At 40.6% G+C, this 144,179-nt stretch overlaps 1 protein-coding gene across 2 annotated transcripts; it reads right to left on the reverse strand.

The window, feature by feature from the left end:
- Positions 1–47,986: 47,986 nt before the first annotated feature.
- Positions 47,987–114,752, reverse strand: TMEM170B (transmembrane protein 170B). Of its 2 annotated transcripts, none has more exons than XM_036888668.2 (3): positions 114,120–114,495; positions 98,255–98,425; positions 47,987–48,321 (listed from the first exon to the last, which is right to left on the reverse strand). In XM_036888668.2, exons 1-3 carry the CDS (start codon positions 114,436–114,438, stop codon positions 48,005–48,007), a joined length of 807 nt encoding a protein of 268 aa, XP_036744563.2. In that variant the 5' UTR covers positions 114,439–114,495; the 3' UTR covers positions 47,987–48,004. The 2 variants fall into 2 exon arrangements, with proteins under 2 accessions (XP_036744563.2, XP_036744564.1); XM_036888669.2 differs by lacking the exon at positions 47,987–48,321 and adding an exon at positions 80,095–88,673 and having other exon boundaries at positions 114,120–114,752.
- Positions 114,753–144,179: the final 29,427 nt, after the last annotated feature.

Below are 144,179 nucleotides of genomic sequence, written 5' to 3' on the forward strand. Positions count from 1 at the left end.
TCCAGTTCATTGAAGAATGTTGCTGGTAGTTTCATAGGGATTGCATCAAATCTGTATATTGCTTTGGGCAGGATGGCCATTTTGATGATATTAATTCTTCCTAGCCACGAGCATGGGATGAGTTTCCATCTGTTAGTGTCCCCTTTAATTTATCTTAAGAGTGCTTGTAGTTTTCAGAGTATAAGTCTTTCACTTCCTTGGTTAGGTTTATTCCTAGGTATTTTATTTTTTTTGATGCAATTGTGAATGGAGTTGTTTTCCTGATTTCTCTTTCTGTTGGTTCATTGTTAGTATATAGGAAAGCTACAGATTTCTGTGTGTTGATTTTGTATCCTGCAACTTTGCTGTATTCCAATATCAGTTCTAGTAGTTTTGGGGTGGAGTCTTTAGGGTTTTTTATGTACAGTATCATGTCATCTGCAAATAGTGACAGTTTAACTTCTTCTTTACCAATCTGGATTCCTTGTATTTCTTTGTTTGGTCTGATTGCCATGGCTAGGACCTCCAGTACTATGTTAAATAATAGTGGAGAGAGTGGGCATCCCTGTCTAGTTCCCGATCTCAGAGGAAATGCTTTCAGCTTCTCGCTGTTCAATATAATGTTGGCTGTGGGTTTATCATAGATGGCCTTTATTATGTTGAGGTACTTGCCCTCTATTCCCATTTTGCTGAGAGTTTTTATCATGAATGGATGTTGAACTTTGTCAAATGCTTTTTCAGCATCTATGGAGATGATCATGTGGTTTTTGTCTTTCTTTTTGTTGATGTGGTGGATGATGTTGATGGACTTTCGAATGTTGTAACATCCTTGCATCCCTGGGATGAACCCCACTTGGTCATGGTATATGATCCTTTTGATGTATTTTTGAATTCGGTTTGCTAATATTTTGTTGAGTATTTTTGCATCTACGTTCATCAGGGATATTGGTCTGTAGTTTTCTTTTTTGGTGGGGTCTTTGCCTGGTTTTGGTATTACGGTGATGTTAGCTTCATAGAATGAGTTTGGGAGTATCCCCTCCTCCTCTATTTTTTGGAAAACTCTAAGGAGAATGGGTATTATGTCTTCCCTGTATGTCTGATAAAATTCCGAGGTAAATCCATCTGGCCCGGGGGTTTTGTTCTTTGGTAGTTTTTTGATTACCGCTTCAATTTCGTTGCTGGTAATTGGTCTGTTTAGATTTTCTGTTTCTTTCTGGGTCAGTCTCGGAAGGTTGTATTTTTCTAGGAGGTTGTCCATTTCTCCTAGGTTTCCCAGCTTGTTAGCATATAGGTTTTCATAGTATTCTCTAATAATTTTTTGTATTTCCGGGGGGTCCGTCGTGATTTTTCCTTTCTCATTTCTGATACTGTTGATTTGTGTTGACTCTCTTTTCCTCTTAATAAGTCTGGCTAGAGGCTTATCTATTTTGTTTATTTTCTCGAAGAACCAGCTCTTGGTTTCATTGATTTTTGCTATTGTTTTATTCTTCTCAATTTTATTTATTTCTTCTCTGATCTTTATTATGTCCCTCCTTCTGCTGACCTTAGGCCTCATTTGTTCTTCTTTTTCCAATTTCGATAGTTGTGACATTAGACCGTTCATTTGGGATTGCTCTTCCTTTTTTAAATATGCTTGGATTGCTATATACTTTCCTCTTAAGACTGCTTTTGCTGTGTCCCACCGAAGTTGGGGCTTAGTGTTGTTGTTGTCATTTGTTTCCATATACTGCTGGATCTCCATTTTGATCTGGTCATTGATCCATTGATTATTTAGGAGCGTGTTGTTAAGCCTCCATGTGTTTGTGAGTCTCTTTGCTTTCTTTGTACAGTTTATTTCTAGTTTTATGCCTTTGTGGTCTGAAAAGTTGGTTGGTAGGATTTCAATCTTTTGGAATTTTCTGAGGCTCTTTTTGTGGCCTAGTATGTGGTCTATTCTGGAGAATGTTCCATGTGCACTTGAGAAGAATGTATATCCTGTTGCTTTTGGATGTAGAGTTCTATAGATGTCTATTAGGTCCATCTGCTCTACTGTGTTGTTCAGTGCTTCTGTGTCCTTACTTATTTTCTGCCCAGTGGATCTATCCTTTGGGGTGAGTGGTGTGTTGAAGTCTCGTAGAATGAATGCATTGCAGTCTATAACCCTCTTTAGTTCTGTTAGTATTTGTTTCACATATGCTGGTGCTCCTGTGTTGGGTGCATATATATTTATAATGGTTATATCCTCTTGTTTGTCCTTAAACTTTTTATTTCGAAATAATTATATTCACAGGAAGTTACAAAGATAATACAAAGAGGACCCATGTACTCTGTGCCCAATTTCCTCAGTGGTTGCATTTTACATATTCGTAGCACAGTATCAAAAACAGAAAATTGACATTAGTGCACTGTGTGTATATAGCTGTGTCATTTTATCACACGTGTAGGTTGGCATTAGCACCACTACAACAATCAAGTTACAGAACTATTCCATCACCACAGAGATCTCCCTCACGCTACCCCTTTATCACCACACCTGCCTCTCTCCTCTGACTGACCTGCCGTCTCTAACCCCTGCAACCTCTAATCTAATTCATATGAATTCATTTTGGGTATTTCCAGTTTCTGACTATTACAAACAAAACTGCAATAAACAATTGTTACAGGTGTTAATGTGGACATAAGTCTTTATTTCTCTGAAAAACCCAGGAGTACAATTGCTGGATCATATAGCACGTGTATGTTTAGTTTTATAAGTAGCCATCAAACAATTTTCCAGAGAGCCTGCACCATTTTACATTCCCTCCAGCAACTTTCTCTGCATTTTCACCAGCTTTTGGTATCATTGCTATTTTGTATTTCAGCTGATCTAATGGGTATGTAGTGATATCTCATTTTGGTCTTTGTATCCACTTAATGGCTACTGGTGTTGACATGTTTATGGTGTTTATTGCTATTCATATTTCTTCTTTGGTGCCATATCTCCTCATATCTTTCAGCCATTTTCTAACTGTATCATTGTTGTTGTTTTTAAAGTTGCACTTTGAGCATTCTTTATATATTCTAGGTGTGAATCCCTTGCCAGATATGTGACGTGCAGACATTTTCTCCCAGTCTGTGGTTTGTCATTTCATCCTCTTAACAGAGCTTTCTGTAGAGCAAAAGTTTCTATTTTTAGTGAAATTCAATTTATCAGTTTTTTCTTTTCTGGATCGTGTTTTTGGTGTCATGTCTAAGAGTTCTTCACCAAGCCTGAGGTATTGAAGATATACTCTTATGTTATCTTCTAAAGATTTTATAATTTTATGCCTTATCTTTAAAGTTGTTATCCATTTTAACTTAATTGTTATATGAAGTGTCAAGTGTATGTCAAATTCAGTTCATCCTTTGGCCTGTGGATATTCAATTGCTCTAATACCATTTGTTAAGAAAACAAAACAACACACAAACAACCCTATTCTCTCTCCATTTAATTGTTTTGGCAGCTTTGCCAAATGACAGTTGGTGTGCTTGTGTGGAGATATTTCTGGGTTCTCTAATCTGTTGCACCGATCTATCTATCTATCTATCTATCTATCTATCTATCTATCTATCTATCATCTATCTATCTACCTGCCTGTTCTTCCAGTAATATGACTGTTCTTGATCACTGTGACTATATAATGACTCATAGAATTAGGTAGAATGTTCCTCCCACCTTATTCTTTCTTTTGAAAATTGTTTTAGCTATTCCAGTTCCTTTACTTTTCCATAAATATTTTAGAATAACATTGCCTATATTTACTGAAAATCTTGCTAGGATTTTGATAAGAATTGTATTTAATCTTTTTATCTATTTGAGGAGAATTGACATCATTATTATTTTGAATTTTCCAACTCATGAATGGAATCTTTCCACTTATTTAGAATTTTGTTGTCTTTTGACACTGTCTAGTACTTTTCAGCACATAAATCCTGTACATGTTTTGTTAGACTGACACCTAAGTATTTCATTCTTTTACTGGTTATAAATAGTATTGTATTATTATTTCAGTTTCCCCATATTACTTCCTGGTATATATAAATAAAGTGAATGTTTGTATGCTAATCTTATATCCATACTAAAATCACTTAATAATTGTCAGACTTATTTTGTAGATTTCTTGAGATTTCTGGGTGGAAATCCTGTGATCTGCATATAGGGATAGTTTATTTCTTCTTTCTTAAACTACATGCCTTTTAGCTCCTTTTCTTCCTAATTGACTAGCGAGAATGTCCAGTTCTCTGTTGAAGAGCAATTGTGAGAGTGGATATCTTTGCCTTGTTCTCAACCTTAGGGAGAAAGCATCTAGTTTTTCACCATTAAGCCTGATGTGAATTGTAGGTCTTTTATGAATATTCTTTACTAGTTTGAGGAAATTCCCCTCTATTTCTATTTTGCCTGTAGTTTTACCCATGAATGGGTTGTTGGAACTTAGTGAAGTGCTTTTCCTACATTTATTGATATAATCATGTGATTTTTCTCCTTTAACCTGTTAATACTGTGGATTACATTGGCTTCTAGAAAACACCCCAGCTGGCCATCGTGTATAATTATCTTTGATTTCATTTATTGTTGTTGTTATGTAAAAATAATTTTTATTCATGTATATTGTCCCAGAATGACCTTTTAAAACAGAAATATGACTGTCTAATTCCTCTGCTTACATCCTTCAGTTGCTTTCAGTCACCTGTTGGGAAAAGATCAAAGCCTTGCTCTGGTCCAGGGCATGGCACAGTCCGGCCCCTGCCTCCCTGGCCATCTCATCTTGTGTTGTTCTCTCCTTATTACCTGTGCCTCAGGCTCCCTCTGGGTCTTCACGCTGCTGTCTCTGTTTCTATCACTCCCCTCACCTTTTACACAATTAACTCTTACATACCCTTTGGATCTTGTCTTGGGAATACCCTCTCTGACACCCAATCTGGGCCCAGGCACTTTTTTTTGTAATCAATTTCCTGTATAAGCACACAGCTTATAGTTACATGATTATACGTGTCCATATACAATGTCTTCCTCTCCCACTAGATGTCAAGTTTCACATGGACAGAGACCATAGCCATCTTAGTTGCCATAGGCACTCCACCACCTGGTTAACAGAAGGTATCTAAAACGTGTTGAATGAATGCATCAAAGAAAGTCTAAGAGGAGGGGTAAACAAAGGTACACTGCAAGGAAGAATAAGTGGGTTCAGGGTGGTTGCCTATTTGGGAATATACAGAGTCAGGGGACTCAGAGCTCAAGGGCAGGGCTTGGATTTCCAGATGGAAGAAGGAAGGATAGGTTGGTAGACAAAAAGGAGCCATTGGCTTCTGGACAGAGAAGGCCCCTGAACTTGTTGTTATCAATTGTTATAAGCTTACGTATGCCATAATATTTCATCTCTTTTCTCCCATGTTTATTTCTCTAAGTTGATCTTTAAGTAATAAACAGATATCTCTCATTTATTTGTGTGGGTATCTAAATTAATTTGATCTTTAGGATCAGCTTCCAGAGACAAAAAAGGCAATTAACAAAACACCTGGGTGCTCTCAGACATTAAAATCAAAATCTATACTCCAAAACTTTGCTGATAACTTTGAAAAGCCAAACTGAAGAACTTTGTTAAATCTCTTGTGCTGTTTCTCTGGGCTTTATTTGATTCTGATGGACTCTTTTCTTCATCCTCTGTGATGCAGGGTTTCCCTGACGTTGCTTCATCTCATTTTATTCCATCTGTTCTGTCTTTCCCACTTACTCACAGGTCTGCCCCAGCATTCTGGCCCTGGCCTTTGCCTCTCCTTCCTTTTCTCCTCCCCACTGAGCATTGCTCCATCCAGCATCTCTGTGGGATGACTCCCTCCCTGGATGCTCTCAAGGATAATGACCTTCAGGACCCCTGGCTGGGGGGTCATGTTACGTTGCTGCTTCTCAGACTGCAGGATCCCTTAAGTCCTTTTACTCAGAAACTTACCATAGTCAGCTCAACTGCAATATAGGATTGGATAAAAAATTCCCTGGGCTATGTAGCATGTGGATGGTATGATTTTATTGCTATTAATTCTCCATAAACTCTTTGTCTTCTTGAAGGAATGGAGATGAATCCCAAACACAATGAGTACAATTCAGCTCCTCCTCTGGAAATGAACTATTTTCTTCTCTCCCAAAATTGAGTGTCCTAAGAAAATGATCCACATTTCTATAAGGAAATAAAACTTAGTTCAAGCCCAGAAGCATTAAATCATATAATTATCATTAAGAAAATATTGATTACACATATAATACAACCATCTTTCCACAGTTACTCAATACTCCACTGATTTAAGGGAATGTGCAGGATGTAATAACTACTCTTGAACTCGTGGAACATTTCTCATTACCTCCTTGTTGCAAGATTAGCTAAAATAGGTTGTGTGTGTGCATGTGTATGACTCAGAAACTTTTTTAAAGGTTCTAAATGTTCTTTGTTGCTCTTTTAAATTTTATTTTTGTTTTCCTTTCTAGAAACTGTACATGTTCTCTGTGCACATGTCAGCAACTCTAAAATTTACATTTTTAACCCTGACTTCTATCCAGAACTCTACGCCCAGAGTTTTATCTGCTTGGCAGACATTCCCACTTGAAAATTAATTGTGAATTCCTTGAAAGCAGGGACACTATCAGGTTTAATTTTTTATCTTCTATGCCTAGGACAGTGTCTAGCAGACAGTATACACTTAATCAAATATTAAAGAAATTAATGTACATTATGCAAGATTATGAGATTATGGAATTGTGTCTGTGGAAAGCACTTAATAATTAAGTATATTGGTTATCATCAAGTATATGGGTAACTATTAATAAAAAAAATAACAAGAATAACAACCACCACTGTGTTGTACTTGAAGATATGTCGAGGTTGAAGTTATACACTAATAGTTTTAACTTATCTCCATCTTCTTCAATATGGCTGCACCCTTGACCCCTACTCCTACAAATTAGTAAAACTAGTCCAGTCAGTGTCTCTGGAATAAATTGTCTTTGTTTCTTTGCTTCTGTAATCACCTTCTTGCAAAAATTAGATCCCTATTTACTCTTATTTACGTTTTCTTCATGATCCACCTCAACTCCCACCTCCTATATAAAGTGTTCTCTCAGCCTTCAAGCCAACACATCTTTCTTTGTCCTCTGGATTCGTACAACTCCTGGTCAACTACCTAGTGGGGAATCAAGATATAGTTGTACATATAAACTCCAACTTTGTCACATTCTGTGGAAACTTTCTCAGCTACTTAACCTTCCTGAACCTTGCTTGCCTGATCTATAGAGAAGATATACGATTTCTACCTCTCAAGATTCTTTTAAGGATTAAATGAAACAATGTTTACAAAGTGCTAAGACAATATGCTTTAAATATTCAATTAAGGATAGCTATACTGTTATTACATGACATATAATATCTGCCTTCTCTTTTTGTTGTGGGTTTTAATGTGTTGTGTATATCATAACTGTCTAGACTGGAGGCATTTTGTTGTAATTCTTAAATCACCAAGAGTTGTGCCTTACTAAAGGCTTGCTGATTTATCTCATTGTGATTGCATTGTTGTTATCATTATTATTTTACCTCAGGCATGCATGACTTTAAAGCTTGCAAATCTCTTTCATGTACATTATCTCATTTTATCTTCATAAGCATCTAGTGAAATAGGCCAGGCAAATATTATTGGAACCTATAATTTATTCAATAAAAATAGACGTAGAGGACTTCCACTTTCATCCAAATTGAATTATTTAGTACTAAACTTGTTTTCTACTGTAAACAAATATAAACAAGACAAAAATGTATGAAACAACTATTTGCAGTTACTTGAAAACAGGCAGTGCAAAACTGTAATCCTTGAGAAACAAAAGCAGGTAGCATGAGCATTACAACCTTCCTAGCTTTCTTCTCAGAGGCAGTTTCTAGATGTTGGCACAGCATAAGGGGATCAAGGAGTACGTGGCAGTCTCACTGAACTGAGAATATAAACATCAGAATTCAGGGAGGCTAAGTTGGTTAGATTATATGGGACAGAGCACTGGAGAAGAGAGAGTACACAGAGAAAATGCTTCAGAAATCTGAGTAGGATTACGCTTGAATTTTTTGCTGAATGTTAAATAATGTATATGTAGAGTGAATTTCTACATAACCAGACATAGAACACCTACAATAGATAATAAGATAAACAATCCCTAGAGCTCATCCTAGCTATAGTAAAGTTTGCATTTCAACCAGCTAACATAAAGAACACAGTGAGCAGCAGGCATTAGTACAAGTCTCAGAAGACTTGCACCTTAGGGGTCAGGCTAAATTAAGCCTAAAGTAAAGGTTACTCTTGTCTTCCTTAAATTAACTTTAGAACAGTCTATCAAGGACCAAACTGATCTACAAATAGTTTATAAACTTGTCAAACAAAATTCGATCTGATTAAAGAAAGGAAAAGAAGTTCTAGCCATTCATCAACATAATAATCACATCCTCCATCATCCCATCAATGATCACAGACATACGAAAAACACAGGAAAATGTGGCAGATAATCAAAAGGAAAATTGAAACAGACACAGAAATGACTGAGAAAATTATCAGAACAAAGTAATACAGCTATTATACATATGTGCAAGAATTTAAAGAAAAACATGAACATAATGAGGACAGAAATATAAAATATAAAAAAGAACTAAATGGGACTTCTGGAGGTGAACACTTTAATATCTAAATTTTTTAATTCACTTTATGGGGTTAACAGCAAATTAAATAATGTAGAAGTAAAGGTCAGTGACCCTAAAGACATAGTTACAAAAATTTTCCAAACTAAAGCATGGAAAGAAAAGATTGAAGAAATAAATGAATGTGCCTTTGTAGCTTGTGGGATAATGTTAAGCAATCTACCATATGTGTGATACAAGTCCAAGAAAATAAAAAGGGAAAGTGGAAATAATATTTAAAATTATGATGGATAAAAATTTCTAAATTTGATGGAAACCATGAACTCCCAGATTAAAGAAGCTCAGCAAACCCCAGGCAGGATAAACACAGAGGAAATCATACCAAGGTATATCATAATCAAATTGCTCAAAAACAGTGAGAAAAAGAAACTTTAAAAGCAGCCAGAGGGGAAAATATGACACATTATATCCAGAAAACAAAAGAATTACCACTATCTCTTGTCAGAAGAAACATGAACCAACAGACATTGAAAGAAAATCTTTAAGGTACTGAAATAAAGAGAAAACTATCAACATAGAATTTTATATCCAGAAGAAGTATCTTTCAAACATGAAGGTAAAATTAAATTTTTATCAGTGAAACAAAAGCTGAGATAATGTCTCACCTGCAAATTTGCACTATAAGAAATGTTTTTTAAAAAGTTCTTTGTTCAGAAGCAAAATACTAACAGATAAAAACTCAGTTCTATGTAAGGATATTAAGAATGTCACAAAGGGTAAATACGTAAGTAAATGTGGGTTAAAGTTTGTGTATTTACAAGTGAGTGACACTGTTATTTGAACATAGACTGTGATGACTTTACTATGCATATTGTAAATTATAAAGAAAATCCCCAAGATAAAAGCAAAGAGATATAACTGCTAAGCCTATAGAGAAAAGCTTCTGGAAAGAAACATAGGACATTGGAGTCAGCAAAAGCTTCTCAGACAAAACACAAAAAGCACTAAGTGTAAAATAATAAAATTAATAGGGAGAACTTCATCAAAATTTTAAAGTTCAACTATTTGTAAAATACCTCAAGTTAAATAAAATGTTTATATTCTATATATCAGACAAAAGACTTGTCTTGAGTATATAAAGAACTCTTACAGCTAAATGATAAAAAAAAATTTTAATGGCCAAAATATATGAACAGATGATTTAAAAAGAAAAATAGCACATGAAGAGGCATCATTAGTCATTGGGAATATTAAAATTAAAATTCCAATGCACTTCACAAACCATGTCACATGACCTGGAATGGCTTAAACAAACTATTGGCAATAACCAGTGTTAGCCAGGATATAAAAGAATAAGAGTGTGGATATAATGTAGTACAGTTTAGGAAAGTTTGGTTGCTTTTATATTTAAATATACTCTTACCAAAAGACCCAGCTATTCCTCTTCCAGGTTTTGCCCAAGAGAAATGCCAACAAAAACTGTTATATGAAACTCATATTATAAGGGACAAACACCAAATGCCCATGAATACATGAGTGGATAACAGAGGGGTATTTGTATAATGAAATATTACACAACAATAAAAAAGAAAGAGAAAAGGGAAGAACTATTAATTCACACACAATGTGAATGAATTTCAAAAACATGCTGAGTGAAATAAGCCAGATACAAAAGAATACCTATTATATGATTCTGTTTATATAAAGTCCTAAAATAGACTAAACTAATCTAGAATGATAGAAAGCAGATCCACTGTTGCCTGGGGCTGGGGAGGGGGAAGGATTGACTACATAGGGGAGATAGCAAAATTTGGGGGTTTGATGGAAAAGTCATATATCTTGATTATGATGGAAGCATACATTTATCAAAATTTATTAACTGTACTCTTAAAATGGGTGCATTTTAATTCCATATAAATTATACCTCAATAACACTGATTTAAAAGGAAGGAAGGAAAGGATGGAGGGAGGGAGGGAGCTCAGAAGGTTTACTCAATTTGCTGAAGACCAGAGCCCAAACACAGGTCCTCTGATTCCCAATACACTGCCTTTCCCACCAAACCACATGGCCTCTGGATTACCATGGAGGGAAATTCAATCACTACACTCTGTTGGGAAAAAGCAATCACATCCTTCCAGAAACTGCCACTGGTCATCTGTTTCTAATCAAATTTCCAAAATGTTAATTCAGTCTGCATTCTGATCTCTCTTTAGGGCACACACATAAAAACCTGGTGAATGACCCCAGGCTGGAATAGAACTGGGGGCCATCCCTGGGGGTGATTTGTGACTGCTCAGAACATCTGCTCCACACTCTCCTGCCTGCCAGAACTGGGGCGAGGACTCTGCTACCTTAATTCTTGGTCCAGGGCTTTTAACTGCTGTCCTAGAAGCATTATCTACTATGAGTTGGTGGTATTCAGTCATATACTCAATTTATAAGGATGCATGTTTTAGAGATATTGGATTGAAAGTAACATCTAATTCATCCCACAGCCTCAAGGTAGTAAGACTCTCTGCTGCTTTATCCTTCTTTCATTAACATATATATTTACCAGATTAGCAAATTCTAAGAGCTTGGGTAGTCCATTCAGGGCACTTCACAGTCGCCTGACTGTGCATTTCACAGGGAGCAAGGGAAGCTGAAAATAGAGAAGGAAAGAAAGTGAGTATAGGGCACTGGCAAGGACATGTGCACAGGGATGAGACAGCTTAGGATCTGAGCGCCAGGGGAGACACCCAGGCATTTAAGGGAGGGAACCCAAAATCAGAGGAAGAAAAAGCACCTAAAGCACACCATTGCTGATTCTAATATTCCCCCCAGAACTTGGGGTAGTGTGGTTCAGTGGCAAGTACATGACTTTCAGAGCCAGGCAGATCTTGGTTTGGGTGTTGTTTCATTTCTGGGTGACTCAGGTGACTTAACCACTCTCAACTTGCAATGAAAATAATAAAGTCTCCCTCTAGGTATTGTTAAAAGAATTATAGGGTCATCACACATAAGATGATCTATAAAATTTTTTGTTTGTCCCTCCCTTCCTTCTTTTTCTCCATCCTCTCTTCCTACCTCCCATGACATATAAAATGGTAAAAATAAAAGAAGCCCTAAATTCCTTTATTTGAACACCCTCCTCATACAGGTAACAGGACCAGGGAACTTACCTGTGGTCCCACCACTGGCCATCAGCAATGCTGAGATCTCCTGACTAGGGTGATCTCCCCACCATACCTTGGGGGCACAACTAGCTGGGGAATCAGTAACTCTAAATCCCAATTCCCAAGACATATATGTGCATGCACTTAAAGGTCCGAATCCAAGGGAACATCAAAAGGACAACTCTCTTATCTCACTTTTTCCACTCAAGAACACCAGAGTAAAATGTCTCCTGCTTTGAAAGTTCCATGATGACCAGTTTATAAAACTCTGGTAGACTTTTATCACCCAAGACATATTTGATGTCTCCCTACAAGTACCTCTGAGTAAATTCTACTTTCTGGAAAGAGGTAGTACCAGGCGCTCCCAAGACGGAGCCCCCAAACTCTTCAAGGCCTATAGCTGTTCAGAGGTGAAGCTATCATTTGGGGTTGCCTGCACCTAGACCTCAGTCATACTTTAAGAGAACTCCCCTTTTTCATGAGTCTTAGGGGAAAGCGATACTTTGCCAGCCGCTGTGGAAGGAGAAGGGGACAAGATGATTCCTGTCCCCACCGCTACAGCTAGAACTGGGTCATGTGATATTCGCTCTGCTAATGACATGTTCCCATCACACCATGATCCTTAGTGAGTTATGCTAAGATTAGAATTCAAAGCAGCATCAGGGGAAGCAATGCAGCATGCATGGCAGAAGTGTCTAGAACTGTGTTTCTCAATCTTTTTTTCATTATCACTCTCCTCAGGAGAATTTTTAGGAATATTTTTCCTAAGTTGTCCAGAGTAGGATTTATGTATTTTGCCCCCCTCAGGGGTGGTAACACAGCCCCAGCTTAGAATGCACAGCCTAGAAGATGTGGTGGCCAAGAAGGGCATCCTGAACAAATGAATTAGTAATTAGTAATGGCAGTGTATCTTATTCCCCAGCGTCTCTTGTCCCTTACTTACCCTTTTTCATGGCCTGGATCTTCATCCATCTGTGAGTTACCTGGCTCTTTTCCAACAAGGCCTTCTCTTGGTTTAGATTTGTCTGGAAGCAGACTCTGAGACAAGGATTCAAATGCAAGGAGTTTATTTGGGAGGCAATCCCAGTAAACACCAGCAGGAGAGCGGGGAAGTGGAACAGAGAGGAGAAGGGAGCCAAGCAACAGGGTGTATCACCAAGCCAGTTACCACCCTGTGCAAGCGGAGTCCAAGCCCACAGGGGTGCGTGGGGTAAGGAAGTGAGACACACATCAGAACCACTCCACCCCGGGGACAAGGCGGCTGCAGAGTCTGTACACCAGTTCCCAGCAGTCATTGGTGGAGTGTTGCTTCCAAGGATGCTATGTCCTTGGCCTTCTAGTCGGCTGTGCGTGAGCAGAGCAGCCCTGCAGGACAGAGAACGTCTTTGGGCAGCAATGCAAATGCTGGCAGCTAGAAGTCTGGTATGTGTGCACAGAAGAGAAAGGGGTGAAGGGATGTGGTCACGATGCTGACACGGAAAAACAGGAGAAGCACAAGTCATGGACTCTGACCAGGGACTTCGGGGACAGTGCCAAAAGGACAGGACTGAGGTCGCTGGAAAGCAAAGGCTAAGTCTGATCTGAGGTTACTGAATTACATTAGCAGCTGAACTCATATCTGCATAATGTTTCTTTTGTATGTGTAAGGACACTGAGCAGAAGAGAACTCGAATGGGGATGGATGAGGGGATTTAGGGACATCCAGTTTTCCCAGCCTTCAACCCCCTCTGAGCACCCCCTGGCCTCTCTTAGTGTCGGCTTCTTCCTTGCCTGCTGAGGCTCTTCGTGTCCGGCCTGAGACCACTGCCACCTCCTCGCAGAGGCCATAAGTTACTTTGGAAGAGGGAACAGATTCTCTCCATGTTCTATCCCCCCCCACTAGCACCCATGTGCACTGATCCTTGATATCCCCAGACCTGTAACTAAAGTCAGAGCCTAGCATCTCCAAGGGGAAGAGGGAGTTTTTATAAAGTAAATACAGTAGAAGATTCATCCACCAAAAGGTTGACAGGGTTTTACTCAATTAAACTGGCAAAGATTTGGAAACATGCGAGAAAAGAAAACCTGAGTCTACCGACCACAGAGGAACAAACATCTTTTTGGTTAGGAATGCTCACCAGCACGTCTAGTGATGTTAGCTTGAGCAGCTGAGAGTGGTTCTCATAGTTCACTGGCTCCGGAAGACAGGGGCTCAGCTGGGAGTGCAGTCTAGGGAAAGTTGAGATGCCGGAAATAGTGAGGTTCAATAGGAGAAAAGAATCCAAAGATGTCAAGACATAGGAATGTGGCTGTAGATTTAGTGCTATAGATGATCTCATCCTCCAGGCCTGAGATATTCTGGTGAGGGAAATGCCAGCATCTTTGAAAAGCAACATAGCAGCTATTGTCAGGGAGCTGGAGATACTAATGGAAGGCGCTGCCATTGAAAGAGGCTCCTTGATACCATGAACATCGGCAAGTCCCGAGGCGGCAAAAGGCAGGTAGTCACACTGGACAGTCAGTTTGCACATGGGTATGGCTACCTTCAGAAACATCAGGGCTCATCAAGATAGACTGACCAGCTGGGAGCTTAGGGTGTGCTAGATTTATCAGGGAGTTTCTGGACCAGCTTGAAGTATTTAACTAAAAAATTCCAGGTCTGGTGAATCAAGTTTGCCACCGTATCAGGAAGTTGGGGCCATTTAAATCCCAGTCACTTCACAGATCCCAGGAGGGAAAGAAAAGGCTTAAAGGAATCACTTTCTACCACTAATGCAAGTATATCCTGTGACTTTCTCCTAGCCTTCCCCAAATGGACTCCTATCCATTTACATGGGACACCATACTAGGAGAGAAAACATCAAAACTTTTTGGAAATATCTGGACTCTTGCTTTGAGCTAATAATGCTATAAGAGCTGTAGTGGACCTAGGAGAGATCAGGTCGTTGATAGAACTGACTTTTTTTTTGGTGGAGGGGAATATAATAAACACTGAGAAACGTGCAAAAAAACATAGTGAGTTTTTACTCATGCAACTGCATCTATTCTTGCCTTCCATTGCTGGATTCCTTCCCCCACCTGCACCTCAGTGTCTCAAATTCTCCATTCTCCTCCCATCCCAGGGCTTTTGAACTTGCTATCCCCTGGTCCAAACATTCTATTCACCTCTCCCCTAATTTGCCTAATTAACTCCTCCTCACCCTTCAATCTCAGCTCCAGGCTGGGCCATTCCCTTGGGGAAACTTGCTGGCTTCCATCTCCCCTGGAATCTAGGAATCTAGGTCAACTTTGGTGGTTCCTTTCCTTCAAAGCCCTTTCCTCAGTTTGTTGCACAGTCACATGGGTGAGTCAATTAGTATCTGGTTCTTCTTCCTCTAGCCGGTAAGCAAGCATCTCAGGGCTGGAACCACACGGCCTTCATCATCACTGTGTCTGTCTCCTAAGCCCAATGCCTGGCATGGTGGACACTCAATAAGTATTTGTCGAATGAATGTACATGCCTTGTGATTTTTGAAAAGTCTTAGAAGAATTAAAATTTGGCAGAAATCAGCCAATGTTTCTAGGATATTTAGTAGGGCAGCACTTTCTTCTGGTAACTGTGACAGAGGCAGTGAAAATCATCCACCTCACCACCCACATCTGAAGATATAAGTGTATCCTCCAAAACAGGGCCTGGGTTGATAAGGTTGCATTATGATACTCTCTTCCCAAACAGAACAACATTGTAACCAGACCACAGAAACTAGCTTGGGAGCTGAAAAAAAATAAGATTGTGCTGTAAGTGACAAAAAGGGAAAATGGAACCACCAGTATCCCACAGCCCTTTGTGTCAGCATCCTGGGTACTCACGGCCGAGAATGGCTGATGGGTTTGTGGGCTGAGAGACTGCATTTTAATCGGTCTGCAAAACTCTAATAAAACTTTTTTTCAAGCCTTTCATTTCACCATACTTCCCTTTTAACAAACTTCCAGGAAATAACTCACCCTGAACTGCAGCAGTGCACTGCCAAAAGCTACCAAATAAGAAAGGCACATGTTTCCTGAATTTGGGTGAATGAACCAGCAACACTCACTTAAAAGGCTTTTTTACTAGCAGAGAGGACGCAAAGTTTTGCCTTCACGTTTTCTAATGAAACCATTTGGTGCCACCTGCTGGCAAAATTCATACTGAAACTAAGCATTCACAATGTATAAATGTCTCTCAAACAAGGGATGAAAAACCGATACAAATAATTTGGTAAACTTCTAAGAGTACAGACAATATAAGTTCCTTATTTTCTTCTTTAAAAAGCTCCCAGCTGAGATACTCCGTGACTCATGCAATTTGCTTTCCTACACGGATCTTTCTTAAGTTGAAAATTTTCTTTAAAGTAATATATTTTATGCATAGTTCATTTTTGAGCTAAAAGAAGGAAAAGTGAGACAAGGTGAAGGAATTGCCTAGAAATCCTTCATACCCCTTCTATCTATAATAAACTAGGATTTTAAAAAGTTTCAAGAATGTTTCTAATGCTAATGTTTGGCCCAAGCAAACTAATCTGGCTGGTTAGCTTTTACTTTGAGAATAGTTTCACGTTCACATCCTTGGGCAAAACAAAAATAGACCCACTGAGTCCCTCTGATGTTTTATGAACTGGAATTGTACTTCTTAGCCTACCATTCATTCATGAGCATGAGAAAAACAAGAGGAATGATACTTAATGTCTTGACAAGCTCATGCCAGGATACCCATTTTAACTAGCTGACATAATTAACACAAGTTATGTTTCAGAGAAATCCACCCACTTATATGTCATCTGTGTTTTAAAAATCGCCGCATGCACAAGCCGTGTGGGTGAACAGCAAGGAGAAAAAATAATTTTCCTGGAAATGTGTACATTGGTTAGCGAAGACCAGCCCTGCCTGCCTCGTACTCCTGAGGAACGGTTACAGTAAAGACATTGCTAGGTGCACTCCTCCCATTTTTGCTGACTGTAGGAAATTTGGTCCTAAGTATCAGCCAGTACAGAAACACATCTACACACTTAGCGAAGTGGTAGCCTTTTACGCACCGGCTGGATCATCGCCAGCATTTAAATCTCTACTTCAGAGGGAAGAGCCCCCGGAAACAGCTCAGCAGAAGCCTAAAGGCTCTGAATGATCTCTTAGTTCAAGTCCCTCCCTTTACAAGAAAATAAAGAGGCTCCATGAGTGTAGGTGATTTTTCCATGGGGCCTTATCGAGTTAGAGCAGAGGGAGAGAGAGATGCGAGGTCTCCTGACCTCACACTTTCTGTTTCTCCCTCCTCATCACGGTTGCTCTGACCAATGTCCTCCTGTCGGGTGATGTCAAATAAAAGGGATGGGAGAGGCTGTAAAGCTCCCCAGTGGTGCATATGCCATGCACCACTGAGACTGAATGTGTCCCTCCTTTAGAGAAATAAATGAAGCCCTTAATGTAAAATAAAGAGGGAAGGAAGAAAACTGTAACTCAGGTAAGCCGAAGGGGTGCAGCAAAGCAAATACTGATGCCATATTGTCAAGATTTCTGTGCCCAGGTACATTGCACACCTGATCTTCAAGTCTCATAAACGCTCTTCAGTATCACGTGATTTTGCAAGTGAGTAGACTGATGCTCAGATGGGTTAATCAGCCACCATCGTGATTCTAAAGGGCAGAACCCGCACTGGACTAGGACCTCCGGACTCCAAACCTCACCATCTGTTCCCTTTGCCATGCTGCCTTCTCTTAACCCCTGTATTTGTTCCTATTCTTCTATGAGACTCGAAAGGAAAAGGGGCAGAGGCAGTGGAAGCCCACCGAAGTATTTCTGCTGCAGGAACCTAAGCAAGTGCTCTTTCTAATAAGCCAAACTAATACAAAGAGCTACCCTAGGCAGTGTAACCTCGGTCACTGTTGAGCTCTGCATTTGCCTTTAAAATGAGAATTATTGACTCAGGGTGAAGGCTTTAGTTCAAGCATGAGTCATGCAGCCTAGCAGACTTGGTTTGTTTTTAGCCAAGTGTGGGGTGTGTGTGTTTACCAGCAAAGCATGGCACAGAGGATGTAGACACACACACACACACACACACACACGTGTCTGCTGATTACAGCTGCCCAGGCATCTCTCGTCTGACAGAACAGGGTCTGTTTCTGCCCCCTATACATCTTTAAGGAATGCAATCTTTGCAGAGATGGTGGGCAGGAAATGACCTTGAGGAAAGTCATTTGATGTCATTCCTTGACCGTTCCGCTGTCAGCTCCCAAAACTGTCTGGAATGAGGTAGCGAGTGTCTCCTTCAGCTGCACAAATAGAGGTCACCAAAGGATTCCAGGAAATAAAAAAGCTAGTAATCACACTAATTCAGATTTGCACCAAATATGGCAGCACCAGCCGGAGGCTGCTTGGTCGTGTGATTCAATCTCAAGCTCAAACTCTACAGCTGCCTTTTCCAGAGGCAGGATGTTGAACAGTGTCTTTAACATCTGTTGTCCCGTCTGCTTGGCAGGCCTCAGAGCATGATACAAGTGGTCAGCCCCTGATAAATGCTGCTTCTCATTCTTCGTCCCTCCAGCCCCCATGATGTGGTTAGAAGTCACTGGTGCCACCTGAACGGAGAACTGTAGCCCATACAAAGGGCCTAGCAGCCCAGCTTCCCTGTCATGAAGGTCACACTAGTGCTAAAATGATGCAAATAAGCAAGCGTGACGTTTAATATAAAACTGCTTATATCAGATTTTCGAAGGGGCACACTGCCCCCAGCCATTTAAGAATTGCTATTGTAAGTTCTCCCCCACAGCTCCCTGAAGCTCCCCCTTCTCCTTGGTGACTGTCACCACTTCAGTTTAAAGCCTCACGGCTGCTCAAACTCTGCAACACCTTCTCCCTGCCGTCTAGCTCCAGTCCGTCCATGCTCCCCACTGCTGCCAGCATGAGCTCTCTGATATGCCAGTGTAAGGCACCGGGCATTAGTGGTTGTCTCCTGGCATCATTCCCCCTACTCCTGTCCAACAGAGCTTGGATTTCACCCAGGTGTCCAGAGCTCTGCCTTGGCCCTGTGCTGTGAGGAAAGCTGTCCCTACCCCACCTCCTCAGGTGGGTCTGACTGGCCCAGAGGCAGCCCATATGCCTTACCCATAACTGGTGTAGTATTGGTCCACATCTCAGTCTGGGCAATGACATGCGAGGGAAGGGGTTTGGCTCTTTATTGGAATTTTCTTCATCCCTCTTATCTGTAAGTCATGAAATGTGCAGAACTCTGTCACAATACTATCACATAGCCCTCTCCCTCGATATGTTTTGGTCCCCACTGAGACTGTAAGCTCATGGAATAGACCATCTCTTTTGCTACTTTTCATCCCATTCCTAATATAATACCTGGCATATAGTAGGTCCTTAAATAACATTTGTGAATGAATGAATGAATAATTTATAAGCCATTCAAGGTGGTGAATTTTGTAGGTGCTTCCTAATAAAACGAGATACAAAGATCCTACTTCACAAGACTCATTTGGCAATTGTTTTGGCTACAAACTCTCATTTGTTGTAGCTGTCTTTTCCAGAGCACATCAGGCCAGACCTCAATCCTTGTTCCTAATTAGGATAGTTTCTAAGTGATACATGCAAGGAGACTTCTCTACAGGATGTTATGATCACAACTCAAGGAGTCAGGACACCAATGACAGACCTTCAACACCTGTCTTCTCAACAGCAACAATACCATGTGCCGGCCTGAGTCATCAGAATCAACAAGACAGGTGGTCCCGAGGGAGCCTGGCTACCGGGTGAAGTGAATATAAGGGAGATCTGCTCCCCTATGTACCAAAAACATTACATTATAAATCCCAACTGTCGCTGTGAAGTCCAGAGGACAAATTAGCAGCCTTGTATACAGATGGTTGTAGATTCATTTGCAATTAAGAGCAGTAATTTAGCTTCTGTTCCTGTAATTACGCCTTCTCCTGTGTGGACAGACAGATCCCTCATTGTGTCTGGAACAATCACAGCATTCCAAACACAAACCAAGACAAAGCAGCTTACCCAGGGGCCGGCTCTTTCAGCAAACTATCGTTCAACAGCTCCAGGCTGTAGTCAACCCGAGGGCCCGGTTTCCTGCCATTGTTAGCACGTTTGGCCTGGAATTCCATCCAAATGGATTTGACCCCTTTACTAAACAGCAGTGCATATTTCCCTGATTAGTATATTCCTGTGTTTAGATGGGAAGTGACAAGACTGGGGGAGGAGAAGGAGAAAGAGAAGGAAAATAACAAGGAAAAAACCCACTTCATTCTATTCATGCTAGAATGATAACAACCCAGAATTCTGGCTTCATCCACAAGCATAATAAAAATGCTCTATACATAAATACACACTCATCTATCAAAAATCCTGTGTCATACGCATGCAACAAAATGACTGGCATGGAAATGAGCAAGCACACCTGGCTTCACTAGTAAACAGTTAATGCTGTGGGGGCTCTGTTTATTCTAAATAGGAGGATGCAGACAATTGCAAACTATCATCTTTTATGATTGTCCTTATCTGCATAAATTATGTTCCATGAAGACATTATTTCTTCTCACAGTGACACTGAATAGGGGCCTTTTGGTACTAGGCAAGTGGGGTGGTTCCAGATGAGCAAGACTATATGGTCTTCTCCACACAATACCTTCTAACACCAAACCTTACTTTTTGATACTTCTTTCCTCTAAAGCTACCACTTCTACCCATTTTATATTGCTTTATATCAAACTGACTATATACTTTATCTCAAGCTGAAACTACCTTATATAAATCAATTCACCACATGTTCTGTAGCAAATATTTATGACCTCATGTATGTTTCGGTCTATTTGTAAATGACCCAAAGAGAGAAAAAATAATTCACCATTTAAAAAGCTAGGAAGTTATAAAAATTCATGTGCATGAGAAGACATCATTGAGGAAGTGAAAAAGCAACCCACAGAATAGGGAAAAATTTTGCAAATCATATATCTGATAAGGGTTATGTGTCTAGAATATATGGGGAACTGCTACAACTCAAGACAAATAACCCAAGTAAAAGTGGGCAAGAATCTGAATAGATTTGATATACCATTCAATGGGGAAAAATAAACAGCTTTCAACAAATAGTGCTGGAACAACTGAATATTAACCTGCTAACAAAATTAATCATACTCTTTATCTTACACCATAGACAACAAAGTAAATCACAGATTAAAGAAAAACTAAAATTTCTAATAAAGCCTGTAAAAGAAAACCCAGGGTAACACCTTTGTAATCTTGGGGTGAAGAAAGATTTCTCAGAAAAGGTACATGAAAAAAACTAGTATATTAGACTTCATCAAAATTCAAAACTTTGCCCTTCAAAACGTAGAAAGAAGAAAATTAATAAGCAAGAAACAGACCAGGAGAAAATATTTGTAATACATAGATCTGATAATAGACTTTATCTAGAATATATAAACAGCTCCTACAAATCAATAATAAAAAGTAAAATCACCCAGTTAAAAGATAGAGAGAAGACTTGAACAGATGGTCAAAAAGGAAGATATATGAATGGCCAAGGATCAAATAAAATGTGTTCAACATCAGTCATTTGGAGATGCAAGGCAAACCACTATGATATACCACTCTACACACCTGCAAAAATACGAACAATGAGAAAATACTGACAACAGTTGTTTGTAAATATATGGAGCAATCAGAACTCCCATGAATTGCTGCTGAGAGTGTAAAATGATACGGCAACTTTGGCAAACAATATGTTAACTTCTTTTAAAAAATAAATACTTACCAACCTTATGACTCAGTAATTCTGTTCTTAGGAATGGAAACCAAGAGAATGAAAACATATTCTACAGAAAGGCTTGCACAAGAATGTTGAGTAGTCTTAATTATAAATTTTTAAAAATTAGACAAATTCAAATGTCTGTCAACAGGAGGATGAGTGAGAAATATGTATTACACAATGAATATTATTTATCAACAAAAGGAACAAACTACTGATACAAAAAACACATGGATGAATATCACAAATATTTTGCTATCACTGTATAAATCCAATTACATGAAGTTCTAGAATAAGCAGAATAAATCTGTGGTTAAAAACATCAGAAAACTTATTTGGGTAAAGCAGGGATGATTGGCAGAGAAGGGGAATAAGTGAGAAGATCTTTTTGGGATACGGGAATATTTATGTCTATATACAGGGATGTAGACACATGGTATAGATATTTGTCAAAACTCATCATATTGACAATTTAATATTTATGCATTTTATTTCTGTGCACAAATTTTACCTGAAATCAAAATTGCAAACAAATAAAAAGTAACAGTGAAAAAAAAAAGATAAACAAATGGCCAAGAAGCACATAAAAGCCACATGGCTAGCCATCAGAGAATGTAAATCAAAACCACAGTGAGAAACCACAATGCATCCACTAGGGTGGCTATAATAATAATAATAATAAAAAGAGACAGATAATAATAAGTGTTGGATAACAACTAGCATGTGGATAACTTGAAACCCCTACAACTGCCAAGGGGAAGTCATATGATGCCAGTACCTTGGAAAACAGTCTGGCAGTTCTTTGAATGGTTACACATAGAGTTACCATATGATTCAGCAATTCCACTCCTAAGTATAGACCAGACGGAAATGAAAACATTCGTTCACACAAAACCTTGTACACAAATGCATATGTAACAGCATTGCTCATAATTGCCAAAAAGTGGAAACAACCCAGTGCCCAACAACTGATGAATGGACAAATAAAATGTGATGTGGCCATACCACAGGATATATATTATTCAGCAGTAAAAAGGAATGAAGTACATGGAAGAATGTTGAAAACATTATACTAAGTGAAAAGAACTCAGTTGCAAAGACCATGTATTTTAATGATTTCATTTTACGAAATGTCCAGAGTTGTCAAATGATAGAGACAGAAAGTAGACTGGTGGTTGCCAAGGGTTGAGGGGGCAAAGTATCAGAATACAGTTTCTCCAAAGAAAATGCAGAAATTGACAAGTAGGAGTATTTGGGGCTGCCAGCTGAGGGTTGTGGAGCCTTTTTTTGGATTATGAAAATGTTCTAATATTGATTGTGGTGATGAATGCACAACTCTGTAATGTATTAAAGGCCATGATCAGTAGTATGCTTTAAATGAGTGAATTGTGAGGTATGTGAATTATATCTTAACGAAACTTAAAAATAAGGAACTGAGGTTAATTAAATACTCATAACTTGCTAGAAGATTTCATTGAAAGAGCACGGGACTTAAACCCAGCACCTGTGCAGCCTTGTCCTGATGTGGACCCTAATCTAAATGTCCAAGTAACCAGGTCAAGTCCCTTTAGTCTCCGACCTCTGTGTCCTCACCTGAAAAGGAAGAGGGTGGACAGATGCTCTCCAAGGACCTTCCCACCCCTAATTCTTTCAAAAAACAGTCCCCTTCCAAACAATTGTACTGATAAGTGGTCTGACTGTTCTTTGAACTCTCTGTAGTTAATCATATTCTTTTCCTTGGTTTTTAAAATTCCACCACGGACTCCACTGCATAGTTAAAAATAATGAGTTAATTGTGTTTTATTTCAATGAAAACAAATTATTTCAAGTTAGTGCAATTTGTTTACATGCTGACGACAGCTTTTTCTGTGTCCTGGGTTGCAGGGCAGACGAATGAAATCCGCTCACTTAAAACCAGGTTCTGGGGGCTCAGCAGAGGGTCTGGAAGCCCTTGTGACTCGCTCTAAGTGGGTCCCACTGGTCCTTCAGGTCCCTACCGTGTGATTTCCAGCTTGTCGGGTCACCAGTCCAGCACCACACGGATCTGCGGATTAATCCTGGCTTGTGGGTGAACCATATCATAGCCTAACATTTTTTTGGACATGAGTTTTATTGTTATAACTGTAATTTTATTTTTTTTTTACTTAATGATGGTGTGCACAGGGTGCTCTCTCAGCCAAGCTCCACTTAATCACTTCCTGATCGACACAGTGTAATTAATTCAGCCAAGCCAGGCCCCAGAGAGAGGGGAACAGGGCCCCTTGTCTCCCAAGCTCTCCCACCTTTGGGTGACACAGCTTCATCGATGGAGAGGCTGTTTGGGTTTCCTCTTCCCCATGCTCAGGGGGGAGCTAGGGCCTCTGCTGGGTGTTCCCACTCATTCCGCCCAGAGGTGAGGCCTCTGTCCCTCCATGCACCCTCTCCCTAAGCTTTAGAGCAGATCGCCATCAACCCTCTGGAGACCTCCCCTAAGTCCTCTTCTTATACTTGCCTTTTTACCCCTTCCTTCTCATCTCACTAAATACTCTTCACAGTAGCTTTCTTTCTTCACAGATTTTTGGAGTAATAAAACTGTTCATGATCCACGTAAGTAAATTTCATACTCCACATACAATTAGCACCCTCAGAAAAATGAGATGATTGCAAATTACTCAATTCAATTTGGCCGTGGGCAACTTTTGGAGCTTTGTCGGTTTGCTCTGATTTGGTAGATCACAGCAGCCTTCAAGAACATTGGAGGGAGCAATAATTAGCTTTCCTCTGCAACCTTGTTAATGAGTCATAATGACAACAAGTCTCAGCTCATATTATCATACACTCATAGATACTGATTTGATAAACATTCATTAACAAAGCAGGCTCAGAAGAGTTCATCAACTGGTTGTCTAAACTTGTTCAAGTTCCAGCTCTCTGTGCCTTTGGATACACCAAACATGTCCGGTAAAAGGTTTGCTTACAGAAGGCACAGCAATGTTCCTGGGCAAGATTCAAAACTTTATAATTGACTTTATCTCAGCCCTTAAACCAATGACTGAACATAGCAAGGGCTCAAACTAAAAAATCCCCAAGGGGAAGGAGTCCATGGCTGAGTGGATTCTTAGGTCCTGTTCATTTACAAAAAAGCAGCCCTTCTGACTCTAATCTACACATTCTGAAACCCTTTAATTCTACCAATGAGAACTAATTAATAAGGCACTTGTTTCTTCAATAAAACCCATTGCTAATACCTAATATGAGAATTACAAAGCAATGGTAGTTGAACAAGGGAGGTCTTGCAAAAGACATGCCTGGCCTCCCTGATGCAACCCTGTCTGGCCAACTCCTAATGAGGCTTTCTTGATCAGCACCTGGGATTGACCCAAGCTAAAATAACACACACAGAGAATCACACTATTTATATCTAAATATTTATAAGTAACTTACAGGAATCATAACAAGCCTGTAAGTAACATTTTACAAGTTGAACCTCTTTGAAAAATGATGCTTTGCATCATTTTTCAAAGAATTTTGCCCCATCCCCATACTTATCTTTTAAATGATTTTTTTTTAATCTGGTTTTCTTAAAGTTAGGCTTACACATGACAAAATGCTGATAGTCCTGCCAAGGCTTGCTATGGGCAGTTGAAGAGTCTTCTGAATAAGTAACGAGGATGGAGGGTGGCTGGCCTGCTCCCTGAGGACGGTACTGCTAAGCAATGTGGGAAACAGAGGGACTGTGACTCCCAGCCTGGACTCCCCACATTACTAAGGGCCCTGATCTCTCCCCAAAAGGGTTTTGCTAAATGAATTTTTTTCCATATCACTACAGTTATGCACTGAAAAGCCTGAAGGTTTCCAGCTTTTGTGGTTCAAGGACCACTTTGAGAATGCAGTACAAAATCTCTTCAATAAAAATGCATTCATGCACATGCAATTAACTTTAATGCCATTTCAGAAAGTTTATAGACACCACCACCAACCTTAAGTCTCCTGGGAATCCACTGAGGTGGTCAATATACTGTTTCTAATATTGTGACATCAGGAAACCAGTTACCTCTCTGAGCCACTGAGTTTCATCTTACGTAAAATCTGCCACCACAGTATTCCGTACGGCTCCATTCTGCTCAATCCCAATACTGAGAAGGAAGCGAAATATCAATTACAGAAGCACATTGGAAAATGTGGGTTACTGTGTGAATGCACGTGCTTCTATTAATGAAATTTCAACCTGCAATCAACACAGGCTTCTATCCTCTCCGCCTTTCCCTGGATACACAGGATGTCACCTGGCACCAAATCGGCTCACACTCTTCTGTGTTTCATCATAACCAGACAAGTGACACCTTCCCAGGACTGCCCTTTGCAATAATGGGAAAGAAGTAAACCTTATTGCAGAATTAGATCTTAAAACTTTGCCCTTTGCTTTTAAACTCTTAATTTTCCTTCTCCACCCACCCTCATCCAGAGCAGTCATAGAGCCTCAAGACCCTGAATTACTGAATTAATTCACACTGAAGCCATAGTGAAACTCAGTGCACTGTTTATCCTGACCAGTATTTACCATTTGGAAAGCATGCTGCACTGTTAGGGCTACAGTCGATGCTAAAGAATGAATCTCTAATAATGGCAGTGCAATACCTATTGCAACAGTCTGGGGAAGCTAGATTTTCAGGAAGTTCCTCAGAGCATTCATGTAGGCTATCATATATTCCCCAGAAGCTGGAAGACTAAGTTTGCTACTTGCCTGAAACTTTTCGGGGGATGAGAGGATCCTCCCCTATCCAGGCAGGAGTAAGGGACGGTGAAGAGTTCTTCCCCTCTTTAGATAAAGAGCACAGCTTTTCCATAAAGAGAAGGGGAGAACTGGGTCTGCTTCCATACCTGTAGTGTCAGACTCCGAGTTGGATGGCATTGTTGACCCAAAGGCTTCCATTTCCATTAGTCTTAGGGCAGGCAACCCTCCTGACCACCTGAGCTCACAGCACACCTCCTGGGAAGGTGGAGCGGGATCAGAGGATCACTCTGGGATGGAAGGCCCTCCCCTTGCCTCACCTTTTACCTGAAAAACACTTAGAGACTCAAAGCCAAGAGCCCAGTTTACCTGCCCCCACCCGGCCCTTTCTCTCTCTCCGCCCCTCCCCAAAAACACATACCAGGAACAAATCTAGGCCCAGAGACTCTGCTGCCGCTCTTGCTTCACCCAACTATCTTGCCTTACTTCAGACTGACAGTCCGCCCCTTGCTGCTCTCGGTCCCATAGAGCCTTTTCTCCATCCATGACTGCGGCCTGCCCAGGATCCTGCTCGCCTAACCAAGTCCTCGCTTGAATCTTTTTGAGAATCTCATACCCTGACAGTTCTGAGCCCCAGAAGCCTCTAAGCATATAGCCAACAATGCCAATTCCTCACCAAACTGGCCAATTCCAAAGGAGACACTTGTAAGTTCATATGCTTTCCTAGAAGGCAACAATGATGGTGCAAAGGCTTCTAACACAGCCGTGTCTTTAACAAAAAACCCAAGTCTGCATTAATTTCATTTTTCATGTAATTTTTACAAGCATCCTGGAATCCTGTATTTCCTATCCACCTTCTTTTTCTGTTTTCTCTTGCTTTTCTGTCCAAGTTTTAATGGCTCAGCTGGAGTTGAGACCATATTTGCTACCCATGTTTGTTTGAACACTTAGGTTCTGTGAAAATATTTGCCTCCCAAATTCCCAGTGATAGACAGATGTCCTAGCTCATTGCTGTTATTTTTTAAGTATCTTGGCAGGGAGAGGATTGGCTTCATATTTCAAAGAATCCCTTTCCTACTAAAAAGTTTTGGTATCAACATGCAACAGCATTTATAATGTGCACTCACAAAGTGGAGCTACCAGGACCCCCTTAAAAAGAAAAGACAACCCTTCATTTTTCTCTCAAGGCCCACTAATTAGCTCAGTGACCTTGGGTTTAACCTCTCTGAGCCCTGGTTTCCTCATTTGTAAATGAGGGATTTGTTTGATTTCTAAGGTTTCTTCCAGCCATGACCTTCTACAATCCTATCAAAGCAGGCCACAGCAAAGGAAGCCATAATTTTACCCTGAGCACAGGGATTTTCAGGAGAATATTACAAATCTGCAAATAGAGTTTAAGATGTCATCAATCTCCCTTTGCTAACAAAACGCATTTCCATTTGCTCCTTCTGTACTTTCACTGAGTAATTGGAAATAGCCTTGAGGGGTAGAGATTTGATGGGCCTCAATGACAGCAGGGTTCATTCTCTGCCTTTAGAGTCCAAAGTTAAAGAACTGTGGAAGCCAGTTCCTCTTGCCAGGCCAGATCCAGCAGGAGCCATCTCAGTTGGGTCTGTGGCAATGTCAAATGAAATGAATGAACATGAACACATGTTTTCATAGATAAAATAAATGCAAGAAGGACCCGCGGCTCAATTCTTCATTCTTTGTTTCACTGGTAAGGTGAAGTTCTCCTTCTGGAATGGAAATAAGTAAAGACAAACCATGATCTGTTGCAGCCAGCTTTGGTGGCCATCCACTCAGCCACCTGTTCATTGAGTCGGGCTCCACCCACCCCTTCAAGTGCTGGGCTTGAGGGTGTAGGAGAATGGGGGAGTGGGGCAGACAGCGTGGCCAATCATCTGATGACGTCTCCTGAGCTGGGCTGTGGACTAATTCATAAAGCTAACCGTCAGCATTGCTCCTGCAGCCCCTAACTTCCCAGCACAGCTCTGAAATGTCTCTTCCTTGGAAAGGACAACTCAGAGAAAATGTCCCTGATCATTTTAACTGCATCATGAGTCTAATAAGCACCACGGGGAGAGCCATAAAGTCACTGGCTGCAGAAGCTCTGCTTGCTGCCTGGAGGTTATCTGGCCTTTTCTCTCCCCTATTCCCTAGATACTGTGTCTCTGTCACTTCACTGTTCCTTTGGGGTCTTACGCAAACCCACAGGCTGTGCGTGTATGAACAAGTACAAAATGGACATCTAAGCTGTCAGTTTCATGCACCACTCAAAAGAAATGGCCCATCTTGGCCTTGGCCTTTCACAGATCGCTGTCACACAGGATCATAATTTAGTCTTTTGGCTCATAATTTAGTCTTCCTCCTGAATTCCTCTGCATATCTCTTTGCTAACAAAAAGCAATCTGGAAAAAAAAAAGGCACATGCACAACTAGCTGTGTCTTCATTGTGTTTATTGTTTTCTGTGATCAAAAATATAGCTTTCATTCCCTCCCATTAAGCACATAGCTGTGTTGGAAGGGCCTATAACATGTTCAAGATTTCATTCTTAAAAAAAAAGAAATGTGCTGTTATCTCTACCAGCTATGAGTTCAAAAGAGGCAGGAAAAGTTCACTGCCAATAATTCCAGTTTGTAAAGGTCTAGAAAAACATTCCATATGGGAAAAATAAGGTGAAGCAAAGAGGAAAATGGAAACTTCCTCTACCAAAAATAAGGAAAAGACACCACAAGAAATCAAGTGATGAGAGCCTTGATTTCTTGTGGTGTCGAGGAAAACATTCCCAGGCAGCAAAAGGCACACATGCACATCCTATTCATACACACACACATGCACGCATGCACACACACACCCTATTCATATACGCACGCATGCATGCACACACATGCACACATATATGGTCACATAGATACACACAGATCTGCACCCAGTGGACTGGTGCAACCATGTGCATATTTCATAGGCTCCTTTTGTGCTTTGTCCATGAGAAACCAGTAATCTCTAAATTCTGCTGTGAAAGCAAAGCTCTGTAAAGGTCAAACCTGATTCTATAGTTGCGTGTTGTATTTTTTAAAACATGGAACTCCCTGACTACATCTCCTTTGGCTTCACACCACAGATTACTATTCATTTATTTGACAAATACATTCTTTGGTGAACAACTTCCATATTCCAGACCCTGTAATGCAGTACCATAGAACACTGGCTTTGACTTATGGCCCTCCAGTCTGGAGGGTGAGTTGGGCATAGGAAGAAATAATGAGAATAAGAATGTCCAGAATGGAGAAGTGTGTACACTGTATGTGGAAACACAGATAAAGGAATGACGGACTAAGTGCTTGGAGAAACATTTGTGCTGAGTCTAGAAGGAAGAGGAGGGGCTCATTAGGGAAGCAGGAAGGGCATAATGAACAGCAAGGAAGACTGAGCATGGGGGGGTGTTCTGTAGACAGCAGAGATCCCACGTGGTTGGGGTTTGGGAAGTGAGTCAGACTTCGAATGACACTGACCACCATGCTAAGAAATGTTAACTTTTATGCCATAGGCAATGTTGCAGCATAAAGGGATTCTCTTTTTCTTTCTTTCCCTCTCTTTCTTGTCCACCCTACAAAAGCATCACTTTCAATTTATGGACTTGCTGAGATTTTTGTTGCTGCAAGACAGCTTTGGCAGCAGTGGGAAGAAGGGAAGGGAGGGCAGTGATACAGGGAATGCAGTGGGAGGTCTATGGCAATTCTCCTAGGAGCTGATAAAGGCAGTCCTGACTTGGGGGTGAGAACAGAAAGGAAGACTGACAAATACAGGCCAGGAATGACCCGGACCACCTTGTGCCCTTGGTCTCCTACACTATCTCTGTTACAGGAGGAATATCCCTGTTATAGGTCATCTGTCTCCTTCAAGGCCGTGTGTCCACGGCATGGTCCATGACTCTTCTGGAAGCAGCTGCCAAGCCCCTGGCAGGGGGACTGAAAACACCCAATTCTTGTTTCCCTTGGACCTTCTCTCTGGGGCTCGGAGGACCTAACTGCCTAGGACCAGAACTCACACCAGGCTTGCAGTGTGGAGAACTCAGGTGTCTTCAAAAACAGCCTTCAGACTGGCTCATTATGAGGCTAAAGCCAGTCGTGTGACTCACCTTTGAAATCAACTTTCAAAATAAAGAATCTGTTTCCCGGGTTCTCAGAAGCAGCTTTGTACAAGGGGTGAAAGACAAACTTGCCACCACACACCAGCATCCCCCTCACCTTGAAAAGTGACTGTCAATTCAGTTTCCAATAAGGCCAGCGGTTATGAACAGGCAAGGAAACACCCAGATCGTCCCACGATTAGAAATAGCAATAGCAGTGGGGATGAAAGAGACTTGTGAGAATGTACGAAAAAGAAGGTTGAGATTCATCATTCCTCTGAAGGCAGCAGCTAAAAAAAAAAAATCAGCCAGATTCCTCAAAGGAAGGTGGGTGTTGCAAACACCTGCTCCTTCCCACGTGGAGCCACCAAAATCAGAAGCAACCTACAAGTATGCAAACGCCCTTAAAGGAGAATCAATAAGGATGGCTGACTGTCCATTTTTATTTTTTCTTTCAGGTCCCAAACATGGCATATTGTTGGTGTGCGGTAAGTGCTTTTTGAAAAAGAGGCATGAATAGACCCCTATGAGTCATGGGTCTATACAAGTGGTTTTCAAGCAGGACTTTACTGAGGCCCAGGGTTTTTCCCAAGAAGTCCTAGGACCTCCTTTGCGGGAAATGTGTGCCGGAGCCCAGCACAGCTGCTCTGCCCATGGTCCTGTGACTGTCCATATCTTCTTACATGTTCAAAGGTTCCACTAGGTAGTTGCTAAAATCCTCCTATTCCTAAAATATCTGCTGGATCCTCTGCAGCAGTAACACCTTGATGGACTGATTGCCAGTGCTCAATGTGCTCCGGCAAGTCATATTTAATGGGTTTTTAAGTCACTGATGGCAAAGGAAAACCAGCTGTCTTCCCTTATATTTGGGGAATAGGGAATTCTCAGTGGCCTGGTCTAGGAGGAATGAAGCCGTCATCCTGGGGTTTGCCCAGCTTGTTTCGTAAATATTATTCCATGCTGGTCTCCAGTTCTTCCAACAGTCGGTGATCCCACTGTGGCTTCAGGGACAACCTCTTGGCTGCTCTGCCCTCTGAACCTCGCTAGCACCCCCACCACACCTCTCTAGGGAAGCCAGACTTCCAAACTAGAATGATTTTCTCACCCACCAAGCAAGGGAGCCTGAATTTTTCTCCTCTTAGGGTAGTTAGCTTTATAACGTGCAATTTCCAGAATTAGCTTTAATTACTCTCCCTCTTTCTTTCCAAACATCTGTTTTCATTCTTTGTGGGGGTGGTGGACCTCCAAGCTTTTGGCAACTCTCCCTCTGCCCGAGGTCCTGGGGAAGGATTTCAGACGGTCAGCTGGGGGCATTTCCACAGCTGCATGAAAACTGAGGCTGCGATGAGGAGGAGGGGCTGGGGGGAGGGGCGGAAAGCACTTCCCTCTAGAGGGGGACTCAGGACATTTACCGCCAGTCCCATTTCACAGACTACAGAGCCGAGACCTGACAAGGTGAAGCCATTGTGGGGTTTTGGGGGGCACCAACCTGTCAAAGCTGGGGGGTGGGGCTGAGACCGTCCCTTGTTGGCTTAGGTGGTGACCTGGGCCCCTTGTACTCTTCTGAGTGAAATGCGGCTGCGGCAGCAGGGCCCAGATTCCTCCGGGAACTCCAGTTCATGGCTCCACACTGAAGGCAGTTAGCAAGCCAGGCCTCTTCTGTAGATGCAGCCACGTCTTCCTGCTGCACTGTTCTTCAGCTCTGTCTGGAGGGTGCTCAGAACTCTCCGGGGCCCCAGGTCCAGAGCAAGCAAACAGACAAAAAAGCCAGAGACTCTTCTCAAGTAGACTAGGGGGTTCACCAGTCCAGCACATAGCTCCACGCGCCTGCCCCTGTGGGGTCCTCTATCCCACATGCCCAAGCTTCTCAGTTTCACCAGTGTGTTTTTGAACAGGATGTCTTAGTCACTCGCTTGTGAATCTTAAATTACCAGCACATACATACCCCATTCCCTGTGCACTGCCCAGGGGCACCTATCCCTCACAGTCCCCCAGCTGGGACCTGTACCCCACCAGCTCTGCTAAAGGAAAGCAACAGGATACACTAACTCAGACCAAAACTGGGGTGCTCACAGTAGGGAGAAGTAAAGATGGAGGGGGCAGGGCAGCTGGCAGAGGATCTAAGGGCAGAGAAAGAAGATCTTAGTGCCCCAGGTTTAAGTGTCAGAGTCGGGAGCTTCATTACTGGGTGGTAGAGAGACAGAAAGCAACGAGATCCTGTCAGATTTCCCCAGAGAACAGCAAGGTGAGTTGAGGTCTTTAAATTTAGAAAGAATTTAGAAAGCACAACTCCATAATTTAATTGGGAAAAGAAGGATGTCTCCTGGGAGTGCACAGTCCTGACAAAGGACACCAAGGGACATGGAGTCCAGGGGGCACGAGTTCAGCACCAAGACCGCCCTGCCTAACAGGGAGGTGCCTGCCCAGCGCAGGCCAAGCCAGAAAAGGATGTTCTCAAATTCCTCTTCCGCAAAGGTTGCCATCCCTTCCCAGGTGGCACGGGACTGCACGTGGCATGGAAGGGAGAGCGTCGCGGAGAGATGCTCCTGGTAAGTTGTTAAAGCTGATTTCAAAGTAATACATACAGTAGGAGCCCATTTTGTCAAAAGGAACTCACACACACACACACACACACACTCACACACACGTACACAAAATGTCCACATTTCCCTAAACCACCTCTGGGAAGAAATGGAATCACGCTAACAACAGTCCCTGCAATTCCTGACCCTGCATCCCCTTTGCTCATATGAAACTCCCATCCCTCTGAGGGCAGCTCCAGGTGGTTCTGGAGGCCCGTGGCCATGTATTGCATCTGGCTCAGTATTAAGTCTCGGATGCTGGTTCTGCCCCTCTCTGGTGGGTCTAAGCGACCTCAGAACAGCAAGGAAAGGCGAGCAGCGGTCCCCAGGTCCCAGCAGCCCCATGCAACACAGCTCCCTCTCTGTCGTGGGTCAAACGCGTGCTGGGGCCTGTTTGGGAAGAGTTCTCAGCCCACACCTGTCTTGTTCCTCCTGCAAACAGGCACTGGCAAACCTCTCCCACCAAGCTCAGTCAATTCCTTGAAACTCTACCTGAGGCCCAAGACACATGCACATGGACAGAGGCACCGGCACAAACTCACCCCCGCACAGACATCACAGAGAAACCTGCAGAACAGGGCAAGGATTGCTTTATGGGGATTTTTAATTTTCTTCTCTTGATTTATCTCTCCTAAATTTTTCTTGTGTTTGTTTGAATTACTCATTTAATTTGAACACCTAAAAATGAAAATAAATATAAGTTGTTTTAACAGGTCTCTGAAAAGTGAGTTAAATGAGCACAGCCTTTCCTTCAAGGGTTCATTCATTCATTCACTCCACAAAGGTTGGTTTTCTCCTCATTGCTGGACACTGCACTTAATGCAAGGACAGGAAGAGAGCTGGCGTGACAGCGTGTTCCTGCTCTCAACCTGTTGCTTACCAAGGAGAAAAGGACATGCTGATGGCACTGATTAAATGCCCTAAGTGTAAACCCAAACCAAATGTGATTACAAAAGAGTTCTTAGCACCAGTCAGTGAACAGTGTGTTATGGATTGAAACAGTATCCCATTAAGTTTCCAGTTCAACCAGAATGCCTCCGGGTACACAGGTGACGGGGCTCGACCTGTACAAGGTGTGACTAATAAGGCCCTGAGGATCAGCTTTCATTTTCTTTATTCACAAACCCAGCAGAACTCCTGTCTCTAAATAAATGATGTCCTTCAGTGTGACCACCGCTTGCTCGGACCACATCCTCATTCAGGTTGTTTATAGAACTGCTCTTTTAGAACTTTGCTTACATCCAGTTTGTCAGCCCCCTGGGAAAAATCAGTCACTTTGGTTACAGTCCACTCTAGAATTCATACGAAAGAGGAAGGAGGGGGACAAGGTCACAGGTGGGGAGTGTCACTGGGGGGCCGAGTATGGTAGAGACAACTGAGCTCAGGCTGAGCTCTCTGAGGGCAACTGCCGTGCCTGGCACCCAGCTGGCAATGAATACATACAGGTTGGAAGAAAAAATAATTGAGGAAGAATGAAGCGAGGCAACATTAAGGTCAAACCAGCAATCCCAGCACACCATGCTCTCAGGTGGTCTAGGCCAGGAAGGACCTCCCTTCAGAGAGAGGTGGCTGCTCTTGAGAGTTGAGGGAAAAGGGGGTCTCAGCACCTCTGTCTTTGCTTTTCTTGTTTCTAATGAAGACACAGGATTAGCTTTTAACTAAAAGTATTCTCACCCTCTACGGCTATGACCATGTATTTGACAGGAAGGCAAAGGGATGCCAGGATCCTCATAACAGCCAGAGGCAGACAGGTTTAAAGCTAAGCCATTCACGCTCGGGCCATCGCCCTCAAGTCTGGACAGGCTCTCGTGGTAGCCAGAGGCCTTGCTCACCTGGCCTGTCACTCCGCCCCCTGACTCAGGGTCAGGGCTTTTGAGGGGGTGTCAGCCAGTGACAGACAGGCCCTGCCCGCCAGGCAAAGCAGACACCTGTCTGTGGAGGGGCTCTGCTTGCTTCTGCCAGAGCCAGAGGACCCTGACATGCTCTGAGTTCAGCCGGGGCCTGTGAAGCCCTCCTTGGTGCCCCATCTGTAGGGGTCTCTGGGTTTCATTGCTCTCTAGGCAGGGGGCTGCAGCCAGACTAGCAGGGGATGAAGGCTCTCTTCAACGTTTTCCCTAAAAGAAAAGGAATTTCAGAAGATATTCCTCCCTGGGGTGGAGTCAGGAGTGTTGGGAATAGATAAGAGGGTGAGCTTTATCCAGACAATCAGGATCTGATGCTGTATTTCAGTTTTCCCAGAACAGAAAAAAAGAAAGTTTCTCCCATTCAAATTGCACACGCCTTAAGAAAAAAAACAATGGTCTGTAAATGCATCATTAAGTAGCCAGCTGGAAGAATGTCGTCCTCTGGACCCCTGGAAATCCGCGACATGGGCAAGCCAGTCATTTCTGACCCCATCAGGAAAATCTCACATTACTATAGAAATCCTGAGTGTCTCTCTCCCTCACTATGCCCTTCCTTAGGTATATTGCAATTTTTACTGGTAATTAGATCAAATAAAATTATTAATCATATTAGCGGCTACATTCTGTTGAAAGCTTACAAGATGCCAAGCCCTGTGCTTCAAGCCAATTACCTCGTTGAATCCTCATAAAAATATTATAAAGTTTCTTCCAATTTTACAGAAATAAAAATAAGACGTGTAGGTGGCACCCAAAATAGTATAACAATCCCAGTAACAAACCCACGTGGTGTCACTATTGTCACGAACGCACATGGTGACTGGCTATTTCTCAGAGTTCCCAGGATTCCTTTTTCTCTGCATTGAAATTGTTGAAACACTCTAATGCTATGTCAGCAGAAAATAAGACCTGTGCCAGTACAGAGCACACAGGTTTGATCAAATAAACTTCAGAAACCAGGGGAGTTTGACATCTCCTGAAGCTGGTCCCAACCAGAGCTTGGCTGCAAGGGAGTAAGTGTGGGCTGTATTGGTGAGCAGCCATGCATAAACTTCTTTCTACTTAAAGGGCAGCCCCTTCTAGCTCCCAGTTTCTCACTTTCCAGCCGAGCTTCCCCTTGCTGGCTTATCTGAGTCTGACATGCTTCAGTTGACTCCCAGACTTCCTGTGAAGCAGGAAGTTGTGAGACCCAGAGAAAGTGATATTCGCAGTCCAGGTCACTAGGACCTAGTATATGCGTCCAGCATAATTGATGCTCAACAAATCCATGCTCGATCACTGACTGTTTGGCAGAGCCTCTCAGCAGGCAGGTGAGAGCTATCTCCCACCCCCACCCCATGTCCCTGAGCTGGGTGTGTGGTGCTGCAGATGTCAAATGGTTACCAAACTGTCAGCCCCAGCCGGGTCCAAAGCCAAACGAGGTGCACAGGGGCCCACGTGTTGACCTCTGTGGGCTTTTCCCACCCCAGGCCTGATCTCAGGCAGGCAGGACTGAAGCTGCTTCTGCCAGAGTTGAAGGCTTTTAGAGTATTAGCCTCCCCCATCCCCCAACGCTTAGAAGCCACTGGTCCTGGACACTCAGGGAGCAGGCATTTATCTTTGCTGCTGCCTCCCCTCCAACCTGTCCCTAATATTCTTGGTATCCAGCATCTTATTCCTTTAAATATCCCACTAAAGCAGTAATTGATAACTAAGGTAGAGCAGTTATGTTTTAAAAGCATGACTCAAATCTGGGAAACTCTCATACTCTCATACCCAAAGAATGACAGCTCCGATGGGGGCACAGTCCGTGAGGATGGGATAGCTGGGGCAGGAATCTTTGCCTGAGTTCCCAAAAACACACACACTGGCAGTAAGTACTCAAAGCGGTCACTCCGAAGGCTGGTGCTGCCCCACACTCTGAAGGACTGTGTCCAAGGGAGTCCCCATTCCAACAGCCTCATCAGAGAGATGCCAGAGTGTGTCAGCATCCTTTTGTATGAACCACTTATTTGAGGAGATGGGTGACAAGGAGAGAGAGAAAGTATGGGCGGGTCAGGGGGACTGTTAGCAAATAGTTGAGGGCCTACAGTTTTACCAGCCACTCCGCTGAGCCCTGGTCCTGAGCATAGAGAAGACAAAAAGGAAATGCCCTCAAGTTGCTCATGCTAGCCCAGGAGATGAAATAAGGTAACACGATGTCCCTGGTCGAACCAGCCTAATAGGATCAGGAGTGACACGGGCAGGATAATCCACTCCAGCCTCGGGTTTCAAAGTTTTCCCAGAGAGCTTTTACTCACATTAGAAGATAGGTATTTGGTTTAGTTTCCGACAATTTAGTGGTGGACGTTTCCCCCACTGCCTTTCCTCCATCGACACTCCTCACAGAGCAGCTGTCTGTGCAAGGCTTCCAGCGGGAAAGCGCCCCAACTCAGCCGTGAGGACTGACCGCCCCTCCAGCCTGGCCGGCGAGGCTCAGGCCCATGCGGGAGAAGAACGCTATGCGTCGGGGGGCCGGGAGTGAGAAGGAGGGAGGGCAAATGGCGGCTGAATCTCAGGAGATGTTGGTCACTGGTGTCATGTGAGAATTTTGGACCGTGGAGTTTAGATAATTTGGAGGACCCTCTTTCAGAATAAGAATTTGAAAAGATTCCTTCTACAAACTGTCATGGAGAGGAGCACGTGCCCGAACAGGACTTCCTCTGCCTGCCCCGCTGGGTCGCGGAAAAACATGATGTTATTTTTGGAGCACAAACGTTAGTGTTTCTGTTTGGCCTCTGAAATTTTCACAGCAAATTTCAATACTAGGTGGAAACAAAATGACTTTCATGTTGCATTTGTTGTTATTTTAATGAGCCAAGGGCAGAAGATATTAATTTTTAAACATCAAAAATATTTGCCCTTAATGCTTTTCTTTTTAAATTTTTCAAAAGGTCAGAGTTTCAAACATCTCGTATTCATGGCAACAACATTTATTGCTTTTGTTTCCCTCTAAATACAGTGTTGCTAAAGATTAGGAAAAAAGTCTAATGAGCAGATGGATATTGAGAACTGTTTTTCATTATCACTATTATATCATTCCCATTGTCACCAGGCCTAGTACTAGTATTAGTTAACAATAATAGTAACCAGCTCTCCCTACAATTTCACAAGTGAAATGAAAAAAACAGAATAAATTCATCAAGTGCCAACCTAAGTAGAGTTAAGCAAACAAAGCACATTGGAAATGCTGGCCTGTTGAATTTTTCGCTCCAGATCCACACCATTTGGCCTCCCCTGATAGTCCAGGCAATGAGCACTTCCTCTTCTATATGCAGCCCAAGTCTTGCAATAGGGGTAAGGGCAGGTGGCTAACATTTAGCAAAATCCCCTCCCTCCCCAGCTTTCCCCCTTAGGGAAGCAATCTGCCATGTGACACAAGTCTGGCTGGCAATGTGCAAGCAGAAGTCCCTGGGGAGGAGGCCCCTTCTAAAACCAAAGGGCTGAGGCTTGCTAAGAGGAAGCTCTTCCTTCTGCAGCCGCCTTTACCTTCCCTGCTTCTCCCTTCCCACTCTCCCTACTGTACAGCAAGGAGATTGGCCGCCATACCGGAAAATGAGAGATGGCAAGTATGAGGAAGGGTCCTATGTGTTAAGCATGACAGTGGAAAGACAGGGGGGTCCCAGTCCCTGGGCCATGGGTGGGCCACCCATCAGTTTTGGCCTGGCCTCCTCAGACTATTATATTATGTCATGAGACGACCAAATCCTTATTTCATGAAGCCATCATTAGTCAGGATCTTAGATACTTGGTGCCAGATACATTCCCAAATGATGTAAGAGAAAGAAGGTCCCTGCTGATTCCGTGGTAAATGTATTAGCAAATAATAGAACAAGTGTAATAGTTGTATGTTCGCTAAGCTTCAATTTACTCCTGGGTAAAACAGGCAATTGTCCCGGGCCTCCCTCTTCTTTGAGTTGCTCTGAGGATACAATAATATATGTGAGAACACTTTGAAAACTGTAAATTGTACATTATTAACTGCAGCCGGCACCATGCCAGGAGCCTCTTCTGAGAGTCCTTGTAGTGTGGGGATAAGCTGCCAGGAGTCCTATTTTTTGTAAGTTTTCTTAGAGTTGTGCCAGATAGAGGAAGTCAACTGACAAGAGTGATAGAAACTAGGAATAAATATGACAGTGGGGCCTCAGTGCCTCCCCCCTAACCATGCTGGATGAAACACAGACCAACAGATGAGCAGGAGTTTTCAGGTACAGCTCTGCATTAGTTTCCAGGTATTTCTGTAACAAATGACTGCAATCTGGGCAGTTTAAACCAGCAGATTTATTTCTCTCACAGTTCTAGAGGCCGGAAGCCCCAAATCACACCTGGCAGGGGTGGCTACTTCGGGAGGCAGGGAGGGAGCATCTGTTGCATGCCTCTCCTAGCTTCTGGTGGCTTCCAGCACCCCTGGTGTTTCTCATTTAGGAATGTCTTGCTCTAATGTCTGCCTCCATTGTCACACGGCGTTCTTTCTGTGTCTGTGTCTGCTCCTTCTCTGTCTCTTATAAGGACTCCCCTCATTGGATGTAGGGATAACCCTAAAACAGGATGATCTCAACTTGAGCTCCTTACCTTCATCACATATGACACTCCAAATATGGTCACATTCTCAGGTTCCAGTGGGCATATTTTTTGGGGGCCCACAATGCAAACCCTAAAGGTGTCACTCAAATGCACTTAGGCCCGGGTCCTGGTATACGGGATCCACGTATAAGAAGGGGAGTTTGAGTTTCCCCTTGGAGGCCCAGGAGGCCTGTGGTTGCTGAGAAGTCCAGTCTCATCTCTCCAAAGGCTGCAGTGCAGTAGGAGGATCTCATTCACAGTAGCAGATGAGGCTGTGGGAGAAGCAGAAATGACAGCAACCATTGAGGGAAAGGAAGCTGGCACTTCCCCTAAAACGCCCCTTCATCTCTGCCTCACCAGCCACCTGTCTTCTTGCCCCAAGTTCCAGAACAATCCGACAGGATTTCTGAGCATGCCCAGTCCTCCTCCTCACATCCCTCCCCTCCTCCCCTCCTCCCCTCCTCCCCTCTACCTGCTGCCGACTCACAACCTGGCAAGACTGCAAATCACATCACTCGCCCTTCTGGCCTAACCCAGGGAGGCCCTGAACCCCTGAGATCTCCTTAGTCACAGCCTGTCCCCACAATTGTCCCCACACTGACCATTTCTGGTCCCAGAACCTCTGTACACAGCTTCCTCCCCTGCAGCCCGCTATGCAGCTCAGGTCACTGGGCTTCTCTTCCCTCTTGTCTGGGCCCTGCCCTGTCATCCACTGTACTCTCCAAAATGTCCTACGGGCCCCCTCTCCTGGCTCTTGCCTGGATTCTCAAATTCCACCCTCCCTCACCATCTTCTCTTGCTGAGAGAAAGTGGATGTAACCTGGAGAACGTTGTGAGGAATCAAGGTACAAGAAAGGAAGGTTAGGAGGGCATGGAGGTTGGCCCACCGAGTATGTCAAGGCCTCACACTCCTCAGAGCTCACACAACTCAGGAAGAAAGGAATCCTCAGTAACGCGAGGAAGTCAGGGGCAAGCGTCGGATGGGTGGGACAGACATGAGAGCCCTCGAGGCCATAGAAGAGAAGGACCACCTCAGGCGTGGGGAAGGTGGAATTCATTTAGTGAAGAAAACGTTCCCTGAGAGTTCTTGGCTGTCTTTTCTGCTCACACATCTGCCGTTGTCTTACCTAATCTTAGGGCTAGTGACTTCCCAATAGGCCTCTCCAGCTCAGCCTTGCCCCTGCTGTTCACAGACCTGCTGGACATGCCCACCTGGGTATCCCACAGGACCTCAGCCCCACGTGGCCAGGCTGGGGCTCCTGCCCTCTCCTTGGCACATCGCTGCCTCCCCAGACAAAACCTGGGAGTCACCTTCAACACCTTCCTCTCTTTTGCCCTTTTATCCAGTTAAATAGGCACAGAATAGATAAGTTTGAAGGAAGGAAGGAAGGGAAGGAGAAGGAATTCAGGTGCTGAGTCTCAAAAACTAAGTTCTGAAATAAACCAAAGGCCCACTTTTCACCAGGGGCCTTCGAGCCAGCACAGCCATTGCCTGCCTGATCACCAAGCTTCCTTTTTCCCTGTTAATAGAATCACGATTTTCTTGTGGAAAGCCAAGTACCCAGCTAAAATTTGTACGTTTCTTAACCTCCCTTACATCTAGGAGTGGCCATGGGACCCAGTGCCAGTGAGCTATAGATGGAATCCTCAAGAAGCATGTCCTTCTCCACATAAAAAAAGCAAGACCTTGCTAGAAGAAAGCCCTTTGCCCTTTGCCCTTTGCCCTTCCTGAGTTCTTACTCAGAAGGAAGCAGCCATCATGTGGCCACAAGGGGATGAGCACAAGCGTTGGGCAGCCAACCTTTTCTTTTTCGTGTGCTCCTAATATCTGTCATTATTTTAACATTATATTCCTTTTTGTACCTTTTTTATCTGCAAATTCCTTGATAATCTTCCATAAGGCATAAGGGAATATCATGGATACTGTGCTACTGCCCAGATTCCCCCTTCAAGGATGAAGAATTTACTGCTTAATGCTGTCCGTCCCATTTGGAAATCAGCTTTGCCAATGAGAGCCACTCACCAGAACTCACTCCCCATCCTGGGGCAGCACATATCCAATAGGGGGCTGATGCAGGGTGTAAATGCCTGGTCCCTCTCCCCAGCTCAGGACATCTCTGAAGGGCCATCCCTGCTTCAGAGCCCCTCCCACCCTTGGGGTGAGCTGAGACTTTGTGATGACTGCCTTGAGCCCAGCTTCTCCCTCTGCCCCCATAGGTGCTGATCCTAAAAACAGGTGCAGTCAAAGCCCTGCAGGCAAATCTCCATCTCAGGGTCCTCAGGGGAACCAACCTGCAGGGGGTTGTCCTACTTTCAGGATGTAAGGAAGGGAAATCTCAGCCTGCACTTAAAGGGCTCACATAAAGGCCTTCTCGATAACCAGGAAGTGACCTCTTTTTTCCTTTTAAAAAGTTAAGTTATAAAATAGGTTTGTGAAAATAGCACTCACACCAAGCCAGGTCTTAGGCAGCGTCCCACACTGACCTGACAACAAGGGCCTGGAGTGACTTCTTGGCCTACAACAGCTTCTTCAAACTCTCTACCACTTGGCTTAAATGTTAACCACCTATTGTTTGATTTTTACAGACTTTAAAGCACTCTTGCCAACCCTCCTGGAAAAGATTTGTTTTTGTCAGCAATTCAGGCATGAATATTGTAATCTGAAAACAAATCAAAGAGGTCTGGTAAGCTCCTGGGACTTACTCTTCCAGGGGAAAATAGCTCCCATATATACACCTTTCCCACAAGCATGTGGGCTAACTTCTCCAATCATAGGTGCATTCATGACCAGATGTATTCTGTTTAAGACTGGAGCAATTGTGTATTATTTAGTAAAATGATTGTGTGCCAATTGTGGAGCCATGAGTTTGAATTCCACACTGCGCAGGTGGGCTGGGAGCTCTGGGTAGTCATAGAAAAGAATTGTAAACATATTTAGGAATTTTACAAAGAACTGTGAGCTTCAAGAAAAATGAGGCAACTTTATAGTGAATTTGGTACAAAGGATATGAGCACAGGAAATATGATCATAGGAGAGCTGAGTTGGGTTTGGGGAAATTCCATGAGCTGAGTCCTAAGAAGTCATTGAGTTTCAGTTTGGTTAACCACAATGCAGAGAAGACATCCTACAAGAAGGATCTCAGCATCAGAATGATTCAAGAAGAGTTCTCAGAGAAAGATTTTGTTGTCATGCCAAAGAGAACTGGATGCAAATATAAAAGTTGGGTCTTTGAATCAATCTCAAGATTTTTCTCATGCTATGTTGAGTAGCAGAAAATCTTGGCTGTAGAGGACAAAATGGGCAAGTGACACATCAGTGATGAGTGGGAAAAGGGCAGTGCTCCAGGGACCTGGATGGAGACAAAGAAATCCTTACGGCTCTAGGTGGAGGTGCGAAAAGCTCAAATGTCCCCTGAGCTGGAAAAGGGCCAGAAGGGTGAGTGTCCTGGCCTACCTGCAGTCAGTGGCTCTTCCCTTTCATACCCATGACCATATCACAACCAATCACCTCATTTGTGTGAACAAAAAGCCCAGGTCTGTCCACAAATTTCAAGAGACAAGGGGCATAGGTCTTTATGCAGAGGAACAGGCCTTCCATGGCACAGATGAATTTTCTGTTTGGTCAGAGGATCTTTATAGCTAGCTCAGACATGTTGGCATCCCCATGTCCACGAGATGGCCTTCCCAAGGCTTGGGAAGTGGGATGGCGCTCTTGGTCATATAGAATCTCATAGAATAATCCCTGGTAAATTGGGAAGTCAGGGAACAACCCCATATGGGCTGAACTATGTCCCCTTAAATTCATATGTTGAAGTCCTAACCCCCAGTACCTCAGAATGTGACCAGATTTGGAGATAGGACTTTTAAGTGAGTTTTTAAGGTAAACTGCGATCATATGGGAAAGTGATTAGGACACAGACACATAGAGGGACAAAGGGAATAGACAGCCATCTACAAGCCAAGGATAGAGGCTTCAGAAGAAATGAATGCTGACACCACCTTGATCTTGGACTTCCAGCCCCCCCCGAGCTGTGTAGAAATAAATTTTCTCCACACATAAATGTTTAAGCCCCTCAGTCTGTGGTACTGTGTTCTGGCAACCCTAGCAGACCAGTACACTATCTATTGAGACCAAAGTCTTAGGGATCCCTGAATGCGCTCACAGTAGAGGGACTGTGTCTGTCTCATTTACCCTGTTCTCTCCTGGGCTAAGCCCAGTGCCTGGCCTACAGGACAGTCAATCGGTGTTTGTGGAATAAGTGAGTGACTCCGAAACCCTTTCTGGGATTGAAACTGTCCAGGTGGTCTCAACTAGAAAGTCTTATCTGGGTGGCTGTCAGGAATCTTGCTCTGTCCCAAGAGGCTGTAAATGCCTAGCAGTAGTAGCCTGTCAGTGGTAACAAGCCTCTGGGCAGGAAGGACAAGCCCTTCTTGGTTTGTTTTCAGCCTTCAGCACAATTGCCTTTGGCAGGATGAGGCTTAATTACTATTTCTTTTCATGAGGGCAACTGTAACATTGCCTCCTGGGCTGAGGCAATGGGTCCATGCTTAGTAATACCAGTGCTGTCCCAGAATTTTTGCCTTCTGTTCTCATTGCCCCAGGACTGATCCCGTTTTATTCCTCCTACCTTCTGTCAGTGGTATTCCCATTCTCCCAGGCCCAGACTCAAGTCCATGGAGTCACAGTTGATTTTTTCTTATGCTTGAGTCCTTAAGTCCAATCAGTAACAAAATTCCCTCCATTCTCCCTTCCCCTCCCTCTCCTAGCCTGTCACCATCACAACCTGGCCCAGGTCTCATGACAGGAGGCTCCTGGCTGGTCCCCACCCCCTCCCCCCTCCTCCAACCTTCCACTCCATTGCGCGATGTGTTCTGCAGCCAGACTTGCCTTTGTCAAGCGTCAAAAACTCTTTCTAGGTGCCCTCAGTAGATACTAAAGAGCATTAGTCTTAGTCATTTTACGTCTGGGAGAAAAGGCTAAGAAGTTTGTAGAAGGAGGGGGAGGGGAAGGCTGGTGAAATTGCTGGAAATATCTGTACACTAATCTACAACCATTGCTTTGGGGTCTTCTGGAGTCAGAAAGCCATTTCCAGCTGCTGCTATATAAAAACACATAACCAGATTCACCTCGTGTTGTTGGACACGTGCACTCAGCTTTTACAACATACCAGAGTTCATATATAAACTGTTAATTACATGATCTTTCCCATTCGTTTAGTTTTTTAAGGACTGTTACAAAATGGCACAGGCTTAGGGGTGAGAGGTGATAGCAGAGGCCAGAGGGACATGGAGAGAAAAGACTGCTCTCAGGAACACCGAGCCAGCGTCAAGAACTTTAATTCTAACCTTTGCCCTCCATGGTTCAGTGGCTTGTGGGCTGGGAGAAGGAAAGTGACATCTGTGATTTAGCCCATATGAGATGCTTGACCTCCCCGGCTTCACGCTTCAGCAGGCTCAGTGTGGGGCCGAGGCCAGCAAGCAGAGCAGGAAGTGCCGGCAGGGGAATGTTGACAGAAGCAGCATTCTTATGTTCTTCTCCGGATGCTAATTACAAAAGCCTACCCTCTTACAGGCTATTTAATGGTACATTTTCTGCTTATGTAGATTTTTTAAAACAAATTAACCCATTTGGTTTGGTTAGCTATGGAAGGATGATCTACTGAACAACAATAACAACACCTTCCTCTGCCCTGGAGTTTTCCTGAGACCATGTCCGTGCATGTGTCAGAGGAGCTCTGCAGCTGAGAGCCCCGCAATGGCTGGTGGATGACCCCAGCTCTGAGCCTCGGATATCCATGCATGACATGCAAAAGTGATTTCAAATTAATAAAGAACTTGTGAAAAACAGACATTTTTTTCTTATTCATCATTACAAGTCTGGGCAGAGGCACACTGTCCCTGCCATGGCCACCAACAGCTCTGCATCAGGGGTGCACTCCCTTACTCTGCCTCCTCCCACCCTACCAACATGAGACACTAAATACCTCGTCTCTGAAGATCCCCCCCCCTGCTTTTGAATCCCAAGAGCTAAAACTTTGGGAGAAATCATGGAAAGACATCTCCAAGAGGATCTGGCCTGGGTCATCCAAGAAGAAGGATAGAGAGCTTTTCTTACTTGGGGTCAATTCCTCTTCCTCATCTGGCAAATGCAAAAATATTATGGCTGATCTCTAGCATCTCTTCCAGGACACAGATCTATGATTTTAAAATACTGCTCTCTTCACCATTATTAAACTACTAATGCCTGTTCAGAAAAAGAAAGAAAGGAAAGGTAGAAAAAAAGAATGAAAGAAAGCCAGCCGGCCCTGACTTGTGGCATTTGCAGATTTTCATGGTATAAACCGCCTTACCGTGGCCAATTTCAAGCTATGAGCCTGACATCACAGAACCATGAAATGGGGACTTGGGAAGACATACGTACAATTGGCTCTTGAGAGCCAGTTTAAGCTGGCTCCAGCACACCAACGGTTGGGTATAACCTAAGAAATGTCAAGATGGGCTGAAATCAGTTTAAATTCCTGTATTATGGTTTTGTGTTCCTTTTTCTTCCTATATACACAAATACTTGTGACAGGTGATAATTGTGATAATAGACACATATTTCAGAACTCAACTTCCATGAGATTGGAGAATAAGAGGTAACAATACTGAGACCAGTTTGTGGTCCAGTCATCTGTTTTTTTTCCTCAGGTTAAAGAATATTGGGAGTAGCCAGACCTTGAAGTTCTTCTTATCACTTTAAGCCACTTGACCTCTTAACTACTGGAGTGGCGTATGTTGGTGGCAGCCACATTTTCATCAAACTTTTATTGAGAGAACCAGCTCAAACCACAGGCTATGATAGATATTCAATTAATGTTAATTAAGTATGAATGTATTCTATACCAGGGCCTTGAATTCTAGCCATGAAGACACTCTACAGTTCAAAGGCAAGCAGATCCAGCAGGCTGTTGGCCGTCTGAGTGGCGAAGGAGAGTAATGAGCGATACACCAGAAAACAAGGTAAACACTATCCTCTCTAATGATGGCTGGACTCACTCTGCTGATGCTCTGGGGTTAGACCAAGTTAGCCAACAGCAGGAGTTTTTGGGAAGTCTATAATAGACCTTCTCAAGGAGAGTAATGCTAGTTACTAAACACCACGTTCAGAAACATCATTTCTACTGGCAAATGGGGGTCCTTGGGCACTTACAGGATGAAACTATGCAAATAGCCCATAATACCTGATCAACTCAGTTTCCTCATCTTTAAAACAAAAATACCAATGCCTACTTTTCTGGCCAGTTATGCAGATTAAATGAGATAATGTGTGTACAGAACTTAGCACTATGCCTGAAACATAGTACAAGTTCAATAAGTAATAGATGGTATGAGGTTTATTACATTCTTTCATGCTTCCTCTCTTATACCATGTCACTTCTTCATATTGATTCCATTCTAGTAAAAACACAACTCTGAGAGATAGCAAAAGGATGGTCTGCCTCTCCCTCTCTGAGGCATCTGGGAATTGTTATGTGATATGATTCCAAGCGGCTTAAGCTATAGGAAAAAATTAAATTCCACCTTAGAGGTGGAACATGCTGAAGAGCCACAGTTTCAGTATTTTTGCCCCTTAGGGTGTGATAGACAGGATAATGGCCTCCTTGAGATACTGGCCACATTGTAATCCCCAGTATCTGTAACTATATTATCTTACATGGCAAAAGGGACTTTACAGATGTAATTAAGGATCTTTAGAATGGGTAGATTATTTTGAATTATCTGGTGAGCCCAGTGTAATCACCAGGGTCTTTGTGAGAGGGAGACAGGAGGGCCAGAGTCCGCGGAGACGTGAGGATGAAGGCAGAGGTTAGAGAGATGTAGCTGTGAGCCGAGGCATGCTGGCAGCCTCTTGAAGCTGAAGGAGGCAAGGAAGGGGCCTCCCAGAGCCTCCAGGAGGAGCCAGCCCTACCAACACTTTGACTTTGGCCCAGTGAGACAGACTTTGGACTTTTGACTTCCAGGACTATAAATAGCAAATTGGTTTTGTTAAATCACTAAGTTTGTGGTAATTTGTTATAGCAGGAAACCAGTATACAAATAAATAGGAAACCAATGTAGACAAACAATGAAACATGGGTCATGAGTCCCAGACAGGGAGTTGGAGTGGGGTGGGGTGGGGGATTCCTTTCTTTCCAAATCCCACATGTGAGAAAAAGGCACACAGTCTCCTCATCCTGTGACTATGTCACTTCCTCAGATGAGATTTCTTCAGAGCAGGAAGGTACTGGTCACCAATGGGACCCAAATCTTCCAAGACTGCAACTTAAGTTTGGGGTTACAAAAAGAAGAAGGCAAGCAGGTGCAAGTTTAATGTGTAAAATGTTGTAAGCCATTACATATTGTTGAAATCAGGTGATAGGTAGGTAGGTAGGTAGATAGATGGAGAAAGAGAGATGATGATGATAGATAGATAGATAGAAAGATAGATAGATAGATAAATAGATGATAGATGATAGATTAGATAGATAGATAGATAGGTAGATAGATAGATTAGATGATAGATAATTTTATCAAGGTTCAGAGCAAGGACATTATAAGTGCATCAAGTAAAGGGTTTTTCAAATAAACATCAGAGAGGAATTGGAAAATGATGACTTCAACTGAGTTATGGCCTAGCCTTCCAAGAAGGAATAAAAGCTCCAGCTTCGAACACATAGGATGTTGTAAAGCAACTGGAAACTCTTCGCTGAGAACCAGCAGCCGGAGCTCTCTCGCGACCTCTACGGGGGCGCCCCTGGCCCGAGCCTCGTGGGCGGCTGTGCGGGAGCCACTGTCGTGAACTGAAGGAGTCATACCGCAGGGTCCTGCGCGTTCTGTGGAGCTGGCAGGGAGACCTGAAGAAAGCGGAAAGGAAAGCAGAGGTCGGAGAGTCAAACGCCGAGCTGGGAGAGGCTAGTCCTAACTCCCCCGGTCAGGGGCTGGAGCCGACTTTCGGGCAGGGCAATAGGGAGCTGTCCGTTCCTAACTGGGCGAAGCAAAGGAGGGTCTTTCTCTGCGCGTGCGCAAGGCTAGTACCTGCTTCTACGTAAGACGCGTGTTCCTTTTCGGGGAAAGCTAGCTTGTGCACAATGGGGGATTTTCAGATGGCGACAACTGACCGGGCAGGCAGGTTCCTTCTGCGCAGTCTCACAGTGCCCATGTTGGTTTTAACCGTCTTTTTCTCATCCTATTCTCTCTCCAAGAGCAGGTGCCCTATTTACCTATCTTCCTGTGAGACAAACTCAGGGATTTTTGTTAGTCTTCCTGTGGTTTACAGTTTCAGTCCCAATTAACCCTGTGATGTACGGTTTCAACAGTTGGTACTTTTGTGGGTGGGATTAGAAATGGGACAGGGTGACTTACATTTATTTATTCGTATCTTTTTAAGCAGTGGTATTAAGGGCTCCTTTTCCCTTTGTATGCATCATGTCAGCTTTTTTCCAAATACATATTTTTTAACAGAAAAATATCTTTCCTTTTGCCTGAAAAAGCAGTGATGCTGCAGAGCAGAAAACAGATAAAGTTCTGACTGTTCTCATCAAGTTTCTTTCTTCTTACAGTGGAACTCTCCTGGAACACTGAGTGGCTAATCTGTCTCATGGATGGGCAGGGTGGTGTACCTGTAATTCAGGTGTTCTAGCACAGGGCTTTTCAGACTGAAATGTCAAGTGAATCACCCTGAGATCTTGTTAAAAATGCAGGTTCTGATTCTGAATGTCCAGGGCGGGACTTAGCTTCTGCATTTCTAACTGGGTGATGCTGATGCTGGTCATCCATACCCCAACTCTGGGTTTAAAGGCCCCCAGACCACATTGTCAGACAAGGTATCAAGTCATGCGTTGATTTGGAAATCAGAACATAGAGGTCTCACACCTATGTGTCCCAAAACCAGCAAGTCAGAAGCTTACCAAAGCTAGGACCAATGTCTACCCAAGATCAAAAAGTGAACTTCAAAACCAGATCAGTGACTGATGGTCAGGGTCCCAGGGCCCCCCTGAGGCTCACTGATCCCAACACTGGAACACCTAGAAAGTGTTACCACAAACACGAACTGTCTAGGTTAAACGTCAGCTCCCTTTTCTTTACTGCCTTTTGCCGTAAATGCAAAGGCTTCCTCCAGGAGGTCCCTGGGGACCTTACCCTGCAGTGTGGTGACTGCTGTTATCGCTGATATTACAGTAAGAGCAGTGATGCCAACAAGCTGGAATGTTTGTCCCAAACGCCAGGATGTCCAGTTCTTTGTGATTACCATTCAACAAGAACCTCTTGTATTTTGAAACTGACACACTTATTTTAAAAAATTAAATACTAGGTGATCGGCCAAAATCTGAGGGAATTTCCCACCCCAAATTGTGCATGCCAAAACTAACCAAACCACTTGGTTGTGTTTTCCTTTTTTATTGCTGGCATGCAAACAATACAAGCATCGTAGTTTATGTGAGAGATACGATATCACCCATAGCCAAGACCAAAGATCAAAACAGGCTTTGTTCTAGGACTCTCTGTTCTGAGGCCAGAGAGTTCCTGAAGGATTTCTTCTTGCAGGCCCCTCTAGTACAAACTGAGTTCCTTAAAGTCCCCAATAGACTTGTTCCTGTAACCAAGACATTAATGTGGGCGTGGCTGCCTGATACTGCTGCTCCTCTGCGGTTCCTACCATGAAAAGGCATCGCCCGTGGTGGGGTTTTGCCCTTCCTGCCGAGATGACAGGGAGCAAATCTCTGCCTCCATGTCTCTGGGCTCCATACCAGCCACCTAGGGCCATTCAGAGAATCACAGAACTGGGTTTTAATGAATTTTGCAAACCATCAAGCCCAACCTTTTTGGTTTTCAGATGAGAAACACATGGCTAAAAAGAGTGAAGTGCTTGATGTCCTCCAGCCAGTTGGTGGTAAAGCCAGAACTCTGTCTTCTTACCCCAAACCCCAGCTGGGTCCACTCCCCTGCCACTGCCCTCAGATCATGGCTGACCCTGAGGGGTCTCCCACCCCACCTAGGAAAAGTGGTATTCTAAAACCACCTTCAAAGTCAAGTCCACCCACAGGGCATGGGCACCATCTGGAGGGGCACTTATAGAGAATCTGAATGTCTAAACAGGATCTAAGTATCTAATCATCAGATTAATAGCCAAAAAACCTGGGTTCAAGAACTGACTTTACTTCAAATACTGAGTATGTACATGGATGAATCAGTACTTCCTGGGTTGTATTTTCCTAATATATAGGAGATGGTATCAGCAATAGGTCGTCTTTCTGAAGCTATTAGAAAGGACACTGAAGCTATTAGAAAAGCCAGAGAAGAGGCATACTCTGAGTCATTGCATAGATGGGTTTGATGTCCACACATCTGGGCTGGTTTCTTGCTTACTGTCAGTGGGCTTTGGACAGACTTTAACTTCCCCACAGGTTTTATTCCTTGAAGTGAAAGGCTGACTCACAGGAGACAATCAATAAATGTTTCCCATTCATTTCGAAAGCTGAAGAGAACATGATGTTGGCTATTGAAGAGTTTACTATTTGCCGAAAAACAAGAAAGTGAGCTAGCATGTCAAGCTCTGGCTTTGTGCTAAGCACTTTGCACACATTCTCTCATTTAATCCTGGTGGCATCTCTATAACACAATCATGAAGCTCAGACACTTGCAGATACCTAGACACCAAGAAATTCGCTTCCCCGATGTCATGAATCTACTAAGCGGCAGAGCTGACCTTCAGAACTTTTCCCACCTTGAGTTATATTTACAGACTTTCCACCTTTTCATGCCTTCATGCTCTGATCCCACAGCCTTCTTCCAGAGCCCACACCAGCAAGAAATTGTTTCTCAGTTTTTTATGGAATGTTTTTCTAACCATGTGTATTCGCTTGCTGGAGGTGCCATATCAAAGAACCGGGAAGCTTAAACCACATAATTTATTTCCTCCGAGCTCTGCAGGCTGGAAGTCCCAGAGCAGGGTGGTGGCAGGCCTGGTTTCTTCCAACGCCTCTCTCTTTGGCTCGCAGATGGCCACTTTTTGCTGCGTCCTCACATGGCCCTCCTTCAGCCAAGTTGCCTCTGTCCTGATCTCCAGCTTTACAAGGACACCAGTCGTATTGGATTAGGGCCCACCTTAATGACCTCATTTTAATTTAATCACACCTATAAAGACCTTATCTCCAAAAAGCCATATTCTGAGGTCCTAGGGCTTAGGACTTTACATTTTGGTTGGACACAATTCAGCCCATAACACCATGATTAGCATCACAAATGTGTTTCTCCTCCTAAAGCACTTCTGAAATCCAGGGGTATAGAAATGATGGACAAAGGTAGGGGTGGGGAAGGAACAGGGGGCAACGTCTGCTTAGAAAGGCACACAGGTTTCTCTTGGAACCTTCCTGTGACACCTTCTGCCCCCTGGAATGATCTTGCTATTTCATCGTTCCCCACACCATCCATATTCACCAATGAGCACTTCATACTGTTTGTCCCTGCTCAGAACCATGACCGACCCACTCCATAGGTTATATTCTGCCCAAAGATGCTTGGGTCAGGGAGGAATGGTAACAGAATCCTTGAGACCACTTGCCAAGGCAAAGGTCACAGACTGCATCTCCCTAAGAATGGGATGTCTTTTTCCTGACACAAAGAAACACATTTTTCTAATTAGTCTTCCCAGATGGGTACTTTTGCTAATTTCCATGTAGACTCATGTGACCCTGTCTCTGCCCCCTCCTTACCCACCTCCTCCTCAGCCCTCTGAAATTTGGCTTTCTGCTGGAACTGCTCTCTCCCGACCCCCTTTGCACTTGCCCAGGCTGATGGCTTGCTCTCAGGCTCTGCTCCCCATCACTGGACAGCCTGGACCTTCCATGTTTTGACACTCTTGACCTCCTGGAACTCCCCAGGCATCTCCCTCCTGGCTCCTTTTTGACTTCCGAGATCTCTGCACTGACCCTCTCCCTTGACTTTACTCCTTGGAGATCCCAGCCGCACTGCCTTCTCCCCCTCACCTATGTGGGAGGCTTACAGATAGGTATGTACATGTATGGCCTTCCTTCCCTTATGGACTAGACCTTTTGGAGAACAAAATAGCCTGCTTAAAGGTAAGTATCCACTCCTCAAACCCAACAGATCTACCAATTAACTCCTTATCTTCCCAGACAGAAAGGTACACCAACAGTTCATCTCCATTCATCAAAATCCCATTTCTTGCCAGCTCAAAACCTCTCTCATCCATAAAATGTTCCCTGAGCCCCTGGCCCTCAATTCTGAAACAATGACCTGTATTACTTATTTAACATCAATCATTTGCAGCCCAGTGTTGGAATTTATTCCCATGTCTATAGGTATGGAAAGAGACAGAAAAAACAGAAAGGGAACAAGTTGAGGGTCAGGGAAGAGGAGTATTTGATCTCTGTAAGTGTGTCAATAAGGGCATATTCCTCCTTCTTTACATCTTTGGTGTTTAATAACACCTAAAAAAGTTATTCATAAACAGGGAGAAATTTGCATAAATTTATTCTCAGGAAGGTAAACCTGGGCCAAGAATGGTAGTGAGGGGTAAAGTCTATGAAGATTTAAACTTAGGTTCCTGAATTTGAATTTCTATTTCTGCTTCTCAATTCTTCCAAGGTCCTGCTATTCCTCCTGCTATCCCCAAATACACCAAGTTAAATTTGTTGTCAACTCTACAAACACTGTATATCGCTAAATTATTTCCATTCATCACACAAGGGGAATCCTTTAATGCTTCAATCATTTAATCCTTTGCTCTGGCCAAAAAGAAGAGCTATTTTCTTCTAGAACCTCCCTCAGCTATCCTCCTCTCCAAGTCCCACCACCCTCATTACTATCTTTCTTTTGTTCCTATAGCACAAATAAAATGTATTTCTTGTTCCCATGACAATGATGAGGATCAAGTGCTTTTCGGGGCATTTCTGCTCCATGTAGAGATTGAAATATGGAGAGGAGCTCTTGGGAGGAGTGGATGTTCTGGGTGAAGAGACCTTTCGGATGCTCTTCATTCCTTTATATAGACCCAGCTTTTTATCTGATATGATTTCACTTCTGCCTGCAGGATTTCCTTTTATATTTCTTGTAGTGCAAGTCTACCAGTGAGGAATTCTCTCAACTTTCATATGTCTGCAGAAGTCTCTATTTTACCTTCATTTTGAACATTATTTTTGCTGGCATAGAATTTAGGTTGATAGTTGTTTTTAATTTCTGCATTTTAAGACATTGCTCCACTGTCTTCTAACTTGCATTGTTTCCAAAGAGAAGTCTTCTGAAATTCTTATCTTTGTTCCTCTGTGTATAATGTATATTTTTTCTTCTGGTTATTAAGATTTTCTCCTTATCATGATTTCTAAAACTTGAAATCAAAATCAAAATAATTTTTTTCATGGGCCTCATCCCTACCACCATTCTTATTCTTACACCAGGTTGAATTTGATCATGATGTGCCTTGGACTCATTTTCTCCACATTTCTTCTGTTTGCTTTTTTTGAGCTTCTTGGATCTGTGAGTTTATAGTTTTTTATAGTTATAGGAAATTTTCAGCCATCAGCCATTATTTTCTTAAACATTTTTTATGTGTCCACCTTTTTCAACTCCAGTTACACATATATGAGGCTACCGGTGGTTATCCCACTTATCGGTTATCATCCCACTTATCCCGCTAACTGGTGGTTAACACACTGATACTCTGGCTGTGTTCGTTATCCTTTTTCCTCTGTGGATTCCACTTTGAACAGGTTCTATTGCTAAGTCCTCAAGTTCACTAATATTTTCCTCCATAATGTCTAATCTGCTATTAATACCATCCAGTATAATTTTATCTCAGACATTGTCTTTTCATATCTAAATAGCTGACTTGGGTCTTTTTATTTTGAACTAAAGTTCATGTTTTCTCTCAATATGCTCATGACCACTACTGTCTTCTTAAACTCATGGACTGCATTTATAATGGGTGTTATACTATCTCCTGCACTTCTTGCTTGATGTGCCAGTACTGCAAGACTTCTACTTTTTACCCAGGCAATTTCTCAGGATTGTTTTTGCAGCTGTTCACCTGAGAAATGAGTCAACACGTCTCCCTGAACAAGGGGCAAGTTAGTCACCATTTGCAATGGATCCCACAAGTTCAGTGTAGCTTTCAGTGCAAACCCACTAAATGAGTGGCATTTATCTGGGATGCACTGTATTTCTTTGGCAAAAGGTGGCATGCATTGCTTGCTATGTCCTGAGCTGTAGAGTCTTTTTTCTCTGACTTGAGAGTCCCATGGCTTCTGCCAGCATCCATGAAATCATAACAGGCTAACTTATTAGTTTATATATATGGTAAAATCAAACCCCCATCCAGAAGAATTAGACAGTGAAAACTGAACTAAAAATTAAAAGTGGTCTGGTCTTTTAAAAATCTCAGATGAAGCTCAGGTGATGTATGCACATAATCTCACATTTTGTTTGTTTAATGTAAAGTCTGAAAAAAAAAAGGATTCAGTGTGACATCCTCCTATAAATGGCATTGTTTGAACCACTACTATTTTACAAACATTACATTTTACAAGTACTCATCTGCACTTATGAAAAGCAAACCATGAGGATTTGCTGTATACTATCTCTCCATACATATTTCCCATGCTAACTCTCTATGTAAGTTGATTTCAGACCCTCCAATAAATTCATCAATAATCATTCTGGAAATCCTCTAGTGAGTACTTCAGGCCTGGAGAACAACTGTATTGCAGGTAAGGGGCCCAAAGAGCCAGAGATGCTTGAAGGAGCTGACGAAGACATGGAAACACATGGTGATGGTCATTGGTCTGAAAAGGCAGAAAACAAAGGAGGGAAATGGAACAGCTGAAAGAGATAAGGCACAAAGCAGAGAAAATTTAAAAAAAAAACTGGTGAGGAGAACAGGATAGTGAAGTTAATATGGATACCACATGAGATGAAAAGGAGACTCAAGCAAACAAGGAACTCACAGGGGTGCACAGAGAAAGGGAAAGCAGTAGTGGGAAGGAGAAAGCGGAGCGTGACATTTCTGGAGGGGCCGCAGCTGCAGCAGCGGCTCCTGCCTCCACAGCAAGCCCAGCACCTGGCTGCTGGGGCAGAAAGAAACATCCAGTCCCTGGTGGCTTTTCCAGCTGAGACACAAATGAAGAAACTAGAGATCAGCGTTTGGAGGAGCAGGAAACTATCATGTACAGAGACAAAGAGGCTTTAGGACACATGGCAGCAGTGGCTTCCTGGATGTCAAACTTCCACATGAAAATGGTGAAATGTGCTGAGTTGTGAGCCTGACCCCAGATGGAGGAGCAAGGCAGATCCCCAACAGGACACCAGCCGCAGGAGGACTGGGCGGTGACTCGGGGCAGCAGGGCACCAGGCCCTCGGCCAGATGCCACTGCCTCACCCTCTCCAGCCAGCTCCAATCCCAGCCCCAGGTGCCATCATGCCCGGCAGCCCATGCCAGGCCACACATTTCCCCCTGCTGCTCCAACATCCACCCTCTGGGAGTGGCCTGCCCTCCTGGGTGCTTCCAGGGCAAGGAAACATCTTAGGACCATGGGTGTCCCTCGTAGCACCTAATAGCCTGTGCCCTGACCTAGTTTTGACCAAAAATCCAAGGACTGCTGTTCAGGACCTCTGAGGCTGCCAGGACTGTCATGAAATAAAATTAGCATAGAGAACCACTAAATTACAATAAAATCAAAATACAATTAGGTTCTGAAAATTTTTAAAAAGGTAAAAAGTGAATGCAACTGGGCAGGCACTGAGCCATTATCAGTCAGGTGGGCCCCAGAGGGATGTTGCAGGGGACTGGGCACTATATACCCAATGCCTGGATCAGGGCATTAGGAAACCAGCAGCCAGGCCAGAGTCACCGAAGACTAAACTCACCAGAAGGTCTGAAGCTGGCTTTTGGCAAATGACACTAGAAGGTCCTTTGCAGACCTCCTGAGGTCTTTCCTCAGCAGCAATGTGCAATCTCGAGGCAGCTTCCTTTCAGATCCCCTATATTTCCCTACTGTCCGGAAAGTTCCATCTCATGTTTTGCACAGAAACAGATATGATACCATCGTTTGGGGCACTTATCTGTGATCGTGTTTTTCTAAGGACTCACCCAGGCAAAGCAAAGATGCATCATTATTTTATGTCATTGTTCTGCTCTGGGGTCTCACTAGTCATTTTAACAGGTATCCTCAATCTGTATAGACACCTTCACTGTTTGACTAACGCAGTAGATGCTATTGGTACCCTTCTTGCCCCCATGATGCCCTTCCTTAGGGTTGGATTTTCTCCATGGTAGCCAATACAGAGCAAGCCAGAAGGGGTGGACAGGAACAGCCTTCCACCAGTGATAGACAGACAGTTGGGAGAAAAACACCTGAGCTTCACTGGTCTTCATCCGAGGTGACTCTGGGAGAGCACTGTCCCCCGGGCTCCCCAGCTGAGTGGAGCTCTAGTCCCCAGAGTGGGAGCCAGTTTGGTAGCCCACCATTAACTGTCTTCCTTTCCCATCTGTCGCTCTCTCTCTCCACCCATTGGGGTGTTCAGGATCATCTTTCAAATGAATTCTTTACACTCAAATCTTTGTCTCAGGGTTTGTTTCTGGGAGAATCCAAACAAAGACAATTACTAAAATGAAATCCTAATTAAATGTAATGTGAAAACTAGTAGGACTATATAAATGTACTACTGGGATTGAGCCTAACAACTAAGTTAGGTATTTCTGCAGACATCCAAATTTATCACCAGCTACATGTTGGGTGGGGCCTGGGGCAAAATGAAAATTGTTAATTGTTTAAAACCATGGGGAAAAAAATGTTAAAGGTGCTATAATAATAAAGTGTTTTCCTTTCTCCTGCCATCTCTCAACTTGTCATGGTATTTATTTGCTATTTAATGTCATTCTAAGTAAAGAAAAAAATGAATATTTTGAATTATTAGCCTGAATTCTACCATTCATCTTTGCATAATACAATGCCAGTTTCAAATGCAAGTATAAGAGCTTGTAATTTGCATGCAGAACCTCTAAAATTAAATAGCCCATATTTCATAGCTCATGTATGTATATACATTTTGTTCTTACTGAAAGAGTAGAAACACTGCACAAAAGTAACTCCACTGTTCTTATTTCACTTTTTGATATTACACATTCTAACAGTCTCTCTGGCTCATGGATGAGTCAGGAAGGACTGAAAAGAAAGAAAACCATCATTTACCCCATCTTCTCATTTCCTTCTATGTCTTCACTTTCAACGTAAGTGTTTGGCTAATCCAGGGACATGACAAGCTTAAGAAAGGACATGGTAGGTTTCCTTGGTCATTCATGTTTCTTAGAAACTGACCACCTTCTTCCTGCACTCCGAGCAAGTTCTGGGTCCAATGCGAAGTGTGGTCTTTTAGGACTGTCAGTGCCCCACCCCTTCCCCTGCTCCCTGGGACCCAGGCACAGACCTTGGATAAGCTTTGAGGCATCCCTGGACTCGGACACATCATAGGTCCTGTGAATTCTGTGCTCATGGGCCACCCCTGATGCTACATGGGCAGTAAGGACCAACAGACACTCATACTGGTTGTAATAACTCAGCGCACGGACATGTTCCGTGGTCCCATTGGACTTCATATACAAAACACAAGTTCAAAGACAGCATCATTAAGGATTTCAAGATGTTGATAGCAGAATGTTAAACGAGGGGTGTGTCCCTCCTGAGAACAGGGACTTGTATGGATGATGAAGGCACAGATCCTCATCACCAGTCCAGAGAGAGGGGGCACAGCATGTTGAACACTGTGAGGGTGGGAATCACAACTGTGCCTTCCAACCATGCTTTACGCAAAGGGTGACGGGTCATAGCACTGAACTCTTCGGTCACCAGAGTCTTTATAAAGTGAGTGTCTTGTTTAGGATCTTTACAAAGGCTTTATTTCTGAAACTGTATTATTCTACTAGAGTGCGAAGGCTCCTTAACATTCTTTATCATGTTCAGGCAGATCTTATTTAAGACCTCGATTGAATTTAAAGAATTCAGCTGCCCCTTTTTGGGGGATTCCCTGCTCTCTCTGGTGCCCACTCAGAAAAGTGAATGAAGCCTGACAGCTTTAGAACACACGCGGCAAAAACGAAATTCTTTCTAAATGTTAAGATAAATTTCAGGCTTATTTTTCCTGAGGGCTTGGCAGGCTTTCCCTCATATAGTTTTTAAGCCCGAGTGCACCCACGGGCATGCGCACGACCTTGGCTCCGTCTCGGCGCCTCCATGCGCGTGGCCCGGCCAGCAAGGCTGCGGTGCCGGCGGACCTGCGGCTGGTGGTCTCTGGTTTCCAGCTGTGTTCCCTGCACCTGCCTTCACCCCGTTCTGTCTGTTGTTGGAATGTCTGCTGGTTTTCCGTATCAGGCCTGTGGGGGAACATAAACATTTCGCCTTTTCTCAGCAAGATTCCAGCATGTGCGTGTTGTGCGCGTGTGTGTGTGTGTGTGTGTGTGTGTGTGTGTGTGTGTGCGCACGCGTGTGTCTAACTTCCTAGAAACCCGGGGCTGTTTTCTCTTGCCAGGCGCCACAACGGGCCTTCCTGTGCAGAAGGTCATTTCAATAAGGACTCGGAGCCTAGTAAGCGGAGAAAAGAAGGTCATTCTCAGACAGGATGTTGGGAAGACGCCCTGAATGAGCCTTGCTGGGCAAGAGACGCCAACAGGACCAAGAATGTGGGCCAGGCCCCCAGGAAGCTACTCATGAGCCTGCACTGTATGATAAACAGGCAACCAAAGCCTTTTCCAAACAACGAAAATCACAATGCTCCAAATTCCAGAAAATCCTCGAACAATGACTGGACATTCCTTATCTCCTGTTTGCTTTGCTTATTTGGGCACCAAGAACTCTCAAAGAAACCAGAAACTGGAGTTTTGACTGGGTTTCAGAGCAGGAATAAAGTGTGCAAGAAGATATACTTAGCAAAAATCTGTGCTCCCCAACAGACCCCTCCTTTAAGGGGAGAGTGAGTCTCCTCCAGCTCTGCCAGCCGCGTTGTCCGAATCCCTTCTGCTCCAATAACCATCCTGGGCTGGAGGCCAGCATGAAGTAGCTTTATGCCTAATCCACGGACAGGATCAAAAGGCAGGGAGATGCTTCTGTGGTTTATGTTACCAAGAGATGTAAATTGGTCAGGTTAGAAGTTCTTCCTGAATAAACAAAAAGACTTTTTTAGGGATTTCCCATTTTTCTGTGTGGCTTGCGAGAGAGATCAAAGCTCCTGGAGGGTACATGTTTTTTTATTAAATTAAAACATGTATTATTATATTTCTACGTGTGTGCATACACATATATAATGTACAAAATTATAATAGTCTGATGTTATTTTAGAAATAAATATAAATATTTGAGAATATGAATGTTTATTCTGCAGATCATGTATGTGCATTGCTGTTCTAATACTTGTTTATTGGGAAGACCAGTTCTTCATAAGGAATAGAAATTATCATTTGTCATTTTTCTCAGTTGGTCAGTGAATTTGTGCTTGAAGATATTATTATAATCTTCCCTTCCACATTCTACTTACAATTCCCCCTTTACCTGCCCTGTATTTTTCTGTAAAACTAACAACTTCTAATGTTCCACACAATTTATTTCAGCATACCTCACTGTGTTGTGCTTCACAGATAATGCATTTTATTCAAATTGAAGGTTTGAGGCAACCCTGCCTTGAGCAAGTCTATCACCACCATTTTTCTAACACCATCTACTCCCTTCATGCCTCTGTCACATTTTGGTAATTCTCTCAATATTTCAAATTTTTTCATTATTATTACATTTGTTATGATGATCTGTGATCAGTGACTACTTCTCCCTGAAAACTCAGATGCTGGTTAGCATATTTTAGCAGTAAGGTATTTTTTATTAAGGTACATACATTGGGTTTTTAGATGTAATACTAACGCACACTTAACAGACAGGAGTATAGGGTAAACATAACTTTTATATGCATTGGGGAACCAGTTCATCTGGCTCACTGTATTGTAGCACTCCCTTTATTGCGGTGGTCTGGAACCACACCTGCAGTCACTCCGAGGTCTACCTGTATTGCTCACTGCTTATCATCTGTTTCCCGCAGTCCCCTCCCTCTCTTATAATGCGAGCTTCCAAGCCTACAATTTTTCTTATTGTTTCTTTATGTATCTCAAATGCACAGAACCATGACTGGCTCATACGAGATGCTCCAAAATTATTTATGAACGAATGAAGGCATCTGCCTCACTTCCAAAATCCAAAAGCATTAGATACTGACAAGGCACCAATGAACTGCTGGGCAGAGTGGATCTAAACAGGAGGCTGGGTTTTATGGGGTGGTTGTACTCTCTGGAGAACTTACAGGTACACCATTAAGACGTGAGGTATCAGGAGTATCAAACAGGATAGATTTTAACGAGACAGGCAGAACAGTTTAGACCACCTGGAGCAAAACGCAGAATGGAGCCCACAAGGAAGTCTTGGGGGGTCTCCACTCTCAGACATCTTTAATGCCAGTTATCTGGAGGGACCAGTGTCCATATTGCCTGCCTGTAGGATACAAGCTGCACAGAAGACTCTATAATCTTCCCATGCTTTTGCCAAGACTGTGAATTTCTCAATCTGTTTCCCAGGGGCAGGAATTCACACCACATCAAACCTCCTGACAGTGCTGGCTACACGGCTGGTGGGAAAGGGACTCTGGACTTGGATCAAGGAGAGAAGGAGGCGGGTAAGGTTGAGGTAAAAAACCAAGCTGGACAGCCTGGTGAAAGACTGGGGGAGGTCTGGCTTTGCTCTGGCTTCTACACTTTAATTCTGAAAACCTTTTCAGCAAGCCTTTCTCTGGCAATATCCAGATTATTTCTAAAATGAACACAATTCATTTTTCAGCTCCCTCCATAAACCATGATATAGGAATGGAGACATGGGGTTACCACAGGACTTAAGAACTGGAGCCAGGGAATGAGACCGAGTCCATGAGGAGAAAGAAGGGACATCTTTCAGACTGCAATGTAAATTCCATCCAGTTTGCCAAACCCCTATCCCACTTGTCCACCTGCCTGGTCCCTAATCAGGTACAAACTATGCTAACTAGTCTCACTGCTCTCCCTTTGATAGGTTGTCTGTTTAATAAGGCCAGTAAGATCCTTAAACCACCTGTGGGCTCTCTAAATAATCCAAGCTTTGGGTTGTGAGTGTGGATTTTTGCATGTTACAGAGAAGTGTGCAAGGGCGTCTTTTGGCATGGTTGGGTGGGGTGGAACATCTATATATTTTATGTCTTTAAGACAGTAATCTTGTTAAGAATGAGGAGCACTCTTAATTAAATCACCATCCTTTCTAACAGCAAAAGTCAATACAAATCTACTTACGGCAGAGATAGCTTGGAATCAAATTTGGAATTGTATTTGGGGAAAAAGGTCATTTTTGGCTTTTGAAGGCACTCAGAATGAACCAGCCCCACTTACTGTTGGGAGCATTTTCCACCTTGAAAATGAACATTAAGTGGAGGCAGGTAAATGGCAGGTGTTTAAAATGTAAGCCATTTTGCCCAGGGCAGGCACCGATCCTGGCATTCAAAACTGGCATGCTGATGATGAGGTAATGGGCTTGAATCACCAACTGAGTGAGGGCTTCTTTTTGAAACAGTTCTCAGCAAGCTCAAGGACCAACCCCTCGCTCATAGGCCTAATGGCATAACTAGAGTTGACCCCTGAACAATGCCGACGGTTAGGGGCACTGAATCCCTAAGCAATGGAAAAATCTACAAATAACTTTTGACTCCCCAAAAACCTAACTCCTGACAGCCTACTCTTGACTGGAAGCCTCACCAATAACATAGTCAATTAAAACCTATTTTGTATGCTGTATGTATTATATACTGTATTCTTACAATAAAGTAACATAGGGAAAAGAAATTATTTCCCTAAATTGTCACAAATCTCCTAAAGATTTCCAATATGTTGACTGAAAAAAATACATGTATAAATGGACTGCTTGTTCAAGGGTCCACTGTATTACTTTAATCTGAAGGCCCAGGTTTCTCAAAGAGCAGCTTCTTTCCTTGATTTTATCTCCCCACCTCGCAGTGCTCAGCTGACTGTTCCCAGCACAGTTCAGTAGACTGTCTCTGTCAGGAGAGGGCAGGTGGCCAACTGGATCTTAAACCAGCTTGAGGCCTGTAAACAAGATGTACTCTAATTAAAGGAGGGTAAATGGAAGCCTGCAAGGGGACGGAAGCAGAGCTTGGGTACAGAGACGGTTGACTCAAAGGTTAACTACCCATTGAAATAGACTAAAACAAGAAATGACCTTTCTCAGCATGGTTTTCATTAACTGCTCGACCTGTAAAGGAATAGAGATACTGCACAAGATAAGGGCTAATCACAGCCTGGACTTGGTTCCCTGGATTCTAGAAAACATACCAAAAACCAAAGGGGGTGGGGGAGAGCATCTGCTTTTTAAAAAGAGTCTTAAGTGTAAAATGAATGTGCCATAAATTGTTTTAAAAACATACATTCCACAGCAGCTCTGCTGCCATCTTGCTGTTTGAATGTTACCATTGCTCATTTCCCAGACCTGCCCCACTCTCCTCGGCCCTGGCTACGGATATTGCATAACTGGGCAATTTCTAAATAAGCCCTTTGCCCACAGCCAGGGTGTCTCGATCAGAGCAAAAACTTGAAGGCAGTGGCTTCTCTCCTTTCTGTCCGATGGTATCGCTCAACATGGATTTTTTAAGTTTCATTTTCCACCCAACTTGACCCAGGGCTTTTTTTCCTGGGAGGTTCAGGATTTCTTGGCAGATGGTTCCCTGGGAGGGCTCAACTGCTTCCCCAGTCCTGATAGCTTTATATTCTATTTTCAGCCTGTGCACGCAATAACCCTTTTGTTCTCCAGAGAGCCCTCATGCTGACACTGCGTCCTTCCTCCTTTATAATCTGTCTGTCTTTCTGTATATTTATCTCTGAAGGAATGTAGCTGCAAAGAAAGAAAAGCCAGCTACGGGGTGATTCCCTGCAGCCTAGCTGGTTGTTTACAGCCTCACAAAGCATTCACCACAGAAAGGCACGTGTACAGCTCGAGGCATCCTGGAAAACAGGCTGTCTCATCAGGTACCTCTGTCGGGCACACGAGGAACTCACATCATATCTATTTTTCCCGTTGCATGAGAACAAATGGTGCCTGTGAGTGCCCAAACTCAAGTGGGGAAAAGGAGGTTGTTAGGAAAAACAAAACAAATGGTGTTGCAACCAGTTTTCTTCCTCTCCCAGAGCCCCTGTGCCCCGCCCTCAGGACGGCCAGGCCAAGAACAGGAGTGAATTCTTGACTGGAAACCTCCAAATGAGCACAGTGTAGGTTCTGATCAGAGCTACTGGCGGGGATGATTCCCATGAACATCTTCCCCATTGATCTAGAACTCTTGTCTGTGGCTTCTCATGAGTCCTGTGGAGTTAGGTTTTCCATTCTATGTTCCTAAAATAAAGGTGATTAACAGATTATTTTAAAAAGAAGCTTCTGGAAGCTGGTCAAAATTCACTGCTTTAGACTCAGGCAGAATGGACTGTTATGCTATTACATTCTTCCACGGAGCCTTTTCAATAAACATGATGAAACTTTCGAAGGTCAGGCAAGGTCTAGGGAGAACAACAGTGAAGGGCCCCGGCCTCCCCTCCCAGGAGTCATCTTCTAACCATGACAACAATCAAATGAAACACCCAAGCCCAGATTCTGAGCCGTCTGAGCTCTCCCTTCCCACGCTCATTTCCCTCCCTCTCCCACTTTCCCAGTTAATTTAAGTCATCCGGGTGTTACTGCTTTTTCCAGGAGTTAAATTTCTCACTGCAAGCAAAAGGTTTCTCTCTAGGGGCTACTAGTTTTGGGTCAGGCCCAGCCTCTCCATAGTGATGCTGTGAGCTAGGAATGCCCAGGGGCATTTACCTGGGCCTTCACAGACCTTTCTGCAGCATTTACCTCACTGGAGCCAATGTCAGGGCCGGCGCTGCCCTTAGGGCTCTCAGTATGATTGCAAAAAGCATGGCGGCCGCAGCCATTAGGGAGCTTTGAAAAAACAAGGCTTATCCCACCCCCGGCCTCCACTGGATTAAAGGGTTCACATGGAGGACTGCTCCTGGAGGAGCGCCGTCACCACAGGTAACTACGGTATTCCCTGACCGAGGTGTGGCAGCCAGGGAGGAGTGTGGGAAACTCCTCTGCGCCCCATTGCTTCTGTGCAGCCCATCAGACGTTTGTTTACCAGACTCCTTCACATTCTTGTGAATTGCTTCCTTTTCCTTTGGAATCACAGACCCCTACCCACTTCTCCTTGGTTCAGGATGGCATATATACCTCATTTTCCCTGCCTCTCTTTGGAATCTATGTCTATGGACTGTGGGACCACTTCACACCCATTAGAGTGGCTGCTATTAAAAGAAGAAAAAGAAAGAAAATAAAAAATATTGGCCAGGACATGGAGAAATGAGAACCTTTGTGGATGGTTTTGGGAATGTAAAATGGTATGGTTATTGTGGAAAACAATACAGTAGTTCCTCAAAAAATTGAAATAAGATTACCATATGATCCAGCAATTCCACTTCTGACATACACCAAAAAGAACTGAAAGTGGAAACTGAAAGAGATGCTTGTATACCCATATTCATAGCAGCGTTATTCACAACAGCCAAAAGGTGGGAACAGCTTGTGTCCATCAACTGATAAATGAACAAAATGTGGCATATATATATATATAATGTAATACCATTCAGCTCTAAAAAGGAAGGAAATTCTGCATGTGCATACATGGATAACCTTGAAGACATTGTGCCAAGTAAAATAAGCCAGACACTAAAGGACAAATTCTGCCTGAATCCACTTCTATGAGGCACCTAGAGCAGCCAAATCCATAGAGACAGAAAGTAGAAGGGGGAGGACCAGCCACTGGCGGAGGGGATGGGGAGTTAGCACTTAATGGGCACAGAGTCTCAGCTGCAGAAGATGCCAAGAGCTCTGTGGGCAGATGGTGGTGATGGCTGCACAACAGTGTGAATGCACTTCCTGCCATTGAACAGCACATTTAGAAATGGTTAAGATAATAAATTTTGTGTTACATGTATTTTGCACTTTTTTTTCCTTAAAAAAGGACCGTGGAAGAGAAGGGGGGATGGATTGTGCAAATCCTGGAGATGGAAAGCAGAGAGCATGCCTATCCCATCACAGCAGCCACTGTGATGGCATTGCCTGGATCACTGGTGGAAATTAATTATGAGAGAAAACGTTGAAATATTGGGTTGAGCCAATTGGCTTAAGTGTGTGACACCAGAGTTACACACGTTATTTTATAGTGACTTGTGAGTTTCTGAGAAAGAGAATGATGTGATTCTAATGTATTTCAGGAAAACACGCGTAAGTGGAAGTATGAGGGTTCATTGAACGAGGAATGGACTGGAGCTCTCTGCCAAGGAAGAAAGGCTAAGAACAGAGCCTTTTTCATGGGAATGGCAGAAGGAGAAGGATGGGACAAATGTTGCAAAGGTGGAACCAATATGAGGGCTGAGCTAACTAGAGGAGTCAGATACAATGTCTGAAAACTTGGATAAAAGACACTGATGTGACTTGTCCTGAGACTGTAGCATGGAAGGCGCAGGAAGAGATAAATATCTTGAAACCTGTCCAGTTTACAGTGTCTGTCCCTAGGGGATGCCTAGTTAGGTGGAGATCTGGTTCCAAGAATGAACGATTGCTGAGCTGTGGCAGAAATGCACCATCACTTGTTCCTCCAGATCCTGCCCAGAGCTCGCCCCCCGCCCTCCCATTCTCCTACTCAATGCCACTTCCTCAGGGCAAGCCCTTCCTCATCTCCCCCGGCCCCATTCTGATGCAGGTGTCCCTGCTAGGCACTGCCACGCTATCCTATACCCACTGCATTGCCGCACTTCCCGTGCCTTATTGCAGTTGCTATTTCAGTGTTATGACACAGCAGCCAGGCCACAGAAGATAAACACCTATTGAGTAGAGGAGAGAGAGGAAGGGACGGGGAGAAGGGAGAAGTGGACGGAAGGAAGGCGGGAGGAAGGAAGGGAAGGAAGATCTGGAGTTCAGTAAAGAGGGAAGGCCTGAAAGTGCCAGCTGAGATGTCCTTCGCCGATAAAGTCAGAGGGAAAGACAAAGACAATCTAGAGAGAGACAATGGGATGCAGCCAGGATGGAACCTTGAAAGGAGTGGGGTATGGAGAAGGGAGCTGAAGACACAGCAAAGGAAAATATGAGTTCAAAGATTAGAGAAAAGTCAAGACAGAAAAGTGCCCCCAAAATGGAGAGACAGTGAGTTTCAAGAAGGAGGTGTCACAATCGGGGAGGAAGGATGAGGACAGTGACCAAGAGCGAGTCTTGGATTTGACGTCCCGGAAGGCTGTGCTGGGAGACATCAGAGAGAGTGAAGGAGAAGGAGGCCTCGCCACCTGCAAGGAGGGCTGGAGAGCGTTCCGCACAGAGGGAAAAGATGTGATGGCAGCTCCAAGGAAGAAGGAGGCTCAGGTGCTTATTGCCACTCAAGGAGGTGGGAGAGATGTGAGACTCTTCATGACCTGCAGGGAGACAGTCACGGTACAAGGAAGAGGAGACCCAGGGACAGAGCGTAGTCAGTGGGTGTGTAGGAGCACCCAAAGGCAAGGTCAGGGACTGAGGGCTTAGCCTTCTAGAGGAAGAGGGACACATGGTTCCTTTAAAAAAGGGGAGGAAGGAGGAGAGGACAAGTAAAAACAGCAGGTGGGTGAGAGAAATTGAGGGGCCTCCTTGGATGAGCCGAGGTCATTGGCTGAGTCGGGGTGAGGTAGGAGGAGCGGTAGAGGTGGGCCTGGGTCTTGGTAGGGGTGTGCCTGGGGCTGGTGCAAGGTTTGGAAATCCCTCTCTGCTTAAACAGGAGAGAATTTAATATACACAGGAGGTCTGGACTCCACAGAGCCCTTAGAATCACAGCATGCAGGCCCTGGGGGCTCACACAGCCCCACCTGAGCATTCAGGGGACGGTGAGTACAAGACTTTCCAGAAAAGGAAAGGACTTTGTACTTGGTGTCCATTCTAAGAATTGTCCCAAGCAGTGAAGGCAGGCAACAGAAGAGCCCGGTCAGCCTGACTGCTGCCTGCAGGGATGGCCGGCCCACTGTCCTACCTCTGCTTTGTGACCCACCTCCCTTCTAACCCTGCAGCCTGCTCACTCCCTCCAGCTGTGAGGGTCACAGGGGTCATGACCCCGGCCATGGCTGAAGCCAGCTGAACTGCAGGGAATTCCCTCCATGATGGGTGCAGCTGGGGGTGCACTGGACATGCGTCATGACTTCAGAGCTGCTGCCTATCTCCCTGTCAGAGATGTGCCTTTGAGTCAAAATGAGAAGAGCAGCACAGTAGAGAGGCAGGCCATCCAGCAGGGTCACCTGTGGGATAGCTAGGCTTATGCTTGTTCCTAAAAATCAGCCAATATCACTACCCCAGGAAATGAGAGGGGCGGCAGGTCACCAGGACAGGCCGCTTTGGAAAACCAGGGGAAAGAGGGTAGGAATGGACAGGACACTGCAGGAAAGACTTGCAGACAGCAAGACCCCAGACACTTGGGATTTGGTGGTGCCTGGAAAATGGTGATAAGAAGCCTACAGAAAGAGGAGGTAGAGAGGAACAAAACCAATTCCCAAGCAAAGCCCCGAATGCACCACAATCTTACTTGGAGTTGACTTTCTCTGGGGGGCAGAGGAGTATTTTGAGGGAGAACCTATTATCAGAGAATTTTTCAGAACACAGAGTGGGATGTGCTCAGAGTTCATCTGTCAAAGCAAGGTACCCACGCACACCAGAAGAGAGGGAGTGCTGGAATGAAACCCGAAAGCATGAAAATCAGACGGGGTCTGGATGGGCGTCCTCGCCAGCCGGCTTCTCCTACACTCGTCTCTATTCAGGCAGACAGTCAGCAGGTTCCACGGAGCAAGTCTCTTCCACTGATAATTCAGTTTCATTGTGCATGTTTGCATGTTGTACAGGTTCTCTCATTTAATCATCCCTACCACCCTGTGAGGTGGGCCCTCTTCTTCTTCCCATCTTACAGAAGAGAAAACTGAAGCCGAGAGAAATTAAATAACTTTTCCAAAGTCACTCACATAGTAACTAGCAGGATCCAGTCTCAGGTTCAGGCCAGTATGACTCTGAAGTCTATGTTCTTAACCAGAAGCCTCACTACCTCCCAGACGCTGCTTTTTCCTGGATACAGTAAAGATGGGAAGGAAGAAAGCTGGACGCAAGAGCGGGAGCTGATGGGAATGTTTTGAAAATCAAGAAATAGTTCTGATTCTGCAGACACATTCCAACAGGCAAGGGATGTAGTTACACCAGATGCAAAGGCCAAGGTCCGGTACCATCCGGTTCAGAAAGATGAGCTGGGGGGCATCCAGGCCCCAAAACTGTGTACCCCCAACTTACATATTTTTGCCTCTGGCTTATCCCCCCTCCTGCCTCCCAAGTACTTGTAACAGAACATTCTTTTGATAATTTTTCCTTTTAAAGGAGATACTACTCTTACTAAAAGGTCAACCAGCTAAAAATATTTTGCTCGGATTTTCCATGTGCTCTTCTGCACTTTGCTTCTGTTTCTCTGCTTTGAGTCTTGCCTCAGAGAAACAACTGAAACATTTCCATCCACAGGGAGTTGTTTTCCAGGCATGGGTGCCAAGGTTTCTCTTCTTCTTCCTTCCCTGCTTCGCCGCGCCCTTTGCTCTTATCAGTAACTTTCAGAAGAACCAAAAGATTTTAATTTTTAAAAAAAGAAAGAAACATTTCTTTGACATTTAAGCGCCGGAGTTCTTTTTGACCAAATCCCTTTACAATAGCAAAGGCAGGGCGCTGTTGCCTGTGTGCTACTGAAATGAGAGTTCTCCTTGGGGCAGGGCCCCTGTCCATGCCATCCAGCACCTGGTTGCCTGTGGGCAGGCATAGCAGCTGTGCGCCTTGCAGAGCAATTTGAGGGGCACCCCAAAATAGTATCTGTCTGGGTTTCCTACTAACAGACTCACTTGTTTGACCCCAGACATGGAAGATCCCTGTTCAAAGTTCTCTTCTCAGAATTCTCTTCTCTCTGCTTCTCTAGTTGGCAAAATCATACTCATTATTTAATACACAGCTCAAAGTTTACCTGCTCAGGGTCAGTTGTTTGTCTTCTAGATTTTCATGGTAACTGACTCCTTCTGCACGGTATAGGGCATTCACTCGTCTGCATGCCTGTGTGTCCACAGCATACTCCATTTCCCTGCTAGAGCTGTACATACTTTCAGTCAGCAACTACCTCTATAAAAATAAGGTCTGGGAACCTGATGAGTACTGTTATGGAAAAATCATTCTATGTGATATCCACATATAAATCAAGTATAAAAACCAAATGAGTATTCATATTTGAACTGTTTAGAGTTCATAATGCATGAGCAAAACCGAAAGTTTCTGTGATGACTGCCCTTGTACTGTTCACTATGTAACTTATTCATTATATAAGAATTTGTTCTCCATGTAAGAACTTGTTTGTTATGCCTCAGAAGATTGGAGACTGACGAGAATTAGGCTTGGGGTGGATTAATGATTGTGCATTGAGCACTGACTTCCCTATACAGAATTTTATTGTCGTTAACAACCATTTGATCAATAAATATGAGAGATGCCCTCACAAAAAAAAAAAGGACAGACTTCCAATGGTAAAATAAATAAGTAACCGGGATGTAATGTACAGCATAAGGAATATAGTCAAGATATTGTAACAGCTTGGTAGGGTGATAGCTGGAACCTAGAATTATGTATATAAATGTTCTACCACTGTGTTGTACACTTGAAACTAATGTAATGTAATGCTGTGCGTCAACTACCCTTCAATAAAAAATAATTATTTAAAAAAAAAAATCATTCTGACATTTGTTATAATGGTTAGGAAGGCTTTATTCAAAGTGGTTGCAATAGGGGAGAGCAATTGGGCTCAACTCAGTACATCAAGGACAAGTGGAGATTTACATCCAAGGAGCAGGGTTGGGGGTCAACAGATGAAATATTTCTAAGAGGAGACATCAAGAAAAGGGGGACTCTATTAAACTGATTGGCAGGTCTTTGCTAAGTCTGGGCTAGGCAGGCCAAAGATGGGAAGAGGGCAGATTTCAAGTCCTAGTCAAAAAGAGGGCTCAGGGGAGCCTGACTAAAGATTGGCCAAGGAGAGGGCCTCAGGCAGCAAAGAGTTAGGAATGAACGGATCTAATCGCAAGAAGTAACTCATTCTTGTCATCCAACTCTGTTCACTTTATTCCTTCTGTAAACAATTATTGGTCATTTGACAAAAAATTCTTTGTCCGAAGTCCAGTCAGGTTCCTCTGAACTCCCTTCTCGAGTAGTCCCTGCATCCAGGCCTGCATTGTCTGTGTCTATGTCTGAATGGTCTACCTTGAGCAAGAATCCTGCTAAGTCAGTTTCGCCGGACTCCCCATCCTCCATGTATGATCACCCTCAATATCTGGCCAGGTCTTTCACACCCCTCTATCCCGAGGGTTGTCTGATCACCTGGCTCACCTTCAGCAAGGATCCTGTTAGATGGATTTAGCCAGAATCCCCCCCTTAACTCTGATGTAATTGTCCATCTTAGTAAATACCTCTTCCTCCTGATGTCTGCTCTTAGTAATTTTCCATCCACACCCTCACCCTGCTCCTGGGCCATAAATCCCACTTTTCCTTGGTATGTTTGGAGTTAAGCCCATCCAACAGGGGAGAGATGTCTCCCCTATTCAAAACCCCACTGCCACCATCCTTATACCTAAGGAAATAATCTGCTCTAGAATAAAGTCAGCCTTACTGTGCTTCAAGAAGTGTCATGAGTGATTGTTTTCATTAATGCATTCTTTCACCCAACCTGGCTAGAGAGCAAACCGCACCCCAGGGCATGGACTGGGGTCTGGGGGGTGGACCTGGATGGGGTGCTCTGGCAGGCAAGCTGAGACCCTGGGCCCCTGAGGGCCAGGGCACAGAGGGGAGGTAGGCATCCCTGAAGACCAGCTGACGCATATAACAACTGTGCTTACAGTTCACCCTTGCACTCCAGATGTCAAATTCTTCTCATATCCAATTAAACTTCCAACCTGTTACTACTTCCTAGCCAAGGAAGTTTTTTTGGGGGCGGAGGGGTTATTTTTGCCACTTAAAATTTTTCAATTCTGTTTTTAGTATTTACTTACTTATTTATTATTTTTCTTGAAGGGCAGTTGTCATGCAATATTGTATTGGCTCCAGGTGTACAACATAGTGATTCGACAGTTACACACACTATGAAATGTTCACCTGGATACATGTAGTCACAGTAAAATTTTTCAATTTATATATGAAAAGCACTGCTTTTTTTATTTCTTTCAAGGACTTTGAGGTTTTGAGAATATCTTTCAGCTGAAAGCAGTCCCTATGGGGAACTCTTTAAAGATTAGGACACTTGAGAGACCCGGAGTGAATGGTAGAAAGTGGAGGTGCCCAGGGAGGGTGGAGGTGAAAGATGAGTTCCACTTATTTTTAGCCATTAAGTGGACCTTCTCCTCCCAAAAGGAGCTCCCTGTTAGTACAATACTCTCCTCAGAAGTTTTATAACTCTGTAAACATCTTCTGACCTATGCCTGACATGTCTAAGTTTTACAGGGGAAAAGACAAAGGCCCCAGAGGCTGAGACTGAGGTAAAGCTTTTGCTGAAGGTCCCAACCTTTTCCAGTACTGGGACCAGGACAGGGTCCTCTCAGGACCCTCTGACTTAGCAGGAGCTGTTACCCTGTCAAAGGACTGTTTGCTTAGTTCACCTCATTTGAATCCTGAGGTTCTCAAGACTTGTTTCTCCAGCAGCTTTTATGCGGGAATATCCTGGCGGTTCTCCTTGGCAATTCGCATGAGCCACTCAGCTTGCATTTTGTAGCTGCTGGGGAAGGAGCTCCTATTTGTGCTCTCCCCATGAGAACGAGGTACAGGGGAAGCCACAGAAAGCCAACAGCAGCTCACAATGGAAAACTCAGGAAATCACTCTCAAGGCTCCGGCGTTCACCATCCCGCCTGGTAGGGAGGCAGCCACCCAACACACCCTGCAGGCTGCAAAGGCCCTAAACAAGAGTCACCTGACTCACTCAACTCAGCCGTTTTCTCAAAACATCAGCTGGAGCTATCTCAATCTAAAGGTTAAAGTCAAACTACAGATATACTATATATGTGTATTATAAACAGACATTTACACATACATAATATGTGGTTATATTACATGTGTGTACTAAATATATAGGTATATTTTCAACTCTGTATTTCAAATGATTTCAAAGTTGCTGAAAGATCGTTAAAATAATACAAAGAAATTCATATACTCTTTACCCAGATAAACCAGATTTTAATGTTGGTCCACATATGCTTTATCATTTATTTTCTCTCTCTCTCTCTCTCTCTCTCTCATTTTATAAAATACATATTTTTCCCCTAAACTATTTCAGAGTCAGTTACACACATTATTCCCCTTTGTCCCTGAGTACACCAGTGTTTGGCTAAGAAGAAAGATTCCCCTCTCACATAACCACAGTATAGTTATCAAATTCAAGAAATTTAACATTGATGTGACACTGTTTTCTAATCAACAGTTCATAAAATATGGCTATAATGTATCCCAAAAGTCCTCATGCTGCTTTAATGTTTTTAATAAAAGAAAAGAAATGTTTTACTGTCAAGATCATTCATAAAAATCTTTCCACTAATTTATACTAAGAACAAATTATTTGCTCCATTAATTATTTATTGATCTAGCTACTTTTAATTTGCTTTTTGCCTAGCACTGAAAGCCTCAACTTTTTATTTATAAATCCAGAAAGATATTCTGATGTTCTTGTTGGTATCAAGTTGACTTGAAAGATCTGATATTTCATTATAAATGCAACTGAGTAGTAGGGAAGTTGAAGAGGTTAAGATACAGCCTTTAAAATTTTAGCAGGAGTGGGGCTTCTGGGGCATACAAGAATGAAACTGTGGACTACAAATGTTTTTTATGAAAGTCACCCCAGTCTGCATGAGACCAGGAAATGCACAGTCAACAGCCATGGAGCCAACAGCAAGTCCCTAAGCCCAGCACAGACTCTTTCTTGCTCCAAGCTCCTGGTGTGTGTGTGTGTGTGTGTGTGTGTGGTAATCTCATAATAATATGAAATAGGTACTATGACCCACTTACCCTCAGCCACACTCAACCTTACTTGCCTTTCTCCCAGGTCATCTCAAGAGATATCTTATCAGGTCAAGTTTTCCTCCCTCGCCAACCATGTGTGATCTTGAGGCTATTCTTCTCTTTTCTTCTCTCCTTTGAGATTTTGCCCCAATAATTGATTTCTCTGCCTTTGTCTCTCTCACCTTTCCCTCCCTCTCCATTTCCTTTTTCCCTTATGATCTGGCACCTATTCAACTCTTTCCCCAGGAACTGGGTCCAGGTACAGCCTCACCTGGAACAGGTGCAGTGGTGGGGGTCATGCCTGGGGGAAGCAGGGCCAGAGAGGAGGGACCAAAAGGACACGTGTAGAACAAGTTGCTGTGGGAGGAGAAAGTGAGCCGGGACTTCAGTCCACAAAGACTCTGGTTGAGGGAAGGAGGTTACAATTAGCTTGCAGAGACAGGACAGGGAGAGAAACAATAAATCAAAGGACATAAATAAATCTTTGGCTAGTGATAACTGTTTGCTAAGTATCTTATAGTTTACAATAAACTCTCACAAGAGTCTACTTTAACTTATTTGCAATGTCTCGAACCCCACTAGTGTCCAGAGAAGAGATACCACAGAGAATTCCTATCAGGCATTCCCTTCCCCAATTAACTTTACAAAGAAGAAAGGCAGAAGCTACAAAGGGAATTTAAGTTTCCAGCTTTCGGCCAAAACTGCCAGATTGGGGTCAATTGGTTTCACTTCCTCTGACCAGCTTCTTTGCATGGGAGGGAAGTGGGTAGATTGGGTTTCAAGAAGTCACACTCGCAGAGCCAGCCCAGGTGGCTGTTTCTGTCTCTTGACGACAGTAACACTACTGCTAATGAAGAAAATGGAGAGAGAAGGGTCTCAATAGCAACCGAAATAACGCAGCAACTCCAGGGAAAGAGGAAAAATACATTAGCAGTATGACTCTCTCTGAGAGGAGCAATTAGGACCATGTGGGCTCAGGGATCCTGCCAGGGGCAAGCCGATGAGCAGGAAGCATGCCTATAATGTTGCTGGAAAATGGTATGATTTATGTTGCAGATCACAACGACCTTCCAATGCGAGGCTTTGTTAAGTACATCTGTAGCCATGCTTTATCCCAGCAGCACCGTCTCTTTACAAGTACTGCACTGGTTAGGCCTCACGACCGTCTGATGAGGCAGCTTTGCAGTCACTCATTCCCACACGAGGGAACCAAGGTCCCAAAACCTCTGGATCACGAGTGGTGATCATATGTGGGATTAGGTGGAGGATTCTGACTCATCCTCCACTTAATCCCACAATCATTTTTTGTTCTTTTCTGCTACCTGGGATGCAGACATGAAAATCATGTGACAGCAGGCCACAGTACCTATCACTCACCTTCCCTCTAATTTCTGATGGAGGTGTACTTTTCTTTCTCCAAAAGGGTCAGTGGTTTTCCTCTGCCTGTAGGATAAAATTCAAGTTCATATGCTAGTTTAGGGATCAACCAGTGGTGTCTTGTTTCCCTTCTAGCCACACCTGTCACGCCTCACCTGCCGGAACTCATTCTGCATATTCAGATCCCCCTCCTGGCTTTCTGTTGTTCGCACCTGATATATCCATGTCTACACTTTTCCTCGTCAATGGAGGCCACCATTCTGCCCTCAGAAACATCTTTCAAGGCCTGTCCTAGGGCCATGTCATCTGTGAAGCTGTCTCTGACCTTCCCAGCCCCCAGGCACCTCTCCCTTTGCTGAAAGGCTGTGACATTTACTCTGCAGCTCTCATTTGGCACTTGTCAGATGTAACCTTGGATTTGATATGAACGTCCCATTGAATATGATTAACTTACCTGACCCTAGGCCACAGATAGCGAATGCCACCAGGGAGCGTGGGCCAGGAAGCCCCACAAGACATGCAAGTTAGGAAGCTGTTGGCATAGATCTGCCAAACATGACATCATGAGGCTGGGAAGGTAGCAGAGGCCAGGGCCCAGGCAGAGAATGAGGAAACAGAAGATTAACATATATTGAAGGCCAGAGAGGGGCAGTACTGGGAAATGGGCATTAAAAACTCAGGTTAAAATTAGATATTTAGTAGGACTGAGCCAGAAATATTTGAGTTGGGGGTACCACTAGTAGTTTAAAATGCTCAGAAATACCTTCTAGAAGACCACAGATTCAGCCAGCAAGATTTCTCTTATTACCATTGACATTTTTCAGAGAATTCATGGCCATGAAACAAAGCCAAGTAGGATGTTTTAACTCAAAGTTTTTCAAAGTCTTTAATATCTTTGTGTGGATTTCAGTTCTCTAGGCAGGAATATGGAAGGGAAGTTTTATCAAACCTATTTGTCCAAGGAATTCTTTTTCTCAAGAGCCTTTTCCAATTAGTGATCTTCGGAACACACTAAATAAATGCTGTTTACATTTAGTCTGACCCATGCTTCACTGTGGCTAAAGAGAGTTAAGACTGGGACATTTTATTTTCCTGTTTTTACTGTACTAAAAGCCAGAGTTATGCTTTGGACAAAAGAATGAGTCCAGACTGGATGAGTAACAGTCAAGATAACCATAGAATTCTTTAAGATGTACATCATAAAACTGGAATCCTATCAGATGACTTGATACATTTCCAAAATGGTATCTACTGTTTTTTAATATTAAAGACATTGAATGGTTGGTTGCTTAAGAAACTAAAGAATTTTTAGTTATTTTCAACTCATTTGTCCTGGTTTTAGCTTATGGAAAAAGCCTCACTTCAGTGACAGAACCTATTTGCAAGGTTTATTTTGTTGAGTTTGAGGGTTGTTGTTTTGAAAAAAATGTTACCTATTTGACCCATCATAAATTCTCTATCTACTCTGCATGTAAAGAAATCCTTTGACGCTCGACCTCTTCTTCCCCCTTCCAGAGATGGTGAGTCAAGGTAAACTTTTCATACATTTGAAAAAGACATGCTTTAATATATAAAGTAATATTTGTAAAGTGGTACAAATTTCAATGTCAGGCAGAAATTCTTTTGGGGTTATTTGCCAGTTTATTATCTCTGCCTCTGGTCTCTTCCACTGTAGAGGGGGTTGACATCATGTTGGGATGGTTTTTATTTAGAAATACTGTTGCAATCTAAATTTCAGTTCAAACTTTTAGTAATCCCCCCAGTATGGTTTCAAATACCACAGAGATTCCTGAAGTCACGGGTGGATGTGTTTTTTCTTATCTTGATCCTGAAGTTACTTAGCACGCTGCTTAATTTTTCCACCACAACCAACAAGCCTGCAGCTGACATACCACCAGCCCTCGTCCACAGATGTCCCTGAAACACCACTTCCCATTTCTGTGATACCAAAATGATACCTTTTTGCTTTCATCTGTTTTGGGCTCAAAATTTCCAGGAAGACTTAAAATGTTTTTATTTGACTTGGCCCTGTTCCAGTCCAGGGAATGCATTGAACCAGTTAAGGTGAAATAAGTCTGAAAATCATGCAGTTTTATTTATGAAAGAAATAATCTGCTTAAAAGAATTAGGCTAACTCTTGGAGAACCTTAATTAAATATGGTGGCACTTTACTGATAACAAGCATTCTCCTGGCACTAGCATGACTCCTATGAATGAGGCTGTCCATCACAGTTAAGGTATTCCGATAGCTGACTCCCCACTAAGATCTCACTGGAACACATTTGGGCCTTTTTAATTCCCTTCTTAAAAAGTCTTGAGCCAAAGCATTGTGGCAAGAGAATGAGCTAGTCATGGATCACCCAGGAAGCACACAGCTTCCAAGGGGAGCTCCCAGGTCTCTGAGGATTACCTGTGCAGGCAACTAGGCTGCCAGGGCCATTTCAAGTCTGCTCTTATTATTAGCACTTGTTTAAACAGCTCCCAGGTCTTGTAAAGGACCTGTGTTTAACCAGGTAGATGGCTTAAAAAAAAGAAAAAGCATTTCAACTTTCCCCCAAATAAGAGCAAATTGTGAAGATAAAATGAGGTCATAGATGTGAAAATAGTTTGAGAGTAAAAGTGAATACCAACATTATTACAAGGATTACCCCTATCAATAACAGACTTCACATATTTCTTCCAGATACCTGTGGAAAAGAAACCAACAAAAGTTAGTTTATAGATTTGAAATTTTTATCCTTTCTCGTTCACTTTGCAAAAAGTGTCCAAGTTAAACAAGCTTCAAATAAGGAATCCAAAGATGTACTAATCTTAGAACTAAATGGATATGGCAAGTGTCAAGTTCAAGATGCAAACTGGTCTGGATCTAGGGAAGCCCAAGAGTAACGGACCTATATGGATGTTGTCCCATTGAAAGTTTCATTTAAGAGAAGACAAAGGAGCTAATCTATTTCCATGTTTATCATAAAAGAAATTGGCATAGAGAGATTAAGTCTCATATGAGGTCTTGTACATAAGTGGTCAGAACCAGGGAGAAGACCCAGGTTTGATCTCTTCCCAGTCAATGTGCACAGGGCTTCAAAAGCCCTAAGTCTCTCAAAATTGTTCCCTTAGCCCTACAACAACATCTCGACCCATCTCTGTACCTTCTCCTATTTTCCACGTCAAAGATAACAAGCATCTTCTTGTATCACATCTTGGAGTCACCCAACAGCACTAATTCCCACACACGAAAAATAAGCAAAAGGAACAGGAGAGGTATCATTTTATGAAAACCTGTTTGGTCCCTTTTCTGGTTTCTCATGTTCAGTCCTGATTGCTTTAGGACCCTGCGTGCGTGGGCATTTGTCTACATGGCTACTAAAGACCATGCTCTGTTATGAAGTTTGTGCTTTTAAATGTCAGAAAGTGCAGCTGAAAAGACCAACACTTTCCTGGGCTTGAACTATAGGATGTCTCTGCAGAATAAACAAAGCCAAGAAGCCCATTTTGCAACAGGATCTGAGGTGGTTGATGGCTTTGCGCACAGCTGACAGGTGAGTCATGGCCATCTCTCAGGGGCTTTCATTTATGTTGGCTGCTTTGGCTTCCTCATCTTGTATGTATTCCGTTTAGAGAATGCAAGGAATTTGCTTGCTGAGCGTTTATCCGCTCTGTTTTCTAACCAGGCTCTTTTCCACTGAGGTATGTTTCTGAAAATCCCCCTCAGCAGACTTAGCTGCCAAAGTTCAATGGGACAGTTTAAACCTGAAAAAATATTCTTAAAAAATGCACTGTCCACTGTATGGAAACAGAATTTGGCTTTGACTTTGAAATAGAGGTATATGCGAACTTACTACCACAACTCATGGCAAAGTCTAGAACTACATTATCATTCTGTGTGCGTACAATACACTAGGGGAAGAAGTCAATGGGAGGACTCTTGCTAAGCACTCACTACATGCAACATGAGATACAACCCCCTTTACTGGTGGGAAAACTGAAGGTCACTGAAGTAAAATTACTTGGCCGAGTTCAAATACTAAATGGTAGAGCAGAAATTTAAAACCAAGTCTCATGATTCAGTGTTATGTTGGTGTTTTTCCACTAACTAAATGTCATTGCAGTATAGACTATTAAATTAGATAAAAACCATTATGCATTAAGAGTTGGAATGACAAATTTAAGAAAAATTCAAGGTCCAGATCAATGACTTACCAAAATCATATAATTAAAGTGATTTTTCTGTTTTGCGAATAACCTCAAACACTGTTTCTTAACATTCTTTGGAAAGTTAGATTTGTTAGTGATAACATGCAGCAATTCTTGATTTTTCTTGTATTTAATTTCTACACATGTATTTTTACTAGGAAAAATTACCATTAGATGTATCATACGGAAATGAGTCTAAAAGCCTGAAGCAAGGGGAAAAATAAAATAGAACCATTGCACCATCTAGTGATGAAACTCTTGCTTTGCAAGAAAACCACTTGATGGAATTCATTCTTGCGGATCAGTTCCCGGACCTTTCTGAGCCTGAAGAATGTTCATATAATTGGCCAAAAAAAAAAAGGTCTGATGATAATGAATAATGGACATATAAGGGCAGATAAACAGGAACAGTGGAATGGGACAGATTGCTCTTTAAGATTCCATGAGAAGCTGGAGAACCCAAATTCTACTCCTCAAAGATCTGCCACAGGTCCTTTTTACTTTCCTCTGACCCTGAACTTTACGTACCACTATATGAATTAACAAGGGTTCAACTTCAAAAAATAAATGACATAAGTACATTCAGAGAGTCTGAGATATTCTTCCTCCACCAAGTTTAAGACTCATTCTCCATCATGAAGATCAGTAGCAGACCTGAACATCTTTATTACCTTCTCCTCTAGCCTTGTTCTACAGAGGTGCCAATAAATCTGAAATTCAATGTTTCCTTCAATGTTCAGTAACTCAAAATACCCAAAGATAGTTTCCATATTTAAAAAATTATTAAAATGTTACTTCAATAGCCAAAGGTAATAGAATTAAAAGTTAATTTTTTAATCTCAAAGATTTATATATTTTGTTCAAGAAATTTTTAGGACTTGTGGTAGAAAGGAAACATTTAATAATTTTTAATTCTTATAGTTGAATGAAAAGATATGCTTCAACTAGTAATTACATGAAATAATATGTCTGTATGTGAAAAAACATTTACTTCCATTTTGCCTGCACAAGTTTAAAGCAGAGCTAGTTTTTATCCTAGCAGAGTTTGTAAGAATTAGTGACTGGCTGTTATCAGTCCTAGTCTCTTTTCAGGCAGGAGACTAGTTGAGCCTAGTTGGTACGTAGCACCATCCTTTAGAAATCCCTACCAACAAAAATTCAAAATATGCATACATTTGACAATACAAATCCTGAGTTGATAATTTTTCAAATCTCTGTAATGCCATCTGGTGTCCATAATGAGATCGTGCTTCATTATACGAAAGAGCCCCAGAATACTTGGTAGAAACCAACATGGTAAAAAATCACAGGTAACAGAGTAAGAAAACCCCAGCTCAGCATTATTAGCTGTGTGACCTTGAGAAATGTCACTTTCCCTGAACCTCAATGATTCATCTGTGAAGTGAAGGATTACTTTGGTAATCTTTAGTAATTCACTTAACTTAAAGGATTACCATAAGGGTTAAAGACTACATATAAAGTGTCTAACAGATAATAAGCACTCAATAAATGTTAGTCATTTATTATTAAAAATGACAGCATGCTTTAAAAAAAATAACTCTTAGAATTAGATGTTTATGTCGCCTGGAACTGGTTCTAGGTAAAACCATAAACTAGGCCATGATTGTCTTTCAAACTTCTTATCTTTTTCAGCACATCCCACAAAACCTGCTTGTGAAACTGGCCCAGAAAAACTGACAAAGGGTAGGAGGAAACATTCAAGTCTGAGTAAATGAGTTGAAAAGATATGTCAAGAGTCAAACACCCATAAAGCTTTTAAAGACAGGTTTATTTATAGATAAGTGCATGAAATTGAATACAGAAACTTTATTAAAATACTGTATATTACAAATTTTTAATGAAATAAATTTTGTGTAATGACATTTAAGTGCTGAATTCCCTTTCAACCACTGTTTTTGTGTGTAGCAGGAAAGAATTCACCCTGTATATTACAAAGAGGAGAGACACGCTGACCTCAGAAATGGTCCTGTGATTAGACAGCAGATGATACTAATTGTGCATCTTTTCTTCAAAGCAATGAATTGGAACCTAGATCCTGTCTTTGCAGACCAACTTTTGAGAATCAAAAATAACATGTGTAAGTTTATTGCTGCCCTTTGAAGAAAATGAGTGATGAAAACTAATTTAAAATAAAGATCAATATCTCTAAGGCTAACCTGATGCTACTGCAATTAAAATAATTAAAATTCACTGCAAAATCTGTCTTATCCAGGAAATTATGCTATATACACAGTGAGATTTGTACATGAATTGGGAAATAAAAAATTGCTTATATAAAATTAAAAATCAATAGTATACAATATTTACAGCTTGTTAGGTATTATACATAAACATAGGTTTTTAAATAATTCTTTAAAACTAAACTGTATTATGTAAACATGCAACACACATACTCATATAGAGTAATTTATAGTCTTAACAGAAGGGGGAAACTGTTCATATAACATAAGGTCCTTCATCACATATGCCTTTGTTTTGCGTATTGTCCCTCCAATGTCTTTTATTCCTGTCTTTATTAAGCTTCACAGTACATTAAGTATTTCTAGAGTAAAAATAAATCCCTGATGGTAAACATATTCCTAAAAGTTACATAAAGTGTCTGCCCTTGTACTACAATATAAAACTGTTTCACACTAGAATCTCTATAGTTTACAACCAAACTAAATTTTAAAATCCCACACTTAATTGCCTTGACTACATTTTTTCCCCATTTCAAACTTACTTGGAAAAGAAAAATAGAGACAAATACCACTTCATGAAAATGTAATGGAAGTAGCTGTCATCTGTCATGGTCAATGGTAAAAATAACTGATTCTTATTAAACTGTAAGGAGTTAATTCAATTACTTCATTCCCAAATTGAAGGCGCACCAATTCTGAATCTCACTAAAATTCACTTTGCAAAAGTATCTTAACTTCCAAGGCACTAAGGCATCACTTGGCTTTTGAAAACTGTACTGTGATTTACTAAATGATTCATCAGTGGCTTGAGAGTTAACATAATTCGAAAGTGAGTTTTTAATACCTACCAGGTAAACTGTATTTTTGCTATTTAAAGACATTTTAGTTGGTTACCTTTAAGTTAACGTTGATGCCCTTGTCCTAGAATGACTAGAGTTAACGCTTTATAGTAGAATCATATGAATTTTATCAAGTTACATTACTAAAATGAAAAATACCGTGGAATTTTATATTGTTCATCTCAATGTGTAGAGCTCATGCCTGTGTGTGTGTGTGTGTGTGTGTGTGTGTGTGTGTGTGTGTGTGTGTGTGTGTGTGTGTATTGAGGGAAGGGCCAAAAATTTTTAAATTTCTCTACTGTAAATGCATCCAACATAAGAAATACTAAGAAAGTGTCAACAATTAGAATACCAACTCATCCAGCATTTAAAGTAAACTATTTTTAATTACTATACAAACAAGTGCTTCTACTTTGCTTTCTATGGGGAAAAATCTAAAATGTTCCTTCCCAAAGATACTTAATGGTGATGTGCAAATACTTATTTAAAAATAAAGAACACTGTTCATCATCAGTAGTACTACCAAGTTAACATTCACTTACATAGGGCTCTAGACAAAGAAATGATTTTTAGAATTACCAATATGTAGCACATTGAGGACAAAAAGTGTAATAGTTATGATGATTGGGCATTACAGTTCCTCCTTCTGTACATTTATGTTACACTGCTTTCCAGTTTCACTTACATACCTAAATATATTGCCCCAGAGGGGACAATCATGTCACCATTGAGGTGAGATCTACATGGGTACAGTATATAATCTAAAAAAACATGTTTAGAGGTTCATGCTTTCTTGACTTGCCTACAGTATTTACTTTTCAGTAAGATTATAGCTGCGTAACCATAAGGTGTTAAGAACATTCTCTTCTAAACCAGCACTGACTCTGTCAACAAACTATGCATCTGTTTAAACTGTAACATATGACATCTGTACGCAGGGGGAGGGAGGTTTCTAAGAAACTGCTAAATTAGTTCTCAAAACCAAGAAAGGGTTGTTATGTAAGTTCAATATATGTTCAATGAACGCAACGGATATAAAAATGAGTCCCCTAAACTCAGGGCAGAGAGAAGATAGTTAAAGTTCATAGCTCAGTTCACTCAGAAATTCCAGTGTTTCCACTAATTTAATGAAGTATTAACTGCTACATCTACACATTTACTTAAATTACTTTGTATATTAAACATTACTTCCCCCAAATTCACAGATACATTTTTAGATAACTACTCCAGCAACCTCCTCAAAAACACTGCTACCTGCACTGAACAGAGATGGCAACCCTACATACACCACACACCTACAAATGTGATATGACTTCAGAATACTTCATGGTTCATGCATGTAAAGAAACCGAGCATTTCCTAAACACACGCACACATACTCAGAGAGGGCGGCCTTAACAGAGGGGAAATGATGCTCACATAACGAAGGGCACTTCATTGCACATGCCTTTGCTTGTGTGCACTATTTATCCTTCTCGTCCTTTCAACTTCCCTCGGCTACAAAATGCTACCATGTGTTTAAAAAAGTTCATCATCTTAAATCAAATAAGATCCTTTTTATCCTGGAGAATATCCTTCCAGGTTGTTATGAAAAGAACTGGGCGTTTGGGGAATTATGAGACTGATTACTGGTAACCATAATCACCCAATTATGAAAAGGAACAGCAAGTTGCCCAATTACCCAGTAAGTGTCTCCAAACTCCTATCTGCAATCAAGACCTACTAGAATGTCCTCAGTAGCTTTCCACACTCTTCACATCTTAAAAACAAATAATGACTCTCTCAAGAGATTTTGATTAAGACTTTGAGAGAAAAATGTGTACTAGCAAGACTGAAGTAGTTGGAGACTATTTCAGAAAATATTCTTAGCATCTTGTTACTTCTTGAATTATAAAATAGATGTAAGTTAAAAAGAACAGTATTTCCTTTTCAGTTTAGAACAAAGAACAGTAACTAGGGCTTAGCACCTTTGGTCCCTGGAAGGAAGAACTGAGCAGACACCAAAGCCCAGGTCTGTCTTCCCACAGCAGTGACACTTCACTGTGAGGCCAAAGGACAGGGTGTGGAAGAGAGGTGCACACAGGCAGGGGACTTTCTGGCCCTACAACAAGGACAGGACATTGCATGTAGCAGATTCAACTAATGTTGGCTCGGTGAAGCCAAGGGGAGTAGGCAGGATCAGGTACAGGAGTGAATACTGGCGACCTTTGTCTTTTTCCTGTTTTAACTAGTGGTAATACACAACTCCTAACTTAATTCTGCTTGCGCTGGCCTTGTCCACCACCACCAACTCCCAAAAGTGCTCTTAGATAAATAACTGCTGATTTTAAAAATAAACAGGTGGAGAGGAGGTAAAGGAGACAGGATAAGAGACATTTTTGTTTCCTTCTTAAATTTTTTGTAGGGAAAATACAGAAATGGATGAACATAGGTGAATTTTACAGAACAACATATTCAATTGGTATTATAAAATGTAATTTTAAAAAATTCTAAAGACTATTATATTGATCATTTACTGCCATTCATAAACAAAGTTGACAAATGACGGACCGTACAAGCAGATCTATGCTGCTGACTTAGATTCTAGTATCTCTTCACTGTCTCACAGCAATGACATCTCAGCTACTGAAATTCCATTTAGTGGATAAGCTGGGAAAATCCAAATTCGGACAGAAAAACAGAAACAAAAAACTAGGACTTAAACTCTTAATTAGAATCAGGAAGCAAAATATTATCCTAACCTTTTGAGGATTTAAAACCATCTTGTTAGCTCTTGGTGGACTCCCATCTCAGTCATCTTTATACTTACTGTAGAAAATACTTGGTACAGCACTTTACCAATAAAAACCCACCAAACACGTTTACAAAACTGAGTTAGCTGCTGTGTAAGTGTTGGCTTGGGCACGTTAACATGGCAGCCCCACTCCCCTCATCTTAACTAGAAGTTCTCTGAAGACTTTTTCCAGCAACAGTCTTTAACTGTGAACTACCCTGTTCCTTACATCACAAACACATGATATTCAGGGCAGCTCATTTCTTTACTCCTCACTTAAAGAACTAACAAAACCCCAACACGTTGAGCCATTGAAACCTGTACCACAAACACTAATAAGGAAGTACACTGGAAAACAAACTATAACACTGTAAATATTAACATCTCAAGTAAGAATCAAGCTGCAAGCACTGAATATAGCCACCACTTAGGGACTCTGCATTCTGGGCAACCAATGGAATCATCCCAGGGGACAGATGACTCGCACCACCTTCATTTAAAGGTTTTAAGCAATATTTGTAGCTTAGATGAGGCCTCTTGACTAACTTGGATCTATGGACATTTCTAACTAGTGTATTTAATAATAACTGGTTTGGGCATATAGGAATTTCTTCTTTGGGAAATGGATTTCACTGTCAGTAATACTTTATTAACAATTTTTAAAGAAAGGAGTATGAACTGAGTTATTCCTGTGTTTGCCACAAAGAAAATTTTAAGAAGGTGTAACCTAAATACATCAATAAGGGCTTTTGTCTTTATCACAAACAAAGGTCTCTAGCACTACTAAACCAAGAAAAATTTCCCCAAATTCAAAAATCTCAAACATCCTCAAATCTTTTTTAAAAACTTATTCCTCAAATTTTCCACTAAAACATGAAATTGTTCACCGAACAAAAGCTTTCCAACTAGACTATATTCATATATATAGCAGCTTTATATATATATGTATATAATGATATATATGGGTATATAGATATATATCATTTAAGTGTTTCTTTTCTTTATAGGAAAACCACTAACTTAAAAAAAATATCACCATAGAAATACCTATTAAGACAGTTTCATCAACCACACTATTCAATTGCGTTTCAAAACACCAAAAGAGTGACAGCTGCACAAAATCCTAATGGAGAAAACTGAAAGCAGCAAAGAAACCAAAACTCTCTCAAAAGTTAAAAGTGCACACACTACACACACACACAAATTCATAACATAAAGCAACTTGATAATGAGAAAGCTGCAAGACATTCTGCAAGCTAATTATTAACCATCCAATGGTACTTGCATTCTAGAGTAAAACCAGGGGTTTAAAGCTCTTTGGTCCCCACATTCAGCCACTTAATGTGTCCATGTTATTTTCTGGTTAATTTTCGATTCCGAATCACATGCTCCAAATTACCTTACCATGATAACTTTCTTAAACCATAAAATAACCATATGTTAAAATACTCATTTTGTAGATCTGAAACCATGTCAAAATGTTACTGGTAATGCCTCTCAAACAATATGGATGCTTTCCATTATTGATAGAATAGCCAATTTTATCAATTGATACAAAAGAATAGATAGGTAGAAAGGAATAACAAAATTCAAGTCTGACAGAAAAGAAAGCTAATTGGCTTGGAAAACTTATGATTAAATTTACTTTGAAAAAAACATCAGGAATATAAAGAACACATGACAATAATACAAAAGAATTTTAAGATTTGGTTCAAATATCTCTAAGAATGCTAAGTTGATCATTGGGTTTAAAAAAAAAGTCTAAGCTGCAGTGTTTATAAACCCCCAAAATCGGTTTCTATACTGGTAAAAAAGTACACCCCAACTCCTCGTAGTTGAGTTGCTTATATATTCCTATATTTGTATGTTAACATATTCATTTTTGGTAGAGAAAAAGTGGCATGACCAACAAAGGCCTTAAATTGGAATGGGACCTAACAGAAATCTACATTTTACTAATTGGGCTATTGAACAGTGAGGCTAGAATGTGCAGATTATATTTTAGATTGTCCTTAACTTCATATTTTCTGCTGTGGCTTTTCTTTTGAATTAGCATATTTATAATTGTACCTGGTATTAAAAAATCTCAGGAGACAAATTCAACCAGGTTCTGTGTTTCCTTTATCTCCTGTGCTCTTAAAAGCAGTTATGTATTGCCAAAAACCTCTTAAAATGTTTTATACTAAGGACTTTTTAATTCTAAGAAATGTCATCACAGATTCTAGCAAACTCAAATAACAGCATAAATCAAGAACTGAACAACAGAAATGAATCACCCAAATATCGGTTCAGTACTGTACTGGTATGCTGAGATTAACTGCTAAATTTTAAAATTACTTGCTATATTCCCCAGTTTTTATTTTAGTAAAATTATGATGCTACCACATACTCAGAGTGAGATAGTGAGATATTCCTCTTATATAACTTACTTGTTACTTATCTACAAATGAGGCTTTTTGTTTTCACAGCCTAATTTAGGCCACTCTTTCAATAGAGTTTTTACTCCAGAGCAAAAGTTGTTTACATTTTGTCAAAAATCAAGATATATGTGACAAGTAATATAATTACCACAGAGACTCTAGTTATAAAGATGTTCTCTCCATGAGATACATGGCAAAAACTTTTTCTAGAAGGGTCAAAGAATGCAACATGCATTTCAGACTTCTCTTCTTTTAGTTTATAAGAAAATCCTCGAATTCTAATTCATTACACACAAACTACCATCAATGTGTGTGACCCATCAAGTTTTGGATTCATATGAATAGCACATTTATGCATGAGGGAAACTATTAAAGAGTGTTATTTAAGTGAGTGGAAAGGATGCACCCTACAGACCTACTTTGAGTCCTTCAGAGAGTCTAGCTAGTTTTCCATGAAGTATTATTTTCCACATAAATATAACAATAGTGCCTAAACATATTAAAGCCCTAAATCCCAGAAATGTTCAACATTTAAAATCAAATAATTTATCTCATGTTAAATGATTCAGTATTCAGCACTCATACGGGAGTGAGCATTACAACACAAACTTTCACTGCATTACCTGAATTCATGTCAGATATATTCACAGCACTCATCTACATCTACACTGGGAAACTGTCACATGATCCACGTTAAAAAAAGAAAGTTTGGCACATTTATCAATTCCTCAAAACGTCTCTGTAACTTAACACAACACTGTTAAGAACGATGATTCAACACCAATGTTAACCTGATTGGCAGCTGAACAAGGTGCCTTGTCTTGTGGCTTCACATAGTGTAATGCGCCTTGCCTGGGACAAGGCACGTAAGGTGCGGTGCGGTAGTGCAATCACGTGAACACCAGAGGGCAGTCTTCCCACACAGCTCCAGGCCTCACGTTTTGACCTGCTCCTTCCACCTTGTACAATTTCATCCCCACTTGTTTACGATGCCTTTGTCAGAGAATCTGTACATCTGCTTCCTTAAGTGAAGTAAGACATTCCCAGAGAAACCTCAAAGCGTAGCGAGGATCCTTGAAAAGGAGATGATTAATGTCAGTACAGTCTGTCCGACGCCCCATACCAGCGCTTCCAAAGGGGCCATGTTCTTCCCTGCTACTCTGTAAATGCCAGCTACTGCCGCACCTAGGTGAGAACAAACAGCACGCTCACACATTTGATAACATGCATGGTTGCAACTTAAGGCCTCTTTTCATTTTAACAAAACAGAGGAGGTCAATGATCATTCTCATTTTACAGATTTTCTATCCAAGAGTTTCCATGTGATTGATAAAAGTTACACTTTACATTCCACTGTTCATTACCCACTTAGTAGAAAAACAGGCTTCTCTATTCAACCACAAAATACATACTTATGGTACATGCTGTTTACCTGACCACCACAGTATGCTCATAAAAAATGAAGAATTTATTACTATAATCTCTCACATGGGAATTTTATTGGCCAGACCTCATCAGCATTTTCAAAAACATACAACACAATATATTGATAATTACAAATGATAAAACAGAAAAAAACTACACAAGTTAATGTTACTTCTAAATTATTCAAGAAAGTTTTTATATTAAAGGAATCTTTCAAAAAAATGAAATTTTAAATATAAAGCATAATATTTGACTAATGCATTTCACAATCTACCATATAAAAGTCTACTGAGTTTTTTCATAAAGCATACACCTGTAGTTATTTGGAAACTAGTATCTTTACATCTAATAAAAATGGAAGCTGAACCTGACCTCTATTCTAGGAAAAATGTTCTAGATAATACACACTTCTGAGAATGAGAGAATCTCAATTATACGAGCTTCTGTGATTCATCACTTCATCTTACTAATACAGTATACATAATGATGTAGTATCTAAGTGATTTTAGAAGTGCATTCAGAAATCTTGAGGAAACAATTAAATTATAATATGCCATCTCACAGATTGAGACGGGCTTAAAACCTTTCCTAGAATAACTGTTTGCATATCATAGAATGGTCAAATAAGAAATAAGAACAGAAATAAGTTATTTGAAGACACTGAATTGACATTTATTTGAGATATAAATGTATTCACAAAAATTAGCTAAGAATTCTATAGTTCTCTTAAAATCTCCCAAATAAAAATAATTTCTGTGTAAGAGGTATAAATGGGAAAAGAAAATGATTAATCTAAGCCAAAGGCTTTCACATACATATTTTTTAAGGAAATCAAGATGTATACTATTTATTTCATACTATGTATTCTGCCAGGAACTTCACAAATATTATCTTATTTAAGCATCATGCCACTCCCAAGTATTATTATCTAATTTAAAGATGAAAAAATGGAGGTTTAGAGAGACTGAATCACTAGCCCAAGAAAATTCAATAAGTACAAAAGCTGGAGTTTCAATTCAGGTTAGTCTGGCTATAAATCTCCAAAGCTTTCTGTCATTTTACATTTGATTATACCAAGTGAAAAAGAGAACCAGGAATTCAGAAAATAATCAAGGAGACAATAATCATTTCAATATTAAATAAAATTTCTAATGGCACCAATATTAACTTAAGTAATAAACTTTACTAGTACAGCCGGTCAGATCCTCAAATTTTTGAATTGGATGAATATTCTTAATACGTTTTTAAGATCATATGCCTTACTATCAGAAATGATGTATAAAATAAACCTGAGAAATGCTCTATTTTTATTTGGATTTACCCTAGATTTTCATGATCATCTTCTATTTTAAAAAAACACAATTTGGCCACTATCTCTTCAGACCTAAGTTTTCAACAATGACCCAAGAAAATGGAAAATCTAAGCAATTACTAGTTCAGGCTACCTAGGAAATGGCAAACAAATCTATCAATTCAAACATCTCCTGTTTATGTAAGATTAAGAGCATGGTTTTTGGAGCTAGACTTGTGGATTAAAATTCAAGCTCTATGCCTTAGCAGCTGTGTTACACTGAACAATCATTTAACCTCTCTGTGCCATATTTCCTCAACTGTAAACTGGTGGGTGTGAAGATTAAGAGATAACAACTTGGAAAGTGCTTAGAACAGTGTCTGGTCCTCATGTGTACTCCAAAGTTTGGGTTGTAGTTGTTGCGGTAGTAAATGACAAAGGTATTTCTAATCAGTGACTCACCGTTCAAGAAATAGTGTTGAAACAGTTGGTAACCATTTGGAAGAAAAAAGTTTAGGTCCCTACTGTACACTATTCCCCCAAATAAATTTCTAATGGGTTAAAGAACTAAATGTTAAATACAAAACTATGAATGTAAACTCTAAAATGTAAGAAACTACTTTTATGATCTTAGGAAAAAAGGACTGCTTACGACCACGCAAAAAAGGAGCAAAAACCATAAAGCTTTGACTACATGGGACAGACTAGAAAAATATTTGCTATACGTATAAAAAACTGGTTATAAGTATCCAGAATACAGATGCACACATATACCTTCATAAGCACACATATTATAAACAATGCAGTGTTTTTTGTAATAGCAAAGATACCCACAAAATCAAAAGCAAACCCCAATATCCATTAGTCAGGAATAGGCTAAATTATACCAAGTCTATATATGGAACCCATATAATTTCAAAAGAAAAATTCACATGAATATATAAAGAACTTAAGACATATCATTTATGCAACAAAGAAGAAAACATAAAACAATATCTCCTTTACTAGGATATCCACCCATATGCATGTGTGCATTTGAACAAGCATGTATATATATGCAGTATGAATGAATGTAATACCTAAATAAAAATCTGGTGATACACACCAAACTTAAAATAGTATTACATATGAGAAGAACACTGGTTTGAGAGTGCTAGCCAAGAGGCCTTTTCCTCATCCTTAAAATGTTTTAAGTTTTAGATGGAGACTATATGCAGCCATATATTAATTACATAATTAAAACAAACTTAAAAAAACCTAAAAATTTCCATACCAACTTGCCTAAACTTCCCTACAATTCTAAGAAACTCTTTTAAAGGCAAGAATATTTTTCAACCCTACTGTGCAAACAAAAATATTTGTATGGAATGATAAAGTTCACTACAACCCTTGATTTAAAAGAGCAGGGAATAAATATACTTTAAGCTAGGTAGAAATGCTTGTGGAAAAGGAAAAATGGTGTGCATGTCCAATGTCAAGTGTTTTCTGTGTGGCTAAGAAAGACATGGTGCTTATATTTATTTTTGTTCCTTTGAAGTGTCACGGTTGGGGTCTTTGGCCCAAGGTAGAGAACCGAGGAAATCGGTATTCGGGACATCATCCATATGGGTTTAGAATTTAACTGGAGGTCAGGAGCTATGGAAAAGCACTCTGAGAGACAAAATGAGAAGGAAATGAGAGCAGAGTTTTAAAGAATAGAGGAATACTGAAACATTTTCACTTCGCTATCATCTTCTTTTCCAAATATGCTGACTTCTTTATTAAGTACTTAACTGTTCTGCTGAGGATAAAATGTATTTCAACTTGGAAAAGCCTCCTGTTTGAGGAAAAACAAGCAAAACTACTAAATAACCCACTTTTCTTTACACTCATTCAAAGAACAGAGGACAAGACCTTCAAGCTTACAATGAGGAGGGGAGACAGACAAATTTAAAAAAAGAAGACAGTGTAAAAAACTCCAGTTTCAACAAACAAGGGAGACATTTAATAATGTTATAAAGAAAATAAAATGAATTATCACTTTCCTCCCAGTGGATAATCACTTAGGAACCACTTTGTAAGTTACAACTTCCCCCAAAAAAGACTTATAGGAGTTCCCACTGTACAGTATGATTTCACAACTCAAACACTTGTCAGAAAAGACTGTTCAAGTGGGACTCTATCTGAAAGATCTGAAAGAAAACAGTTTTTCTGCCTATTAAATGAATTTGGAAACACTGTTACTAAATATTGAGCAGGTGCGAAGAAATGTTTATAAAATTATATGTAGATTAGAAAAATAGTAACAAATTCCCAAGTACCATCATCCAACTGAAGAAACAGAACAGCACTATTTCCTTCGAGGTTCCTGTGGACCCTCCTCACTTGCATCCCATTCTCTCCCTGAATTTGGTTTTTACTATTCCTTTGCTTTTCTTCAGCTTTACCACCTACTTATATCCTGGAAATATACATTTTTAGTTTTTTTAATAAATGGATTTTATACAAATGGATACTGTAAGTATTCTAATTTTGGCTCAGTATTATGTGTTTGAAAGTTATCTGTGTTGTATGTAGCTACAACTCATGCATTTTCACTATTGTACAGAATTCCAAGTAGGAATTTACCACAACTTTATCCATTCTACTGCTGACGACATTTACTTGTTTCCAATTGTTAACAATGACAAACACTGCTTCTTTGAACATCCTTATACAGGACCCCTGGCACATATATGAGGTCAGAAGTTTTTCCACAATACATATGTAGAAGTAGAATTGCTCAGTCCTATGTTATGGTCATTTTTGACTCTAGTAGGTAATGCCAAATTGTTTTCCAAAGTAGTTATGCCAATTTATATTTCAGTCACTCCATATCTTCAGAATCACTTGATATATTTTTAAAGATTTTTATCAACCTGCTGGGTAAGAGATGTTACCTCTGTGATTAATTTGCATTTCCCTGATAATATGATTGAGCTTTTCTTATGAATGGGGTGATAGGATTTCTATTTCTATGAAATGCTTGTCAAATCTTTTGTCCATTTTTCTATTGGACTGTCTTTTTCTTATTTGATTCACAGAGTTTTGAAAAATATAGTTTGGATATTAATCTTTTTGTATGTTAACAAACGTCTTCCTCAAACTTTTGCTTTAGTTTTCACTCTTTTTAAGGTGCATCCAGTTAAAAATGTACAAATATCAGGGTCTTAATTTTCTTGGTGAAACATGAGGCTAAGGTATGTGAGAACAAAAGGGACAGAAACAAAACAAGGTGCTTGCAATAAATGATACATGTTTGGAACTGCCACTATGAACAAGGACAGAAAGACTCCATTAGAAATAATGGAAGATCCCAAAAGTATTAGGGGCTAAAAAAAGACCAGCACAGTGAAGAAGAGGTAGAGAAAGCAATAGTGCTGAGTTGATCTGAAGGTCAATAAAAGATATAAACCTACAAGGACAAGAGAGACGACGAGAAGAGCCACCAGTAGACAGAAGGTATTGATGCACACAGAAACATAAAGTGCCTGCAGAGGAATCTACCAGTGAAAAGTGATTTGATTTGCCTTTCATATTTCCTGAAAGAAAGAAAATATATCAGCTAAGGCAGAGTTAGTTTTACTAGTGTGTTGATTCTATCAGTTTGTGTAGTTAGATCAGAGGTCAGCAAACTATGATCCACAAATCTGGGCCCACCACCTGTTTTTGTACTGAATGTGAGCTGTAAGAATGGTTTTTACACTTCTAAATGGTTAAAAAAAAAAAGTACAAAAGAGTAATAATATCTCATGATACATAAAAATTATATAAAATCTAAATTTTAGTATCCAGAAATATACTGGCATATAGCCATAGTCATTTCTGATACTGAACTATCTTTGCATTCTTAGGATAACATTCGGACAGTAAATTAGCCTATACTCTTCCATTCTTATGTTGTCTTTATCTTGTTCAACAACAAGTTACTTTGGCCTCAGCAAATAAGCTGCAAACAGATTTTTCTCTTTCCATTTTTTGTACTAATTTAGATTAAGGAGGAAATAGCAGTTCCTTGAAAATTTGGTAGAACTCATCTGTAAACCCCATTTGAGTCTGGAGTTCTTTGGGGAGGATGGGTCTTCAACATTTCAACTATTTATTTAAAAGTACTTATTGTTCTATTTATATTTTCTATTTCTTCTTATGCTAACTTTGACATTTTATATTTAGGAATATATAGCTGTTCATAACACTGTGTTATTTTTATAATTTATTTTGTCTTTATTATTGTGTGTATTCTATTTCATTCTATATTTTACTTTTTTGCCTTAACTCTTTTTTAATTAGTTTGCCAGCAATTTATTCATCTTATTATCTTTCCACAGATTTTGCTAATCTTTCATAAAGTTGAATAACAAAATTTAATACCTCTATGCCAATAAAACTAAGTAAGGTGATAAAAAATGATACCCTGCTCAACAACCATAACATAAGAGTTTAAGATCAACTTAATTAAAATATACAACCATCATATTGAGAACATTTAAAAATTCTAACAAAAGACAAAGAAGATGATCTGGAAAAATGGAGCTATATTACATGTTCTTCTGTGGGACAATTTAATATGCCAATTCCTCCCAAAAATTCAATTAAATTCAATTAAATCACTCCATTAAATCCCTATTTAATTCTACTTCAATTAAATCCCAATAAAAATCATAGTTATACTTTTGAGGAACTCAGTAGACATATTCTGAAATTTGTATAAAAGAAAAAAAAAGATCCATGAATAGCTATGTTAACTTTGGCAAGAAGAAGAAATGAGAGGGACCTAGCTCAAACAGATATTAAGCAATACTACAAAACCACAGGGATAAAAAACATGGCCTTACTATAAGGACAGATAAAAAGACTAACAAATCAGAACAGAGTTCAGAGACAGATCTGAGTACCTTGGACACAACACAAAAAGTGAATCAATGAGGAAATGATGGGTTTTTTTAGTAGATGGTGTGCCAAAACTGACTGACTATACATGCAGGGAAAAAAATACACCTAGAATTCTGTCTAAACCAAATACAAACAAAGACTCTAGACCAGGGAGTCTGTGCTTTTACACTACAATGGCAGAACTGAATAGTTGTGACAGAGGCCATCTGGCCTGTAAAGTTTAAAATTCTTACTCTCTGGTTCTTTAGGAAAATTTTTGCTGACTCCTGATTCAGATGAACTAAATACCTTGATATAAAAGAAAAACTGCAAAATTAACAGAAGAAAATATATCAGAATATCTTTTGACCTTGGTGTGAGGGAGAATTTCTTAAATAAGACTCTAAATTATAAACCATAAAGTAAAAAATTCCTTAAGCTGATTAAATTATACATTATATAAGGTAAAAAACCTCTTCAAGCTGATTACATAGACAGTAAGGATTTCTGCTCGAAAAATAACATCATGGATGTTATTATGACTGAGAGAAGTTATTTGCAACATCCAGAACCAACAATAGATCAGTATCTCTAACATACAAGAAACAGCTGAAATTTTATAAAAAGGAAACAAGAACCCCAGAAGAAAAGTAAGCAAGGAATTTAAAGGAGTAATTTGCAGAAAAAGGAATCTAAATCTATTCCTAAAGCATAGGAAGAGATGTTCTAACTCATTACTAATCAGAGAAATGCAAAGTAAGCCAACAAGATGTCACATTATACCTTCAAACTTGCTAAAATTTGAGAGCTAAAAATTGGAAACCTATTTTCTCTCAATTCTGGTATTATCAGTATTAGCTAAAATAAAAAATCACTCTGCTCTGGAAAGCAAATCTAAGTAGCAAAATACAGAAGATATGTATCTATATTCAGTGTCTTCTTCAATATAGATATCACATAATTATTTGCTAAAGTGAATATACAGCTATGAATGTGTTGGCATTCACAAATTGCATTAAGAAAATAAATATAGTTAATATTCATATTGGTTAGTTTTCTTAATTCTAGTGTTTACAGGTCAGAAAACTAGTCAGAAGAAATTTAAATGTTTTATTGCTAACTTGGATACAAATTTTTACTTGAAATTGTGTCAGACTTACATTTTTAAGGATTTTAAAATATAACATTGCAGCTTTTAAAATCATTGGCTTATTTTATTCTTGAATGAATTGAAAGAAGGTGATAAATACACATACACACCACTGGGGATAAACGGAAGTAGAATGACATTTCTCTTTAAAGTGTTACAATAATTCATGCCAACAGATACACACACACGTATATTACTGGTGACGCCTGAACAAGCTTTTCTTCCTCTGCTCATGGTGCCACTACAACCATGGCCCACATCAAAAACATTGCTGGTCCCCTGCATGTATCTCTGTAGCCACCATAGTGAATAACTAATTGGGATTTTTCCCTTTGCCAGAATCCTTACATCAACTCCTTTTGCAACCTGCTGCCTCTACCCTACCCTGCCTCAATTCAGATTACAGGTAATGCCTCTTAATTCCTCTTTCTTCCCCTTTTTTCTCTCTTCTTCCCTCCCTGCTGTCTTCCTCCCTTTCCTCTGCTCTTCCTCCCCAACTACATCCACCCATCCAACCAGCATTTGTTACATTCCAGGTACTGTTTTATCACTGAGGATACAAGTCCCTGCTCTTGCAGTTTTCTCTGGGTTCTTCATATAAAATTCTATATTCAGCTATTGAAACAGGCTTCCCCACTGAACTGTTTTGCCCCTTACCAGCCCCTTTCAAAAATTCATACTTGTTCTCCACAGCCTGCAGAATAAAAACCCAAACTTTCCGGCAGGCCTTCCAAGATCCTCTAGTATCTCGCTTCAGTTTATCTTTCCAGCGGAATCTCCTACGACTTCACTGTGCACATCCTGTACCTCAGCTAAACCTGAGATTTGTTTTAAGCCACATGTATGATGAAATGGATGAGGTGCCATATGATAAAGTTACAGTTACAGGGTAATGCAGCAATGATGTCAGAACAGGAGACAGCACAGAAAAACCAAAGAGCAAATGAAGGATGAGTAAACAGACTACTCACTATTTCCCACAATTTTATGATTGTCTTATTAGTGCCCCAGGACATCCCAGAGACATGGGATCAGGATTTTCCTCTAAAGGCAAGGTAGTCAATCACACGGGGCAAAGGTGACTGTAGGGCACAACAGGAGACCTTACAACTATAGAAGAAAAGCATCCCTCTCAGCTCTGGGCCCGAGAACTCTGTGACTATGAGGAACCACGTCCTAATGGGAGGGTCTGGGAACAGATCCCGCAGTAGCAGTGAACTGCCCCAGATGTGAGCGGCAATCCCAGCCTCTACTGTTCACTGGCAGTGATGGGATCGACAGCAGTCTAGAGGAGCCGCCAGCTTCTGTCAGGGCCCTATCAAGGCAGCGAGGTCCCAACAGGATGTGTGTACACCCTGGCTCACATCAGAAATCAGAACCACCTCTCGGACCCTGGCTCACATGAGAAATCAGAACCACCTCTCGGACCCAGGCTGCAGGGGGCTAACTGCAGTGCTGAGGGCGGGAAACGGGAAGGAACCTAAGGGCTTCTGTGAAATGCACGAGGCCACACAGCAGGAAACCTGCATACAGTAGAAGACACTCTCCAGTAGGCTAGGGGAGACTTGTGTCATAATAATTTGTGTTTAAGAAGGAAGCACAATTTTATTTTCTCGTCACAGGCAGATATCAAGAACATAAGTGCTCCACTTTCACTTTTTAATGACAATGATCACTGCCATATTTGTGTGCCCACCTCTTTCCTATACTACAGAGTAAGCTCCTTTAAAGCAGAAACTACATCTGCTGTAAGATAAATTTTTCCACAAGCTACTTTGCTCTTTGTCAATTTTTACAAATTTTTCTATTTCCCACAAAACATTGCATAATGAGTAGAAGTATAAAACTATTCAATGAATAAATGCTCTTTACCTTTTAGATGAAGTGTGACTAGTGCTGAAAACACGCTACATGAAAGATTACACAAATGCTACACTTAAAACAGGAATAAAGCTACCAAAACTGTAAGAGCATATAAAATTCTGCTTAAACAAAACAAGGTCAACTCACTAGTGATCATTGCTCCAGTGACAGAAGCCAGAAATCCAACGCTGACAGCAACGACAGAGATGACCCTGCCCTGCCTGTGCCTCTGCAGCGTCACGAACATGAGCACTCCCGCGGCGCCATGCACGAACAGCGAGGAGAAGAGGGCCCAGAGGAAGACCCAGTACCACATCTCTGAAAGGAAAAAGGTGTGTTAACAATCCTGTTGGAAAACATCTTAGAAAACTCAGTTTAACAAATAGTGAGCACCCAGGTTAATGAGATAATAGATATGAAAATACCTAGTACAGCCCCTGATACATAGGGGTACTGAACAAATAGTGATGATTATCATCACTAACATTTGCTGGGGAAATAATTCCCTCCGTGACTTCAGACAGTTAAGGCTACACTCTAATTTCCTGTCTCCATCACTTTATCTAATCAACCCCTAATGTATTTGCAAACCTCTTGGAGTAAATTAAAGCTAATTAATTGCTGTCTGATATATAACTTTCTATTTTCTACACTAAACAAGCATTAAGACATTTTTTAAACTACCCATTAATTCCAATCATTCCAGAAATCAGTTAAAAATTTTATCTTTTATGATTTTAAGAATTTTAGGTAATTTCCCCTTGGTTCCTGACTTTATATACAGTTGACCTTAAACAATGTGGGGGCTAGGTGTACAGACCCCTGCACATTTGAAGCTGTGTAACCTTTGACACCCCCAAACTTAACTGATAGCCTACTGTTGACCAGAAACCTACCACTAACTTAGTCAATTAGCTCACATTTTCTAGCCTATATTACATATTGTATTCTCACAGTAAAGCTAGAAAATATTCTCTCAAATTATTGCAAATCTCCAAAATTTTTTCCAATATTTAATGAAAAAAATTCACATATAAGTGGACCCAACAATTCAAACCCATGTTGCCCAAGAAATCAGTCGAAATTTCTTTTTCTTAATTCTTTCCCTCATGCCATTTTTTTTATATCATTTATCTACAATTACATGAAGAACATTATGTTTACTAGGCTCCCCCCTTCGCCAAGTCTCCCCCACATACCCCTTCACAGTCACTGTCCATCTGCATAGTAAGATGCTGTAAAATCACTACTTCTCTGTGCTGCACAGCCCTCCCCATGCCCCCCACGTACTATACATGCTAATCGTAATGTCCTCTTTCTTTTTCCCTGCCCTTATCCCTCCCTTCCCACCCATCCTCCCCAGTCCCTTTCCCTTTGGTAACTGTTAGTCCATTCTTGGGTTCTGTGATTCTGCTGCTGTTTTGTTCCTTCAGTTTTCCTTTGTTCTTATACGCCACATATGAGTGAAATCATTTGGTACTTGTCTTTCTCCGCCTGGCTTATTTCACTGAGCATAATACCCTCTAGCTCCATCCATGTTGTTGCGAATGGTAGGATCTGGTTTTTTCTTAAGGCTGAGTAATATTCCATTGTGTATATGTACCACCTCTTCTTTATCCATTCATCTACTGATGGACACTTAGGTTGCTTCCGTATCTTGGCTATTGTAACTAGTGCAGCGATAAACATAGGGGTGCATCTGTCTTTTACAAACTGGAGTGCTGCATTCTTAGGGTAAATTCCGACAAGTGGAATTCCTGGGTCAAATGGTATTTCTATTTTGAGCATTCTGAGGAACCTCCATACTGCTTTACATAATGGTTGAACTAATTTACATTCCCACCAGCAGTGTAGGAGGGTTCCCCATTCTCCACAATCTTGCCAACATTTGTTGTTTGTCTTTTGGATGGTGGCGATCCTTACTGGTGTGAGGTGATATCTCATTGTGGTTTTAATTTGCATTTCTCTGATGATTAGCGATGTGGAGCATCTTTTCATGTGCCTATTGGCCATCTGGATTTCTTCTTTGGAGAACTGTCTATTCAGTTCCTCTGCCCATTTTTTAATTGGATTATTTGCTTTTTGTTTGTTGAGGTGTGTGAGCTCTTTATATATTTTGGATGTCAACCCTTTATCGGATCTGTCATTTATGAATATATTCTCCCATACTGTAGGGTACCTTTTTGTTCTATTGATGGTGTCCTTTGCTGTACAGAAGCTTTTTAGCTTGATATAGTCTCACTTGTTCATTTTTGCTTTGGTTTCCCTTGCCCGGGGAGATACGTTCATGAAGAAATCACTCATGTTTATGTCCATGAGATTTTGCCTGTTTTTTTCTAAGAGTTTTATGGTTTCATGACTTATATTCAGGTCTTTGATCCATTTCGAATTTACTTTTGTGTATGGGGTTAGACAGTGATCCAGTTTCATTCTCTTACATGTAGCTGTCCAGTTTTGCCAGCACCATCTGTTGAAGAGACTGTCATTTCCCCATTGTATGTCCATGGCTCCTTTATCATATATTAATTGGCCATATATGTTTGGGTTAATGTCTGGAGTCTCTATTCTGTTCCACTGGTCTGTGGCTCTGTTCTTGTGCCAGTACCAAACTGTCTTGATTACTGTGGCTTTGTAGTAGAGCTTGAAGTTGGGGAGCGAGATCCCCCCCACTTTATTCTTCCTTCTCAGGATTGCTTTGGCTATTCAGGGTCTTTGGCAGTTCCATATGAATTTTTGAACTATTTGTTCCAGTTCATTGAAGAATGCTGTTGGTAATTTGATAGGGATTGCATCAAATCTGCATATTGCTTTGGGCAGGATGGCCATTTTGACGATATTAATTCTTCCTAGCCAGGAGCATGGGATGAGTTTCCATTTGTTAGTGACCTATTTAATTTCTCTTAAGAGTGTCTTGTATTTTTCAGGGTATAAGTCTTTCATTTCCTTGGTTAGGTTTATTCCTAGGTATTTTATTCTTTTTGATGCTATTGTGAATGTAACTGTTTTCCTGATTTCTCTTTCTATTAGTTCATTGTTAGTGCACAGGAAAGCTACAGATTTCTGTGTGTTAATTTTGTATCCTGCAACTTTGCTGAATTCCAATATTAGTTCTAGTAGTTTTGGAGTGGAGTCTTTAGGATTTTTTTTGTACAATATCATGTCATCTGCAAATAGTGACAGTTTGACTTCTTCTTTACCAATCTGGATTCCTTGTATTTCTTTGTTTTGTCTGATTGCCATGGCTAGGACCTCCAGTACTATTTTGAGTAACAGTGGGGAGAGTGGGCATCCCATCTTGTTCCCAATCTCAGAGGAAAAGCTTTCAGCCACTCGCTGTTCAGTATGATGTTAGCTGTGGGTTTATCATATATGGCCTTTATTATGTGGAGGTACTTGCCCTCTATGCCCATTTTGTTGAGAGTTTTTATCATGAACGGATGTTGAATGTTGTCGAATGCTTTTTTTCAGCATCTATGGAGATGATCATGTGGTTTTTGTCCTTCTTTTTGTTGATGTGGTGGATGATGTCGATGGATTTTCGAATGTTGTACCATCCTTGCATCCCTGGGATGAATCCCACTTAGTCATGGTGTATGATCCTCTTGATGTATTTTTGAATTCGGTTTGCTAATATTTTGTTGAGAATTTTTGCATCTATGTTCATCAGGGATATTGGTCTGTAGTTTTCTTTTTTGGTGGGGTCTCTGCCTGGTTTTGGTATTAGGGTGATGCTGGCTTCATAGAATGAGTTTGGGAGTATTCCCTTCTCTTCTATTTTTTGGAAAACTTTAAGGAGAATGGGTATTATGTCTTCTCTGTATGTCTGATAAAATTCCGAGGTAAATCCATCTGGCCCAGGGGTTTTGTTCTTGTGTAGTTTTTTGATTACTGATTCAATTTCATTGCTGGTAATTGGTCTGTTCGTTGCTGGTAATTGGTCTGTGCCTCACGCCATTTTAATAATTCTGACTTGGAACTTTCAAAGCTCCATTATTCTTTCTTCAATGTATCCTCAATTACGGTTATTTTAGCTTAGTACACAGATGGTTGATGAGCACACCTTTCACCCTGCCCCTCTAGCATTCAATCCCTTCCTTTCTGGCATCCTGCTGCCTCCCTGTCAATACATACAGCTCCCGTAGATACTTCCAAGTCTGTGTACTGACTCCATCTCCCTATCCGGGCTCAACCAATCATTCCCTTCCCATGGTAAAATCCCAGTTTCCTTGTAATAAAATCCCTCTTTTTTACGTAAAGTAGTTCAGGTAAGGTTTCTGTTATTTATAGCTAAAAGAGCTGATTCCAAAATGCTTGGATGTGACCTTGAGAATCATCTTTGGTATGCAAACATTCTATAATGCAAAATAACTCAGGTGCTTTTGTGCTGGGTGTACTGTCTATCAAAATTTAAAACCAAGGTCAATAAAATAGTCATGAAATAAAGAGAACAAAGTGGGTGTATTGAAAGTTATTATCCAAATGCCATTGAGGTACAATATATATAGTTGATGGGAATGTAAAATAATGTAGCTGCTATGGAAAACAGTGTGGTGGTTCCTCAAAACATTAAAAAAAAAAAAGAACTACCATATGATCCAACAATTCTACTTCTGGGTATTTATCAAAAAATGTAAAAGCAGGATTACAAAGGGGTATTTGCACACCCATGTTCACAGCAGCATTATTCACAATAGCCAAGAGGTGGAAGCAGCTCATTGTCCATTAACACTGAGAGATGACTGAGTAAACAAACTGTGGTATACCAGCTTTTGGAATATTATTCAGTTTTAAAAAAGAATGAAATCCTGTCACCTGCTACAACATGGAAGAAGAACCTTGATGACATTATGCCGAGTAAAATAAGCCAGTCACAAAAGGACAAATACTATCTGATTCCAGTTATATGAGATAATTAAAGTAGTCAAAGTCATAGACACAGAAAATAGAATGGTGGCCGCTGGAGGCACTGGGGGAGGGGAAAATGGAGAGCTGTTACTTAATTGGTGTAGAGACTCAGTTTTGCAAGATGAAAAAAGATGTGGAGATTTGTTATACAGTGTGATACACTTAATGCTAATAAATTGCATTTAAAAAGTTAAGATGGTAAATTTTATGTTCTTTTTTTTACATTTGAAAAATTGTTTTTTAAAAGTATGGATATAATTTTAAAAGATAAATATTTTATATCAAGAACATAAATAACTAGGCATTTAAAAACAAAACAAAAACCTCACTAGAGGAAGGATAGTGTAGTTAAGAAAAGGTAATACTAGCAATCCTTGTGGCAATGGAACTCGTCTGTATTTTGACTGTGTTGGTGGTTAAGCATAGAAGTGATAAAATTGTATAAAACTACATATACACACACACACGTGAGTGCACATATACAAGTAATACTGGTGAAATTGGAATACAGTTGATGGATCATATCAACATCATTATCATAGTTTCAATAATATTGTGGCTTCCCACGATGTTCCTATTGAGTAAACTGGGTAAAGGGTTCTCTGTATTATTTCTAACAATTGAATGTGAATCTATAACTATCTCAAAATAAAAAGTTCAATTTTTTAGCAAAAGGAAGGGAAGATACTTATAAGACAAAGTTTAAAAAAAAACATTTCACCCTACTAATTTCTTAAGAATTGAAACTTAGCATGGACTCCGATCATCTGAAACCATTTCAAGGAAGAGACGTGGTATATTTTCCAATGTGGGTTTAAGTGCCATGTATGGTTTTCAAAGGTGTAAGAGAGATGCCAGTGATTAAGGAAAGAAACAAAGCTTGCCTTTTGAGCTTTTTCTCTCCTAGCTTTCAGGGAAATAGTGCTTTCATGCTGTCACTCCCCAACAAATGACTTCAATTTATAATAAATGCATTAAAGACAAAAAGGCTTAACTGGCTCAGAAGATATTTATATTTTAAAAGACATAATTTTCCAAAGTGAACCTAATAAAGTGAGAATATAAGGGAGTAATAATGTGGGGGGGGGGGTGCATTTTTATCAAAAGCGCTCTGAGACAAGAAAACATATTTACTCTGCAACAGACACACACTTTTAGTAAAAGAAGTCAATAATCTGTCTTGTATTCCAAGCCCACTTCTGACAGCTTATCAGATCCACCCCCAAAAGTATTTTCCTTTGTTGTTCTTATAATATAAGCAGAGTGAAAAATTTCTTGACTATATTTAACACTATGAATGAGGGATTGACATTATAAGTAATGTTGTTTGCCTACTGACTCTGCAGCTGTTGACCTCAATAAATTTATCTAATAATTAGGAAATGTAAATTTTAAGTTTAATATTTTATAAAGTCCAAGACTTCAAAGAAACCATTAAAATACAATTTCAGGATAAAGAAGATGTGGTACATATACACAATGGAATATTATTCAGCCATAAGAAGAAAACAAATCCTACCATTTGCAACAACATGGATGGAGCTAGAAGGTATTATGCTCAGTGAAATAAGCCAGGCAGAGAAAGACAAGTACCAAATGATTTCACTCATCTATGGAGTATAAGAACAAAGGAAAAACTGAAGAAGCAAAACAGCAGCAGACTCACAGAACCCAAGAATGGATAACAGTTGCCAAAGGGAAAGGGACTGGGTAGGATGGGTGGGAAGGGAGGGATAAGGGGGCGTGGGGGAAGAAAGGGGCCATTAAGATTAGCATGTATAATGTGGGGGGAGGCACGGGGAGGGTCGTGCAACACAGAAAAGACAAGTAGTGATTCTACAGCATCTTACTACACTGATGGACAGTGACTGTAATGGGGTTTGTGGGGGGACTTGGTGAAGGGGGGAGTCTAGTAAACATAATGTTCCTCATGTAATTGTAGATTAATGATACAAAAATTAAAAAAAATAAAGTGTTACTGCAAATATGTTATCTTTAAAAAATAGTTTTTCATTATAGAATTCATCAAAGGAGAAGATACTCTACCAGGCCAGTGGTTCTCAACACTCACAAGAATTACTCTTAGAGCAACTAAAACAATTTCTGGAGGTGGAACCTAAAAAATTACATTTTCACCAACTCTACCAAATAATCATGACATGCAATAGAGATGGAAATTACTACTCTAAGCTAAAGTTACATTAACAGGTACTTATTAAAAATTCCAAAAGTCATAAAAACAAGATGTCTCATTAGACAAACACTGAATATATTTTTTAATCCTTTATAGAGTATCTACCCTTTCTAACAGAATCAACAGCAAGTAGATACTGCACACTTACTATGTACTCAATATACTCTAAGCTTCAAGCTGAAAATAACTCTATCAGGGAGACTGTGTTTTGCGGATGTTCATAATTCTACCGTTTTTAGAAAAATGGTCCACATTATGTTTAAATAGTCTGTGTTCAGATTAGGTTATCTCAGCTTTCTTTTTCCTTCCAGCAAATCTAAGGTGTGTAAATTACTCTCAATTCTAACAGTGATGCCTCAGTTTGGGGCTATGTCCCATGTACGTGGCTTACTAGACTCTTAGGGAGAATCTAATAATGATGTATTTACAATTGGTTCAGGGGTGGGCAACGTATGGTCCATGAGCCATATCTGGCCTACCACTTGTTTTTCTATGTAGTCTGTGAGCTAAGAATGGTTTTTTACATTTTGAAATGGTCGGAAAAAAATCAGAAGTATATTTTAGGACACATTATAAACTGTACAAAATTCAAATTTCAGTCCATAAAGTTTTACTGTAATAGTTATCCTCATTCATACTGTCCATGGCTACTTTCATGCTACCATGGCAGAGCTTAGTCGTTATGATGGGACCACATGGGCTGAGTATACTTACTGTACTTACTGTATGTTGAGGACTGGTCCTTTACAGAGAAAGCTTGCTGACTCCTGATCTAGTTGATTTTTGACAAAACCTCGCCTGACTGATGGGCTGAAGAAAAGTTATGGCTTTGTAATTTTATCTTTTTCTCACTGTCAGGGTGAGAATAACATTCTTTACTGTTTTCTATATCCTAAATTCTGATCAAAATTTAAATCTAGTAACAGACTGTTCTAGTAAGCATAGGTTTAAAATTTGATGAAATAAATCATGCATTTAGGGAAAAGACTGGAGAACATTACAAACTTGAGATTTACTGCAGAACATGGTATGTAATAAAAATTACAGGTAATCTTCACATTTACTACTGACGCATTCCTGGTTTTAGCTTCTTTACTCCTTGCTTCTTACCATTTAAACAGTACTTCGGCTGTCCTCAGCACACTTTCCCAAGCTTCCACACCTGCAGCCCTGCCAGCTACTCAGCTATCCCCAGCAGGAATGTGGGAGGCCAGACATGACATCTCCCTCATCTCCATTACCCAGAACATCAGCGATTCCTAAATACTTGAATTATTATCAATCCTAAAGCCAGTGCCCAAGTCCAGGCCTGAATTTCTCTTTGGGCTCTTGAAATAACCTGATAGTCTCTCCTCCTCTTCCTTTATTCCCACTTTTTTCTTCTTATATTTCAGTTTGAATAATCTCTATTGGTCCATCTTTAAGTTCTCTGATTTCTGCTTAACGAAGTCTCTTAAGTCTAAGGGATTCTTCATTTCATGAATTTTCATTATTTCATGATGGTCTCTCATCTTATGCCAGACCCACTTTCCCATATCTACCAGGATAATTAATCTTAACATAGGTAATTGATTGCAGCACTTCCTTATTTAAAGTCAAATAAGTAACCTGACAACAAAGTAACCTGAATTCCAAAGAGGGACAGTCCCCTCCAAAGAGTGAGGAAGCCTACAAATTCTCACCTGTGTTAAAACACAGAAGAAACACTTTCTTATTTTTAATCACTAACATTTTAACCATATTTAAAAATATGTGGCCAAATTTGTCTACTTGAAACTTCATTTAACATAGCACAAATTAAAGCTATTGTAGATATTTAATAGTTGTCCACCTCTGTTTCTTAAAGGGCGAAAACACTAATTTTTAAATTTAATTGTGACACCTTCCAGAGCTACTTTGATATACTGCCTCTCTCAAAGCTTATGGTAAAACTGTGTATTACCCTCTTAAACTAAATTACCCTTTTGCCAGCTAATTGCATAATTTCAAATTGTAAACTACAGTACTTTTATTGAACAGTGAAAGAAAATTCTTAGAAAAACAAGTTTTTAACTAAAAACAATCAAAATATCATCTGCTTTAGAGAAATCAGGTTAAGGCTATTTAAAATAGTTCAAAAATTGCTCTGTATTTAAGCCATTGCACTATCTTCCTCAAAGATGTCAATTTGTTTGTTCTTCCTCATAATTGATGGGCTACTCAGTTATAAAAGTATAAGGAAGAAATGTCAAATCCAAATCCACTATGAAATTATAATGGATCATTATACAACAGCTTTAATTGTTACTACTTATATATCCTCAAACCTTAAATCATACATGTCATACCAAAAAAAAAGTTAGTAATAACACGTTTGTTTGAATTAATTGCTGACCTAAAAACATCATCTCAATGAATGACAAAATGTTTTACAATATCTACAATTTCATGATACAATATTTCCAAGGGATACTCACAATGAACACTGAAAAATGAACTTTTTACATCAGTGAGCATAATTTAATATGAAACTCCCAATACAACAAATTTCTAAAATTAAACCTAAATAAGACACCAAATGAATGACAGATCAGAAAATAAAAGCACAACCAGGAAAACACAGCAAGTACTGCATGAGCACGGTCAAACAGTCACACCTTTGATATTATAGACAGTAATCTCCAGCACGCAGTTATGCAGCACTAAGATTAAACAGATAACTTCAGAACTGGAAGGAATCTTCAGACACTCAATGCAGAGTTTCAACCTAAACCAAGTTTTAAGAAGGCCTAATTATAAGAGCTATTAAAAGGCCTAATTCTAAGAGCTATTAAATGGTGTTCAGAGAATAAAGATTTTCTAGATCCTAAACTTCACCCTACAAATTAGCATACTAAAAGTCTGAAGAAGCCCCTTTGAAAAATAAAGTTTAATTTTAAAGATTAAAGAAATGTTTATATGCAAATGGTATTTTTCTTATAGTAAAATCTGTCAACTTTTTTCCTTAACTCATTAAAATCTGTAGATCAGTTCTCCCTTAACATCAATATGAGAATTGTTGGCATTAGACTGTATTATGGATGAGAAAGCCGAGGTATGTGGTATGTCTCAAGTACAAAAGCCAATGAGTAACATTCAAGGATAAAGCTCAGTTTCTTGACTCATAAATTTAAGGATCCTACTGCTTCTTTAGACTCTTTATTTGCATGCAGAAATCTAGTGGAACCCAAATTATCCTGGGGGGAAAATTCCAATAATTGCTCATTATGTAAGCATTTGCATAAACATTATTAATGTTTAATTCTCCTATATACTGCAGATTTAATATAACCAAAGAGTCTAGAATTATTTAAACATTATCATTAAACAGGAATTTTTCTCTATAGCTAATAGCTCATATAAACAAACATTTTTTTTTAATTGGTTAAGGCATCCTCTTGGAAATAAATGAGTCATTTATATTGAAATTTTAGTTAAGTCTTTAACTATACTATATATGCCATATTAACCTGAATCATATATCACAAAACAGCCATAAATTGATCACAAAAAAATTAATTTTTTCAAATTAGGTGTTCCTAATCCTTTAACTCCTGGTAACAAATTCACCTGAAGAGTTTAAAATGTAACTTCCTAGGCCCTTTTCCCAAAGATCCAAAATTCCATAACTATGGACTGGGGCATATGGATCTGTACCCTTAGCCAGCTCCAGGTGTTTCTGATATGTAAGCAAAGTTCAGACACCATGTTAGATTAAAGTAACTCATGTTAGAGGACAGGAGAGGGGGAGAATTTTATAATGAAAATTCAGTTTCACATTACTGATGAAAACATCTTAGCTAAACAAAGATATTCAAGAGCAGTAGGACAGATATGACCCATTCTTCAAAAGTTTGCATTACACAATGTCACTTTTATGAAAGACTTGATAGATTATATTCCAAGATTACATTATAAGAACATAAACAACTAGACCCAGGTAAGTCTGGCTCTTCCTGTTTGCATGAAGTTTGGTGAAAAATATCTCCTTTTCTTTTAAGATTTAGTCTACTCAGCTAAGGTCACCCATCTAATGATACCTTTTACAAATGCACTGCTACTGCAACTGTTTATTCTGATTGATTTATGGCTAAATTAGTCATTTAAAATACACAGTTAGCCTATCACAGCTGATATAATCATATACAATTTATAGAATAAGTCATATGGCCACTTCAATTACAGGAAATGAGATACAACAAAATGTGAGATGCACAGTGACAGGCAGTGAGTATCCAACAATGTGGCCTTTACTCTACTGACTCACCTCTGACTGAATGAGGGTGAATTTGACATGATACATTCTTGTAGTTCTCCTTATATCTAATCATTCTTAATTCCAATTTCCTTCCCTGGTTCCCTGGTTCCAATTCCTCCCCCATCCCTGCTTCATCTTTACTCTTCCGTGTAGGCTTCCTTTCTAGAGAAAAAATATCCCTAATTATTCTGACTCCACTTCATAATTATCTTACCTTCCTGGTCCTTCCTTTCAATCACTAAACAAAGCAAACATAAATAAATTTATATTCTGGTATTTAACTATTAAAGATTAAAAAAACATAGCTTACAAAGTCTAAGGACTTAACCAGAAATTGATTTAGGTTTAAGAAGTGTCATCTGGTCTTAGGGCTTGGTATTGCCAGAGGATGACTCAAAGATAATGAGATGGGAATTAAGAAAATAAAAACCTGAAGATGATAATTTTGATTTCTGAAAAATTACAGTAACTTAATTTTCAGTAAGACATACAGGTAAGCCTTCCAAAAAGTGAAGTCCTATAAAGTACAGATCATACCAGCACTTATTAATTGGTTCTGTACAACAAAGGAGTAAGAGATTTTTCACAGTATTTCAGAGAAAGTAAATTTTGGGGTCTGAAACAAATAGTGAAAAGCAGCACATTGTTTTTAGGGCTACATTTACAAAATATAAATATCTGTAAGTGGACATTTCAAGTAAGTATCTACATAGACTCATCTCCTATAGTAGAGCGCTTAGGAAAAGGAATTTAACCTAAAGGGAAGCTAGGCTGCAGAGCACGACTAAAAGCAGCACACCTGCCTGGGAGCACAGCTAAAGGAACGTGCTGACTATACTTCATGTGGTGTGAACAATTCCAAACATATATAATATACCAACTTTTTCCCCTTTTCTCTTTTTCTGCAGACAATCAATTTAAAGCTAAAGTGGCTTAGCAATTGTAAAGTCTAAAGGGGAACTATGATACTGGGCATGCATATCATCTAACTAAATAAGCATATATATATATTTCACACACACACACACACACACACACACACAGATTTGCTATTCTAGTGTGAATTCCCAGCTTCCTGATGTTCATAACAATAGAAAGAGGGGAGCACCTGCTCCCACATTTGCAGCTGACACTGGATGGTAGATGAGCCTGAAACCAGCCTTTGCCCTTTTTCCCAGGGACCAATTATCCCTTTCCCATCACCAGCCTGCTCTGTGTTTACGCAGTTTAGGAATTGTGCCTTTTTCTAAGTAAAAATATTGTTCTCTCAACTCTCAGCAACAAAATTTGGGTCAGACATAAAGTTGGGAGCCAGTGTAGTTGAAGAAATAAAGGTAAGCAAAAAATACACTTCACTGTAGATGTTTTTTAAAAGCTGTTATCCATAAAACTGAAAGAGTATACACGTATGTATAATACTTCTAAAATAGTCAAACTGTCTAACTTATAGCTTTAAAATGTTAAGCTAGTTCTAATTTCTAGTTTTCATTATCACTTTTTAAAACTGTTTCAATCAAATTAATACATACATGAGACTACTTTCTAAAGGTCAATCTCTAAGATAAAAAGGTCAATATGAAAACTTTACCTATGTGATAAGATACAAATAGAATAAATCATACCTGTTAGTTTGTATAAAGAAAAAGAGATAATGTACATTCTTTTTATTTTTAATTAACCACAATTCTTAATTAGTCAGATTTCCACAAATTCTTCACACAGCCATTTCCTAAATCCAAATCAGTCTGGTTCTACACTATGCTCTTTCTATATCACCCGTTTCATTGCCAAGTTTATTACAGTAACAAAATTGCCTTCTGACTTAATAATATGCATTATCATAATCAGAAGAGGTAATACTTTTTCATTTATTAGCTATCAGATCTAAGTAAGTTACTATTTCAGTGTCTGAGTCTATAAAATAAGGATAAACAAATTTCTTTCAAGCTTATTGAAAAGATTAAATAAAATACATGAAAGCATGGTAACTAGCACAAAAAAGTTAATAAGTATTTGTGTGTTTTAAAAGTATAACAAAAAACAAAAAAAAACACAAAAGTATAACTTTAAAATATCTATAAAAGTTGCTTAAACACCTTATTCCCTAGTTATAGCATATTCAACAAATGTAGCTCAAAAATAACTACAACCAGACCGTTTAAATGATGCTACTGTTAAGCATTGTTTTAAAAATTCAACTCAGTCACCATATTACACATTTACTATATGGTCAGGTACAATAATGCTAGGGTTCCAGAATTCTGTGATTATAACAATGATCCCAACTGCAAAAAGCCCAGAGTCTAGAAAGGACAAAAAAAATTACAATGTAATTCAAAAATACAGTAATAAAAGCACAAGTACAAGGAGGATCAGTAGCAGGATGAAGCATGTAATAATACATCCTGTCTGGAGAGGGTAAAGAGGAAGCAGCCAAAGACGCATGAAGAGGGGAAAGATTAGTTCTTCCCCCAATGACTGAGATCCAAAGCCCAGTTCAACCATTTACTAGATGTCCAGTTTGGAGTAATTTCTCTCTCTTAGCCTTTTTGTAACTCTACTTTGGAGAATTATTCTGAAGAACAGATATAGTATATGTAAAGTGCCTGATACACAGTAGGCTCTCAATAAACAGCAGTTTTGTTTCAAGTGACTAAGGTCACCGACATGGAGAAGGCCACAATGAACACATCAGAATGTTACCACTTACAGAATCCACTTTTTAGAAGTGAAGTGATTCATAAGGTGTGGCACTCACCCAATGGTGAAACATATTTCTAATCTATTTCTTTCTGCAAGTTTACCCTGACAAATTTGCATATTCAGACTCCAGTTGTTTCTTAGAAGATGGTCTCATTGTTCTTCCTCAGTCCCACATCAGTCCTAGTTTTGGATGCTCAGCATATCCTGTATGAAATGGCCAAATCTGACGAGCGTCTGATGATTAGTATAGTAGGAGATAAACAGAGCTAATTCTGGGTTGAAACTACTATTAGCAACCTAATGGTTGACTTGTAGAATTGGAAGCCACACTAATGGTTAGAAACTTCAAGTAAATATGTTAAAAATATAGTTAAACCTGACCAAGAGGTAAGTTACATTTACATTTATTCTATAGCTCCCAAAGCTAATTTTCCCTAAATACCTATTGATGAGCTAAGCCAGTCATTAACATATACAAATATATATTATTAAGACTTACTTTTCTTTTCATTCCAATAACATCATTGATAGATCTGAAATATGACAGTGGATACATAAAAGCAAAGCATAAGATAAAGCAGTCTGTATCTAAATTCAGTTGATCATGAAGTGTAGTCTTTATGTCAATACAGTTTTTAGAAGAATATGTTCTTGTTCTGCAATCATCATGAAAGATCAGTTTGCTCCAAGTTAAATAACCACAAATTAAAAGTGAGGACACCATGAATCAATCCAGAATCTACCTTGATTTTACAGTTTCCACATTCATAACATCAGTGAATTTAAAGTTGTCCTTGTCGTATATAATTCCATAAAGTATTTCTCTATAAATATCTAAATCCATACACACACGCACACACACAATGTGCATGTATTCTGTCAAGACAGATTGTTTGTAAAATACTCTTCATACTTTTAATCAGTTTGACATAATGCATTTTTAACTACACGTTCTACCAAAATTGGCTGCCTTATGCATTTTCAAGAATTAAATCCTGAATATGTTTTTAAGTTTCTCTGAGAAGCAGGCACTGAGGAGCCACTAAATTGCAACTGAGTGTCTTTCTTGTAAATACTCATCTTTAGAGGGTAATTTTTTAAATTGAGAACTCAAGAGTATAATATAAGCATTTCCACATAAACAAAAGTAGAAGTTTCTTCACAAAGCAAATATAGATTCGAAAAAGATGAGTATTGCTCACTTTTACATTTAAAATTGATGTTTATTATTATAATGTAGTTAAGTCCAATTCCCTCCTGATAGCCTTGACGAATTAAGAGAAATACACCAAATTATCAAATCTCACAGAAACGGCAGCTTGAGGGCCAGAGGGGAAGAGACAGACAAAAGGTAATTAGAGAGGGAGGAGATGACTGCACTAGCCCTTGGCCCAGCCTCTGGCCCACTATAATCTACTTAATTTGTCATCCATGTCAACGAATAATTTAACAGTTTAAGCAAATTGACCACTATCGAGCAGAGAGTCTATGTCCTGCATTCAGCTTGAGATTTGCCGGAAAAAAAAGAGAGTTAAGCTAAAAAAAGGGATCAACAGCAAGAAGCGGGTGTGCGTGCCTGTGAGCGCGGGGATAAATAACGCTAAATGTGCTCCAGTCTAAATACTAATGCAATTCCGCGCGTACTACAAGGGGAGGGCTGTCGGGACCCTCGCCGCGCCCAGAAGCAGGCGGGAGTCGTGGATCCTCCCCCGCGGTGCAAGCGACCCGGAGCGCCCGGGGAGCCGGCGACGGCGCCTCCTGAACAGGCGCCGAGTGGATCCGATTAACACCTTCCTGGCCAGGACCCAGGGCCGCGAGTGCCCGAGCCGGGCGCCCACGGGGCTGGGGCGGCGAGGAGCGCCAGCTCCCCTCGGAGGGAGAAAGGAGGCGGGGGGCGGCACCGCACCCCGTTCCCAACCCGGCGCAGCAATTACCCGTGAGGTTCCTCAGCACCGTCCCGTGGGCCCAGAGGCTCAGGACCTGCTGCACCGACAGGTTGATCATGGAGTGGTCGCCCCCCTCCGCCTTCATCTTTCCCGGGGGGCGCCCGCCGCCCTCTCCTCGGGTGCCGGGTGGCGGCGGCGGCTGCGAGGCTCCGGGGGCGGCGGCAGGTGCGCGGCTCCTCCAGGCCGCCGCCGCCGCCGGGGAAGGCTGCGGGGCGCCGGGCTGGGCGCGGGCGCTGCCGCCGACGGGCCTCCGGGGGGGGCAGTTCGGAGCGTCTCCCAGGCAGCCCCCTCCCCGCCGGGGAGACATTGAGGACAGCGGACGGGGGAAGGGAGGGGACCGGGCGCTCTCCTCGCGCGGCCCCCGAGCGAGGACTCGGGTGGAGGCCGGGGCCGCTGCCTCTCAGGGGCGGCACGGTGCCGCGGGGGCCAGACACGCCGAGGGGCCGAGGTCACGCCAGGAGGCCCGGGGTGATGGGCAGCCGGCAGGTGCAGCCCCCGACGGGGCCCAGCTCATCCCCGCAGAGAACCAGCAGACCCGGGGCGCGGAGGAGGCTGCGGCGGCGGCGGCCGCGGCGGCACCTGCCGCCAGCCTGCCCACCCTCCAGCCGCCGACACTCGAGGAACCGCCCCCTCCACTCGCGGCCGCCGGTTGGCCGCTCTAGCGCGTGCGCACGAGTCTCCACCTCCCCCGCCAGTCCCCGAGCCTTTGCGCATGCTCATTCTCCCGCTTCCCGCGACCCGCCGCCCTCCGACCGCGGGCGGGCAGCACAGCCCTCCGTCTCCCCTCCCCGCGAGCGCCAGCTGGCGAGGCTATCGGCGCAGAGCGTCGGCCCGCAGTGGGGCGGAGGGAAGCGCATCCTACGTCACTAGCGCCACCGCAGGCCTGGCTGCTGATTGGATGCTCCCGGGGGAACCACCTCCAGGCCCTCCCCTTGACGGCCGGGCGTGCGCCCCCGGAGGGCTGGAGCTTCAGCCCGCGGCGGAGCTAGGCTCGCTGCTTGGAGCGGTGCGGCGGACCCAGCCTGATCTGCAGCGCTGACCCGCAGTGCGGGTAGCGAGGGGTGCTAAACTTTGAGATGCACCCCTGACAGTTCATCCTTTGGCCTCGAATGAAATACTTTTGATGAAGATGTTTGCGAACAACTTTTAAGGGCGTAAGTAACGACGTTCTGGATGTATTTGCGGGTTCTTTTTTTTCTTTGAGTGAGTTTCATGGCCTACATAGGTCACTACTTGCAGAATGTATTTTAAAACCACTAAAACAGAAATAGACTCGCTTTATCATCCGCCCAGTTCTCCCTGCAGCAACAGCGTGGGCCTCCCGTGGTTCCCGCATCTCAAGTCCCGTGTGCCCTATTCGTCAGCGCTGTCCCCACGGTCTGGCTCTTTTTTCCTTGCAGTATTCTTTTTACCTAAATTGTAAAAGTCTCCGTTATTTTATTCGCCATAGGATTTAAATTTGCCGCCTCTCTTCCTGTCCACCGACCCAGGAGCTGTCTAAAATAACTACAAACTCCCCCTTGAGACTTGAAACCTTTTAACGTGAAAATCAAAAATTAAGCTGTGGCAATAACATAAGTTTATGCAGGAGCCAGCACCTCCTCTCTCATCCTTTTTCAACCCCTCTGCCACCTAGAAAATAGAATCTACAAAGAGAAGTGAAGAAGTCATGATGTAGCAAAATCACAAAGTACATTTGGCAAAGCATGGAAAGGTTGAGTCACCTTGAGAAAGTGCTCTTGGTGACCCCTTTAAACTCTCACATCAGGAGCTTTTAGTTTGCATGGAATCAATTGAAGTTCTTATTATTACACACTATTATTTAAAACACTGTAGCAATACATTGGAAATATTCAGAACCTGGGAGAGTTCCCAGCACATGATTTTCAACAAATAATGTGTTGAATGAATAATTGATTGAACTTCATAGAAAAGTCAACATTTTTGTTTAACATATTCTTTTAAGTCAGAATCTAGGTGATTTCAGGAAATGAGAAAGGCACAACAATGAAGCCTAAATTCGATAATATGCTTTGATAACCCGACTGCTTTATAGTTACATTGAATTTAATAAGATTGATTTGGCACCTACCATCTGTCATGTTATGTTTGGTATTATCTATAGGATTTGAAGATTAATAAGATCACTACTTTTTAGGCTAATCTATTGCATTTAACTTGTCTTTGCCTTGATACCCACTCTGTTGGAGCCTATGTTCTTAAGGGAATTGAACATTTTCCTAATAGCCAGAGTTATGAAACCCAAACTGAGTTAATGCAAATGAAAATTGTGTAATTTCTTTCCTTGCAGATTTTTGATGCTGAGTTAATATACCAATCATGGACTGGTTTAGTTCATTCTGCCAGAAATTAGGGAACACCCCAAACGAATACTAGAATTCGTCTTCAACCCTGTACCCTTTAGTGTGAAATAAACAATTCACAAACAGTTCCTGGTTTATTTCTTACTCACAAGTGAAGGAACGCCCTTAAGTCTTAGGCATCCTATTACTTATCCAGAGAGAGCCCAGAAGAAAGCTTTAAAATCAATTAGAATATGAAATGATATTGCTCCTTTGAGAAAAACATTAACTATTGAGGACTTTTTCCTCCACCTTCCTTTCCTGCTTCTATAGTACTATATCTTAGAGTCATGTTACATAGTCAATCTAATTACATCATCTTGTTACAAATTTCAGCAGTTTCAAACCTTAAGTGGTGGGTGGGAAGTGGGGTTCAATAAATTCATTGTCTGGAAAATCTGTTTTCAACACTGGTTTCAACACTTGCTATAGCTTTCAAATGGGAATAATAATCTCTTCAGAAGTTTGGTATCCTTTAGATAATAGTAATAATCAATGCAAAACTCCCTCCTTGTGCCAGGCCTTGTGTCAGATACTCAATACTAATTAAATCATTTAATTATCACAAGGTTGGGTTGAAATTTCACAACATTATTAGACTAATTTTTTTTAATCCATGCACAAAATCCCACTTCTGCCCAAATCTCTGTTTACACATACACACGTACACTCACACAAATACACACACACAGAAATGAAAGCACAATAGGTTAATTTTTGAAGGAGAAAATAAAATTCTGTTGAAAGAAGTGACAGAAATAAGAAAAAAAAAGTCATGCATAATATTTTTAAATATATACTGCTCTGAAATTTACATGCTGAAATGTTTTTGGGAATACCTATTTGGATCAAGAAATATTTGCATCACAGTAAATCAGAGAAACAATGTAAAGAGTATTTTCTTTCTCTGAATAATCCATCATTTTCCCACAGACCTAAAAACCAGATATGTCATGTACAAAATTCCTGTATATACTTGGATTTCTTTCTGTTCCATCTATCTGTCTGTGCATGAGTCAGCACTACTCTGTTTTTATTTCCTTTAGCTGTATGATATGTTTCAGTATCTGCCAATATAGTTCCCTTGTCTAAAAATCTTAATTTTCAAATTTTTTCCTGATTAACTTTGAATGTGTATTACGCCAGAAGAACTTTAAAATTAGCTTCCTACTTCTAAAAATATTACCAACTATATTTTTATTGTAATCATCTTAAATTTGTAAATAAACTTAGGGGGAAGTGAGAAAATTTAAACTCTTATTAAGAATTTCAACTCTGAAAGTTTGTTGAATATGTCTTTTTAATATCTTTATAGATACAGCCATGTGATACTTCCTTTGGTTCTGTATACATGGGGAAACATATTTATTTATTTATATTTATTTTTTTTTTCAGAGGGCATCTCTCATATTTATTGATCAAATGGTTGTTAACAACAATAAAATTCTGTATAGGGCACTCAATGCACAATCGTTAATCAACCCCAAACCTAATTCTCAACAGTCTCCAACCTTCTGAAGCATAACGAACAAGTTCTTACATGGTGAACAAGTTCTTACATAGTGAGTAAGTTCTGACATGATGAACAGTGCAAGGGCAGTCATATCACACATATTAATTTATTTCCTAATTTTTTTTGAATTATTGAAATTAATGCTACTTGGTTGTGACCTCTCATTCTTTTAATATGCTACTTATTTATACACTTTAATATATTACTAGAATTGTGTCATCAATATTGAAGGGCCCCCACCCATAAGATGGTGAAATTCCTGCTTCTCTTCCTGGTCCTCAGTTCCCGCCGGCACCACATGAACCCAAATCACCCCTCGCCCCCCTAATCCCAGCACCTAGCCAATAGCCACCAGCCCCATAGAAGTAACACCACAATCACCCCATGTCCCTTCCTATATAACCCAGCACCTTTCCCTAATAAAGCGGAATTCTCCGGTGAATCGCTGCTGTGTGTCGCTCCCTTCCTTTCATTGGTGCCAAAACCCGGGAGATGGGACACCCCAACTGGGCCCCGTCTTCCCCCGACACCAGCAGCAGCTTGCCCTCGTCCTCTTTTTCCGGCGCTGGCTCCTCACACTCACCACTCCTCTCTGGCCTTTGGGTAAGTTTTCCCCCGGAGTGGGCAGCTCTTCCCCGAGCTATCGCAGCGCCATTGACCGTGATCGTCCGGCAAGGCCCTGAGGCTCGGGGACGAGGAGGGAACTCTCCCCACCTTAGGCCTTCACGGCTGCGGCGGACCCTCAGGCCCCCTCCTCCAACAGCCATAAACGAGGTGACTCCTTTGCGGATGAGAACGCTCCCTTCCCCCCCTTCTCCTTCCGTTCCTTCCGCCGAAAATTCCTTCTGCTGAAAATTCCTAGTACTAGGTACTCGTGACTTGGCACTCTGCCTTCTTAGAGGAGTCTGGGTGACGACCCACACTTCCTAAGAAACCGACTCGTATACGAGTTTCCGCAGACCACCAAGGATCATCGGGGACGCCCTTTGTCTCCTTGCGGTCTGTTCCCATTCCGAGGGTCTCCGTTCGTCTTCCCCTGTTTGTCTCCTTCTCTGTCCTTTAGCCATGGGAGCCTCCTCATCCCTCCCTGGAAGCTCACCTCTTGAATGCCTGCTCAAGCATCTAGCCACCCTCTCCCTGACGCCTGATATAAAACCAAAACTTCTCCGCAAATACTGCTCCCAAGATTGGCCGACATGCCCCCTAGACAATCACAACCAATGGCCCGCAGGGGGAACTCTTGATCCTAACATCACTCGCGATCTCTTTAACTACTGCCAGCGCCTGAAAAACTGGAAGGAGATTCCCTATACCGAAGCTTTCCGCCTTCTCCTCCCGCCCCCCTCACCGCCACCGCCGCCTCCTCCCCCCAAGTTCTCCCAGCCTGCAAGCCGTCTCCCCCGCAGAAGCCTCCCGCCCACTCCCTTCCCCCTCCTCTCCTACAACAGCCCCTCTCCCTTCCTCTACCACCATCTCCTCCCCCACCTCACCCCCCTTGCAGTTCAAGCCTGACCCTTTCAGCCCCCCTCTAAGTTAATCCCAGGAGCCCCCTCCATCTTTGCCCCCATCACCTGTTTCTCCCCCACAGACTGAGCCAGAACCCTTCAGTCCCCCACCGCCATGGGTCTCTGCTCTCGAGATATCTTCGCCTGCTGCTTAATAGCAGGTCTGAAAAAGGCAGCTCGTAAAGTAGTCAATTTTCAAAAGCTCCAAGACATAATTCAAAGGAGTGAGGAAACTCCCTCCGAGTTCTTAGACAGACTCACCCAAGCCCTATTACAGTTACCAGCCTGGACCCAGAAACGCCTGACGGGAGACATGTCCTTATGACATACTTCCCGGCTCAAAGCTACCCCGACATTAAAGCTAAACTCAAAAAGTTAGAACAGGGCCCCGCTACCCCACAGACTGAGATCCTAACAGTGGCCTTTAAAGTCTTCCATAACCGGGAGGAGGAGAAAGAACGCCGTAAACAAAAGGCTGATCAGGCCAATTTCCAAATGTTGGCCCAGCTGATAAAACCACAACCGGGGCGCCCTTCTACAAACAAGCCGCCCACAGGAGCTTGTTTCAAGTGCGGAAAAGAGGGACATTGGTCAAGGGCGTGCCCCTCCCCCAGAACTCCTACCACCCCATGCCCCGGATGCCACAAAAAGGGCCACTGGGGGTCTGGTTGCCCAGCCACCCGAAGGAGAGGCTGGATGAACAACCGCCATCCTAAGCCCGCCGTAGTGGGGCTGGCAGAAGATTGATGGGGCCCGGGGGCTTCTCACCCGACCATTTCCATCACCAAACAGGAGCCCAGGGTTACTCTAATAGTAGACGGTCGCCCCGTCTCCTTCCTCCTAGACACAGGAGCCACCTTCTCAGTCTTGCGAGAATACCGGGGCCCTACCACGCCTGCCATTACTCCTATAGTCAGGGTAGGAGGTAAACAGATTTTCCCATTAAACCCTCCCCCCTTTTATGCACAATCCAAGACAATACCATACCTTTCTCCCACTCCTTCCTGGTTATACCCCAGTGTCCCATCCCCTTACTAGGACGGGATATCCTTTCCTCCATGTTTCAATAACTATATCCACTCCCACAGCCCCCAGTACTCCCTTCTGATGGCCCTCATAGCCGACGACACCCCTCTGCCCAATGAAAGCTCCAGTTCCGCCCTCATACACCCTGTAAATCCCAAAGTTTGGGACATTACAAGCCCCTCCGTGGCTCTATGTCCTCCTGCCTCTATCAAATTACGTGACCCCTCTCAGTATATCTGTCAGGCCCAATACCCCCTAACCACTTCAGCCCTCATAGGCCTCCAACCCATCATTCAAGATCTTTTAAACAAAAATTACCTCAGACCCATTCACTCCCTGTTTAATACCCCCATATTAGCTGTTAAAAAAACCAACGGATCTTTCCGCCTCATCCAAGACCTTCGCCTCATCAACATGGCCATCGTCCCTATCCATCCCTTAGTCCCAAATCCATCACCCTTTTATCGCAGATCCCTGTCTCGGCCTCCCACTTCTCAGTCCTAGATCTCAAGGACGCATTTTTTTCTATCCCTCTGAACCCCTCCTCCCAAGATTTTTTCGCCTTCACCTGGACGGACCCATACACAAGACATTCTGAACAACTCACTTGGACAGTTTTGCCACAAGGCTTCCGAGTCCACCTTATTACAATACGTGGACGATCTTCTACTCTGCAGTCCCTCGTGGGGACAGTCTCAACTTGACACTGCCTCCCTACTTAACCTTCTCGCTTCCAGAAGTTACTGGGTATCCCCTGTCAAAGCTCAAATCTCTTCCCCTCTGTCACTTACCTCGGATTTCTTCTAACTCAACAAAGAAAGTCCATTACCTTAGACAGAAAACGGCTCCTCATTGACCTGCCCGTTCCCAAAACCAAGACAGAAATCCTTTCCCTTCTAGGCCTGGCTGGGTATTTTAGAGCGTGGATCCCTAACTTCTCCCTGTTGGCAAGACCCCTATACGACCTCAGCAAGGGCCCCCCTGAAGAACCATTATCCTCCTCACCCCGACACTCCTTCATTAAGCTCCGTGGAGCCCTTGTGGAAGCCCCAGCTCTCCATCTTCCTGATTTGTCGAAGCCCTTCTCATTATACATTCATGAGAGGTCCAGTCAAGCTCTAGGAGTCCTAGGCCAATATAATAGCCCATCCTTTGCCCCAGTAGCTTATCTTTCCAAGCAATGAGACCCCACAGTTCGGGGATGGGCCCCCTGCCTACGGGCATTAGCCGCTGGACAGCTCTTGCAGAAGGAAGCTCATAAACTGACATTCGGGGCGCCCCTTACTATTCTGTCCCCACATCACCTAAAGGATCTCAACCTACAAAAGTTTACAGACTCTCCCTCCCTCCAGACTCCTGACCTTACTGTCCTCTTTCCTCCAAAATCCCATTCACCCCCTTTGCCATCCATACCCGAATCATGACTTTTTCCTCCTTTACTGCTCCCTCGCTCTCTCTCGCTTTTTTTCCTCATTCCTATTGTCTTCCCCGCCACCCCAGCCTCCTTTGTATGGTGATTGAAAGTCAGACAGACTTACACACAGCATCAAACAAAAATTACTGCCCTCATTGCCACATCAGACTGCCCTCTGAAAGGCTGCTCTGAGCCTTTATACCTCCACTTTCCTCCCTCCACCGAAGTGTTCACTAGCAGCTACCTTTATTCTCCCTACCTCTGCTTCCTCTATGACCAAAAACAAGCCTGTTGCAGGCGATGGCCAGACACCTACGGGGATGTCCCTACTGGTCTTGCGCCATTCACTACATGGGTAACTCCCGGTACCCACAGTATTACTCCTCCAACCCATTCTCTTCAATACTAACAAACCCCTTCCTTACCTGGCTTTAGCCCATTGCAGGCCCTATAATAATCATTCTCCTCACCTGTCTCTTCTTGCCTTGTAAAGTTTATCAAATCCCAAATTGGTAAAATCTCTAATCAAACTTTCAACCAGCTTTTATTCAGGAACTACCAGCTTTTAGCCACAGAAGATCCCTCACCCTCATGTAACCTCCTCACCACACGCTGAGATGGACCCCTCTCTCCGCTGGAAACTGTTCCTGGAAACAATGGCTGCAGACGCCTGGCTTCTGGCACCCGTATCCTCTTGGCACCATTAGAATCAACAAGTCCTTGACCTATGGTTACAGGGAACCTTCACTGATTTCCAACCTGAAGAAGTCCACATCTACTCGTCCTTACTGTGGGGAGTCCTATCAACCCTTTCCTCCCGGTCCTCAAGCCCTCACTCCCTTCTCCGCCCCCGTTCAGCAGGAAGCAGTCAGAGAGAAAGCAACGTCCACAACCCCATAGAGGAGAAAGGGGGGAATGAAGGGCCCCCACCCATAAGATGGCTAAATTCCTGCTTCTCTTCCGGGTCCTTGGTTCCCGCCGGTGCCACCTGAACCCCAATCACCCGTCGCCCCCCTAATCCTAGCACCTAGCCAATAGCCACCAGCCCCATAGAAGTAACACCACAATCACCCCATGCCCCTTCCTATATAACCCAGCACCTTCCCTAATAAAGCGGAATTCTCCGGTGAATTGCTGCTGTGTGTCGCTCCCTTCCTTTCAAATATTATAAGTGAGATTGAGCTATAGTTTTCTCATTAGAGTCAGCTTTAATTTTTCTAATTAATATTGCATTGGCTTTACACAAAAGAATTAGAAGCTCTTACTTGGATTTAATTTTTCTTTAAATGGAGAAATTCAACTGTGAAACTGCTGTCAATACTTTGGAGAAACTCTTTGTCAACTTTATCTATTTAATTTTTTTCTATGACAGTTGGTCAATTTAAATATTTTTTCTCTTCCTGTTCTATAAAATTTTTTCATTCTGACCTATTTTTATCTCTCTGACACAATTTTTAAAAATAATTTGGAGTATTAACCAATGCTGCTTGTAATTCTTTAAGCTTAACACATTGCTTATTTGTGAATTGATTTCTCTCCTTTCATCCTTTTTGCTAATCATTTTTTTTTCTCAATTAACTAGGTCTTAGATATATTACCAGTTCTCTGTGTTACTTTGTATCAATTCACTTTTTTTCTTTGCTTTTTATCATTATCAGTTTCTTCTGCTTTCCTTTAGATTGTTTTTTCTTCTGCAAATCTTTCACTAACTTCTTAATTCATTTATTTTTACTCTTTCTTGTTTCCTCCTGTAAGTATTTAAGTTTGTACATTGCTGTAGTTGGATCCTCTGGCTTTTCATACATGGCGTTCTACTAACATTTTCTAGTGTTATCCTCTAGAAAGTCTATTTCAGTTTTGATTTCTACTTTGAAGTTGTTCAGCAGAGAGATTCCTTTTCTAATTTTCGCCTTTAGCCAAAGTAGATTTCATAGTCAAGCCCAAAGTGAATAGGATAGAGAAGCACATTCTGCCTACAGGGAAATAGGGCAAGGGTGGGCTGGTAGAGGCAACAAATAATTTGAGCAATAATGCAGTCTAACAGGCTATGTAAGGTCAGTCTCCTACAAATATGGACAAGCATCTACCTCTATCTTCACAGGTTTTTTTTTTTAATGTACAGTTGACTCTTGAACAACAGGGTTTTGAACTGCATGGATCCACTTCCATGTGGATTTTTTTTCAATAAATATATTGTAAAATGTTTTGGAGATCTGCACCGTTTGAAAAAAATACTTCCTTTTCTCTAGCTTACTTTATTGTAAGAACACAATATATAATACATACAACATACAAAATATGTGTTATTTGACTGGTTATATTATTGGTAAAGCTTCTGGTTAATAATGGCTATTGGTAGTTAAATTTTGGGAGAGTGAAAAGTTATGTGTGGATTTTCGGCTGCCAGACATGTTTCCCAGCCTCCCTTGCAATTAGGTATGGCCATGGCATACACCACTTTCAGGCCTGGTGTATAAAAACCTTCCATAACTGTTCCTTCATTCTCTTTCACTTTTCTGACCCTCTGGGATAGTGATACCCAAGTATCCTCAAAAGCTGTATGTTGAAGATGTCAAAGCTGCCATCAGCCAAGGTTTATGTAAGGGTGCATGGAACAGAGCACCCCTGCTGATCTGGAACCCCTTTCAACTTTCTCAGTTTTGAGCTGTTGTATTTTGGGACTATTGTTTCAGCAGTTGTACTGGCCTAATTAGTATTCCAATACTGCTCTGCTAGAAATACATTCTTTTGTATTTGATGTTTCTAGTGATTCTATATCCTGGAAATCTGCTGATGAATTCAGTTTAATAATTAAATCTAGGTGATCCAAGTGGTCTATCAAATCCAAACATTCAGAGTTGATCTTGTTTATCCATAAAATCCTGTTATCCAAGCAAAAATCTTACAGTTAGCAAGGCATTTCCTGGAGAACTCACCCAGACCACCTTTCTTCACCCATACAGACTATGCAATTTTTGTATCACATACAGAATGACTGTCACCCCACCACTCGACTCCATCTAAAAGTTCAGTCCAATTAAGTTACATAACCAGTCTGTCATAGGTTGAATTCAACTGGAAATATCTTGTTGCTTTAAAAAAATAAAACACTGAATATAAATTTTCCCAGTGGCCATTTTTTATGACGCCTTAAATGGCATATAACCGTTTCAAGCTCATATAGTCAATATCTGAGGTAACTGGGAATATAATTAGACTATCTGGCCCATTGTAAAAGTATGAGTTTAAGCCCAAGTTTATAATTTTCATCATTTTTCTTCCATTATACTAATCATGTGTATTAAAATAATAACAGACATTGTTTCTATCCTTGGAGACCTTAGCATCAGTTTAAGGGTAAGTAGAGCATACATTAGAAACAATAAGGCAACAGGTAACAACTTGCAACTGAGTATGCACTAACATTATATATATTATATGCACATATATATTATTTAAGGATTATATGTATAACCATATACATGTATTATGTATTTTATTCATAAAATATATTTTATGTAACAATGTAATGTGTGTGCACTTAGTAAATATATTACATATATATACAATGTAAATGTATACTCAGTTCAGATACTGTATCTATATATCCATGCTTTTATCTGTCTGTCTATTCCATAAATACTGAAGGAATTTTAAGAATAAAATAGGATGAATCAGAGCCTTCCTCATAGCCAAGGTCATGTGACCTAATTTCAAGTTTTGAGAAAAGTTTGTATTAATTAGGACCATTTCTCTCTCAATTTCCCCATCCTCCCTGATGACCAGTGGAATGGAAGACATCGTCTTAAGTCAAACTAACAGGTATTGATTGAGCTAGGCACTGAGTTAGGCAATAGTTGACTAGGTGTCTTCTCTCCACATGAGGCCACAGCTATTTTGTAATCAACAAGTGTCACAATGATATGCAACTTCCCCTCTGCAACCAGAGAGTATTTCTTGCTTCTCAGGGGCTGACTTCAAGGGAGCCTCCTCTTTTATATCTACCTGCCATACATTTGTCCTGGATTTCCAAACTTAAATAAAGTTCTGTTTAGTATTTTTCTAAATATGATTGATGCACAGGGTGTAGTAGAAAGATGAATAAAGAATTTAATTTACTCCAGGGTGAAGATTAGACAGTGGAAACTTCATGGTCCACAAGGGCTAACAGGCCACTTTAAAAGTTCACATTTTAAACAAAGTGACTTACTATAAGGGATACTTTGTTTGGAAACGTGGGCAAAGTTAAAGTGAGGATGAGTTAAAGACCCTTTTTTCCTTTTGCTTGTCCTTCCTCTCTGCAAGTCTACACATGTGAATAGGTTATTAAGCATTTTTAAATAATTGTTTATTCTTTTCTATTCTTTGTAAATCTTTGAAAAACAAGGCCATTTCTTTCTCATTCATACTGAGATCTAAGGTACAAGGAGAAAAAAATAAATTCATACATTTACATTGGCCATTTACTTTGAAATTGCTGAGTGGACATCAACTGGAAATACATCCCTGAAAATTTCATCATTGAGTCAGTAAGAGCAGTTAGGGCTAACTGTTTAAGTATCTGGGAAAAGATTGATACATAATATATACTTTCAAAAAGTTATGTTTGAAAGTTTGCCTAAATTGAAGTCATCAAGCATTTGTGCCAACAAGGTTGATTATCTATTTGAAATCAGAATGTTTTCTTTCACCTTTGAGTATTTAAGACTAACTTTGATAAGTATTTGGCACACTTTTTAAAAATGCCCTTCATGGTGCAAATGTGTATAATTTGAGTGTGGACTTGGTATTTGGAAATAGAAGTTGCTTGATGTCCTGTCAGTTGAGTGACCAATCGGGAAATATTTCTTTTGATCAAAAATGAGGTATATCGTAAGAGGTGAAACCTTTGTCTACATAGTTCATAACATGGTTTGGAAGAAAATTAAAAGTACTTGTAGTAATGGTAACACTGTTAGAATAAGAATCTAACTTTTCAGAATGTCATTTGTAAAGGGTAATGTTAATTTGGATTATAAATGAGAGTAAATCATTAAAGTATAGAGTTCTATAAGATATTAGAGATATTGCCAAAGACACAAATAAATGCAAATATATTTCATGCTCATAATATTGTTAGAATGACCATGCTTCCCAAAGCAATCTACATATTAAGTATAATCCCTATCAAAATTCCAAAGGCATTTTTCACAGAAATAGAGCAAATAATCTTAAAATAGAACCACAAAAAAACTCAAATAGCCGAACAATCTTGAGAAGAACAAAGCTGGAGTTATCACATTCCATGATGTCAAACTATATTACAAAACTATAATAATCAAAATAGTATGATACTAGAATAAAAATACACATAGAACATAGTAGAATGCCCAGAAATAAACCCACATATATATGATCAGTTAATTTACATAAAAGGAGCCAAGAATATACAAGAGGAAAGGACAGTCTCTCCCATAAATGTTGGTAAGACTGATAGCCACATAAATAAGAATGAAGCTGAACCACTATCCGACACCGTATAAAAATTAACTCAAAATTGGTTAAGGACTTAAACATAAGAAATGAAACCATACATTCCTCTCCTAGAAGAAAATGTTAGTGGTACGTTCCTTGATGTCAGTCTTAATGATAATTTTTAGATTTGACACCAAAAGAAAGACAACAAAAGCAAAAATAAGCGAGTGAGACTGTATCAAACTAAAAAGCTTCTGCACAGTATAAGAAACCATCAAGAACTCTCCTTCCCTTCTTTATCATGTGATCTGGTTTCCACTCCCTGTTCACTATTGAAGCTCTTCTGAAGGTCCTCATCTTCTTGATAATTGGTGACAACATCTTTGTTAACCACTCTGCTCCCTTAATTCTTTGCCAACATTATCTTGAGTATCAAGTACATTTCAGGCCACATGTTTGTTCTGCTACTGGCTCATTTTATTTGTCTTATGCCCTAAATATGGGTACTTCCCAAGTATGAAAAGTTCCTGTATTTCTCTCTTTTTCTCTTCACATTCCTTCTTTCAGAAATCTCCTTCATTTCCTATTGGCTTCAGCTGTAACTCCTATGTCATTGACTACTAAATCTATTATCAATTTATTTCTCCATGCTGTCCTCTTCCATAAGATCTAACCTCACACCATCCTGCTCCTTTTAGACAAGAAGTTCCACTCTCATCTCTAACTCAACTTGCTCAAGATCAGATATTTTTCTTCCTTGAAAAGCTCTTATCCCTCCTCCTTATTTGCAGTGACACCACCCCAGTCCATACCTTCATTACCCTATGGAAGGATTATTACCCTAGTTATTATGACAACCCTTAAGCAAATTAAATACAGCAATATGTTAAAAGAATAATACACCATGACAAAGTAGAGTTTATCTCAGGAATGCAAAGTTGCTTTCACATTTAAAAATCAATGAATATTACTCATCCACCTGTCCAATGCATCTTTTATAAGCTTGGCCAACTGATTTCTCCTAACCTAATTTTCATCCTGTTATTCCTTTCCTCAGCAATTCTTCACATTTAAAATCCTCTGACTTTTTTTCATTCATTATGTTCACCCAGTATTATTTACCATGGTTTACAATATGCACTTCTAGTAAGATTAATTGCATGTCTGTGAAACTGAATGTTTTCTCATCTCCCTACTTTGGCTTATGCTGTCCACTTAGCCATTTATTCTTTCAAATCCGATATCTTCCTTCCTTCAGGCCCTTTCCTCTCTAAGAAACTTCTCTCTGACCATTTCAGCTTCAGTTCATTTCAGTGGAGCTCCAAGAAAAGAATGAAAGAAAAGGTGTCAGAAATATAAGATGTACTCTCTCTGTGTCCTCTGTTCTCAGCTTCTGTTTTTGTTTTTTTTAACATTTCTCTCTCTCCCATCTCAGAACTTTTATAATCAACATACACATTGTTGTACACTGTCTTATTATTGTTGCTTTGTATCTCTTCCCAACTAACAAAATGAAGGAGGCCAAAGGCTACATCTCATCTTTTTCTTTTCTATAATACCTATATCATGTCATACAATGTTAAATATTTATTGAATAATTTTTGCTTCATTCACTTCAGAAAGTTTCACAATAGTTTAAAAGTGCAGAGAAACCAAGCTTCTAAAACCTAATAGATTCTACAGACTGATTTTCTAAGTTAAAAATATTTCATCCAAGGTAGACAAAGTCTATATGAATCATAAAGATAACTTTCTAAATCATGTGAGGAAAAATTAATTATCAGGACATAGTGTAGTTGTGTTAATTCTCTACACCTTTGGGTTTCTAGACATACCTTTAGATCTACACTAATCAATAAAAAGTATTTTGGTAATAGTGGACAATTTTCATTTAGTGATGTGAGTGAATGTCATTCCTTTTGTCTTAGTCACTAAAAATGTATCATATAAATTTATGCTTCACCCAAGGCAGATTTCTGAAAACAGAACTCATTAACATTCAGAAACCAAAATCCTCAAGGGCTTCATTCTCACAGTATTAAAATTATTGCCTACACTGAAAATAACAGTAAGACTAATAAAATTTAATTTCCTTATTGAAACTAACACAAAGGGATTAAAATTAAAAACTAATCTGAAGGAGTCACTGGATATCAAATCCTATGCATTTTCTGACAACATACCCTCTCAAGTCAGGAAAATATGCATAAAGTTTGACATTGAAGCTCCAAAAGAGCAGAGATGATCTGGGTAACTCCCTGCTCAGCACCTTAGTGACAGAACAGAGACACTAAGTTTAGGTAACCAGGACCATTCTACTGAGGGGCTAGATCAGAGAAGCACCCTCTTCCATGGGCAGCTCCAAGGAATATATATACTCATCGTGAGTAGAGTTGGTTGTTTATGGGAGAAATCCTCCCACGAGCCATATTTATTTTTGTTTTTGAGGAGCCTTTTTAACAGAAACTCAATTTGACCGAAAGAAAATTAAAAGGGTTGGGAGTTGGATGTTATAATGATTGAGGGGTTTCACACAACCCAAAAGCAGGAACACAAGTGGAGCTTCTGGAAGGAAGTGAAATCAGCAACTAGCAGCTGACAGAATCCAGGAAGTGCACTTGGTCGTATCTGCCTCCCCTCTTGGCACTTCCTCCGGCCTTCTTCCTCTCTGAAGACTGCTGTTCTCGTCATCAGTCCACAAAGTGGGCTAAAGTTTCAGGCCCACAAAGAGGCAAACTTTACTCTGGCCCTTAATTTTGAGATTCCTGGGTGTGGGAGCATAATTGGCTCAGGTGGCCATTTAGTCAGGTTGCCACAATTTTAACAATCAACTGTGGCTTTGGAATAGATTACAGAAATTTGCCTAGAGGCTGCTTCTTGGTTATCATGTAACAGAATATTTAAATGTCATTTGGAAATGCTCAGTTTTGTGACCTGCCCTAAATTTCACCAGGGGCAAAAGGAGAGCTAGACATATGAAATAATTTTAAAGTAACAATTTAAATTTAAAATGAAATTTGTTCCATGATTGCTTCCCTGAGTCATGCTTGTTGAACAGAAAGTTGTATTTTGGATAGGGGATTGTGAAATGGGCAATTTCCATAGAAGAGTTTTTCTGAATTTGGTAGATACATCAGAAATAGGTATCTATTGGAAGAAATGAAATTTGGATATAGCTTGCAGTTAAACTTTGTCTTTAGGTAATGCAAATATAAATATCACAAAAATATTTTGAAATGAAAACTAATATTCTCAAATTACATGAAAAGAAAAATAAAATCTCAAGGAATCTTGTAAAAGAAAATTACGTGCAAGATAATATCAGGTTAAAAAATGCAATATACACATTTTATGACGTAGTACTGAAAAGATTAGAAAGACCTCTGCAAAATGCCAGTGTTGGTGATTTCTGGGTTGTGTGATCATGGGTAATGGTATTTACATTATACTTTAACACCAGAGCTGTCATTAATAAAAATTGTTCTTTTTATCAAAAAGGTTATTTTTATTTTAAAAAAATATCCATTGAGTAGGCATATTACCATAATAAGGGAAGCAATGCTTTGATTAGCTGAAACTACATTATTAATACATAAAGAGAAAAGGAGTACACATTGGATTAGTGTATTGGACAAGAAAACTGCTGAACAATATCCAGATTCCTTTTGGATAAACATATCCCAGTTGATAAGCATTTGGAAAACATTTTCCAGTTATTCCAGTACCTTTTTATTTTATGGCAATCTTTTTTTTAAATTAAGGTATCATTGATATACATTCCTATGAAGGTTTCACAAGAAAAACAATATGGTTGTTACATTCACTCATATTGAGTCCCTCCAATACCCCATTGCAGTCACTGTCTATCAGTGTAGTAAGATGCCACAGAGTCACTACTTGTCTTCTCTGTGCTACACTGTCTTCCCTATGACCCCCCCCACACCATGTGAACTAATCATGATACCCTCAATTCCCTTCTCCCTCCCTCTCTGCCCTTCCCCACCCCTCCTCTTTGGTAACCACTAGTCCCTTCTTGGAGTTTGTGAGTCTGCTGCTGTTCTGTTCCTTCAATTTTCCTTTATTGTTATACTCCACAAATGAGGGAAATCACTTGAGATTTGATTTTCTCTGCCTGACTTATTTCTCTGAGCATAATACCCACTAGCTCCATCCATGTTGTTGCAAATGATAGGATTTGTTTTCTTCTTATGGCTGTATAATATTCCATTGTGTATATGTACTACATCTTCTTTATCCATTCGTCTACTGATGGACACTTAGGTTGCTTCCATATCTTGGCTATTCTAAATAGTTGTGCAATAAACAGGGGTGCATATGTCTTTTTTTTCTTTTGGTATCATTAATCTACAATTACATAGGCAACATTATGGTTACTAGACTGTCCCCATCATCAAGTCCCTACCACATACCACATTCCAGTCACTATTCATCAGCGTAGTAAGATGCTATAGAATCACTACGTGTCTCTTCTCTGTGTTGTACAGCCCTCCCCGTGCCCCCCCATATTATGTCTGCTAATCATAATGCCCCTTTTTCCTCCTTATCCCTCCCTTCCTACCCATCCTCCCCAGTCCCTTTCCCTTTGGTAACTGTTAGTCCATTCTTGGGTTCTGTGATTCTGCTGCTGTTTTGTTCCTTCACTTTTTTTCTTTGTTCTTATACTCCACAGATGAGTGAAATCATTTGATACTTGTCTTTTTCCACCTGGCTTATTTCACTGAGCATAATACCCTCTAGCTCCATTCATGTTGTTTCAAATGGTAGGATTTGTTTTCTTCTTAAGGCTGAATAATATTCCATTGTGTATATGTACCACATCTTTATCCATTCATCTACTGATGGACACTTAGGTTGCTTCCATTTCTTGGCTATTGTAAATAGTGCTGAGATAAACATAGGGCTGCATATGTCTTTTTCAAACTGGGCATTCTTAGGGTAAATTCCTAGGAGTGGAATTCCTGGGTCAAATGGTATTCTATTTTTAGTTTTTTGAGGAACCTCCATACTGCTTTCCACAATGGTTGAACTAATTTACATTCCCACCAGCAGTGTAGGAAGGTTCCCCTTTCTCCACATCCTTGCCAACATTTGTTGTTGTTTGTCTTTTGGATGGTGGCCATCCTTACTGGTGTGAGGTGATACCTCATTGTGGTTTGAATTTGCATTTCTGTGATGATTAGCGATGTGGGGCATCTTTTCATGTGCCTGTTGGTCATCTGAATTTCTTCTTTGGAGAAGTGTCTGTTCATATCCTCTGCCCATTTTTTAATAAGTTTATTTGTTTTTTGGGTGTTGAGGTATGTGAGTTCTTTATTATTTTGGATGTAAATCCCTTGTTGGATAAGTAGTTTACAAATATATTCTCCGATACTGTAGGATTCCTTTTTGTTCTGCTGATGGTGTCTTTTGCTATACAGAAGCTTTTTAGCTTGATGTAGTCCCATTTTTTCATTTTTGCTTTTGTTTCCCTTGCCCAAGAAGATGTATTCAGGAAAAAGTTGCTCATGTTTATATTCAAGAGATTTTTGCCTATGTTTTCTTCTAAGAGTTTCTTGGTTTCATGACTTACATTCAGGTCTTTGGTCCATTTTGAGTTTACTTTTCTATGTGAAGTTAAGTTAGACAATAATCCAGTTTCATTCTCTTGCATGTAGTTGTCCAGTTTTGCCAATACCAGTTGTTAGAGAGGCTGTCATTTCCCCAGTGTATATCCATGGCTCCTTTATCATATATTAATTGACCATACATGCTTGGGTTCTTTCCTGAGGTAAGTTTGTATTGCAATATATTTCCCTCTTAGCATGGTCTTCACTGCATCCCACAGATTTTTATGGTGTTGAATTATTGTTGTCATTTGTCTCCATATTTTGCTTGATCTCTCTTTTTATTTGGTCATTGATCCGTTGATTATTTAGGAGCATGTTGTTAAGTCTCCATGTGTTTGTGAGTTTTTTCATTTTTGCGTAATTTATTTCTAGTTTCATACCTTTGTGTTCTGAGAAGTTGGTTGGTACAATTACAATCTTTTTGAATTTACTGAAGCTCTTTTTGTGGCCTAATATATGATTTATTCTTGAAAACGTTCCATGTGCACTTGAGAAGAATGTGTATCCTGCTACTTTTGGGTGGAGTGTTCTTCTGTAGATGTCTGTTAGGTCCAACTGTTCTGTGTTGTTCAGTGCCTTTGTCTCCTTACTTATTTTCTGTCTGGTTGATGTGTCCTTTGGAGTGAATCCTGTGTTGAAGTCTCCTAAAATGAATGCATTGCATTCTGTTTCCCTCATTAATTCTGGTAGTACTTGTTTCACATATGTAGGTGCTGCTGTGTTGGGTGCATAGATACTTATAATGGTTATATGCTCTTGTTGGACTGACCCCTTTTTTGTCTCTTGTTACTTTCTTTGTTTTGAAGTCTATTTTGTCTGCTACAAGTACTTCAACTCTTGCTTTTTTCTCACTATTAGTTGCATGAAATATCTTCTTCCATCTCTTTTAGTCTTTGTATGTCTTTGGGTTTGAAGTGAGTCTCTTGTAGGCAGCATATTGGCAGATCTTGTTTTTTTATCCATTCAGTGACTCTATGTCTTTTGATTGGTGCATTTAGTCCATTTACATTTAGGCTGATTATTGATTGGTATGACATATTGCCATTGCAGGCTTTAGATTTGTAGTTACCAAAGGTTCAAGGGTAACTTCCTTACTATCTAACAGTTGAATTCAACTCACTTACAATGTTACTACAACATAATGTAAAGGTTCTTTTTTTTTTCATCCTTTTTATTCCTCTTCCATTCTTTATATATTAGGTTTCATAGTCTGTACTCTTTGTCTATCCCTTGACTGACTTTGAGGGTAGTTGATTTGATTTTCCATCTGCTTAGTAATTAAATATTCTACTTTCTTTACTTCAGTTTTGTTTCCTCTGGTGACAGCTATTTAGTCTTAGGAATACTTCCATTTATGGCAGCCCCTCCAAAATACACTGTAGCGATGGCTAGTGGGAGGTGAATTCTCTCCGCTTTTGCTTATCTGGAAATTGTTTAATCCCTCTTTCAAATTTAAATGATAACCTTGCTGGGTAGAGTATTCTTGGTTCGGGGCCCTTCTGTTTCATTGCATTAAATATATCATGCTACTCCCTTCTGGCCTGTCAGGTTTCTGTTGAGAAGTCTGATGACAGCTTGATGGGTTTGCCTTTGTATGTGGTCTTTTTTCTCTCTTTGGCTGCTTTTAATATTCTGTTCTTATCCTTGATCTTTGCCATTTTAATTATTATGTGTCTTGTTGTCATCTTCCTTGGGTCCCTTGTTTTGGGAGATCTGTGCACCTCCATGGCCTGAGAAGCTGTCTCCTTCCCCAGATTGGGGAAGTTTTCAGAAATTACCTCCTCAAAGACACTTTCTATCCCTTTTTCTCTCTTCTTCATCTGGTACCCCTATAATGCATATATTGTTCCATTTGTATTGGTCACAGTTCTCTCAATATTCTTTCATTCCTAGAGATCCTTTTTCTCTCTCTGCCTCAGCTTCTTTGTATTCCTCTTCTCTAGTTTCTTATCCATTTACAGTGTCTTCTATTACATCTAACCTACTTTCAAATCACTCCATTGTATGTTTCATCTCAGATAATGCATTTCTTACTGATTGTATCTCGGACCTGAATTCTACCCTGAGTTCTTGAATATTTTTCTGTATGTCCATGAGCATGTTTATGATTTTTATTTTGAACTCTCTTTCAGGAAGATTGGTGAGTTCAGTTTCACTTGGCTCTTTTTCTGGTGTTTGTGGGATTTTGGTTTGAACCAGGTTCCTTTGATGTTCCATATTTGTATGTAGCACCCTCTAGTGCCGAGAAGCTCTATTCTCTGGAGCTGCTCAGACCCCCGAATGATGTTGGGGGTCGCACAAGAGTAGTGCTGGTGCCCGGTTCCATAAGGTCTGCTCTTTTCTCCAGTGTATGCAGTCTGGCACAGCCTTCTTTCTTGTTGCTCTTTTAGGATTAGTTGTATTAACTCTATTTCCATATTGTATGTGACTTTTGGGAGGAGACATCTGTATTACCTCTCATGCCGCCATCTTTCCCTGTTATTCCAGTACCTTTTGTTGAAAAGATCTACCTTGCCTCCAATGTATTGCTTTGATGTCTTTGTTGAAAATTAATGAATTGTATGAGTGTGAGCCTATTTCCAGGCTTTCCATTCTGTTCCATTGGTACTTGTCAGTCCTTTAATGCCAGTATCCTACCATCTTGATTAATGTAGCTTTAGTGACTTTGAATTCAGGTAATGTGAATTCTCCACCTTTGTTCTTCTCTTCCAAATTTCCCTGTCTTTTAACCCATGAACAGGTGGTATATGTCCTCTTGTTTGGGTTTTACTTAATTTCTCTCAACAATGTTTTGCAATTTTTATTGGAGAGGTCTTACATGTTTTTTTTAAATTTATTACTAAATATTTTATGTTTTTGTAATTTCTCTTCAAGTGGAATTTCAAAATTATATTAGCAGCAAACCAATAAAATATAAAAGTAAAATTGAGTTTAAAGTATTGACCATGTTTCCTGCAACTTTTAAAAATTTCCTTATTAATTCTAGTAGTTGCTTGTGGGTTCTGTACACTTTTCTACACACACAGTGTGTTCTGTCTTTCATTTTCTTGCCCTATTCCACACTTCATTACAGTGTTAAGAGGGTATCTTTGCCTGTGTCCAGTCCTAGAGAAAAACATTCTGTCATCATCAAGCATTATATTAACTGTAAGATTTTCATTAATATCCTTTATCAGGTAGACAAAGTGCCCTTCTATTTCTAGTTTGCTTAGTTTTTTTATGTCACAAACGAGTTTTTAAATTTGTCAAGTACTTTTTATGCATCTATTGAAAAGATCCTATGGATTGGCTCCTTTATTTCTTTATTTTCAATATGATGAGTAATAGTGATTGACTTTTAAATGTGAAACTAACCTTGCATTCCTGGGATAAACTCTACTTTCTCATGATGTAGCTTTTTAAAAAAGATTTCTGCATTTAATTTGCTGGCATTTTGTTAAGGAGTTTTGCATCTATGATTATAAAAGATATTTTCTTATAATTTTCTTAAAAAAAATAAAATTCACATTTTATTTAGATTACAATACATTGTACAAAATCTATTTTTCTCACCATAGATAGCACCAGTAATTTCTGTATTACTCCTTTATCAACAACAAAATTCCCACTTTTCCCAGGAAATTCTTATAAATCAAGACACAACAGTGAATATGGTCATGAAAAGAAAACAATCAAAAAGATGGTCCGTATCCTTGGCTTATGATTCTGTCTTCACTATGAAATGAAAGTGTTCAGTCTATACCTGTTAGAAAGTTTATGACTCAGCTAAGGTGTAAAATCAACAGATAAATGTAAGTAACAACAAGATATGGGATAACAGTGGATTGTTCTTTATTCAAACTTCAGTTTTCTCCTTATACTCACTTCAGAAAGATAAAATCTACACTGAAATCTCTGTTTGGTAATTACTTGTTGATAATTTCCTTAACTGCCGACTAGAGATTTTTAACAACATGGTAAGACACCTACTGGTCAATGGTTACTCCTAAGCTTGATTATAATATCTTAAAATATATTTCCTCTCCCCACACGTCCTCGGCATTTACTTCTTCAAAGAACTAGAAACTAATATCTAATAATTAGATTCATGGCAATAATAATGTTATGTTCAAAATGACTTAACAAAAATAAAATATCCTTAGAGTAGCACCAGCAGAATCAAACAGTAATAAAATGTTCCTTCAAGGCTGACTTCTGAAAAAAGAGGACTTCAAAGAATGAAAGTTCAAATAGGGCCGTTTGATGAGCATTCTATCAATGTTTAATGCATTCAGTGGAGGGCCCATAGCAAATATTCAGTGCTTAAGTGGCCTAATACACCTTACAGCTTTTCCTCCAAATATTGGACATAAGAATAAAACGTATTTTCAAACCTTCTCTTAGGTATTTTCAGTGTTTTTTTTAAAGTATATATAGGAAGCTATAACTTAAATGTATAGCTCAATGTATGTGTCTACCATTAAATCAAGGTCATATTTTATATCAAGATTTATGTTAAAGGTATTTGAACTTTTGTCTGTTGAAGTATTTCTTAGTTATGCATAAGTTATGTTTTCAGCTTATTTCTTAGCTCTCTTTTTCAAACTTCATCAAGGAAGAATATACAGAGCTTTCAGCAATGCATGGACATTAAGAAAAAATTTGAAGTGAGACTTGTACTTCGGGCTTTTTACATAATTGATAGAAGGTCTTGGTTTTTTCCTCTGTGTTTTGGCTTAGTCCTCTGACAAATAAGGTTGGCAGAGAGCGTTTGGAAATTGGATACGTCACCCAGTACATGTTGGCATAGTGTTGAATGTGAGCTGTTCTATGTCTGAGGCTGTAAGCAGTTAAGAGCTGTGAGGTGCTGTTCTAAGAACATATCATTAAGGTCCTGAGTAATGTACTTCACTGGTGCAACACTAAGTATTTCTTTACAGCAATTCTCAATAGTTAGTTGAGATTCTAGATTATCTCACTGAGCCCTGAAGAATTTCCCAGAAAATTTCATCTAAATGTTTGGTGCCAAATCCATGACATTTTCAAATCAAAATTTATGGTGAACATAAATATTTGCCATTCCTTCATATATTGCAGCTCTACAGTCAAGCTGCCAGCTAAAAAAAGACATCCAAGGTATGTCTCTGGGGATTTTTTATCAGTTTTATCAAAGACAATGATAATAATTAAAACAAGATATGTTAATGTATTATAGAGATGAAAGCTCAGCCAGCTATCAAGTTATTCCATCTAACATTTGTATCATATGTATACCATCTAAAAACATAAACAAGTATTTGCAAGAGTTGCCCAAAAATTTCAGAAGCATCACCACCTACCTTACATTGAGAAAGCAAATATCCTTCATTTGCCTTTTCTTCCTTCATTGTTCTGAAAAAGGACAGAAATTACAAGGTTGACTTCCAAGAAAGTTGTAATTGACAGCAACAAGAACAAACATCTTGAATTGCTCCCAAAGCACCAGATACTCACCCAACAGACACTGCTTTTGACAACTGCATATTTAAGGCATCGGAAGAATGGAGTGTGTAGATATCTTGGGGTTCTTTCTTTAAAAGTCTAGCTACCATGACTTACCTTTAAGGAGAAAGTCCACTAGATATAATTTAAGCCAGACCACACCAGTGCTCCATGTTCATTCCCCATTTCTCCGTTATCACAGTGTGAAATTTCACAGCCAAAATTTCTGCATGAGCTTCAGAAGGCAGAAAGACCTTCCTCTAGTCTTGAGATCTGCCAATGAACTTTGCCATATTGGTGATGCTCTTTCCCTACTGTTTCACCAGCAATAGTAGAAAAGAGGTAAATCTTTCCCTTCGCTGATTCTTCCCAATGGAGTGCTTGCAGATATCTAGCACCTGTTTCTTCTATTTTCAAACAAATTAATGTGTTGACTGCTATTGTCTCAAAAGCACTGTTGTCTCAGAACTGCCTCACCAGAATGTACTCCACACCCCAGCAGTGTTTCAGCATTATCAGGGGAAAGGAGAGCTTTTGAGATTTTGTCAGCTGATTCATGTTAATCCAGAAATGTGCTTAAGAAGGCTCAAACTTCAAATACAGATTTCAGGTAGTCTTTGTTTTCATTCTCTTCTAAGTTTAAGGATAAATATCTTCATCTTGATCTTTACTTTCTTCCTCAGCATTCGAGTTCAGAGTATTGCTGTGGTTCCTTTATTTATGTGTTTGTTCCTGTTCAGAAGTTTCATCATTTTTATTTCTTTTTTGTTCTGAATCCATCATTACTCAATTATTTTATTCATTTTCAATGTCTACTACGTGGATTGTTCATATGACTGGTGAAGTCAACTATTGCTGGACTAGCAGAATCCCAAATAACTCATTTTAAGTACCAGTTCTACAAGATACTTGGCAGTAATGTATACTTGGCCGATCAGGCACTTCTAAGTCAGCTGTCTAACATTTCTGCACCCACTTCTCACTTCTGTGCAGATCTTGCAGGAACCTGAAGAAAGTCAGATTGGATTGCATCACTTCTGTGTTTAGCTGGGGGATGTGCAGAAGTCTGATGTTGTAGCTCACCAGCCAGCAGCCCACTCTGCCTGCCCCTCCCCCAGATTCAGGGCAGCCTGGATGCCAGTGGGTAGTGAGGAAAGGAAACCAAATTCAGTAGGCAATTTGACGTGTTGAGTGTTTTAATTTTCTTTCTCTGAAATTTAGTATTGGGGTCAGGCTAGCCTCATAAAACATATTATGAAGAGTTTTCTCCTCCTCTGTTTTGGAAAACATTTGTTTAAGATTCATATATTTTCTTACCTAAATGTTTATGAGAGATCACCAGTGAAACCAACTGACTCTAATGTTGTATTTGAGAGATGATTTTGATAAATTCAATTTCTTTCATAGCTATAGGGCTAGTCAAATGTACTATTTCATCCTGTCTGTTCTGGTGAGTGGTATTAATTTGGGAAATATATCCATTCATCTAAATTTTTAAATTTATTATCATAAAGTTGTTCATAATATCTGTAGTATCTGTAGTGTATTCACACATTTATTCCCGATAGTGTTAATTTTACTTGTTTTTTTTCTTGCTCAGTCTAAGGCCAATCAACTGTGTTATCCTTTCAAAAAGAAAACCTTCCATATGTGTAAATTTTCTCTATCATTTATCTGTTTCTATTTCACTGATTTCTCCTCACTATTTCCCTACTACTTTGGGTTTACTTTGCTCTTCTTTCTCTAAGTCTTATGTAAAAAGACCATTGGTTTAATACATTTATCTTTTCCTTATCTAGGCTTTGGTAAGCTGTAAATTTCCTTCTAAGCACTGCTTTAACTCTATCCCACAAATTTTGATATGCTGTATTCTCACTATAATTCAGTATGAAATTTTTTCTAATGTATCTTGTGATATTTTTGTTGAACCTATGGATTAATGACAAGTGTATTAATTTTCAAATATTTGTGTTTCATACTTCCTACATATCATATTATTATTGGTTTCTCATTTAGTTCTATTGTTGTCAGAAAACATAGTCTGCATTATTATATTCAATCCTTTTGAATGTATTAAGACTTGTTTTATGGCCCAGTATATGGTTTATACCTTGTCTAACATGCCATTAGACAAGTCAAAATGTTAGGTAAAGGGGGTTGATAGTGTCATTCAGATATTTTGTCTATTTGTTCAATCAGTTGTTGAGAAGAAAACCCTCTTTCTCCCATTAATTATGCTGTTTTTTCATCTAGTGTATTTTGAACCTTTCTATTAGGCACATACATGTGTGGTGCTTACGGTTTTTTTGTAAATTTATCCTCTGTTCTAAAGTGTCCTCTTTATCGCTGGGAATATTCTTTGTCTTGTCATCTATTACATCTCAAATGCCCCCCATCACATTATACATGCTAATTATAATGTCCCCTTTCTCTTTCCCAGCCCTTATCCCTCCCTTCCCACCCATCCTTCCCAGTCCCTTTCCCTTTGGTAACTGTTAGTCCATTCTTGGGTTCTGTAAGTCTGCTGCTGTTTTGTTCCTTCAGTTTTTTCTTTGTTCTTATACTCCACATATGAGCGAAATCATTTGGTACTTGTCTTTCTCCACCTGGCTTATTTCACTGAGCATAATACCCTCTAGCCCCATCCATGTTGTTGCAAATGGTAGGATTTGTTTTCTTCTTAAGGCTGAATAATATTCCATTGTGTATATGTACCACCTCTTCTTTATCCATTCTTCTACTGATGGACACTTAGGTTGCTTCCATTTCTAGGCTACTATAAATAGTGCTGCGATAAACATAGGGGTATATCTGTCTTTTTCAAACTGGGCTGCTGCATTCTTAGGGTAAATTCCTACAAGTGGAATTTCTGGGTCAAATGGTATTTCTATTTTGAGCTTTTGAGGAACCTCCATATTGCTTTCCACAATGGTTGAACTAATTTACATTCCCACCAGCAGTGTAGGAGGGTTCCCCTTTCCCCACAACCTCGCCAACATTTGTTGTTGTTTGTCTTTTGGGTGGTGGTGATCCTTTCTAGTGTGAGGTGATATATCATTGTGGTTTTAATTTGCATTTCTCTGATGTCTAGCGATGTGGAGCATCTTTTCATGTGTCTGTTGGCCATCTGAATTTCTTCTTTGGAGAACTGTCTCTTCAGCTCCTCTGACCATTTTTTAATTGGATTATTTGCTTTTTGTTTGTTGAAGTGTGTGAACTCTTTATACATTTTGGATGTCAATCCTTTATCGGATCTGTCATTTATGAATATATTCTCCCATACTGTAGGATACCTTTTTGTTCTATCGATGGTGTCCTTTGCTGTACAGAAGCTTTTCAGCTTGATATAGTCCCACTTGTTCATTTTTGCTTTTGTTTGCCTTGCCTGGGGAGATATATTCATGAAAAAGTTTCTCTTGTTTATGTCCAAGAGATTTTTGCCTATGTTTTTTTCTAAGAGTTTTATGGTTTCATGACTTACATTCAGGTCTTTGATCCATTTTGAATTCACTTTTGTGTATGGGGTAGACAGTGATCCAGTTTCATTCTCTTACATATAGCTGTCCAGTTTTGCCAACATCAACTGTTGAAGAGGCTGTCATTTCCCCATTGTATGTCCATGGTTCCTTTATTGTATATTAATTGACCATATATGTTTGGGTTAGTATCTGGAGTCTCTATTCTGTTCCACTGGTCTGTGGCTCTGTTCTTGTGCCAGTACCAAATTGTCTTGATTACTGTGGCATTGTAGTAGAGCTTGAAGTTGGGGAGCGAGATACCCGCCACTTCCCACTTTATTCTTCCTTCTCAGGATTGCTTTGGCTATTTGGGGTCTTAGGTTGTTCCATATGAATTTTTGAACTATTTGTTCCAGTTCATTGAAGAATGCTATTGGTAATTTGATAGGGATTGCATTGAATCTGTAGATTGCTTTGGGAAGGATGGCCATTTTCACAATATTAATTCTTCCTAGCCAAGAGCATGGGATGAATTTCCATTTGTTAGTGTCCTCTTTAATTTCTCTTAAGAGTGTCTTGTAGTTTTCAGGGTATAGGTCTTTCACTTCCTTGGTTAGGTTTATTCCTAGGTATTTTATTCTTTTTGATGCAATTGTGAATGGAATTATTTTCCTGATTTCTCTTTCTATTAGTTCATTGTTAGTGTATAAGAAAGCCACAGATTTCTGTGTATTAATTTTGTGTCCTGCAACTTTGCTGAATTCCGGTATTTCTTCTAATAATTTTGGAGTGGAGTCTTTAGGGTTTTTTATGTACAATATCATGTCATCTGCATATAGTGACAGTTTGACTTCTTCTTTACCAATCTGGATTCCTTGACATGTATTATTTTTGGAAATTGTCTCTTCTGAAGATTTGAGTGTCTCTTTGACATCAATTCTTTTCACCTAAAAAGCTTCTTTTGCATTTTTTTGTACTACAAGTTGGGTGATGTAAAATTCTCTTAGTTTCCATCTGTTTGAAATTTCTTTATTTTGCTTTCATTCTGGAAGTTTATTTTCACCGCAATGAGTTGACTTCTTCTTCTTTCAGCATTTGAGAGATGTCATTCCACTGTCTTCTTGTGTCCATTGCTTGTGACAAGAAAATTAATTCATACCATTCTCCTGCAAGTAATCAATTAGTCTGTGGTTCCTTTCAAGAGGTTCTTTTATTTATATATTTTATTTAAAATTGAAGTGTACTTGACACAGAATATTTTCTTAGTTTCAAGTGCACAACATAGTGATTCAACATTACATACATTACAAAATGCTCACCATGATAAGTGTAGTTACCATCTGTCTTGATACAATATTACAATACTGTTGATCAAATCCTACACTGCCATGGGGGATATAGGATGGGGGATGGGTGAAATAAGTGAAGGGGAGAGAGAGGGACAAAATTCCAATTATAAAATAAATAAGTCACAGGAATCAAGGGTGTCTTTTACATTGTGGTTTTCAGAAGTTTGACTCTAATACGCCCAGATGTGGTTTTATTTATATTTTTCCTGCTTGGGGAGGAGGCACTGAACTTGTTATGCAAATATATGACTTTTACCAAACTTGGGGAAATTACCATCATTAGATCTTCAAATATTTTTTTCTTTTCTCTTATTCTGAGGCTACAAGTGCACATGTTAGAGCTCTCCATGGGGTCCTCATAGGTCACTGAGTTATCTCATTTTTTTTCTAATTTTCTCTTTGGATTTTTCAGCTTCATACTTTCTATTGATTTATCTTTAAATTTAGTGACTCTCTTCTCATTTCCGCTGGCTGTTAAAGTCACAGTGTACCTTTTAATTTCAAATACTTTGTTTTCCCTTTTTTAGTATTTTCATTTGGTTCTCTATGGTTTCAATTTCTCTACTAAGATTTTCTGTCTGTTCATTCATATGACTGTGTTTTCCTTTTAATCCTTGAAAAAATTTTATTAGCTGTTTTATACTTATCTGCTAGTTATAGCATCTGGGTCATCTCAAGGTCTATCTCCATTCATTGACTTTTGTCTTGAGTTTAGATCCTACTTTCCTTTTTCTTCATAAGTCAGGTAATTTTGAATGACTTGGACATTGTGAATGATACACTGTAAAGACAATGGATTCTGTTACATCTCTTTGAAGAGTATGTTTTCATTGTTTGTTTGTTTTTTCAAGCAGTCAGTTTATTTGACTTCAACTCAAA

The sequence above is a fragment of the Manis pentadactyla genome, chromosome 16 (assembly GCF_030020395.1).
Source record: "Manis pentadactyla isolate mManPen7 chromosome 16, mManPen7.hap1, whole genome shotgun sequence".
NCBI lineage: Eukaryota > Metazoa > Chordata > Mammalia > Pholidota > Manidae > Manis > Manis pentadactyla.

What these genes read in the sequence shown, in the direction of transcription:
- TMEM170B (XM_036888668.2), bottom strand. Translation starts at nt 114,438, where the DNA reads ATGTCTCCCCGGCGGGGAGGGGGCTGCCTGGGAGACGCTCCGAACTGC. An exon ending in GGTGCTGAGGAACCTCACGG is followed by an intron (nt 98,426 to 114,119) that starts GTAATTGCTGCG and finishes TTTTCCTTTCAG; the next exon opens with AGATGTGGTACTGGGTCTTC. An exon ending in CACTGGAGCAATGATCACTA is followed by an intron (nt 48,322 to 98,254) that starts GTGAGTTGACCT and finishes CGCTTTCTTCAG; the next exon opens with GTCTCCCTGCCAGCTCCACA.